This window comes from Delphinapterus leucas, chromosome 16, assembly GCF_059928025.1.
Source record: "Delphinapterus leucas isolate spDelLeu-1000000601 "Yukka" chromosome 16, BTC_Dleu_Yukka2, whole genome shotgun sequence".
In the NCBI taxonomy this organism is placed as follows: Eukaryota; Metazoa; Chordata; class Mammalia; order Artiodactyla; family Monodontidae; genus Delphinapterus; species Delphinapterus leucas.
Window position 1 is genome coordinate 9,750,889 of NC_143144.1, and position 144,179 is coordinate 9,895,067.

General features: G+C 45.1%; 1 protein-coding gene and 1 pseudogene across 2 annotated transcripts; one reads left to right on the forward strand and one right to left on the reverse strand.

Annotated features, from left to right (window-relative positions):
• Window positions 1–251: 251 nt before the first annotated feature.
• Window positions 252–97,227, reverse strand: NID1 (nidogen 1). 2 transcript variants are annotated; one of them, XM_022553117.3, is made up of 20 exons: window positions 96,768–97,227; window positions 74,889–75,188; window positions 72,515–72,741; window positions 69,006–69,379; window positions 66,292–66,444; window positions 62,308–62,559; window positions 59,471–59,671; window positions 57,157–57,402; window positions 55,374–55,517; window positions 48,829–48,954; window positions 42,475–42,624; window positions 40,955–41,077; window positions 23,831–24,049; window positions 21,106–21,278; window positions 16,194–16,320; window positions 12,370–12,541; window positions 10,118–10,275; window positions 7,495–7,618; window positions 6,700–6,812; window positions 252–5,695 (listed from the first exon to the last, which is right to left on the reverse strand). In XM_022553117.3, the coding sequence occupies exons 1-20, from the start codon at window positions 96,990–96,992 to the stop codon at window positions 5,574–5,576; spliced, it is 3,729 nt and encodes a 1,242-aa protein (XP_022408825.3). In that variant the 5' UTR covers window positions 96,993–97,227; the 3' UTR covers window positions 252–5,573. The 2 variants fall into 2 exon arrangements, with proteins under 2 accessions (XP_022408825.3, XP_022408826.3); XM_022553118.3 differs by having other exon boundaries at window positions 66,292–66,441; window positions 96,768–97,225.
• Window positions 90,103–93,182, forward strand: LOC115803707 (charged multivesicular body protein 1B2-like; annotated as a pseudogene).
• Window positions 97,228–144,179: the final 46,952 nt, after the last annotated feature.

The following is a 144,179-nucleotide window of genomic DNA, read 5'->3' on the forward strand; positions in this document are numbered from 1 at the left end:
AATCTTTTGATGTTCCAGCTCCCTGGGGGTTTTATTGTTTGCTTTTTGTTTTTGCTTTTTGTTTTTGCAAAAACTATCCGGCTCCTCCCTTGCCTCTTTGGAGCCGAGCCTCAGAGTGATCTGAGAGGCTGTGAAGTCCTCAGTTAAGTCTGCTGACTAGTACATAATTCTCAGCTTTTAGGCTGTGCAATATTTTTTCAGTCGCAGTCTCAAAAGCCAGATGTACCCATGTTAGGATAATATGAGGGAAGTTTAAAGTTATGGCTGGGGTGTGAGGAACCTCAGAGGGAACGGAGCAGTCCTAGGGGCAAGTGCCAGGAGGCTGTTACCTCCCTGAGGTCCAGAGACCAGGGAAGAGAGTGGTTCCTGGGACCCTAGCAGACAGCGTGGGAAGGGGGACACCTGGAGAGGGGCAGTGACCTTCGGTGGTCAAGGGGTAGAGATAACCTTCAGCAAGTCGGCAGGGAGAGGGAAATAAACATTTAGATTCACTCTCCTCTCTCCCTCCCTCCCCGCTAGGAAACCAGGGGGCAAGGGAGACACAGATATCATCCTTAGATGGATTGGCCTCTTGGGGTCCAGCTAACCAATAATCTTAATTCCATCTGCAAAGCACCTAGATTAGAATCTTGGAATCTGTAGAATTCAGCCAACCACAATGATCAGCATTTTGCCAATCTTAGGTAACTCGCCTTTCTTTAAATTACAGTGTATTTTTAGAAAGCAGGTTTATTGAGATTATAATTCATATGCCATACAATTCACCCATGTAAAGTGTACATTCAATTTTTTTTGGTATATTACATTAGTAATTTTAAAAATCGTGGTAGAATATATATTACATAAAATTTGCCATTTTTAAGTGTACATGTGTCATTAAGTACATTCACAATGTTGTATAACCATCACCACTATTTATATCCAAAACTTTTTCATTACCCTAAGTAAAAACTCTGAAACCATAAAGCAATAACCCCCATTCCTCTTGCCCCTAGCACCTGGTAAACTCTAATCTACTTTGAGTCTCTATGAATTTGTCTATTCTAGGTACCTCACATAAGTAGAATCATATAATATTTGTTCCTTTGTGTCTGGCTTATTTCATTTAGCACAGTGACGCCAAGGTTCATCCATGTTGTAGCATGTGTCAGAACTCCATTACTTTTTATGGCTGGATATTATTCCCTTGTATGTGTACACTAGATTTTGTTTATCCTTTCATCTAGTGATGGAATCTTGGGTTATTTTCATGTTTTGGCTATTGTGAATAATGCTGCTATGAACATTGGTGTACAAGTATCTGTTCGAGCTCCTGCTTTCAGTTTCTTTGGGTGTATACCTAGGAGTGGAATTGCTGGATCATATGGTAATTGTGTTCAACTTTTTTTTTTTTTTTTTTTTTTGCGGTACGCAGGCCTCTCACTGTTGTGGCCTCTCCCATTGCAGAACACAGGCTCCAGATGCGCAGGCTCAGCGGCCATGGCTCATGGGCCCAGCCGCTCCGCGGCATGTGGGATCTTCCCGGACCGGGGTACGAACCCATGTCTGCTGCATCGTCAGGCGGACTCTCAACCACTGCGCTACCAGGAAAGCCCGTGTTCAACTTTTTGAGGAACCGCAAAATGGACTTCCTTGGTGGCTGCACCATTTTACGTTCCCACTGGAAATGCACAAGGGTTCCAATTCTCCACATCCTCCTCAACACTGTTATTTTCTGTTTTTGTTTTTGATAACCATCTGCCACCCTAATGTGTGTGAAGTGATATCTAATTGTGGTTTTGATTGGCTTTCCCCTAAAGGTTAATGATGTTGACCATCTTTTCATGTGCTTATTGGCCATTTGTATATCTTCTTTGAAAAAATGTTTATTCAAATCCTTTGTCCGTTTTTGATTGGGTTGTTTTTGCTATTGTTATTGTTGAGTTATAGTTCTTTACATATTGTGGATATTAACCCTTATCAGATATAGGATTCACAAATACTTTCTACCCTTTCATGGGTTGGTTGTCATTTCACTTCTTTTTTAAAAAAATATTTGTTTATTTATTTATTTGGCTGTGTCAGTTCTTAGTTGCGGCACACAGGATCTTCATTGCCGCGTGCAGGATCTTTTTAGTTGCAGCATGCGAACTCTTAGTTGTGGCATGTGGGATCTAGTTCCCTGACCAGTGATGGAACCTGGGCCCCCTGCATTGGGAGCACAGAGTCCTAGCCAGTGGACCACCAGGGAAGTCCCTCATTTCACTCCTTTGATGCACAAAAGTTTTGAATTTTGATGAAGACCAATTCATCTTTTTCTCTTGTTGCTTGTGCATTTGGTGTCATATACAAGAAATCATTGCCAAATCCAACATCAGGAAGACTTTTCCCTCTGTGCTGGCCTCCAAACAATTAAAAGCAGCAATCAGAACCCACAAATCTGATTTTTGGAGAGCAGTGTTGTTCTTATCGCTCACCCTGGCCCTAACAAGCTGCACTAGGAACGTGGGCTGCTGTCCCCACAGCTGAGTGTATTGGGGCTGAGGGGTGGGTGATGGTTGCCACTATTAAGAGGAAATTGACCAAAATGTATCAGCCTTTCATCAAGCTCTCTCCTGGCTGCTGCAAGCATTCTACTAGACACAGAGTTCCAAAGTACTTTATTCAGACGGCTCCTGAGTTCAACTGCTGTTTTGACAGATGGATAGATTCCTAAACCTTCCTACTCCACCATCTTCCCTGACATCACCTTTACGATTTTATGACCAGAATAAAACACTGAAAGTTTTAGCCCTAACATAAGTTGTACCTGTCAATAAATCCACATTGGCAGGCTGTAACTGATTCCACTATGGTGCCATTTTACAAGCAGGCCCTGACGTACCAGGTCCCTTCTCTACAACAACTTCAGCTCTGAGCACCTTGTTCCTGCTATTTCTGAGCCCCCTACACTCTGTCCAAGTCAACGGTCCATTCTCATCCCCCCAGGGGTCAGCACGGGTGGCACTTCCCATTGGTGGCAGCTTAGAACAGAACGGGGGTCTCACTCCGTGGCCAAGGTCAGGAAGGTATCTTTGTTCCTTCTGGACATGAGGAGGGGAGAAAAACACAGCTCATCTTCAGAACTGAATCAGGAAACCCTATTGCCTGTAGCTAAAATTTTTCTAAAAAATGAAAACAATGTTTGGGCTTCCCTGGTGGCACAGTGTTTGGGAGTCTGCCTGCCGATGCAGGGTTCACGGGTTTGTGCCCCGGCCCGGGAAGATCCCACATGCCGTGGAGCGGCTGGGCCCGTGAGCCATGGCCGCTGAGCCTGCGCGTCTGGAGCCTGTGCTCCGCAACGGGAGAGGCCACAACAGTGAGAGGCCCGCGAACCGCAAAAAAAAAAAAAAAAAAAAATGAAAACAATGTTTAAAAGGGTGACTTGATATCCACAATAGAATTAATTTTTAAGTCAAATATCAGCCCTTAAGTTCAGGGACTCACTTGGGAAACAAACCATCCCTTATAACACTGGGGACTAAATAGGTTTTGCAGATTATTAAACAGCTATCTTTCCATTGTGAATCCGCCTCCCGAGATTAAATATCTTCATTCATACAAGATAGAGGGAGATTTTTTAACAAAAAAAAAAAATTTATTTTCTGCACTAATATTTATACAGCTGTAAACTCAAATAATCATCCAATACTTGTACAAATCTGGGGAACAGTTAATAAGCACCTTCAATGGTTTCCACAGTTTAAGAATTTATCATTTACAAAATTTTAGAATGAGTTTAGTAAAATGAATAAGATAGTTATAAACATTATACAAAGTCATGACAAAACATTTGATATAGAGGGCTCAATATGGAATGATAAATATAAAATTAAACTAATTTATGGGGTTGGGCTATATAAAAGACCCATGTGTTCCCCAAACCTTGTGATTCTTGGGGATATGTGCCTCTCAAAACAAACTCCAATTATTCAAGGAAAGGCTCTCTTGATTCAGGTCTCATGTACTGCAGAAAAGGGGGTGGGAGGGGCTGAGTGTCCTGAGGTTTGCAGATAAGAAGAGGGGTCTCTTCCTTAAGGAGAAAAACAGGCATATTCTTCCATGTCAAGTGTATAAGTGTTCTCTGGCAAGACATACCATTTTTTTCTTTGGTGTTATTTAAGAGTTTTTCTCATTGCTATTGTTAAATCCCCTCCTCCACCCTTTCTCTTGGGCTTTCCATTCCTGCTCTTGGTCAATCTCTTTGAGATACTTCTGAGTCTTCTCTACTCCCTTACCCCGATCTTTACTGACTCAAATTCCTTAATCTCAGCTTTCAATCCAAAATTTCTATCATTTTAGGACTCTGGGAAGCAGTTGACAAAAAAAACAAGCAAACAAACAAAAAAACCCACTAGCTATATATAGTCAGGAGAGGTTTTCTAAACAAACTGTAGAAACATACACATGAAATGTGGCAATGGTCCTTTTAATTACACCAATGAGCAATAAATGGTCTGGATCACTAGTATAAATATTCAGTTTGGCCCTCCTGGATTGTGATTTTGCATGAGAATACAGCCAGCAAGGGCCATGGATAGAGGGAGAAACAAAGGAGAAGAAAGCTTATGGTTGATTGTAGATTGGATCTCATGGGTGGAGGCCAGAGGTGAGGGACTATAGGGGGTGTCATCACTGGTACCAGCCCCAGCCTGTGTCTCAGATGGGTCTCCATTAGGAGGCTGGACACAGGTGCCAGCCGTGGGGCTGTGCCACCCCAGAGACCAGATGCTAGGATCCAAGTGCTCTGGTAATCTTTGGTATAATTTAAGGCACATCTATAGAATCCCCATCCTCAAACATCTGACTCTACACATTGAAATTCCTACTACAGGACACTCCTTTGATTTGAGCATGTGACTACCAAAGACTACTGCTGAAATGCCAATAATTTAGCTGGGAGAGGCTTCTCAGTATCATCCACCAAATACCCATGTATCCTTCGGACAGGGTGGGTTTTGACCAAAAAGCAGGGCTTGCTCTCTATAATGTGGGCCTTGGGCAGGACGCAGGTGGTACAGAACTCAGGGGTTAAAAGCCAGGAGTATAAAGAGGGAAATCAGAGCACCAAGACGAAAGTGTGGGAGGGCTAACTCCCTCCTTTGCTCACAGCCTTGCCTAGACAATCCTGGCTGGTGTGTTCAGCAGCTGACGGGATGATGGGTATCTCAGAGTGAGGCTGAGCTCGTAAGGCCACAGGGAAGGGGCAGTTCAGGCCTGGGGAGGTTCTGCTCACCACTGGGGTGTTAAGGTTGGGGAAAGTTTCCAGCACCAGGATGGGGCATATAATCTTCACTCAGGGCTGTATAAACTTGTCTGCGGGTTGGGGTCAGGGAGGTTTTCTGTCTTTGCGTAGGAGTAGAGGCTTTCCCATTCCAGAAGTGCAGGGCATATGTTTTGGGGAACAGTGAGGGCAATGCTGTTGGGGCTCAGGCTGGGTTGGCCCTGGACCTGGTGGCCACTTAGCCACCAGGTCAGACAGTTTTCAGTCTGGACCCTTTCAAGTAGGGTGTTGCTGTGAAATACTTTAGAGAGGGAATGAGGCACTCTTGTTTTCATTTCCGCTCGATACAGTCAACGCCCAGGGTATTGTCAGGGCAACGGCAGGTCCTGCTTCCTGGGGTGGCCAAGCAGAGGTGGGTGCAGCCACCATTGTTCACTGAGCAGTAGTTGTGACCTGGAAAAGGCAGAAGTCAGCTCAACAGCTAAGAGAGTGGCCTCCATACTAGACCCCTTTTTGGTCTCTGGGAGGCCAAGCTTGTGGGGGCTCCTGGGGAACAGGGAAGGCTGCACAGGGCACTCAGCTCAGCTTATCTATCGGCTGTTTCCTCATCATTAAGGATTTGCCAGATGTGCAAAAACCTTGATTCCTGATCTGGGGGCTATGCAGATTTACCACTGAAGCTATTAAACAGATCTCAGGGAGGGTTTTCCAGCTCTGAACAGAACATGGGGTTGGAATTTTAAAGCACAATGTGTTCTTTATCTAGCTTGGCCACTTGACTGGGGGACAGGAGGGAAACCAGGAAGGAGGTTGGGTTAGGGGAGAGAATTTGGAGAGGCAGCCTAGCATAGACTCAAGCCAGGCTGCATAGCTCATCCCTGGTTCTGCCATCGTGAGCACCATAAGTGACCGTGTGACTCTGGGCAAGTGGCTTCAGTTTCCTTATTTATAAGGTGAGCATAATCATAGTACCTACCTCATAGGGTTGCTACAAGGATTAAGTGAACGAGTGGATACAAAGCACTTAGTATGCTAAGTGACTTAATATATGTGATATACCTAGCTCACAGTAAGTATCACATCCATGTTTGCCTGGTAATTATTATTATTATGAATTACTGTTGTTGCTGTCAGGCCAAATGGATGGATTTTAAAGCAGCAGAGATCCTAACACTGATGTTCTTCCTTGGAACCTGAAGACCGCATACTTTTAGACCCAGCCCCAAGAGTCGATACTTTTCCTCACCCTTATCCTCTATCCACTTCATTCTTTAACATTTTCTATTGATTCATCTTGGCTCACCTACTCAATAATGAAGACCCATGACGGAAGGGACTGTGTCTCACCTGCCACGTGATAAGGGCTATGAGAGGCCACATAGGTAGCAGCCGGAGTGTGGGCTCTGAGCCCCAGAGTGCTTCCAGCCCCCTGACCAGCTACAGCACAGGTGAGTTACCTTCAGGACACTGAGAGAGGGCCATGGTGATGCCATACAGCCGGGTCTGTTTGTGGGGATGGAAGGAATCCGTCTCTCTGGAAATAGCAAGATCCACAGCGACCACGGAATTCCTACAGAGCACCAAAAGATGGGAGGTTAAAATACATCTAAGGTCTTGAACTTTTCTCTAGGGGGCAGCCTCTTTTGTTGTTTGGGGGATAATTTGGAGGCCATAAACAGATTCACTGGCCTTGCTTCCTAGCCATCCCTCCCTCTTCCTAGGATGAGACAAGCGTGCAGTTCTCTGGCTTCTTAAAAAAAAAAAAATTGGAAAAGGTCAGCTAGCTCTTCCCTCCGGCTCTAAATTCCAAGCTGGGAAATCGACTTTCTATACAGATGCCCTTGCCACATCTGCTTGCTTGGCTTAACCCCACCTTCCTGCAGGAAGAGCTGGTCAAGAAGCGGCTTTGGGAATACTGCAGTTTAAGAATTAAAATAAAATAGGGGCATGGAGCCCACCAGCCAAGTGACCGAGATCGGCTCCTGGGGAGAGAATAGACATGCTCAGGAAGTCCAAGTCTGCACTTGAAGCTGCCCATCAAGGAGCATCCAGATGATACATGGCATCCCCTGCTTCCCTAGAAGCCCTGCCTCCCATTCCTTGCCCTCCTCTCTGACAACCAAAGGGCGAGGCAGAGGGGGCACCGCTGGAGGCAGGAAGGTCAAGCCAAGAGGCCACTTGGGAAGGGCGTGGCCTCCAGAGAGGGCGGCAGGGCAGGCCCCCCAGCCCCCACGCTCCAGCTGCTGACGTACGTCTTCCAGTCTGTGTAATAGAGATTCTTCCCGAAGCTTGTAACGGCGAAAGGATACTGGAGCCCTTCAAGAACCTTGCGTCTGCTGGGCTGATCGGGCTTCAGGCATTCGGCCCGATGGGTGCCTGTGTGGGGCAAACACAAATCGTCCATTGTTCATACAAGAAATGGGCCCTTTGTGTCCAAAAATGAGAGTAATGAGGGCAAGGGTGAGAGGGAGCGCTACAGGCTCATATCCTAGAGAACACAAGAGTTGCTCTTCTAAACTGGAAAGTTGTCTGTTCATCCTCCCTGGCCCCTCATTGATCAACACCCCCTCCATCCAGTACCCATACCTGGTTCTGATGGGGAGACAGAAGCTGGAGCACAGGAAGAGCACCCCGTTTCACCAGTTCCCAGGGACTTAGGAACGATGCCATCTTCCAGCTCCTGCTCAAGCCCCTCCTCCTTGAAGCCTCTCCAAACCTCCCCTCCCTGCATTCAGAGCCCTTAGAATTGCCGAGCTGCACAGCCTCGCATCAATACCCGCATCATGACCAACTTAAGGCTTGGGCTTTCACTTAACTGTGCACGCTTTACTCCCTGCATCCCCCGTGGTACCCGACAGTGTCTAGAACAAAGCAGGAACACAAGAGAGACTTGATGGATGACTGACATTCTTCCCCGACTGAGCATCTTGCCCACATCCCTCGCCTGAGGGACACCCCAAATCTGCCCAGGCAGGAGCACACATCAGGGCTGCATTACTTTATCTTCCTTGGCCTCAAGTCCTGCCTAAGCCCCTGGGGACAAGCGGGAGCTACAAGAATGTTAAGTTGTGACTTGCTTAATAGGTATCAGGACGAGGACAGGCTCTGGGGGTCAGCAAACTTTTTCTTAAAGGGCCAGTTAGTAACTAGTTTAGGTTTTGTGAGCCAAGAGGCAAAAACCCAGGACATTATATAAGCATTTATATAACCTTTTATTTATTTATTTTACAGCATCAATCTATTTTATTAATGTAAACAAATATTTTACTGAAAATGCCAAGGTTTAGTTTGTCCCCAGTCTGAAAGGTGGAGTATTTATACCAAATTATTTGGTCTTTGGGAGAAGACTTGACTGTACTGTGAAAATGACTATGACTAGGCTGAATGTGTGATTTGTACTACATTTCTGAGATGTTCAGATTCTTGCATGTGAAATATAAAATGAGCCTCAGCAGGAGTGTGAGACTAATAAATCTGAGCCAACTAGTTTGTCTGCAAAAAAGTCTATGGATTGAGAAAACTTTTAGATAGCTCTAATGACAACTGAATTAAGTTGTCACTGTCTTAAATCTGAAACTCTGAAGCATCCTATAATAAGAAATTTTGCATTACCACTTGAGCTTCCCTAAATAGTCTTATAAAAATGCAAATTAAAATACACAGTGTTTTGGAGGCCTCGGTGACATCGTATTACGGCGTAGTACTCAGTTAGAAATGACCATGTAGATTATACACTCAGTAAAAATGGGTAGAGTCCAGAGCACACGATGGCACTGGTAACTGCAGGCAGGCCCATCAAACTTTGCTTCCATCTTTTAAAGCACTGTACACAAGTACTATTGAATGTGGAAGAATGAGACACCTTCTTTATATCTTTGAAAGTTCTTTTCCCTTTATTTGGCCCTTCTCTTCCTATGTGAGGTGGGAACTTGCCATGGAGGTCTCCCTGTTTTCCAAGAGGCAATGAGAATGCATGATCCTGGGCTGCTTCTTTAAGGCTCTTCACTGGGGCTTCTTAAAATGCTTGAGGGAAATGAGTAGGAGAGAGGGAGGGATCAATAGCGCATGGTTGATGCAAGATGCTGATAATTTTGTTGGTGGCAAATAGGAAGCTGAAGCTCCACCTACATTTTTCTCTCTCCAAACTCCAGAACTCCACACTCCAGAGGCCCTCCTTTCCACGTGCTGTATATAACCTTTTAAAATGTAACATTTAAAAATGTGAAAACTGGGGCTTCCCTGGTGGTGCCATGGTTAAGAATCTGGCTGCCAATGCAGGGGACACGGGTTCGAGCCCTGGTCTGGCAAGATCCCACATGCTGCGGAGCAACTAAGCCTGTGTACCAAAACTACTGATCCTGTGCTCTAGAGCCCATGAGCCACAACTACTGAAGCCACAACTACCGAAGCCCGCGTGCCTAGAGCCCGTGCTCTGCAACAAGAGAAGCCACCACAACGAGAAGCCCACGCACCGCAGCGAAGAGTTGCCGCAACTAGAGAAAACCTGTGCGCAGCAATGAAGACCCAACACGGCCAAAAATAAAAACAAATAAATAAATTAATTTTTTTAAAAATGTGAAAACCGTTTATAGCTCCTGGGTTATACCAAGGAGGTTGGATTTGTCCCAAGGCTGTAGTTTGCTGACCCCTGACCTGGAAGATTAAGAGCTCTCCCTAGACTGTGTCAAGCCTAGAGAAACAATAAATTTCAGAGCAAAGATATGCAGCTATTGTTTGTGCAGGAAAAAAGCAGTTATCTTAAGCTCTCTTCCCCATAACAGATAATCTTGATAGTAAAGGGGGTAACAATAATTGTTTGGTAAAAAACAAGGCACTGTTCCAACCCCAGGAGCCAGGCCTGGGGCTTTCCATCACCTGCATCCACCCAGCAGAGTTGAGATGAGTAGGCGTCAAAGGTCAGCCCGTTGGGCAAACCCAGGTCATCCTGCACAAGGATCCTCCGGTTTGTGCCATCCATGTAGGAAGTTTCGATTTTGGGGCTATCTCTGTTCCAGTCTGTCCAATAAAGATTCCTGGAGGAGGAAAAGGAGGAGAAAGAGGAAGAAAAATATGAAGATGCATGAGAAAAAGTTCACTTAGAAAACACTTAAGACTCACAGACTTGGAGAATGAACTTATGGTTACCAGAGGGGAAGGGTTGCGGGGAGGGATAGTTAGGGAGTTTGGGATTGACATGTACACGCTACTGGTGGCGCAGTGGTTAAGAATCCGCCTGCCAATGCAGGGGACACGGGTTCGAGCCCTGGTCCTGGAGGATCCCACATGCCACAGAGCATGTGGCATCTAAGCCCGTGCGCCACAACTACTGAGCCTGCACTCTAGAGCCCACGAGCCACAACTACTGAGCCTGTGCTCTAGTGCCCGCGAGCCACAACTACTGAGCCTGTGCTCTAGAGCCCATGCACCACAACTACTGAGCCTGCATGCCACAACTACTGAAGCCCAGGTGCTTACAGCCCATGCTCTGCAACAAGAGAAGCCACCGCAATGAGAAGCCCGCGCACCGCAACAAAGAATAGCCCCCGCGTGACGCAACTAGAGAAAGCCTGCGCGCAGCAGTGAAAACGCAATGCGGCAAAAAAAATAATTAATTTTAAAACAATGGATAACCAGCAAAACCTACTATATGGCACAGGGAACTCTGTTCAATATTATGTAACAACCTAAATGGGAAAAGAATTTGAAAAAGAATAGATACATGTATATGTATAACTGAATCACTTTTCTGTACACCTGAAACTGACACAACACTGTAAATCAACTCAACTCTAATATAAAATAAAAAGTTAAAAAAATAACAACAACAACAAAAAATTAAAAAAAAAAAACTTTAAAAGAGGGGAATTCCTTGGCGGTCCAGGGGTTAGGACTCCGCGCTTTCACTGCTGAGGGCCTGGGTTCCATCCCTGGTTGGGGAACTAAGATCCTGCAAGCTGCAAGGTGCAGCCAAAAAAAATTAAAATAAAATTAAAAAAATAAAGTTTATTATGGAAAAAAAAACACTTATAAAGAACCCATGGTGAAGACATTAGCAGACACTGAGACACAGAATGGCTAAAATGGATCTGCAGGCGTCAAGACATTTTCCTTTGCAAAGACCCTTGGATTTGGCTCTTCACTTGAATCTTTCTGTTACTCACGATTTCACTCCCCTTAAACATAAGTTATATATTATATCTCAGTAAAACTGTTTAAGAAACCCCAGAACGGGCTTCCCTGGTGGCGCAGTGGTTGAGAATCCGCCTGCCGATGCAGGGGACACGGGTTCGTGCCCTGGTCCGGGAAGATCCCACATGCCCCGGAGTGGCTGGGCCCGTGAGCCATGGCCGCTGAGCCTGCGCGTCCGGAGCCTGTGCTCCGCAACGGGAGAGGCCACAACAGTGAGAGGCCCGCGTACCGCAAATACAAACAACAACAAAAACAAAAAAACCCAGAACACCATAACTGACATAAACACATGGGAATAATTCCCATATGCTGTCACCACACAGGAAGGCACAGCAGACCCAGGGGATGAAGCCCAGGAGCAAGGCTGGCAGAGGCAGTGGTCAGGGCACCTGCTGTCAGGCAGGCGGCTGAGTGGCCACAGAACAAGAGGTGTGGTCTCAAAGGGAAGGAGTCAGAGCGTCAAGGAGACACGGGCCTGGTGTGTAAGATGTAGAGCTTGCAGTAAGGGAAAGGGAGAAAAAGCACTGATACGTTGACAAAACCCACAGGGAGGGACTCCAAGGTGTTCATGCTGGGTTGGCCCCCAGGAAGGAGCCCCAGGGGGACATTTATGCTACCTTGATACTCTTCTGGGATCGATACAAGTCAGGTGTTGATTCACATTCAACCCAAGTGGAAATATCCAATTTCTGAGCTGTCAACTTACAAAGGCTCTCGGTAAAAGACTGGAAAGTGGAACACGGTATCAAGTCCATGATCACACGTAAACATACTGCCATTTCGCCATGGATATCTGTAAGCCACCGACTGTAGACTCACTCATCCTAAACTCATTCATTTCAGGAGAGCAATGCTGGAGTTACAGCCTAACATTTGAGAAAATCCACAAGGGCAGATGCAAGTAGAAGAGACGCACACACAGATTTACACAAAGATACCCTCTCACGGAATCCGTCACGATGCCTCTGGGATTCACCAAATCAGTCTCAAACAGCACCCGGCGCTGGGTCCCATCCAGCTTTGCAACTTCTATCCGATCCAGGTGAGAATCCGTCCAGAAGATGTTGCGGCCAAGATGGTCAAGAGTAATGCCTTCTGGGCTTCCAAGATCTAGAAGCAAACACCAAACATGGGCTTCCAAGATCTAGAAGCAAACACCAAACACTCCTGATTTTTTTTAAAGCAAGTAAGATGAGGTTTTTCTGATTACTCAGTGCTATTTCACCTGGCATCCAATCCTCGCACCTTGAAAAAACAAATGGGAGTGTTAAATGCTTGTTGTTTAAGGTAAGTAACACTTAGTGACAAATTGAAAAATGCTACTCATTCCCTCGATGGACATCCACCCTGTGCACTACATTGGGAGCCAGGCCCATAAAGATGCTGAAGCTGTGGCCCTGCCTTCAAGAAGAAGCCCACAGCCAATCACAGTTCAGACTGAGTTCCAGGTTCTGTGGGAACATGAAGGAGGGGCACTGGACTCAGCGTGGGGAGACCAGGGAAGGATTCCTGGGGAAGATAACACCTCCTAAAGCTGGCTCCTGCAGAAACAACAGGACTTCGGCAGGCAAAGATCCTGGATAAAGGTTTTCCGGGTAGTGGGACCAGCACATAGGTCTAAAGGAAGAATAGACACGGCCTGAAGTAAACCATATGTCATTTTGCATGGCTGGAGACCCCGAGGTGGTGGGTGGCCAGAGATGAAGTTAGGATGCCCGTGTTAATGAGCTTAGAGCTTACCCCTTATGCAAAGGGGAGGCACAAGAAGATCTGAAGATGGGAACAGGACAGATTTACCTTATTCATCAATGGGGAAAAAAGGTCATTTCAGAGAAATAATATATGCAAGAAATCACAGCTGTTATTACTTTTATACAAGTATTATGATTACAAAGAAGGGGTGTCAGGAATTGTGAATAGCACCCAGAAGTCCTACTAGGCTATAAGCAACTGATTTCCAAACCAGGGGTTGCCACAGCCTCAGCTGACTGCAATGGGAACCTTCAGGACCCACCTAACCCAATCAGGAGTTCAAGATTGCAATGGTTTCCTGACTAGAAATACAATCAAGTTAAAAGCTAAAACCCCACCAGGGTTTTACTGGTGTCATCTGGGATTCTTTCCCCTCTGCTGATTATAGAATCGAAGGTCATCTAGTACAGCTGGAAGTGGAAACAGGAAGGGGGAGAGCCGAGGATGGAGCTAACCTGCCCCAGGGGCCTGGAACGAGGAAACCAACCCAGCACTGTTTTTTTTCTTCTTTCTTTATTTATTTGGTTGCATCGGGTCTTATTTGTGGCAGGCGGGCTCCTTAGTTGTGGCTCGCTGGCTCCTTAGTTGTGGCAGGTGCAGCACTGTGTTCTTTCATCAATAGAGAAGCAATCCCGACCTTCAGCCCCCTCCACATTGGCTTTCACTAGACCCCTCATACAATCATGACTGTGAATGCTGGCAATGTCTAAGCCCCCTCAAAGGACCCCCACCAGAGGAAGTTTATTAAGAATTAAAAACAGCAGTTTCTAATTTTAAACAAGTTCTTTATTGTTCTAACCAAAAGTAAAGATTTATAAAGTATTAAAATATTTTCCATGTCCCTAGAGGCAAAGAGATGGTGAGACTGAACTCCAAAGGCCCCTTTCAACTTTCAGACAATATCAGAAGAAATCATTCTGGGGTATATTTGGAATGAGTACATCCTGTCTGAGAGGCATGAGCTATTCAGACACACATAGAACAGTGGGACCAGGGAAGGCTGTTCAATGAGCGTCTCTTTACAAGTTCCAGGAAGGAACTCCATGTCACGTTGTCTCTTTATAAACAGCCCTGCTCTTGACGTCAAACCCAAGAGCAACCATACCTCCTTCCCCAACCAGGAAAATACTTTATGGGATAAGGAGCCAAAGGAAAGGCCTGGAAAACCTCATCCTTTGCTGTGAGTCAGGGCAAGATGGGAAGACGTCAGGGCAATATATTCCACACTGATTATGTTGAAAGGAAACAGATGACGATACTTATCAAAGATATTTGGCTAGGACTTTAACCCAAGGAAAGACAGAGAAACCCAGGATTCAGACGTTATGAAATTAAGAAGAAAAGAAAAAGAAAAGATACACACTGCCATTTTCACTCACTAGGAATGTACCAACACATACCACGATGAAGATGTAAGTGGAAGTTTCTTTCTCTCTTTTTGAAATTAAAAAAAAAATGTATCCCTAGGGTTCTACAAAGATCACATTCTGATTTAATTCTGTGTTTTCACAGTGGGCTTTTGTCTGGAATGTTTCTTACTGAGCTTAAAGCTTTCTTGGATTATCAGTTCCAAAAGCAACAGGAAATAGCAAACGATGACCTACTCCCCTCTTCCACTGGGTTTTGAAGTTAAATCACAGATAATAGCAACAACATTTTTAACAGTGATAAGATGCAAAAAGGCATTTTCAAACTTCTGTTCATTAAAGCAAGCCATGAAAACTAGCAGACATTATTTAAATAGCCGACTGGATTCCAGAAAAGGATTTGAGGTCTCTGTCCAAAGTCAGACGTATTTAACTCAACCTCAGTTTAATTCCTGCTACATCATCTCTTCTGAAGGAGCCAAGGAAGGAAAAACATGCCCCAGGGGCTACTCCGCAGGCACAGGGACCCTTCCAGAGTACCAATTTCTAGGGAAATGTTGAATTGGAAATTAGAAAATCTACACTTGGCCCCAAGTAAAAAGAAATACCAAAGAGGCTCATATATTTTAAGGATGTATCTTTGACTTGAGTGTTTTGCAGAGGAAAGAAGGTGATTTCACACAGCAAATATCACTGGCATGACAATGTCTTTTGACTGAAAGTATCTGCAAGTCAGCTCATGAGTCACAGACTTAGTAATGTGTAATATTTGACCTTTTCAGTACAGGAGGATTTTTACAGGCCCTTGGATTTTTGTCATAATGGACTTGAATCTTGATAAAACCTATCTACCTAAAATAGCCTTGGCTTGTTGAAGGTAGGCATTAACATAATAGAGTCCTCGGCTTAAATCAGCAACCGTAAGTTAAGGAATTGAGGTTAAGTGTTGAGGGGTAAGCTGTGCCAAAGTGCCATGTGCTTTATCATCAGTGATGCAACAAAAACAGAAATGTCTGTAAGAGTTCAGCCTGATTTTCTGTACTCTTCCGGCAATCTGAGCAAGGTCCAGTGGGGGTGCGGTAGAAGAGAGGAGACCCACCCCACCATGAGATTACAGGTTGAAGTGACAACCCTTCAACTGGAAAACTGTCTTGCGAATAGACTCACTTCTCAGGGACTATATTTGCCAATATGCTCGTGATCCTTCCATCTTTACGATCTATCTGCTTAATGCCTGATGGACCAACCCCCTGGGGCAGACAGTCTGAGAATCGGTTCTAGGCTCAGCAGCCAGAGGGTGAAATGTATATCCAAACTGGATGGTTGAGTTTGGCCTTTATTATTCCTTAAAACTGGCTACAGAAGCTTTCAGAGACAGGCATGGACATTTACCCCGTTTTAATTTTATTTTCCTTAGGCTAGCAACAAATCCCAGCTAAGGTGTTCATGATTTAGTGATGAGTCCTCAGAGGACTCTTCAGAGAAGGCTGGAAAGGGCGATGTCTGAGGTTGAGAACCCAGCCCCTCTCAGATTACCATATCCTGTAACCAACCATACACCGCACCCCTCCACTCTCTCCCAAGAGCCACGTGGGCTGCTAGAAGCAAAACCCGAAAAGGAAGACTGACATTTGCTTGCCCACCTTGTCGAATGATGGTGCTTGGCTCTCCACCATGCAGACTGGCTCTCCCAATGGAAGGCTGACTGATGTCGGTCCAGTAAACCATCTTGTCCACACAGTCGAAGGCCAGTCCAATGATGACTTTATCCTGGAAGTGCAGACCAGTGGTGAGAGTGGTCCACCTACTAGTGAATGATGATGGTGGGACTCTTTCCTGTGCTTAGAGGCATTTAGATACCTTTTGAAATGAACTGTCTTCAAGTCTTTGTCTTTTTTTTTTTTTTGGCTGTGCCATGCAGCATACAAGATCTTAGTTCCCCGACTAGGGATCAAACCCATGCCCCCTGCAGAGGAAGTGCAGAGTCCTAACCACTGGACCACCAGGGAAGTCCCTCTTTTGTCCATTTTAAAAATTAAATTATTGAGTTGAAGGAGTTCTTTATATATTTCAGATAAAAATCTGTTGTCATACACATATATATGTATGTATGTATATGTATATTTTTTCTTAGTAAATAGCACTTTTTCATTTTCTTAATGATGTTTTTGGAGAGCAAAAGTTTTAAATTTGTATTAAGTGCAATTTTATTTTTCTTTATGGCTAATGCTTTTTGTATATCGTCTAAGAAATCTTTGCCCAACTGAAAATCATAAAAATTAAATAAAAGACATAAATATTGGAAAGGAAGAGGTAAAATCACTCTATTTTAAGACTATGATTATTTATGTAGAAACTCCAGGGAAATCTATAGTAATATTTTAACTAAAAATTGAATCTAGCAAGGTTGCAGGATCCAAGGTCAATGTAAAATTGTATTTCTACATACCAGCAAAAAGTAGAACTTTAAAATAATAATGTTTATAATAGCAGCAAAATATTTAAGAATAAGTATTTTAAAATGTGCAAGATTCTATACTGAATACTATAAAACATTGTAGAGTGAAATTAAAGTAAGACCCAAATAAATGAAGAGATGTTAGTTTAATGGATCATAAGATTTAATATTGCTAAGATATCCAAAATAGAGTTTAGGATATCCCTAAATAGAGTTAAAGATCCAGTGCTATCCATATCAAAATCCCAGCAGGCTTTTCTTTTCTTTTCTTTTTTTTCCTTTCCTTTCCTTTTCTTTTCTTTTTGGTAGAAACTTATAAGCTTACTCTAAAATGTATATGGAAATGCAAAGTGAGGCCCTGGGGACCACAGAAGTGTAAGACCAGGATGCTCTTTTACTGGGAGAATCAGGGTTATCAGCAGACACTTGCCCTCCAAAAGTCATGTCATAAAGGAACAGAGATCCTTACCATACACCATATACAAAAATTAGCTCCAAATGAAGTGAAAGTCTAAATGTAAGAGCTAAAAATACAAAACTCTTAGAAGAAAACATAGTTGAAAGCCTCATAACATTGGATTTGGCAATGATTTCTTGGATATGACATCAAAAGCAAAAATAGATAAATTGGATCTTATCAAAATTAAAAGCTTTTGTTCAGTAAAAGACACAATCAACAAAGTGAAAAGGCAACCAACCCATGGAAGGTGATAAAATATTTGCAAATCATGTAACTGATAAGGGGCTGATAGAATATATAAAGAACTCCTACAACTCAGTAACAATAAGAACAAAACAACCCAATTACAAAATGGGCAAAGGATATGAATAGACATTTTTCCAAAGATATATAAATTGTCCATAAGTATATGACAAGATGCTAACATCACTAATCATTAGAGAAATGCAAATCAAAACCACAATGAGATACCACTTTACATATATTAGGATGGCTACAATTAAAAAACAGAAAATAATAAGTGTTGACAAGGTAGAAGGGAAATTGGAACCTTTGTGCTCTGGTGGTGGGAATGCAAAATGGTGCAGTGCTAAGGAAAACCGTATAGTGGTTCCTCAAAAAATTAAAAATGGAATTACCATGTAATTCCAGGTCTTGTTTATATACAAAAGAAGTGAAAGCAAGGACTTGAAGAGATGTTTGTAAATCCATGTACATAGCAACACTATTCACAATAGCCAAAAGGTGGAAGAAGCCCAAGTTCTCCACTGATGGATGAATGGATAAACAAAATGTGATACATCCATATAATGGAATATAATTCAGCCTTAAAAAGGAAGAAAATTCTGACACATGCTATGATGAACATGGATGAAATTTGAAGATATTATACTAAATAAAGTAAACCAGTTACGAAAGGGCAAATACTGTATGATTCCACTTATAGGAGGTCCCTAGAACAGGCTAATTCATAGAGATAGAAAGTAGAAGGGGATATACACTAACAAACGTAAGGTAGATAGCTAGTGGGAAGCAGCCGCATGGCACAGGGATATCGGCTCAGTGCTTTGTGACCGCCCGGAGGGGTGGGATAGGGAGGGTGGGAGGGAGGGAGACGCAAGAGGGAAGAGATATGGGAACATATATATATATGTATAGCTGATTCACTTTGTTATAAAGCAGAAACTAACACACCATTGTAAAGCAATTATATCCCAATAAAGATGTTAAAAAAAAAAAAAAGAAAGTAGAAGGGGATGCAAAGGGCTGGCAGGGGAGGAGGGAGTTTTTATTGAATGGATCCAGAGTTTCAGTTTGGGATGATGAAAAAGGTTCCGGAGATAGATGGTGATGATGGTTGTACTTAATGTCACAGTGGCATTAGCTACAGTTAAAATAGCTAGATGGTAAAGATAGATAGATACATACATACATACATACATAGAAGGACAGACAGATAGATGATACATAGATAGGAAGGACACAGTGAATATTTATAAGGTTGTTTCAGCACTCTCCCTCCACTGATCCCATCTCAATTTCCTGCTTTTCATAGCCTCATTTGGCATTTAAGCCTCTCTCCTTGGTCTTGGGGGAAAACGACTTTCACACGGAATTTAACCCACTCCCACTACCCAGGAGTGTGTGCTAGTGGATACGAGGAAGAATGATGATTACCCCTTGAGGGATTTGTGCTTCAGTGAGGCAACAGGAAATCACAAAGATCACTTACACATTTGTTCAGCAAATATTTTTCAAGTGCCAAGCACTGTTTGGGATCTGCAAATACCCCTGTGAAACAAACACCTCCATGAAATAGACGGACAATTTCTGATCTTGCTGTGCTTATATTCTTCGTGGGAAGAGATACCTCAGACATAGAACACGTACCCTGATATACAATGTTTTGAGTAGTGCTGGGTGCCTGATGAAAGACAAAGCAGGGTAGGTGGAGGCTGCAGTCTGGATAGAGCAGCCAGGACAGGTTTCTCTAAGAGCTGATGTGCCAGCAGAAATTCAAGTGACATGTGGCAGTGAACCGTGCAAGTGTCTGGAATGAGAGAACTCCAGGCAGGGGGACAGCAAGTGCAAAGGCCCTGAGGTGGGAGTGTGCATGGTGAGTTGAGGACCAGCTAGAAGGCCAGAAGGCTGCAGCTGGTGAGTGAGGGGGCAGTGGTAGGGAACGGGGTGGGAGAGGTAGCCGGAGGCCATGGAAAGAACTGGATTTTTTTCTGGGTGAAGGGAACCCATCAGAGGGTTTTGTGTTGGCGAAGAACATGAATCCAATCACGGCTGCTTTGCAGGAGGTTTTTGAAAAGCATTTTTACCATGGATGGACCTGGAGATTATCATCTCTAGTAAGTTAGTCAGAAAGAGAAAGACAAATACCATATGACATCATTTATATGTGGAATCTAAAATATGACACAAATGAGCTTCTATGAAACAGAAACAGACTCACAGACAGAGAACAGACTTGTGATTGCCAAGGGGGAGGTGATGGGGGTGAAGGAATGAGAGTTTGGGATGAGCAGACATAAACAATTACATGGATAAACAAAAAGGATAAACAACAATGGATAAACAAGGTCCTACTGTAGAGCACAGGGAACTATGTCCAATATCCTATGATAAAACATAATGGAAAAGAACATGAAAAAGAATGTATATATATATATATTTATATGTATAACTGAATCACTTTGCTGTAGAGCAGAAATTAACACAACATTGTAAATCAACTATACTTCAATAACATAAATTTTTTTAAAAACAAGCATTTTTATTTTGCAGACTTTTTTTGATCATGTTTCCTCCCTGGTCAAAAAGAAGAGGGGGTATGGCAGTATGTAGAGATCCATGCAGGAAGAGAAAATAGGGCAGGTGGGAAAGACAGGGGAGTAGGGAAAGGAAGATGAGAAGAAAGTAACATTTCTACCCGGAATCTTTACGCAGGCTCTGCAACCAGCACCGAGGGGTAATGAGGATTCCTGCTGGACTTTCATCTCTAAGAGCTGGTAGCCCACTCGCTGCTACTTCTTCACTCCTTAGAGGACCCTGACGGCCCCCACTGCCCTGGCAACCCTGAGTCCACAGCCAGAAACCTCCACCAGGTCTCAGGTTTGTTTTCCTGGCAGGAGGTCAGGCTCCCAGACAGAAAAGCTCCTCAGAAGTGTCTGACCTCTAACTAACGGACAAAAATTCCCCGACTCACAAAATGCATCTCTGAAGCTTTGAAAAGCTCTGGTTACTTACTGCCTCTGGGCAGACAGGCGCATCTTGAGCTGAGCGGCTGCCGAAAGATGAGTCACGTTGCTAATTTAGCAGGGATGGCAACATCAAACCTGGCAGATGCTCGCAGACAAGAGAGCAAACTCTCATGATGCGCCCACCTGAGGGGTCAGATAGCAAAGGGGTCTCTCTGGAAGCCCTCCTGCTTCTGCTCCCACCCTCGAGCCTCACGGGGGTGTTTAGGAATACAGTGGCCCCGTTTAGCGGTGGACACCCAGGGTCACACAGAATGAGGAGGTCCTGGGTCCAGGGGTCCAGCCCTGGTCCCTGGGCTGACTGCACCCCACTCGTTGCTCCAGGCCATTGAAGCAGAAATTGTCACCAAGTGCCATCGGCCAGCACTCACCGGGGCATGAAGCAGCGCCTTGGCTTCCGTCTTGGTCATGGTGTTTCCCTCCAGGGGGAGGTGCTCTATCTTCCCGGTCTGGGCGAAGAGTAGGTGGGTCCCAGGTGGCAGGGGGATCACGGCGGTAGGAACTGAGGGTCCTTGGTGAACCGGGGGAGCCACTGTACTCAGACCTGGGTGGTGGGAGATGGCAATGAGTAAGGCCCCCGTGCAGTAGGAATGCACAAACGCACACGTGCGGGCGCGTGCACGGACTCACACACATGCACCCACACCGGGTCACGTCGCCTTCATGGCACCACAAACTGCACCGTTACACGTGCACGTTTAATATCCGAAAGCACAAGGAGCAGAAAGACCTCAGTCAATCAAAGGGCATTTGCGATGAAGATGATGCAGGGCCAGAGTTTAACATTAAAGGTCGATTGGAAAAAAACAATGGCTCAGTCTCCTCCTTAATGGAACTAACCTGGCTATCGGTGCCCCGCTCTGCACACGGGCTGCAGCAGTGAACAAAAACAATGCAACAGTGGCAGCCCTGAAACCCTGGCCACAGGGAGCTCGCACCCCAGCAGGAAGCTGCTGAGCCTTTTCATGCTCGAGGAGACCATCTGAGCGGACTAGCCCCACTCACCCCATCCCACGGGGGTGGGAGGGTCTCAGACGCCACAACGGGAACACAGGCCTTCTGGGCTTTCCAGAACGAAGTGATGGGCAGGGCTAATCCTCCCTCAGACTAGGCCTTGCCTCCTACCTGCTGACCTGGTGACCCAGCACAGCTCCTGGCTCACCTGACAAGAGAATGTCCCAGGAGGGGACAGGCAGCCTGTACTGCAGGTAAGGAACATGCAGTGGCTGTCGGGAAACCTGGGCCCCAGACCTGGCCCTGACACTCGCTGTGTGGACACGTCGTGGACCTTCCTGGGCTCGTTTCCTGCTCTCTGAAGTGAGAGAACGGGACCAGGTCATCACCGAGCTCATTTTCCGTGCTTTTCTCTTGTCCATCTTGCCTGTTATACCTAATCAATGATATAAACCAATCTGGTGGACCTTTTTAATATCTCTGGAATCTATCCCTCCAAACTCACTGCCAGCATCTCAGGTCAGACCCTCGCCATTTCTCACCTGGATTAATTAGAAATACTGCAATTAATTAATTGCACCTGCCTCCCCACCACCAGGGCCTCACTCCTCCCTTTCAGCTCTTCTAAAACTGAAACCTGGTCACATCAGCGCCTGCTCGAAACCCTTCCTGGGCTCCCTCAGGACCAATCCAGACCCCTCAGCGGGGCACCTGATGTCCTTACCTCCATTCTGCTCCCCTCCCACAGGACACAGACCCCTGGGGGTTTCTTTCCTGCCTCTCCGCCTGTTCCTGCTGCCTGGACCACGGGTCTCCTCAACCCCTTCTCCCCAGCGCAGCTGACTCCTGACCCTGCTCAAAACCTTGGTTCTCACAGTACTGCTCTGCAAAGCCTTCCCGGGCTAGCCCGCAACCCCCCAAGCCACTGTGCTTCCTGGCCCACCTATTCTCTCTTAAGGTTCCTTTCCCTACCCTGCACCTGTTTACCTGTCCTCTGAGGTTCTGGGGCTGGCACTGGGGCTTCCCTCTGGGCTGCCAGCACTGACCACACCGATCTGACACTCAGTTAATGCTGGCTGGCTGGCGTAATGAAGATTGTGAGTGATCACTTGTCACTTCCTTTTTTTTGGCCGCCCCTCGCAGCATGTGGGATCTTAGTTCCCCGACCAGGGATTGATCCCACACCCCCCTGCATTGGAAGCACGGAGTCTTAACCACTGGACCGCCAGGGAAGTCCCTGTGAGTTATCACTGCTTACTCAGCAGCCTCTTAGCAGCTTTGGGAAACTATCTGGTAGGGGATCAGTTTATGATTATTAGCTAAATGGAGAATGGAGAGGCAAGGATTGATTGTATTAGATTTTGGTAATTTGTGACAATTACCATTTTCTACGCCTGTGACAGAATTTCAGAGCTGAGAAGCATCCTAGAGATTATTTTGCTTGAATCTGACGTTGAGGCCGAGGATGCTGAGACTCAGGCAAGTATCTGTCCAGTGTCACACAGCCTGGCCCCCAGCTCGGCGCCTTCCCACCGTCATGGACTGTCGCAGAACTATCTTGCAGAACCCTTTGCGGCTGTTTGCTCCTGGAGTTCTAAATGGACCGAATACCTAAAGGTCCAGGAGCAACTGTGAAAAGAGGCAAGTGTACCAGGAAGAGAACAGTTCCACGCCTGAGTAAGCCCCTCCATGCCTGGGGAGGGGCTCCAATTGGTCTCTCCCATCCCTGCGCTGTGTGCCAGTGCAGAGCCGCTGGAATGCTGGGCCACCCACTGCAAGGTTTACCTCGGGGACCCCTGAGCACACATCCTCTCTGCTACCAATTGCAGCCTCAATGCAGCGGGTCCTGCCCATCATTTGCACAGAACAGGTTTGCACAAAACAAGAGGAGGAAAGGCTAAGAGGGAGGAGGGGGAAAGTGGGGAGAGAGATGGTGGAGGTGGGCAATGATGGGGAGATGGAAAAGGGGGCTGCAGAAGGGAGAAAGGGAGGGGGGACGGGCTTCGAGCCAGTGGTGCAGGTCAGGATTTAGGGCAGGCAGAAAGTGCCAAGTGCACCTTTGGCAAGGGTCCCCGGCAAGGGTCCCCAGCGATGCTCGCAGGTGCTGAGACTTCTGGTCTCCAGCACTGTCCTCTGACTTACACGGTGGCCTCATCCCGGGCGTGGTCCTGGTGCCCTCCACCTCGCGGCCATCGCGGTCCACACACCAGCAGTAGCCAGTGCTGCCGTGGCACTGGGTGGGCGCGTAGTATCCGTGCTCATCACACTCGGGAACAAACAGTCCCGGAGGCCGGGGGCGCTGGGGGTCCACCGCCCCGAGGATGTGTTCTCGTTCATGCTGGCATCGGGTTTTCTCCACTTCTGTTAGAGAGGCGAGCAAAAGGGGGGTCATCAGCTCAAGTCCCCATATCCAACTCAGAACCTCAGGAGCTGCCTGTTCACTACTGAGTTTTGTTTCATTAATTTAAAAAAATGTTTAATTTATTTTTATTGAAGTATAGTTGATTTACAATGTTATACTAGTTTCAGGTGTACAACATAGTGATTCAAAATTTTTATAGATTATACTCCATTTAAAGTTATAAAATATTGGCTATGCTCCCTATGCTATGCAATATATCCTTATAGTTTATTTTAAAAAATTTTTTTAATTTAATTTTTATTTTATATTGGAGAATAGTTGATTTACAATGTTGTTAGTTTCAGGTGTACAGCTAAGTAATTCAATTATACATATACATATGTCCATTCTTCAGATTCTTTTCCCATATAGGTTATTACAGAGTATTGAGCAGAGTTCCCTGTGCTATACAGTAGGTCCTTGTTGATGGTCTATTTTATATATAGTAGTGTGTATATATTAATCCCAAATGTTTTATTAATTTAAAAAAATTTAAACATCGTTATTATTTAGTGAATTTAACGGTCAAGAAGAGTATATCTACATTTTCTTTTCCTTCCTAGGCCATGTTTTTTTTTCAGTTTTGAAAAACTGAGGCAAACTGACAACATAAAATCAATTCTTTTTTTTTTTTTTTTCTGGCAGCACCCCGCGGCTTGTGGGATCTTAGTTCCCCAACCAGGGATCAACCCCAGGCCCTCAGCAGTGAAAGCACCGGGTCCTAACCACTGGACCGCCAGGGAAGTCCCCAAATCAACCACTTTACAGTGAACAATGCAGTGGCATTAGTACAGTCACAACGCTGAGTGACCGCCTCCTCCCTCTAGCACCAACGCATTTCCTCACCTCAAAAGGAAACCCCAGACCTATTAAATGGTTGCCTCCACTTCCTCCTTCATCCCGGCCCCTGGCAACCACCAGTCTGCATCTGTCTCTATGGATTTACCTATTCTATTTCACATAAACGGAATCATACAATATGCGACCTGTTGGGTCCGGCTGCGTTCACTCAGCAGAATGTTTTCAAGGTTCATCCATGTTGTAGCCATGTAATAGTACTTCATTATTTTATTTTTTTAAGATTTTTTTGTGGGTGTGCAGTACGCGGGCCTCTCACTGTTGTGGCCTCTCCCGTTGCGGAGCACAGGCTCCAGACGCGCAGGCCCAGCGGCCACGGCCCACGGGCCCAGCCGCTCAGCGGCACACGGAATCCTCCCGGACTGGGGCACGAACCTGCGTCCCCTCCATTGGCAGGCATACTCTCAACCACTGAGCCACCAGGGAAGCCCTAAGATTTTTTATTTATTTATTTTCTTGGCTGCACCACGCGGCATGTGGGATCTTAGTTCCCCGACCAGAGATCGAACCCGCGGCCCCTGCAGTGGAAGCTCAGAGTCTTAGCCATGGGGACCGCCAGGGAAGTCCCAGTACTTTGTTCTTTTTTGTGGCTGAATAATATACTATTGCATGGCTACACCACATTTTGTTTATCCAGTCACCACTCGATGGACAGCACTGACATTTGTTTTAAGAAATTTCAAGTGTTTCTTAAATTTGTCCTCTTTATCATCACCAGCTTCTTGATTACCCACACTGAGTCTGGGTCAAAGATTTGGGGGACCAAAGATCACAGGGCACATTTACCAACATTTGTATGTTTCCTTTTAATTACGTGCTAATGTTTGGCATGAAACATGGCCTTTTGACTGTGTAACTCAGATCCCAAGGCTGGGAAATACTGCTCTATCTTTGGGAAATTGCTCATGAGAAGCTATGAACTGGAGTAAACGCCCATGTTTATAGAGTTGTAAGTGGCAGAGTTGCAGCTGCTTCCACGCTGGCTAGACTCCAGCCACCACAGCATCCAGCCAGGCCAGCGCTGCCATCATCTGTGAGGCAACCGTCACCCAAAGCGATGCCCAGACACTGCCGAGAGCCACACTTCAGTCAAACTGAACCACGTCTGCTGCCCCTCTCCTGCGGGCCTTTCCGTGCGCCGTTCATTGTGTGACTCCCCGCCCGCCCCCGCCTCCTGCCCGGTGAATCCTTCAAGAATCAGCTCAGGCATGTGCTTCTCGGGCCCTCCAAGAGCTCCCAGGATGATCTGGGCTCGCCCGCCCTGTGACTCTCATCACACTGATGCTGAGACTCTAAGGCTGTTCCTGGTCTGTCTCCCTGAGCAGATTCTAGCCTTTGAGAAGGTAATGAGGGACTGCATCCCCTTAACCTTGACTTAGGAAGCCCCTCCTGGGCTGGAGTGGGGGTGTTGTTACCCATCTGTTACTCATGGGAATAAACCCCAGGCCCTGCCCTCAAGGAGCTCCCAGTCTGGATGGAAGGGAACAAGCAAACACACAGTAACAATCCAATGAGTCAGTGTCTTGACAGAAGAGCCCAGGACACAGCACATACACACAAGAGGTCCTCTCTGTAGGGCTTGGAGAGCAAAGGCGTGCTGGAGTGCTTTTTCTGATCTTTACTGGAAGTTTGTGGTTATACAATCGAGGGCACGGCTCCACTGACTTTTCCCGCTAAGGGGCAGAGAATAAATATTTTTGCTTATGTGGGCCATACGGTCTCTGTCACAACTCAACTCTGTGGATGTGGCATGAAAGCATCCAAGTTTAATACATATAGTAAGTGAATGAGAGTGTGTTCATCCGTGACTGTAGCTACACCAGGCCTTCACAGCGCATTTGGTGACGCGTTTCCGATGAATGTTTAAAGTGCCTTTGTGCTGCCAATTCTCATGTCAGCCTGCTGAACATGGCTGGCCCCTCGATTAGAAACAGTGAGCCTGCCAGAAAAGTGTGTGTTGAACCTGGGAGGGGAAACTGGGTCTGCTTTCTCTTTTGTCCCAGAGGCTAATATAAAAAACAAAAACAAAAGGCCCTACTGTATAGCACAGGGAACTATATACAATGTCCCGTGCTAAACCATAATGGAAAAGAATATAAAAAAGAATGTATATATGGGTGTAACTGAGCCACTTTGCTGCACAGCAGAAATCAACACATTGTAAATCAACTACACTTCAATTAAAAAAATAAAATTAAAAACAACAACAACAAAACGTATTTGATGTAGGAAGAGCCAAACAAAGATACCAATAAGCCATCTGGTTGATGATAAAAATGTTGGTTTTCTTCACTCTTGGATGTAGGGCTTGTTTACTTCCTCAGTGTCTTACATTTGCACAGGGCTTTAGTTTCTGTACAAGCTGTCTATGCTCACACATCGTTCACTTAATTCTCACCATAACCCTATGCAACAGGCAACTACGGTTTTTACGTCAAATGAGAGAACGGAAGCTCAGATTGGCTTCCCCAGGCCACAGCACTAGCGAGTGGCTCAGCTCAAGCTAGAACCCGGGTCTCTGGATTCCTAGCCCAGCCCTGGGCCCTCTGCACCCACATGCCCAGTGCCTAGGACACCCCCCGCACACTGAATGTGTTATGGCAACGGTGACACACACAAGTTAGCTTAACACACACCCCAAAATTGTCTGTGGCCCACAGACTTGTTTCCCTTCCATCAACCTATGTATATGGTGCCGCCTTTCCAGCTAGAAAACAGGCTTGGTATTCTGTGTACTGTCAACCAAATGAAACTTTTAAGGGAGGAAGGGGTACCTCCCTTGTATGTGGCTGACAGTTTGGGGTTAGCCAATACACAAAATCTCAAGTGATCTAGGATTTCCAGTGGAGCTGTATCTCAACTGTATCTTAAGTGCTGTATCTTGAACTTATATTAAGGTGGGGGAGACCTCAGTTGTGACTCAGGAAACAGAATTTCAAGTGTGTGTTTGTTTTGGTTTTGGTTTTTTGGCTGCGCTGCGTGGCTTGTGGGATCTCAGTTCCCCGACCAGGGATTGAACCTGCGCCCTTGGCAGTGAAAGCACCGAGTCCTAACCACTGGCCCGCCAGGGAAATTCCCCAAGTGTGTCTATGGAAAGCTGTGATATCACTGTGTTCCCTGGGATGGCTTCTCAGCCTGGCCCACAGCAGCCCCTGTGGGTGCCTTGCCAAGGCTCCAGGCTCCCACAGGGAATGTCCCACTGTGGGTGGGGTGGGGAAGGGCTAATAAAGACACGTCGGCCTTGCTTCTGGTTGATAAAATAACTGAGGCAAGATTCTCTTTGTTCACCTAGTTTAATCTGCTCGGGGGGAGGAAGCATTCGAGACCTGATACTTATCCAGGGAACAGCAGGGAGTCTGGGGTGACTCTTCTCAAACTGGGGACAAAGAGAATGAGAGGAAAAGGAAATAGATGGAGAAGAAAAAAAGCACAGTTTTTGTCTCTTGATTTGCATCCCATTCCCTTGCCTGATTAAACTTCTTCCTAGGTGTTAATTCAAATAAATAACTCTTGTAGCCTCTGATATACTCAGTGGGATGGAGGAACTCGCTGGGGGGGGGGTTCTGTTTATTCAACCTCTTCCTGCACAGTCCAGCCCCCTCCGTAAGGGGCCACCTGCTCCCGGTGGCACTGCCACACACACGCATCTTGGGATGAGCTAACATGGGCGTGGTGAAACCATGCCTGGTCTCTGTTGGGTTTGAGATTTTGGGCTCCTAGCCTCATCTCATTAGCTGCCAAATGGACCCTTGTTAGTCCAAGATTGCCAAGTTTCCAAGAATGGGAATTTACAGGTAAAAGAACAATACCCATCTGATGTGAGGTTTACTAAGGACACGACCACAATCTCCACCACCGATAATGATGATGACGGTGGTAAAAATCTCTCTACTTATGAACTCTCTTCAGGTCCCTTCCCAACATTTGCCCCCAATCCTTACAGGACTGATGAGGAAGGAGAATGCCCAGAAAGGGGGAAATAAACTAGCAATTGGCAAAGGGCAAAAGGGGAGGGGAAGGCAGAAAGGTCATAAAGCGTCAGGAAGAGAAAATGCACCTCTAGCCTGTGTGCCGTCTCATCGTGTGAAACTGCGTCTTTGGGTTTTACTCCCGTCTCCTCGGCCCACCCCCTGCATCCTTCCTCTCCTGACACCCCATTAGTGTAGGCCCCTTTTTTTTGGGGGGGGCCCATTGTGTGGTTTGCAGGATCTTAGTTCCCCGACCGGGGATCGAACCCGTATCCCCTGCAGCGGAAGAGCAGAGTCCTAAAAACTGGACTGCCAGGAAATTCCCTAGTGTGGGCTTTTTAAATCGGTGTATCTGTCAGATCAGGAACCCCATAGACCCTTGAATCATTTATGTATTTGTTGTAAGCATTTACTGAAACCTCTGCGAGCCAGGTGCCCTGCAGGCTGTGGGCATCGTCGCTAGATACGAGGGCCCTGGGAGTTCACAGTACCCCACCAGGGTAACGCATTGTGAGAAGTGGCTGGTAGCAGTCGAACAGGCTGCTTGGGAGCCGAGAGGAGGACCACCTCGGTCAAGGGGTCACCTGACACCGAGGGCAATCAATCTACACCCCTAATACTCTGTGTGGTTGAACCCAGTGGCCTGGGTGTAGGACTCACCTCAAGCTGGAGGTTTTCAGGCCGTGCATGGAGGAGGATAAAGAAGCCAAGAAGTTCAGGATATTGGTGAGGGTGGTGACATACATGATGCTTCTTGGGGTTACGGTGAGAGGACTTCGAGAAAAAGAAGGGATGGAGAAGCTGACTTGGAAATGAGGCTGTGTGAGGCTACAAGGCAGGGAGGTGGTGGCCAGAGGGGGCCACAGGCCTCAAGACCATAGGAGTTCTCCAGCCTCTGGGGGCCTGGTTTTCGGGATCCTCTACGCCCTGACCTCGCCTGAGGCTGCTTAACAGCATCTCGTCCCCACTATTCCTCCCCATCTCCTGTTCAAATCCTACCCATCCTCCAAGGCCAAATCCTACTTCTCACGCTTTCCCTCACTTCCCTAGCCCACCTGGATCTCCCCTCCCAGCCACTAGTTACCACTTACAGACTCGCTATAGTTTCAAGTGCTCTCTTTTCCTGCCCAGGGACAGTGTGAGCTCCTCCCGAGCGCAGACATTACTGTTTATGTGCCGAGTACAGTGAAAGGCACATCACAGATGCTTAAGAAATATTTAGCAGTTGATCTTGGCTAGTTAGCCAGGTGCCTTGGGCAAGTTAGGTAGCCTCTCTAAACCCTCATCCATTCAATGAGGTTAATCGTACCCCCAATGACACATACCAGCCAGTGATGGAGAAAACTAAGAGGTGTGGTATCCTGGACACCAAAAGAAGAAAGTGTTTTAGGCGGGAAGGTGAGGTCAACTGTACCAAGCGCTGCTAAGAAACGGGGGCGGGGCTAAGATCTAACAAAGTGAAGGTCATTGCTGACTTTTACGGGAGCAGTTCCAGGGTGGGGAGGGCGGTTGGGGGACGGTAGGGCAAAGTTGACTGCAGTGGTGAAACCGAGCAGGACCCTGTGTGGCTCCTGGGCACAAAAGCCTTCCTGTGTCCCCCCATTTCTTAATTACAGGAAATAGGCTTCATTCAGCCTCCAAGACCTTCCCTGAGTTCCAAGGGGCAGGTTCAGACCATTGCTAATCAGGGAAGGGAGGGGATGCAGAGACAAGAGAGGAACAGTCAAGAAACAATAGCGCAGCCTTGGGGCAGGGTCCGGGTTCCCCCTCAAGGGATACACAGAACAGTATCTTTTAGCTGTTTTGCAGACACTGAAACCCTCACCAGGTGGAAGAAGTTAACTGTTGGCGGCCCACAAGCACATAGACCCCAGACTGGTTGGAACCAGAAGGTTGATGATGCAGACTCCCGCTTACCTCACCACCAACCCATCAGAAGAAGGTCCACGAGCTGATCACACCCTCTTTGAACCATTGCTATAAAACTCCTCACTACTCCTTCCAGGTCAGGACACACAGTATTGAGGGCATTAGCCCACTGTGTCCCCCTTTGCCTGGCAAAGCAATAAAGCTCTTCTTTTCTACTTCACCCAAAACTCTGTCTCCGAGATATAATTGGGTATCGGGGTACAGAGGCTGGATTTGGCTTCAGTAGTTCAAGAGGGAATGGGAGGCTCTGGGAAGAGGGTAACAGCCTAGTTAGAATCTAATTACAGATAGAATAGCTACAAAAGCCATGGGCAACATTTACAATGAAACGAGGTGACCAGGTTGTCCTATAAACCCCCAAACACAAGCAGGGGTCACAAAGCCCCCCTGGTGTCAGTGTCTGTGTAGAGAAAGGAGAGGGAAGTGGCAGGGCATCTAACAGTTCTGGGAACAGGAGAACCCAAAGAGCTAACAGGTGCTCAGCTGGAAAGCGGGCCAGTTTGAAAATGGCAGCTGAAACTTTGGAGGGATTTTTCTACTCCAAGGTGGAATGTAAAGCCAACAGCAGCTGGAAGATCTAGCCCCTATTGGGGAGAAAGTGCTGGGAATGGAATCAAAACTAAGGAGGATGAAGATGACACGTACAAGGAAAGAGAAGGTCCGGCGGGGGAGGGGAGCAGAGCCAGGAAATTGTAATGTAAGCTGAAATATTTTTAAACACTTCACCAAAAGAGCAGAAGAGGAAGCTCTGTGTCGCTAGAAAAAGTTATCTGCACCAAGCTTCTTTCAGGAAGTTCAGGAAAACTAAAACTCTCATAAAAATGAACAACAGAAAAGTATGGAAGGCAAATTCAACACAAAGTTACTACAAGGAAAAAGGATATAAAAGGATAGTCAGGAGTACAACAACCCTACAGAGAGTGAAAGCTTGCCAAAACGATGTGCTAACGGATCAAAACTGTAATCGTCTATTGGGTTGGCCAAAAAGTTCGTTAGGGTTTTTCTGTAAGATATTATGAAAAAACCCAAACGAACCTTTGGCCCGCCCAATATTTCAAGTTAAGCGAAAAGACAGTAGAAAATGATTAAAAAAACAGGAAAGAACAAAATGAGTCAGCATGTGAAAAACTCAAAAATGAGGCAACAGAATTCAGGAAAGAAGCAGAAACTTTTAACAAAGAATCATTTCAGAAATGAAGACTCAACTAGACGGAACACAAAGTGAATAAACAGAACAGAGTATGCCTTAGGAGAAACAGAAGGTGGAAGCGAGGAAAACGTTTAAAGAAAAAGAGAAAGGATATCAAACAAATTTAGGAGATTCGGGCGAATACTGGAGACAGGCAAAGAAGGTTCAATACGCAAAATGAAGTCCCTAAAAAATAACCCAAAGCAAAAGGAAAGAGAACAAATACTAAAACTAAAATTCCAGAAAACTTTCCTGAAATTAAAAGATGCGAAATGACAAACTGAAAAAGCACACCGTGTAACTAAGACCCAGAAAAACCAACACCAAGTCATATTCTAGTAAACCTGTTGAACTTTTGAAGGGAACTATGGAAGAGAAAGAAAAAGAATCCTTTGGGCGTCCAGGTAAGAAGGGGGAAATTATCTTCCAATGATCATTTGCCCTTTGGACAGCCATGCTTTATGTCAGAGGAATATTTGAGATAGTCAGAGAAAGAAAATGAACCAAGGAATACTGTTTTCATGAGCCCTTCCCAAGAAATTTACTAGAGAACAAGCTTCTGACAACCAAATAACTAGAGAGACATTGACGTAAGGACTGGTAACAAGCAATAAAGAGTGACTTGCTGAACTAAGACCCAATGAGGGTTCGAAGTGAGAGAACATAGGGACTTCCCTGTCGGTCCAGTGGTTAAGACTCCATGCTTCTACTGCAGGGGGTGTGGGTTTGATCCCACGTGCTGCAGAGCGCAGCCAAAAAACAAAAACAAACAAAGTGAGAGAATATAGTAGGTGTTGGTTACACGTACATGCCCAGGCAATGTAGATATAACTACAAAAATAGGAGGGCACGTGCAAAAAATTTTAATTGTTCTAAGAAATTGTATTGGTGGTATGTAGTATTTGAATTCTCAGCCTGTTATGTGTGTAGTGAAATAAAGTAAATACGGACTTATGGTCTATTCTAATTCTTACATCCACTGTGCCCTTGAGAACCAGAATTCTCAGTGTGGAAGAAAGGAGATATGGATATAATCTAGACGGGGTAAAGGAAAAACGCTGTGGTCATGTATCTGAATTGGAACTATCAACACGGACTCATGAATTCCTAGCTCTGTCTGAACATTTCTACTACTTAGATTGTGGTCCTGCAATGCTATTTCCCACTAAAAGAAGAGCTTCATGGAAAAAAGGCTGGTTCTAGTTCAGAGAGCAAGGAAGATATTAAAGACCACAGTGGACCCTCTGTATCTGCAAGGTTCCACATCCTTGGATTCAACCAACTACAGATCGAATATATTAGAAAAAAAAATCCCAGAAAGTTCCAAAAAGCAAAATTTGAATTTGCCACACAATTTACATAGCATTTCCGTTGTATTTACAACTATTTACATAGCATTTACATTATTTTTACATACCATTTACATTGTATTTATAATTATTTACATACCATTTACATTGTATTAGGTATTGTAAGTAATCTAGAGATGATTTAAAGTATCGGGGAGGATGTGGATAGGTTATATGAAAATACTACACCATTTTATACAAGATATTGGAGCGTCTGTGGATTTTACTATCCTCAGGGGTTCTGCAACCAGACCCCCATGGATACGGAGGGTTGACTATACTAGGATCATGTCAAAAGGACCAGAGGCCAAATTGAAGAGGTTCCCATGGGCCAAAGATGGGACTCTGAATCACAATGAGAATAATGATTACAACCAATCGATACCCAAGAGTCTATAATGCTATTAAAAAACTAACAATTAATTAGCAAACTTCATTGGCTAATAAGGAATCAATCTGTTATCTTGTCAACCAGTAAGAAAAAAAAAAGGGAAAGATCCAAGCATTTATCCTGCCTTTTCTTTATGAGATGTACCACTGGGCATCCAAAGGGTAGATGAGGGGAAGCATTTCTTTATAAGTAGTCCAACTAATAAATGAAAAAAAAAACCCCACCATGATGATAGAATTAGACTACTGCCATTTTGTTACCCACTAAACATTAATGGACCTAAGCAATGAGCATCAATTCCAACTAATAAAGGAGAAAGAAATGATAGAATTAACATCTCACCATTTGCCACTCCCTGGAAATTAACGGATCTAGGACATAATCATTAATGGCTCCTAACATCACCTGGAGTGAGACAAGCAGACTTTATGCGCTTCTGATGTAAGGTAAGACCACCAATTGTCTTGCCAAAAGGACTGAACCCAAGTCTGATCAAGCCTCTGGACTCAGCTGCCAGTTTGCAGACGATATGGAGAACAGAGGAGCGTGTTGAACTGCCCCAGACTGTGGGAAACTACAGCTCAAAAGTCTTGGGCTCTTCAACAGATAAACTTCAAGGACAAGAAAGGGATGGCAGAGGGAACTAGAGATAGAAAAACGAAAAACTCTAAATCTATAGTGTCTAGGAATGTACATGTATGATGAAACAAGAAATGCAAGGAAGTGATTTCTGTGAAGGTGATGTTGGTGGTTACTTTTGGAGAGAAGGAGAAGGCAATGACTGGAACAGAGCACCTGCAGCAGCTTCTGGGTCTGCTGGTAAAGTTCTACTTCTTGACCTGAGTGGTAGTCACATGGGGGTTCACCTTAGCTATCCATCCTTGAACTATCCATCTGTTCTATATGACTTTCTGCATCTATGTTTTATCTTACAATAAAATGGTAGAAAAAAGGAGAGAAAATGGGAGAAGAGGAAGTGGAAGTAGAACTCCAGACAACCCTCATGAGGAATTAAACACTATAAAAGGGAGGAGGAATGGGACGGCAGTTGGGGAGGGGTGGAGGCTCAAGGGAAGTCCTCATTTGTGTCTTTTTTTTTTTTTTTTTGCGGTACGCGGGCCTCTCACTGTTGTGGCCTCTCCCGTTGCGGAGCACAGGCTCCGGACGCGCAGGCTCAGCGGCCACAGCTCACTGGCCCAGCCGCTCCGCGGCATGTGGGATCCTCCCGGACCGCGGCACGAACCCGCGCCCCCTGCATCAGCAGGCAGACTCTCAACCACTGCACCACCAGGGAAGCCCCTCATTTGTGTCTTTTAGATGAGAAATGGCTTCTCTGCAGGCTGATTGGAATTATCCAGTAGAAATGGAAAGAATAACCATCCAGGATGGGGGAGGCTACCGCAGGAATGGCAATTTCATCTCAGACAAACAATTAAATTAATGTTGATTGGAAATATATGATTTGACATTTGGTTAGTATTTAATATGCAAATGTGTTTTGCTTTTATAGTTATAAAAGAAGTTGATACCTAGATTTCTCCATAATAATCTAAGCCAACCCTGGAGATCTTAAAAATGTTTTTCTTTCAAAAAGGGTCTTATGCAATTTCGAGAAAAGTTGCTTTAGAAAATTCTTTTCTATAAAGAGTTCAAGAAACCTTTTGTAAACTAAGAAATTATTCGGACCTCATGTTCCTTATTTACAAAATAAAGGAGATGAATTACAGAATTTCTGGAGCCCTTTCCAGCTCTCAGTGGGAAATTCAAGTTTTCTAACAGTGGGTTTGCTTGAAACAAAGTGCAAACTGTAACACAAACAACAGACACAGAGCAAACAAAAAGTACATGTTAAATTCTTCCTCAGTTTTCCTCCCTTTCCAATTGTATTATCCTAAATGTTTTCCTCTTTCCATGCAGCCCTACTTTCTGAACTCTTTAATTACCTTTCTGTCTATAAATGGCTATGGATCTGGAAGCAGTAAGCTGGTAAGCGTGCCTGGTGCCAAGCGTAAAGAAAAGTGATCAAGCATCCCCAGGTTCGGTACTTGTCCTTAAAAATTTGGGCTTTACATCTCTAGCCCAGGATTCTTCATACTCCTCTTTCATCCTCTAATAAGCTCTCCTATATTCCAAACCTCTACCCAGTTCCATTCCCCCAGACCTGTCACCTCCTCATATTCCCACACTTAGGTAGTTCCCTTTCACACTGTAGGAGGGTTGGCCTGTGACTAACAGTATCAGCAGAAGTGACAGCATTGTCATTTCCAAGGTTAGGTTACAAAAGACTGTGGCTTCCATAAAAAAAGAATGAAATCATGCCATTTGTGGCAACATGGATGGACCTAGAGATTATCATACTAAGTGAAATAAGTCAGAGAAAGACAAACATATATCACTTATATGTGGAATCTAAAAAAAAATGATACAAATGAACTTATTTACAAAACAGACTCACAGGCATAGAAAACAAATTTATGGTTACCAAAGGGGAAAGGGGTGGGGGAGGGATAAATTAGGAGTTTGGGATTAACAGATACAGACCACTATATACAAAATAGGGAAACAATAAGGACCTACTGTATAGCACAGGGAAATATATTCAGTAACCTGTAATAACCTATAATAGGAAAGAATCTGAAAAAGAATATATATATATACATATACATATATATAACTGAATCACTTTGCTCTACACTTGAAACTAATACAACATTGTAAATTAACTATACTTCAATTAAAAAATGCAAAAAAAGAAAAAAATCTTAAAAAAATTTTTTTTGAAAAAGACTGTGGCTTCCATCTTGGGCACACTCCCCTTCCTTACTTGCTCTGGAGGGAGCCAGCCCAGGTCTTAAGCACACTTAGGCAGCTCCGTGGGGAGACCCGTGCTATGAGGAACTGAGGTCCTCCGTCCAACAGCCCATAAGGCCTGCCAACCACCATAGGGATCCTTCAGCCCCAGATGAATCTCAGAGAAGATGGTAGCCCGGCTAAGGTCTTGACAACAACCTCTTGAGATACCTTGAACCCAGATCACCCAGCTAAGCCCCTGAAATCCCTGCCCCACAGAAACTGTGAGATAATATACATTTACTGCTTTAAGCTGCTAACTTTGGGGGCTAATTTGTTACACAGAAATAGATAACTAACATGGCAGCTTTCAAACTTCCTGACCACAACCCATAGAAATGCTTTCCACTCTGCAATTCAGGACACACACGCACGCTTACACATATACACACATGCACACACTCAGCCATGCACTAGACAAGCATTCACAACTATTATTTCATTAAACAATACTTATTCCTACTGCATATATTCGGCATACTCTATTTTCTTGATTATTGTTTTCTTTTTCGTTCCACTCCATTTTAAAGAAAATGGTAATAGTGCCCCGCTGAGCTAATTTCACAATCCACACATGCATTTTGGGCAAAGAGTGCAGAAGGACAGTGGGGAACAAATCATCATTTTTTTTGTTTTGTTTATCATTGGCTGATACTGCAGTAGCCATGACCTTAACTGACACACCCCTAAAGCTAGTTTAGTTTTTTATATTTTTAAACTAGCCCCTCTGTATAGAGTAGGTACCCAAAACTGCTCAATGTCTAATCCCTACACTTCATTATGTTTGGTAATAGGAGTCCAGATAACACTATACTTAATTTTTCATTAATATTTCATTAACTAGTCACACAAAATTTAGAAAAATATGATGAAAACCTGTGTTCATATTCCAGCCGGGAAAAAAAAACAACATTAGAAATACAAATGCAGACCTTGTGCAGCCCTTCCCAACCCGAATTCCCTCTCCTACCATAGAAGTAACCTTTATCCTGAAGTTTTTGTTTCTCATTCCCATGCATGCGTTTTATAGTTTTATTGTATATGTTTATACATATGCAGGTTTCTTTTCATACAGGCTTATATTTCATATAAATGGGATCATATTGCATATATCCTTTTATGACTTTTTTTTTAATACGTAAGAAGTAAATTTATTGAGAGAGAGACACACTCCGTAGACAGAGTGTGAGCCATCTCAGAAAGTGAGAGTCTTTTATGACTTTTTTATGCCCAACCTGCTGTGGAGATTTATCCATTAACTCTAGTTCACTCAGATTTATTTATTTACTTATTTATTATTTAATGTGTTCATTCATTCATTTATTTATTTGCTGCACCTCGTGGCGCGCATAATCTTAGTTCCGCAACCAGGGACTCAACCAGGGCCCTTGGCAGTGAAAGCGCGGAGTCCTAACCATGGACCGCTAGGCGATTCCCTCTAGTTCACTCATTTTAACTCCTGTATATTATTTCATGGTATGAATTGTACCCAGACTCATTTGTCCATTCCTCCTGCTGGTAGTCACTTAGATTTTTTTTTCTGTTATGAACAATACTCGATGGACACATGTATTTCTAGTGTACATTCTCTCTCGAGCATATAAATAGATGTTGAATTTCTTAAGAAAACTGGGTTAAATACCTAAATAATCCTAGCAAAGAACTCTGATTGGTTTTATCCTTGTCCCATTTTTGTATCCCAGACTACAGGTCTGGATTTGTTTCTGTTTAGTCAATAGAGCCTCGAAAATGGGGCGAGGTGTTGGGTTAAAAGAACAAAAATAAAAAATGAAACATCTGCTTCCTTTTGAACTGGAGATGTGAAGGAAGCCTAAGGAGATAACGCCTTAGTCATTTTTAATAGCTGCTGGAATGTCTTAACTCAAATTATCATGAACTTTTCTCTGTGTAACCTGCCTATCAGAATCTGTGGGGAGAGCCGTGTCTTTTACCCATAATTTCAGGAACAAAAGGTTGATCCTGCCTGGGTTCATCTAGGCTGGGGATCAGCAAACTTTTTCTGTCAAGGGCCAGGTAGTAAATATTTCAGGCTTTACAGTCTCTACCACAACTACTGACCTCTGTCTTTGCAGAATGAAAACAGCCATAGGCTATTCATAAACTAGAGTATGAGTGTTCCAATAAAACTTTATTTACAAAAACAGGCAGTGGACCAGATTTGACCTGCAAGTCATAGTTTGTTGAGTCCAGTCCTAAGCAGAAGAAAACAATTTAGACCAGCAATATGTAGTATTGTATATAGAAATTTAAACTTTAATCTGATATTCTTCTCCTTTTAGATGGTCAATTATCCTAAAAACTGGTCACACCCAGTCCTGTTGAGAGTGCGAATAAATAATTATCAATACTATTATACACTGCCGGTAGGAGAGGTGCATCCATTTATATCCTCAACAACTATAAAGAGCTATGAGCCCCAACAGCGGCCACGTACTCCACAGGATACTGGGGACATGAAAATAAAGTGCACAGGCACCCTATGCTCAAGGCACTCAAGGCTAGTGAAGGGAGGCAGACATTGAAATAGCTTGTAATTGCTCAAAAAAGTGATGAAATGGAAATTTCCATGTATCTCTTATTGAAACATTGACAGTGGCATAAATATATTTTGCCAGCAACAGCAGCAGCAATTAAAATAAGTAACAACTCAACTGGCTAACTGCAGTCGGAGGCATCAGATACATCCTTAATCTCATGACAGGGTACCATGTGATTTCAGGAACTGAATCCAGGCTGGAGTCCATCGGGCTGACCTGGGTTTGAGACTTAGTTCTAGGACTTACTACCCCTGGGACCTTGATTGTGCTTTTATCTCTGCGTTTTAGCATCCTCTATGTAAATGGAAATAGTAATAGTACTTACTTTAAAGAGATGATTATGAACATTACATGAAATAGTGTAGGTAAAGCACCCAGCACACAGTAGGCTTCACGCAAATGGCAGCTAATTATACGTATTCATTCAACAGCATTTGTTGAGTGCCTCCTAAGTGCCAGGATCATTCCAGGTACTGAACTAGGGCTATCATTATCCTCATGATCTAATGAGATACCACGAAAGTCTCAACTTTAGGGCTTCCCTGGTGGCGCAGTGGCTGAGAGTCTGCCTGCCGATGCAAGGGACACGGGTTCGAGCCCTGGTCTGGGAGGATCCCACATGCCGCGGAGCAACTAGGCCCGCGAGCCACAACTACTGAGCCTGCGCGTCTGGAGCTTGTGCTCCGCAGCAAGAGAGGCCACGATAGTGAGAGGCCCGCACACTGCGATGAAGAATGGCCCCTGCTTGCCACAACTAGAGAAAGCCCTCACATAGAAACGAAGACCCAACACAGCAAAAATAAATAAATTAATTAATAAACTCCTACCCCCAACATCTAAAAAAAAAAAATTCTCAACTTTAGAAGCTGCACAGTCCAGGTGTAATAGGTGGTACACCCAATTCTGTGGAGTCCTCAGCCTGCCTCTTCCCACAACTGGTGGCCCTTCACCTCCTCCACCCCACCCCAGCACCATTCCCCGTGACTCTTAGGAATCTGTGATGGTTAATTTTAGGTGTCAACTTGACTGGGCCACAGGGTGCCCAGATATTTGGTCAAATATTATTCTGGGTGTTTCTCTGAGGGTGTTTCTGGCTGAGATTAACCTTTCACTCTGTAGACTGAGTAAAGCAGATGGCCTTCCCTTAGGTGGGTGGGCCTCATCCAATCAGTGGAGGGCCAGAATTGAACACAAAGGTGGACCCTTCCCCGAATAAGAAGGAATTCTCCCTTCCTGATGACTTATGGATGGAACATGAGCTTCTTCCTGCCTTTGGATTCAGACACTGGCTGGGTCTCCAGCTTGCCAACTACAACCCCTGAGACTTGCCAACGTCTATAGTTGTGTGGGACAATTCCTTCTGATAAATCTCTTTATATATGAATAAATATATTTCTCTCTCTCTCGCTATATATATATATACATATATATACACATACACACACACACACACACACACACACACATACACACATCCATTAGTTCTGTTTCTCTGCAGAACCCTAATACAGATAGTTCTTACCCTGTATTGCTCAAGTCACAGGGATGACCAGCCTCCAGGCTGCCAGCACAGTTCTGATCCAGGTGTGGGACCCCCAGAGTTGTGCAGTGTGCAACCCGCATTCTGAATACTGCAGCTGTACTCTGATCGCCCACCTCAACTCTCCATGGAGCCTCCCACGTCCCCACCTCGCCTTCTCTCCCAGGGCCATGTACTCAGTACTCATGGACAAGGCAATGACCCACCAACTCCAAACGTCCCCGACACCTTACCTCCAGGCACGCAATGGAAGCCGTCTCCCTGATAACCAGGTTTGCACTGGCACGTGAAGGACCCTGGAGTGTTGTAGCAGACGGCATCAGGGTGACATCGGCTTAGCTGGCATTCATCCACATCTGCAAGACAGCCACCAAGCCCAGGGATAGTGAGATTCCTTCTAGAATTCCTAGTTTCCAGAATAATATAAGCCACTTGCTCAACTTTTGGGGACTCAGTTTCTGATCTGGGAACAGTGATTTAGGAACTCATCAAACATTAATCATCAAAGCACTAACTCCTCCATTTCTATCCAGTGTGTGCTTACAAATGTGTTTCACTTGGATGTTTTCATGAAAAATCAAGCATGCAAAAGGAAAGACGAGAGGATCCTTTTTCATTATTTCCTTCCCATCATAAACGAGAGCTGCAGAAATGTCTGAGTTTGCAGACAGATGATTAACTGCTTGACAGAAAAATCTCAAAGACCAGAGAAAATTCACATGTTCAGTAACAAAGAGAAAGTATCTCAGAAATTATAATCTCTTAGAGAAGCTTGGACTTCCCAGAAATACTCCATGGTATAACGTTAAGTAATTTGGCAAACCGGGGGACCGGGGAACGGTGTTCAGAGTGATTTCACTTAAACTTATCTCTAAGAGCACCCTGGCTGCCAACAATGGACTGATCAGGGGTCTGAATTTTGTGGAACCATTTATTCTCTGCATCTGAAGTCATTTATTCAAAAAGGGGACTTCACATTTTTGGAACACAAGATTAGAGCAGGCCAGGTGAATGACTGTATGTATCTTATTAAATAAAAGGCTGGACTTTAAGCTCCATGTGTGTAAGGATTGTTTGTCTTTTCATGAAAGACAAACAATCTCCTCGGTCCCTAGCAGACAGCAGGTGTTTAATTATTGCCTGAACGAGCAAGTGACATGGAACAAAATGGTACAGGGAGGACAAGTGTCTTCCCCAATGAGAACAGCCCCCCAAAGAAAACACATAATTCAAATTACTAGAGATACAAAATACAGCCCATCTACTCAACAGAGTTGAGAGAAGAATTCTCTCTTTTTTTTTTTAAATTTTATTATTTATTTTTGGCTGTGTTGGGTCTTCGTTGCTGTGCGCGGGCTTTCTCTAGTTGGGGCGAGTGGGGGCTACTCTTCGTTGCAGTGCACGGGCTTCTCATCACGGTGGCTTCTCTTGTTGCGGAGCACGGGCTCTAGGCGCGGGGCTCACTAGTTGTGGCACATGGGCTCAGTAGTTGTGGCTCACGGGCTCTAGAGCACAGGCTCAGTAGTTGTGGCACACGGGCTTAGTTGCTCTGCAGCATGTGGGATCTTCCCGGACTGGGGATTGAACCCGTATCCCCTGCATTGGCAGGCAGATTCTTAACCACGGCGCCACCAGGGAAGCCCGAGAAGAATTCTCTTGAATTTGGAGTTGAGCCAGTAATTAGCATGTGGTAAGTATCACCCAGGGAATTTTTTCAGGTTACACAGGGAGGAAAGTCAGAGTGACCACGTACCTTGGCAGGCTCTGCCATCCCCAGAGAAGCCTGGCAGACAGGAGCAGGTGTAGGAGGAGCCTCCCAAATAGATGCACTGGGCCCGCTGAGAGATGTCACAGTCATGAAGGCCAGTCTCACAGTAGTTGATGGGGCGCTGGTCCACGACAGCTTCAGACAAAAGGTTGACACGCAATGTTTGGTAGAGTCCCCTGAGCAGTCCCAGGGCCCTTCCAAGCAGTGTAGTCCACTAAGGTGGACCATGTCTGGACCCCAGACCTCCAGACATCTCTTCAGGTTCATCCCTGCTCCCCGCTGGATGGTACCCCTGGCTCTCCTCCTGTTTCCTCCCACCTGGATCCCACCTCTGATAAGTCTTCACAGCCTGCCACTGCAGGGGGTCAACCGGCCTGGCTCTCGACCTCAGCTTCGCCCAGGGCTCTGTCTCAGGCCACTCTCCACACCTGGTCCCCGAAATCCAACTTTCCCTTCATCTGGATGTGGAGGTGGAATCTGCAGGTAGACACGCTTCCCGCGGCACCTCTGTTGGTGGAGCGTTTGGAGCTGAGGATCTGAGACTTCCACGGCTCACTGGGCAGGTGGAATATTCACTACGAATGCCAAAGTCACCCACGTCCCACCAAGGAAGGTGAAATAAACTTTCCCAGGGAAGTGAGACGGGGATGGTAGAATGACTGTGGGCCTCTGGGGTGGGCAGCCCTGGGTTTCTACTAGGTGCATGAGTCCACCATATGGCTTTGGGTAAATCATATAACTTCTCGGAGCCACGATTTCTTCCTCTGTAGAACAGGAATGACTTCCAGCTTGCCAAGCATGGGGAGGCCCAGTAGATGGGACTATTATTTTCTAAAGGGTCCTGATGACAAGACTCAGAGAATGAGATTGTAGGAAGTAGGCATGTGACATAGAGGCTAGAAAATCATACCCCATCTTGGGCTGTTGCCTCAAGATGAAAGTCAAGGACTAAGGTCTAGGGGGTGATTTCCAATAGCTGGTTCAGATACTCTGCGGTTTGTAAGGCACTTTAACTTCTGGTCTTAAAGCTCTAAGGCCCAGGTCAGAGTCCTGGCCCTCACGATGCCAGAACAGAACACTTTCTTCCTGCAAGGAGGCCCTCAGGGTTTAGATGATCCTGGATACAGGAGGACTCCTCAACTTTATCCTCAATGAGTCCTCCCAAGATTAATTCCAGTGCATCCTGCCTCAAGTGCTTCGGCAGAGAGAGTGCCAAGCACTGTCCGGGGACAGGTAAAGAAGAGGATCCTCTTCAAAGGTCTGTGCCCATGAGAGGTTAGCAAGGTACCGTATTGGCGGATGGAGGCCCAGCCTGTGAACTGAGCAGTTTAGACTCCTGAAGTTGGACTGTTAACTAACTCCCACGGGACAGGGACCATGGAACCAAGTCTGTGGGCCAAAGGGTTACTGGATTTTAAATTGCTACAAGTGGTCCAAATTTCTTTCCAGACAACAGTAGCCCAGATTACACTGAACCAAACCAAGGACACACTGTTTCCTTGGGCCACTCCTGTCTTCTCTCACTTTTCATCGTTTCTAACATTCTTCGCCTCTCCAGGGTCCTCTTTCCCCCAACTCCTTCGGCTCGCAAAGTGTGAAAGGGACACTCTCGGAGAATTGGGACCAAAAAAAATGTAGGGGAAATATACCCAGACAGAACAACCAGGAAAGGAGTCTCACTTCTCTTCCATAAAATATTCATGTCATTAGAGTGCATAAGTGACCATTTTACACATTGTGTTCGCTCCAGCCTCACTGTGCCCCACCCTTGGTAACAGGGGAGGACCTTGCCGCAACATGGGTAGGTCCTAATGTCCCCTGCCCTGCCATCACCTTCACCTTTGCTTCTTTTTTTGGCCAAGCCGCTTGGCTTACAGGATCTCAGTTCCCCGACCAGGAACTGAGCCCCGGGCCCACGGCAGTGAAAGTGCAGAGTCCTAACCACTGGACCACCAGGGAATTCCCACACCTATGCTTCTATAATCCTCAAACCCTTTCTAGAAAAAGGTAGTTTATAATTTAATTTTTTTTAATTTATTTATTTTTGGCTGCGTTGGGTCTTCATTGCTTTCCCTAGGCTTTCTCTAGTTGCGGTAAGCAGGGGTTACTCTTCGTTGCAGTGCGCGGGCTTCTCATTGTGGTGTCTTCTCTTGTTGTGGAGCACGGGCTCTAGGTGTGCGGGCTGCAATAGCTGTGGCTCGCGGGCTCTAAAGCACAGGCTTAGTAGTTGGGGTGCACGGGCTTAGTTGCTCTGTGGCATGTGGGATCTTCCCGGACCAGGGCTCTAACCCATGTCCCCTGCATTGGCAGGCGGATTCTTAACCACTGCGCCAGCAGGGATGCCCCTATAATTTAATTTTTTTAATCACGTTTTCCTTTATGTAAGATCATTTTTCACGCCAGAGCAATTTTCTTCTGAGGGAAGCTTTAGAACTTTACAACTCCAAACAATTTAGTTCTACCTTTTTCATTTTCAAAGTATACAAAGCATTTTTTTTCTTTTTCTTTCTTTATTTTTTTAACATCTTTATTGGAGTAGAATTGCTTTACAATGGTATGTTAGTTTCTGCTGTATAACAAAGTGAATCAGCTATACGTATACATATACCCCCATATCCCCTCCCTCTTGAGTCTCCCTCCCACCCTCCCTATCCCACCCCTCTAGGTGGTCGCAAAGCACCGAGCTGATCTCCCTGTGCTATGCGGCTGCTTCCCACTAGCTATCTATTTTACATTTGGCAGTGTATATTTTTAAGCAAAATATACAACAACACGAAGGAGACCTTTTCACTGATTTACACAAGAGCGGCCACCAGCACATCCAGCTGTGCTTCCCTCAAAGGCTCCTAACCCCACAGGCTGGCAATCTCCTACAATTCTCACCCTGTCTGTCAACTAGCAGGGGGTACAGGGTGGGAGGGAGGGGAAAGTTTTGGAGAGGACAGAAAATCAGGCTCAAAATGGGATTTAAAACCAGTATGGAGGTTCCTTAAAAAACTAAAAATAGAATTCCCACATGACCCAGCAATCCCATTACTGGGCATATACCCAGAGAAAACCATAATTCAAAAGGAGACATGCACCCCAATGTTCATTGCAGCACTACTTACAATAGCCAGGTCATGGAAGCAACCTAAGTGCCCATCAATAGACGAATGGATAAAGAAGATGTGGCGCATATATACAATGGAATATTACTCAGCCATAAAAAGGAACGAAATTGGGTCATTTGTAGAGACGTGGATGGATCTAGAGACTGTCATACAGAGTGAAGTAAGTCAGAAAGAGAAAAACAAATAACGTATATTAACACATATATGTGGAACCTAGAAAAATGGTACAGATGAACCGGTTTGCAGGGCAGAAAGTGAGACACAGATGTAGAGCACAAATATATGGACACCAAGGGGGGAAAGTGGCGGGGTGGGTGGAGGTGGTGGTGGGATGAATTGGGAGACTGGATTGACATATATACACTACTATGTATAAAATAGATTAACTAGTGAAAACCTACTGTACAGCACAGGGAATTCTACTCAGTGCTCTGCGGTGACCTAAATGGGAAGGAAATCCAAAAAAGAGGGGATATATGTATACGTATAGCTGATTCACTTTGCTGTACAGCAAAAACTAACACATTGTAAAGCAACTATACTCCAATAAAAGTTAATTTTAAAAAATTAATTATAATTACATGGTCAGTTGGGGTTTTACTTTTCTAGCTCCTGCATTTCTGAAGAGAACCCTGGACTGTGACCTGGCATGGGCAGAGCCGAGGAACTGCCCTGAGATGCTGCCACCCAATGTGACATTGGTCCCCGAGAGACACCTGCAAGGCTGGCTGGGGCCAGGAAATGAGACAACGCGGAGAAGGGAGGTGATGCCAAGAAGGAAGGACAAAACGAGGGAAAGAAGCCACGTGTTTCAAGGAGAGAAAAGGGCGGGGAATAAAGAGCCTTTAGGAGAGTGGTTTCACAGCCTCTAGTTACTTTAAGTTCTGAGAAAAAGATCACAAAGATGAATGATTCACAATAATTTTTCCTAACAACATGACAAGAGAGGGAGGGGGAGAACAGGAATGCTGGGTGAGCCAGGCTGAGCCTTTAGCCTAAGCCCAGCCCTGTTCCCCCGACCGATGGGCAGGTGCATGGTGCCGTGCACTGTACAACTCAGGGTCCCAACCTACCCATGCTCCATACATGCCATGTATCACAGGGGGCAACTGTGGATAAAGGTGATTTGCAGGCCAGCTGAGGCTCTTTTCCTTTGTGTCAGCATACTTTGCACATTCCAATTAACTAAAAGTTTGCACCCAGTGGAAAAGAGAAAGTCACAGGCTTGCAGAAAATGACAAAGATGGAAATCCACAAAGCAGCCCCTCCCCTAATGGATATCCATCCTCATGGAAAGACAGTCACCTCTGGCCATCCACACACCCTGCATGAGCGCCCAGCCCCTCACAGTTGTCAGGACACAGAGCCGGCCTCCTAAACCATCCAGATTCTTTCCTCATCCTTCCCTGCTCTGACCTGACAGACATCGGTCCCAGCCTGGGCTTCAACCCAGGACATAGCTTTAACAAGGAATTCTGGGAGAGTGAAACTGACCAGTAAATTATCCAGTGAGGAGCCAGACTCTGTGTGTGAATGCATTCAGGCAGACTTGGTTTCACCCAGTGAGCCATCTCTCTATGAAGTAAGTCTCAAAGGAGCCAATTAAAAGAGGCAAAAAGCCAAGTCGGATGGAATTGCACAGGGGGCCACAGGCAGGGGGAGAATCAGGAAACCTAGACGCCAGGTCTTGGTGGAACTTAATGATCTTCAGGTGGTTTTCACACTTGCTTCTGAGAGGGGGGAATCCATTATTCAAACAAAATCTTACTCAGAAATTGATATACAGGAAAATGAAATAGTCCTTGCATCCCCATTGGCAGATCCTGGGGTATCTCCAAGGGCTCCATGGGACACAGGAAGCCCATGATGCAGTCTAATCACCTCATTTTACAGGTGAGGAACGGAGGCCCAGAGAGGTTGTCTTCCTCAAAATCAAATGCCTAGGAGTAGACGTTTGCCCACCACCTGTCCTGCACCCCACCCTAGCCCTTCCGTGAGGGTGGATCCCAGGAATGGCTGGAGACAGAAACTGAGGACACAACATGCCTCACACACGTCTGCCCCAGGACTGTCCACGTCACCACCCAAGGGGTAAAGGATCCACCACCAAAGGTTGAGCCGAAATATAATGCAAATGGTGCTGCCACAAAAAATAGATCTTTGAACCTCCTTCGTCTCAAAAAGCAGAGAAGGAAGTCAGGCCAAATTCACAGAAATTGTTGTTCTTTATGGAAAAAAAAAAGAAGAAGTAACTTTAGCAGAGCTGAAATCTCAGCTCTGTGCAAAGGGGACTGGCTGTCTCTCAGTTCACAGATGTTTGGGTCATACTCAAAATATGAGAACGGCCTGTTCCCTCCGCCCTCAAGACACCATCTCACCCTAGGACCTTGGCGGCCTCATCTGAATTTCAAGACAGAGCAAACAGAAAGCATGCTAGGGTTTAGTAAACAGCAAGGAAAGGAAAAGGAGATGGTTCACTGATGCAGTAAAAGAGGAATCTGTTTTAAATTGGGAAGAAATGTTGAGTTCAGATGGCCCCTTTAGCATGCTGCCCTCCAGACCTGGAAATCTCTAAGAATCTTTGAACTTGAAATTCTTGGAAACAACAGGTCAAAGTGCAGCAGTCGGAAAAAGTGGGGAAATTTAAACAATCTGGCTCTTTGGAGTTGGGCCATCACCATCATCACCAAAATTATCAGCAACCTAAAGTATAATTAGCCTAATTAATAGGCTTAACTTCTAACTTTGATAGGCTATGAAGTTATGCTAGTACCTGTGGCTTGTAAAATGGAAATCCGTAAATAGAAAGGCTCCAAATGGAGTTTTAGATGTAAATCAGGAAGAATTCAATCTAAGGCAGGTACACAAATGCCTATAAGGTGTTCCCTCCACATGAATCCCAAGGCCACTAATTATAAGGAGAAACATGTCTAATTGTTTGAATAGCTATTAAAAGAATAATGGAAAGAATTAAAAGGAATTTTATAAGAAGGGAAAGGTATTACCAGTGTAGACAGGCAACACTGCTTATTCCTTGTACCTGTGACTCTCCAGGCAGTCGGAGGGAAGGAATGAAGTCTGATTCACCTTTGTAAACTGTCCTCCCCAACAGTACAGGGAACCTTCCATCTCAGCCAGTACAACTACCTGGGGCAATACCATTCACACAGGTGCTGACATACGTCATGTGAATTACTCGTGTTGAAAAGTCACCCACAGAACTTACCCACACACGTTCCCTCCTCTGAAAACCGGTAACCCTCCACACACTCGCATCGGAAAGTTCCTGGGTGGTTATTGCAGATTGCGTGGCTCCCACACACCGAGGGCTGCTCTGAACATTCGTCAATATCTACGGCCAAAAACATGTTTTTAAGACTTATTTATTGATTTATTTATTTTTGGCCTCGCCGCTCAGCTTGGGGGATCTTAGTTCCCCGACCAGGGATCGAACCCAGGCCCCCTGCAGTGTAAGCGCCAAGTCTTAACCACTGGACTGTCAGGGAATTCCTCCCAAATTTTTGTTTGAATGCAGACTCTTAAAAAAAAAAACACCTCTTCAAACACCACTAAACATAATAAAATAGAAAGCATTTTGGCATGCAAATGGATCCACTTTAAAACACACCTTTTTATATTCCAAAAATGATGTGAAAGAAATCTTTTTTTCTGTGCATAATTTGAGAGTGATCCCAAGGCCCTCCTCCTAAATAAATGTGTACTCCCCGCTCCCCGCCCAACCTGCCCTGCCTTTTGGAGTTAGTTGCTGAGCCTGGCACCCACTAACATCAGATGGGCAAATACGTGTTAGAAAGACGTGCAGACAAGTCTCCAGACTCTGAATAAGGTTCCTAAACTACAAAACGTAATTAAATATGCTCTTGTTCAAAAATATTTCCTTTCTCCAACGATACTGACAAAGCAAAGTGGGACCGTTTAAAGCCTAATTGTGACTCTTGGAATGTTATCCTGAGCTTAATGCACTAACAGGAAAACCATTAACTCATAAGATTGTGAGTGATGCTCTCCCACAGGACAATACTGTGGCCATCGCGTGGGGTGAGTGGAACAAAGGAACGCATGCTCCGGAGCTGGACACAGCTAGGTTCAAATCCTGCCTCCTTTCCTTACCAGCTTGTGTGGTCCTGGGCAAGTTGCCTCACTACTCTGCCTCAGTTTCCCCATTGGTGAGTACTCACGCTACTATTCATCTTGAGGGGTTCTACTGAAGATTACAGAAAATGGATGTAAGCCTAGCCTGCTTGAGAAATGTACCTATTGGGACTTCCCGGGCCATCCGGCGGTTAAGACTCCGTGCTCCCAATTCAGGGGGCACGGGTTTGATCCCTGGTTGGGAAACTAAGGTCCTGCATGCCACGGGGTGCGGCCAAAAAATAAGAAGAAATTAAAAAAAAAAAAGAAATGTACCTATTATTATTATCCTACACTACCAGCCACAGGGGTGTTCCGATTCTAGGAACATAGCCCTCAGATGGCCACTGGCATTGGAGGCCAGTCTGTGGCTACCACTACAGGAAGGCTGGTTGGCCCAGATAAGAAATCAAGCTACTCTGTCATCACCTGGGTCACCTGTCCACTAATGGATTGAAATAAATACGGTCACACAAGATCCTTCTGTGCCAACCTCACTCTCAGAGTGCACAGGTACTTCTGGCATTTTTAGAACTCTTGGAGATGCATGTGAGGAAGATTTTATAGTGGCTGAGACCACACAACCCCCTCCCCCTCTCAGCTGCCCCTCCTCAATTCCATCATGAGAATCTTCCTCATGCTCCACCTCCGATGGCCAGTCCAGCCGGTCTCTTCACTAGTGAGGCAAAAGCCCTGCTGGCTTTTTGGACTATATTGCACAAGACAGGCATTTTTGCCACTTCAGCCCCATAGCTGGACCTATACTCAGAAAAAAACCCAAACCAAATGGCATTCAGCTTTTGAAACTACACTGCAATATAAGTTTCTGTGACGTGTTTAAGATACAAGATCTTGGGGCTTCCTTGGTGGCGCAGTGGTTAAGAATCCGCCTGCCAATGCAGGGGACACGGGTTCGAGCCCTGGTCCAGGAAGATCCCACATGCCACGGAGCAACAAAGCCCGTGAGCCACAACTACTGAGCCCATGTGCCACAACTACTGAAACTTGTGTGCCTAGAGTCCGTGCTCTGCAACAAGAGAAGCCACCGCGGTGAGAAGCCCACGCACCGCAACAAAGAGTAGCCCCTGCTCGCTGCAACAAGAAAAAAGCCCACACGCAGCAAGGAAGAACCAACACAGCCAATAATTAATTAATTTTTAAAAAGACACAAGATCTCATATCACTTATATGTGGAATCTAAAATTTGGCACAAATGAACCTATCTACAAAACAGAAACAGACTCACAGGCATAGAGAACAGACTTGTGGTTGCCAAGGGGGAGTGGGGGAGGGGGGAGGGAGAGGGATGGACTGGGAGTTTGGGGTTAGTAGATGCAAACTATTACGTTTAGAATGGATAAACAACAAGGTCCTGCTGTATAGCACAGGGAACTATATTCAGTATCCTGCGATAAACCATAATGAAAAAGAATATAAAAAAAGAACGTATATATGTGTATAACTGAGTCACTTTGCTGTACAGCAGAACTTAACACGACACTGTAAATCAACTATACTGCAGTTAAAAAAAAAAGATCTCAGACCAGAATACGGCTCCAGGCACAGCTGGAAGGTTACAGAACAAAGACCCTGCCTCTTAACGAGCTGGAGCTGGGATGGGGGTAGAGGGATATTCAGCAAGTGTGGACTTTCCAGCTCCAACCACCAGCTGCTGCTTCAACAACACGGGCGAAAAAGATCATTCTGCTTCACTATGTTCTGCACTACAGCTCTCAGAGGACACTACAGGCCAGATGTCTGGACACGCTGTGCAAACTGCAGGGATCCACAGCTGAGGCTCAACTGCCAAAGCACAAGAGCACAGAGCAGCAGTTTTCAATCAAAGGGACAGAACACCATCACCAGGGGAAATTTTCCAAGCTTCATTCCACCCCTAGAAGGTTTATGGAAATGGAAACTGCGTGTTTCAAGAAAGCTTCTTAGGTGATTGGAAGGATGCTCATCCTGCACACCCTACCTGGAGAACCACGGCAAACAGGACCTGGGGGCCCGTGGGATGAGGAGGGGGATGGTCCCCTAGCACTACCCCCACCTCCATGCAGGTCTACACATAAAATCCAAGCTAGGCGACTCCTTTTCTTTTAGAGCAAAACCCTAGCCATCCCCCTGCTATTATTTCACGGTCCTTACAGTTTGGAGATTCTTCCTAATGCCTAATTTAAACCCTCCCCTCTGTAATTGGAGGCTAGGACTCTAATCCATTCTTTAGTAGAAACGGTGAACTAGTGATAACTGTTCCTTATAAAAGATCACAATATCTGCTTGAAGGTTATTGTTCTTATTAGTCACGATCTCGTCAACGTCTTCCCTGGGAAGAGGTTTCCTTTCACATAAATCATTCCCTAACCCAACAGGAAAATCCTGGATTATCCTTGTAATCACTGCTTCCTTTTTGACTTTTTTTCAGAGTGGCTACTTTTCAACAACTCTAAGTTTCTCTAAAATGTGTCCTTTTCATAAACACCAGGCTGTTATTGGAGAAGAGTCTCAGGATTTATTTGTTAAATGCCTTGTGCGCACTCAATGAGAGACTGTGCAAAACCCTCTCTTACAGCCTCCCAACTGAGAAATATAGAGAAGCCATTCTGTCAGGCACCAGAGCTCTTGTGATTCAACTGGAAATCTCCAAATTAGCTCGCAGGGTCACTCTGCAGTGTCTAATCAAGCCCAGCCTTACTTTGAATGTCATCTATCATTATATCAACGCTACACACACTGAAGGAAAAAGGCTCACCCTCATTCTCTTCAGAGGCACTTTCCGGGTCAAAATAATATGTGAAGTGATCTGCTTAATGCAATTTCCTATCAACAGCCCAGTGTCTCAATGCATTAACACTACGAGGCTTATTCTCGTGACCCAGAACAGAAAGTAGCCTGACTAGGAATATACCCACATTCCATGGTGCAAATCTGCCAGGGCAAAAGCAAGTGCGCACAAACACCTGTCTTCCTGGGCCAACACATCGGAGGGGTTTCCACGATAGCAACAGATTCCATCCATAAAGCAGGGCTGGTTGTGCCTTGGGAAAATGAAGCAAGCAGTCCCACCACAAGCTCAGGCACCAAAAGCAGAATTAGCCAGAGGTTATGGGTCAGCAGGTTGCGGTAGCTCCACGTTTTACTAATACAGTAATTCCCCTACATACGAATGAGTTCCATTCCAAGAGTGCGTTTGTAAGTCCAATTTGTTCGTAAGTCCAACAAACTTAGCCTAGGTACCCAACTACCACAAGCATCTATATACCACTGATTTTACGCATGCTTCCGGACATCTGGCCTTGAAATAAAGACACTGTACTACCATACTCTATACAGTACTGTACAGTAAAGTACACAAAAGCACAGCCACTTATAGAGGATGCACGCACGTGACAATGTACACCAGACACATGAACTAACTTACATGACGGGACACGCGAATGCACATTTGCAGCTTTGAAGGTTCGCAACTTGAAGGCTTGTATGTAGGGGACGTACTGTATTCAGTTGGCTTATGAAGCTGAAGCACAGCTACATAAAGACTAAGGAGGTACAGGCTGGAGAAATGGGGGCACCTCATCCCTTCGTGGTGTCCATCACCATCACCATCATCATGGCCTGGGAGGTCTCTGCTCACACACACACAGTACCACAGTTTCAAAGTGGCCTGAGCCAATTTAGCCATTCAAGACTGTTGGGCTCTTTGGGGAAACACCGGGGGAACTCTGATGATCAGAGGTGAGTAGGAACTATGTCCCCTGCCCAGTGGTACGTTACAAGGGAAGCGAGTCTCAGATTGAATTCTACCACACGGACCAAGTCCTCAGCGAGCTGGCTAAACAGCGGTACAAGCTGTTCCCGTAAGCCCAGTCCCTGCTCTCCATCCTTTCAGACGTTCCAATGAGCACCTCACATAAATTTCACTCTGAAGTAACTGCAGCAATACCCCAGCAGCAGGATCTGCTAACCGTCACGTGAAATCAGCACACTAAAGCTGCCATTCACTGGAGGCATCCAATGGATTCAATTCAACGGATTCCGGACCCAAGGCATCGTTCCCAAATTCCAAGGCTGCTGGGCTCCCCAGATTCTTATGCCCCAGTCATTCAAGGGGGCTGCTCATCATTCTGGCCAAAGAGACATGTGCACACCCCCCATTTCACTAGGGAAGCTTACTTCTAGCACTCCTTGCGTTTGCTGGTGAGCCCCTGTGGCAGGTTTAGGAAGCTCTGACATTCTTACCCTAGTTGCCTCTGCTGTATGGACTCTTCATGGAGTCAGGAGTCAACTAACCGCCTTTTGGCGGTGGATTAAAATTTAGTAACAAACATAAATATCAATCTGTCTACGTGAAAGTATTTAAAGTGAAATTATAAGCAATAAAATAAGTACAGTGAAGACAGTATAATATACGCACTTGAGTCAGAGACTCAAGGTCCAACGTTCCAATGTCCCTGGCTCATCTGTAAAAACAGGAATAGACCTCCCAGCCATTAGGATGGCCGCTATCCAAAAAACAAAACAAGTGTTGGCAAGAATGCGGAGAAATTGCAGCCCTTGTGCACTGGCGATGGGATATAAAATGGTGCAGCTGCTGGGGAAGACATATGACGGTTCTTCGAAAAAAATCACACACAGAATTGATGTGACCCAGCAATTCCACTTCTGGGTATATTCCCCAAAAGAGTTGAAAGAAGGGTCTCAACAGATATTTGTACCCCATGTGCATAGCAGCATAATTCACGACAGAAAAAGAATTGAAGCAACCCAAGTGCCTATAGACAAATGAATGGATTGAAAAGAAAAAGGAGTATGTGTATGCAATGGAATATTTCGCAGCCTTCAAAAGAAGGGAAATTCTGACCCAGGCTACAACATGGATGAACCTTGGGGCCACTATGCTAAGTGAAAGAAGCCAGATACAGCAAAGGGCAAATACTGTATGTTTCCACTTACACGAGTTACCTAGAATCATCAGATTTGTAGCAAGTGTTATAGAATGGTGGTTGCCAGGGGCTGGCGGTGGAGGGGAGGGATGGGAAGTTGTTATTTAATGGGAATAGAGTTTCCGTTTTGCAAATGAAAAGAGTTGTGGAGATGGATGGTGGTGATGGTCACACAACAATGTAAATGTACTTAATGCTGCTGAACCGTACACTTAAAAATAGTTGGAATGATCAATTTTATATTATGTGCATTTTACCACAATTAAAAATAATTTTTAAAAGACAGAAATGAAAGAATCTATCTCATTAGAGTTGCTGAATTAAATCAGTGTTTGTGAAGCACCTAACACAACAACGCCTGGGTACGTCGCAGCTGGAGTCATATTATGTGTGTTATAAACAGCGCTGACTTCCCCCTCCTTTAAGCCCATGTATTCTCGACGTGAAGTGGAGTGTGGCCTTATAAATTCTACTCTGCTGCTTAGAGTCAGGGCATCTGACCAGATGAAGGAAGGGCCAGGACCCCTAACATCACGGAGGGAACACTGAGCGTGACCATCAGTGTTTATCTCACCAGTGCTGCCTCTTCCTCGCCCCTCTGCTGTAGAGGATCTGTTTCTGCAGCCCCCCACCCCACTGCCCACCACCACCAAGTCAGAGTGGACGACTGTACCGTAGCAGGTCTGTCCGTCTCCCCGGAAGCCGATGGAACACTCGCAGGTGAACTGGGTCCCGGGGCCGGGGCGACAGGCTGCATTGCTGTCACACCCATGAGTGCCGATGTAGCAAGGATTCTGAAGGGCATCAGGGGAGCCGTCTGTGAAGGCAGAGACATTGAAACCCAGTGACGATTCAGAAACTCTTATTCCTCCAGAAACCCCAGAAAGTAAGGCAGGACTGATGACCAGAAAACCCGCCGACTCCTGAGTCACCTGGGGGTCACCTGAGGCGGGATCAGCAAACTACATCCCTTTGGACATTTGTCTGTTTTTGTAAATAAAGTTTTACTGGAAACCAGCCACACCCATTCACTTGCATACAGTCCTTCTGTGCTACAGTCACAGAACTGAGAGAGACTGCACGGCTGGCAAAGCCTGAAATATTTACTGATACTGTCTGGCCTTTTAAGAAAAAAATACGCCAACCCCTGATGCCTGGAGCTACAGCTGTCAAAGGAAGGGGACAGACACCTGCCCTCCTTCTGCTTTATGGAGCTGAGGACAAACTCGACTAGCTGGAGAAGTGACCTGGGTACAGAGGGAGAATCGAAAATAACTGAAAAAGAGAAAGACCTTCACACCTAGACCCCAAATATACAGAACCCCTAGGGCTTAAAGATTTGGATGATGTGAAACCTGACACTGGGCTGTCCCACTAACTGCAGCTCCTTCCACGCAGCCAGAAGCACCCCGAGACTAGGCCCCGCCTCTCGCAATGTGCCGTCCCCGGGCAGAAAGCTCGTTGTAGGCTCCGTGCCTGACTTTCAGCAGATTTGATTAGGATCTCCCCAGGCCCTGAGCACACAGTGAGTATCAGAGTGTTTTAGATGCCTGGCCATCCATGGGCACATGACAAGATGCTCAACATCGCTAATTATTAGAGAAATGCAAATCAAAACTACAATGAGGTATCACCTCACAGCGGTCAGAATGGCCATCATCAAAATATCTACAAACAATAAATGCTGGAGAGGGTGTGGAGAAAAGGGAACCCTCTTACACTGTTGGTGGGGAGGTAAATTGATACAGCCACTATGCAGAACAGTATGGAGCTTCCTCAAAAAACTAAAACTAGAACTACCATATGGTCCAGCAATCCCACTACTGGGCATATATCCAGACAATTCAAAAAGATACATGCACCCCCTAGCAGCACTATTCACAATGGCCAAGACATGGAAACCACCTATGACATGGAAACAACAACAAGTGAACTTATCTAGGAAACAGAAATAGACTCACAGACATAGAGGACAGACTTGTGGTTGCCAAGGGTGTGGGGGAAGGACAGGGATGGATTGGGAGTTTGGGGTTAGAAGATGCAAACTGTTATATATAGAATGGATAAAGAACAAGGTCCTGTTGTATAGCACAGGGAACTATAGTCAATATCCTGCAATAAATCATAATGGAAAAGAATAAAAAATAAAATCAAAATAAATGCCCGGCCATAGGCAGCTGCAGCCCTTGGATGGTCTACTCTTTAAGGTAACTCAAGGATTATCATTCTTCTCTACCCCAAATGGAATAATGAGGAGGCCTTAGGTTAGCAGAACAGAGACAGGTAGGTTTTCTAAGAATCATAAATGACAAGACATTTATTTCTGCCGGGAGCTATTTCAGCATAACTTTCTTCTTCTTATTGAGAGTAAGAGACAAAAAACAACATGTCAGAAGCACCGAGAGAGCCGTGCAGGCAGACACACACAACGCCCAGTCTGAGCTGCCACCTCTTACCCCTCACAGGACCAATAGAGTTGCTCAGAGCATAGCGCAAGATCCTCTCCTCCCGGTTGTACAGGACAAACACGCTGTCCACTGAGAGCTGCTGGGTGCTGGGCAGGGCCGGCCGGGAGTCGTCGTGGACGCACTCCTGGAAGGTGATGGTCTGGCGCCACTGGTAAGTGTGGACGTGAGAAGGGGCAGTGCCATCCCGCTCGGGTTCCATCACTGTGTACTCCCGGGTGGAGGACGATGTGATCACTGGATGCGGGAGGGAAGCAGGGAGACAAGGCAGGGACACAAAGGAGAGATCTTGAGGATACAAGAGGCTTAGTCAAGGGCTCTAAAACCATCAGCAGTATTCTCTGCCTATACTGCTACTAGATGAGAGATCGGACGGAACAGGATACGTAAAACTATTTATTTCAGCACTGGGACTCATTCTGCCACCTAGATTTCCCATACTATTATTGATGTTATTTGCATTAGAAATAGTTACTGCTTTTTCTCATCAAGTGCTTCTCTATAAGTTCCTAAGTCACCCAGAACCAACCCAGAGTTTAAGGCTCTGATGGAAAGAGCACGGGCTTGGAGGGAAAGACACCTGAACTCACACCTTGCCCCTTCGCTCACAAGGTGTGTGATCATAGGCCAGTTACTAACTTCTTTATCCTCTGTTTCCTTTCCGACATGGGCTGGGGTGAGGATGAGATAACGTATGTAAAATTTCTGGGATCAAGCAGGCTAATACCCTTATTAAGACACACCACCATTTACGGAGCATTTACCACGCGACTAGCAGAGTGCTAACTGCTTTTTATGGGTTATCTCACTTAGGATTCAATAAATAGAGGCTGCTATAAATAACCCTAGATTAAACGGTTCTCTGATATATAAAAATGAGACACTAATAGGTTTCAGTAGCCAATTTCTATAAATTACTAAAGAGCCGTGAGCAGATCTCAATAGAGAAGGGAAAGTCTTCCCCACTTAGAAGACAGCTCGCTTTTCACCCATACAATGAAAATCTCAACTTCCTATTTTAAAAAAAAGTATAGAAGACTCTTTATATCTGTGTGCTCTGTGGTAGTTCATAATCAAAGCCAGAGGATACATAAAAGATTAGTGTAAGCTGCCTCCTGTCCAGTTCCCACGTGCTGGGCTGCCAGAAACACCATCTGGTCGTAGCCTGACTTGCAGACCGGGGTGCTGCGGCTCCTTGCACCTCCTACTCACCCACTCGTTTTCCCCAGGAGAGCCGGAGTAAGCCACAGAGCCATGGGAATTGGTACAACCATTCTGGATGGCCATTTAATAAGGGCCTTTAAAGAGTCTCCATTGTTTGACTCGGCACTTCTATTTCTAGGAATTCGGTCAGAAAAGAATCAGAAATGTGGTCAAGATTTATGATGAAGGTGATTATTTCAACTCATTATGAGAAGGAAAAATTGGAAATAACCTAAGCTTTAGAAAAGAGAATGGTTTACATTGATAGCCATACAACAGAATGGTAGAGATTCATTAAAAAGTGTTTGCAAAGCCTAGAATGAAACTATCAAGTATTCATAATTTGATGCTAACTGGAAAAGTGAAGATACAATAATGTGGTATGACTGAAATTATGTAAATAGAAACTATATACTTGACTGTAGAGTATACAGTAGTATTGCATCAATGTTAAATTTCCTGATTTTGATGAGTGTACTGGGACCGTGTGAGAGGATGTTCTTGTCCTTAGGAAGAACACGTGAAATATTTAGGGAATGATGGATCATGGTGCCTACAACTTACTCTCCAAAAAAAACCTCATATATATATATGTATGTATGCGAGAGAGAATGATAAACAAATGTAGCAAAATGTTAACAACTGGTGAGGCTGGGTAAATGATATGTGGAAATTGCTATTTTCAACTTTTCTGTAAATTTGAAACTTAAAAAGTACATACAGATGTATATTATAATAAAATTATACTGTTTTGAAATTATATAATATGGTGAGATTTTATGTTGGGGTATTATTTTTGTTGGTATATATACATATGTTGGGATATTTTTTACATGGAAGGAAAAGGCTGAAAGGAAATACACTTAATCTAATAATAATTGTGTCCTGGTTTTACATCTGTAAGTTATGCTTATTTTCTTTTCTGCCCTCAATTCTCTCCAATGAGTGCACGATATCTATTAGAGAAAAGGTGATTTGTATAAGGTACCCCCTGCACTTCCCTCTCCAAAGGCCAGGAGATAGCATGAGCTCAGGGCTGGAGCCTGTGGGTGACGCTGGCCCAGGACACGGCGCTGGCCCGGGACGCGGCGCTGCGGCTCACCCTGGTGAGAGTAGTGGTAGAGCTCCGTGTAGGGCTCGATGTGCACCGAGGAGCCGAAGGTGATCTGCGGCACTCGGCCCTCCAGCTCCGTGTCGATGGTCAGGTGTCCGTGCTCGTCAATACCGCTGAACTGCTGCTTAATGAACAACTTGTCCGGGTGCCCCACAAAGGTCACCTCAGCCTGGCGGGTGAATTCGCCCCCTGCAAAGCAAGGTCAGTCTGTCACGTTGCTGTCAGGGAAGCCACCCTCATGCCCACCCTGGGCTCACTGTGGGGACAGGCTCACACCTCCTCTGCAGATACTTTAGTTTGGTTAGTAGAAATGGGGCTGTTGACACCAAGGACAGAGCTGGGACATCCATATGGCCCAACTGAGTCACGCGCAAGAAACAGAAGCTGCTTGCCAGCTGCAAACCAGCATCTGAGATGGGTGGGCTCATGGCTTGTGCTGGAAAAAGCAGGGGATAGGAGTTGGACTCCCAGCTGTGCTGGGTACTGGTTGGGTGAGCCTGAACAAGTTACTTAACCTCACGGGAGCCTCCATTTCCTGATGATGAAAGAGGGATACAATCTGTCTTGGGGAAATTAGATAAGTATGTTAAAACGTCCTCTGCCAAACATCATGTGCTCCAGGACGTCGGCTGTGGGAATGACTACTGTAACAGCTAAGCCCTGGTCAGGACGGGCCACTTGTTCAGGGCAAACTACCACCAGACCCAGAAACCATCCTAGGAGCACATACTAAGGTGCTGGCTCAGGATCTCCCCTTGGTCTGGGCAGGGAGGCAGCCCCCGACAAGCAGGAAAAAATACCCCCCCTCCTTCCAGCTTCCTCCCTTTGCCACCTTTGCAGACTCCTGATAGCAGAGCTGACAGCTATTTCATGATATGTGAAAAGTACATGAAATTTACATTGCAGTGCCCATGAAGAATTTCATTCCAACACAGACATGATCATTCATTTGCATATTATCTTTGGTGCTTTCGCTCGACGACGACAAAGTTGAAGACAGTTAGTCCCCTACATACGGATGAGTTCTGTTCCGAGAGCGCATGCGTAAGTCCAATACGTTCGTAAGTCCAACAAAGTTAGCCTAGGTACCCAACTAACACAATCCGCTATCTAGGACTGTACTGTAATAGGTTTACAATGCTTTTCACATAAATAATACATAAAAAAATTAAAAAATAAAGAAAACATTTTTAATCTTACAGTACCGTACCTTTAAAAGTACAGTAGTACGAGCTACATCACCGCTGCTTTTACGCTTGCTTCCAGACATCCTGGGCTTGAAATGAAGATACTGTACTACCGTACTCTATACAGTACTGTACAGTGAAGTACACAAAAGCACAACCACTTGTAGAGGATGCACTCACGTGACAATGTACGCCAGGCATGTGAACTAACTTACGTGATTGGACATGCAAACGTAGGTTCGCATCTTTGAAAGTTCGCAACTTGAAGGTTCGTATGTAGGGGACTTACTGTAGCTGCAACGGAGCCCGAATAGCCTAAAACATTTAGGCAAAGCTTAAAATATTTACTAAATGGCCCTTTGCAGAAAAAGTTGGACAACTCCTGCTTTATAGCCCCCAGGTCCCAGGCAGATTACCAGCTGATAACACAGGGGCAGTTAAGAAGGACCATTGTAGTAACAAAGATTTGCTGTTGTAGGGAATTTGTAAAGACTCCCTCAGCCTCCCTGAAGTTGATGTAAGTTACAAAGGACCATCCATTTAAGTCAACCCATATTCAAGGCAACACCAATATGAAATGCTGTGCAGCCAAGGAGTAGGATCTGTGGGTCTGGCCACAAAGCTCAACTACGTCTGCAAAGGGAAGAGCATGTGTTTGCAAGAGAGCCTGAACATCGTTATGATACTCAGGGTACACATGCCTGTGGGAGAGGGAGAAAAAACATTGGGCCATAAATAAGGTATCTTATACCCTTTTCAAATATATATCCTCTCCTTTCTTAAAAGGTCCACATTTCAGGAAGTTAGGTATTTATGTTCTGTAACTTTGGGAAGGGTATCTGTGCAAAGCCTACAGACGCTGCTCTCAGCTGTGTTTTCATGGTAAAGCCGTGGCTGAAGCTACAGTGAGGCTAGGGGTGTTGGAGAAGGCAGGTCTAGGTAGTCAGAGGCGGCGGCTATGTACCTGTGCCCCAGGAACAGCAGTCTCCAGGTCCTGGGAGCGGCCAGAGATGAAGGATACAGGCTCCTCCAGCCAAGCAGTTCCAGGAAAGGGCCTCCAGCACAGGGGGACCAGCCTCAGCACAGCATGGGAGAGGCCACCACTGCTCCAGGGAAGCATCTCCTCTGCTCCCACCCACCGACAATCTGCCCACATGTCCCCTAAAGACTGAACTTTCCCCTACGGGACACGGTCTCTAAGCAGCTCCAAGGAAACTCAGCTTTCCTAAGACTCGTGAGGATTATGCTTATCAGGCTGACTTTACCAGCTAGAAATGACAGGTTCCTTTTCTCCAAGCAGATACTGAGGAAATGTCAAATGTCAGTTTCAGATTAGTTGGGAATTTGGAGGCAGGCTGGATAAGTAGAAGAAGCCCCATACTTTGGGTTGTGAGGATATAGGAGCAAACATCACTTGCTCTGCCTAAATCTAAATCTCCACCCTGAAATCGCTCCCTGATCAAAATGCAATTCTAGACAGTCTTAGTTAATGTATATTAATTGAAAAACTTCTTGATAATTTTACCTCAACACCTTATTTCCAGAGCCACAAAATGCTTATCGGTAAGTTACTTGCAGACATGGAGTTCCCTTTCCATTCACCCCAGCCCGTTAATTTTAAGGTCTGATGTCAGTTACCTGTGATGCTAAACCCATTCTTGAATCCATCTTGCTCCACGGCAAACATCCATCCAATGATGCCTCCGATAGGGGCCAGAGGAAGCAGAGAGTACCCGATGGTCTCAGGAATGGTGCTGATGGCTGTGTAGGAGCGCCCATGGTTCATTACCACGTAGGAGTGTAGGTCGGTGTTCTCAAAGACAATGGGAACTTGGCTGTTCCCCACAAAGACCTTCCCTTTCACCTTGCCGTTAACTCTCTGGGGGGTACCTGAGTGAGAAACAAAGAAAGCAGGCAGCCCTTCAGAATAGAATAGTATGTCTGGTAGGATCTGTACCTATAAAAGCAAAGAGCCAAACAGTGCTGGGGTAAAGGGCTTTGGGGTAAGTGAAAGCAGCTCTTCTTCCCAAAAAGGCAGTTCCTATGGCTGTGTCTATGAGCCTTACAAATTCCAATTTTCTTCCTCTCTTCCACGCTGATGGATAATGGACAGCAGAAAAGTGAGACCCATTGTTTGATGGAGGAAGGTCTGAGGCAAATAAAACGATCTCATAACAGTATCATGGGTGGTCTACAACTAGGTGACATAAATGTCTCACTTTTGAGAGTATCAGGGACAGAATTAGTCATTTCACTGGGACAGTAGGGCTAAACTGGATGGGACATTTGGTTGCCTGATCTGTAACACATCTTAAAGAGCATCTCCGGCTCAAACATAGGACTGCCAGTCTGAGTCCTGGACCTTCACTCAAGCCAAGCCAGACAGAAGTGGCCACAGCGGATATCGAAGGCCACACAAATACGCCCTCTGACCCAGAACCAGCTTGTGGGCTGGGGTGTGTCTATTGTTGATTGCTCCATTTAGCCAACTAGGAAAGATGTGAAACTTACTATGGCATATTTAAAAGCTTTCTTCATAAATTGCTAAATAGTATATGTATAGGACACCATTTTTGAAAATCACATTAATGATAAAAGTTAGCATACACTTAGGGGCAAATATCTGAAGAGATGTACACAAAACTGCTACCAGTGGCTAACTCAGGGCCATATTGGTGAACTTTCATTTTCTATACTATATATCTCTATAATGTTCAAATATTTATAACTTGCATATATTATTGTTTAATCGGGAAAAGATAAGCTCTCAAGAAATTAAGTTGTTCTTGTATTTGAATAAGAAAATTGAAGGTTACCACATGACCCAGCAATTCCAGCTCCTAGGTATATACCAAGAGAACAGAAAACATATGTCCACACAAAAACTTGTACACGGATGTTCTTAGCAGCATTATTCACGACAGCCAAAAAGGGAAAGCACCCAAATGTTCATCAATTGATGAATGGATAAACAGAATGTGGTATATCCATGAAATGGATATTATTTCACTAGAAAAAAGGGATGAGGTACCCGATACATGCTAAAACATGGATGCACCTTGGAAACATCATGCTAAGTGAAAGAAGCCAAACACAAAGGTCCCCCGTTGCAAGATTCCATTTATATGAAATATCCAGAACAGGAAAACCCGTGTTGACAGACAGAGACTGGGGATGAGGATAAATTGAGGGTGACTGCTAAGAGATCCAGGGTTTCCTTCTGGAGCGATGAAAATGCTCTAAAATTAGAGTCGGTCGTTGCACCACTTAGTTAATATACTAAAAAGAACCAAATGGTATACTTTAAGTGACTGTGTTACTTACATCTTTAAAAAAAAACAAAACTGAAGCAAGAGGTAAGTAAGTCACCCTGGACTGTTCAGGTTTGATGGTAGAAATTCTATCACTTACTGATTGTACATATCGTGTTTCTCTTCCTAGATTATAAATGTCTAGAGACAAGACTTTCGCACCCAACTCCCTGGCTCCGTCTTAGCAGAGGTTTCTGTGCACAGTAAGTTCTCAGTAAAGTTTGTAGAATAACCTGAGACAAACGAGCCCTCATCTGAGCATGGTCACCAGCGTTCTGAAGACTTTCTGCTGTGTTCAGTATGCCTTAGCTGCTAAACGGGGTCACTGAGGGACTTCCCTAGCGGTCCAGAAGTTAAGACTCCACGCTCCCACTGCAGCGGGCATGGGTTCCATCCCTGGCCAGGGAACTAAGAGTCTGCATGCCGTGTGGTGCGGCCCCCAAAAATAAAATAAAATAAAATAAAATATAAAATAAACAGGTTCACTGACAAGCCAAGGCAGACTCGACACAGAGTATTTCTGCAAACAAACTATGTCATTACACTGGGGGATGCTGTGACGTTAGAAGGCTAATATCAAAAAATGCCGCCCCCAAACAATTACAGAAATAAGCAGGAAACCCAGGGGGAAGGAAACCAAATCTTTTTCCACCAAACTTGGAGCTAGAAAACTATTTCAAAAGTAGCAAGACTCCAAAAGAATATTTAAACCACAAAACTATGACGGGGCGTGTACAGAAGGTGAAAAAACGTAGCCGAGCAATCTGTCACATCTGAGCTTCCTGCCAAATGCAGCCTATCGGCATTTTCAGTCTGATACCTGGCACAGAAAGAGCTAATGAGATTTTTGCTCTTTGAGAAGAAAGGTTCACTGTAGATTGTGGAAGCTGCTCCCAGGGTGAGAGAAATATAAAAGCCAAGCCTAAAACAAAGCAGCAAAGGTACACCATCCCTGGGGCAGTGGGCTTTGGAAGCAAACAGACAACACATTTATAAACGTTAAAAACATCCCCCCAAATTGATACGCAACGTATCCAAAATTTTCTTTCGTTGCTGCAGATAGCATTTAACCATCTAACTGTGACCTAGGAGGGAACTTTTTTATTTTAGCAAATTAAAATAACTGATTTCACTTTAGCTATGGCAGGGGATCTGAAAAAACAGAAAAGCACTCCTCCAACTGAGTTTTATTCAGTTGTATTGTGTGAAGCAGTTGAGGCTCCTCATTAAACACACGAGGAAAATGACAGGTGACAAGTGAGGTGACTTGGCATCTGAAGGAACAAATGTTCAGTATGGTCGGTTTGGGTTTTGTTTTAATTCTGGTTTATGGCCTCAGGTTCCCATAGGTCTCCCTCTTGAAGTAAACTCTTATCCGGACCCTCTAGACTTTTGCAGAGAAGATTCTTCTGACCCGCTGAGAATGTCAAGACTGGTTGGTCCTTTTCCGGGGGCAGAGCTCAGAACTGATGCCAGCCCACTGACGCCAGCTGAGTCCCTTTTGGAGTGGGCCCACAATGGGTCTGGGCTCCAGAGTTAGCTGTGATGCACCTGTTATGCTCCTCTATCACCACGTTGGGATTCCAGGGGCATGAGGACAGGTCTTTACCCGCTACATACTTTGGTTTCCACCAGCCCACTGTGGCCTTGCTGGAGTTGAACCACCATAAGGATGGTCTGAGTGATGCCAAAAGAAAAGGTTTGAAAGAAGCGGAGGAAAATGGGGGGCACTGACAATTCGTGGTCCAGGCTGCATAATTTCAACACTTCAGCCTTTGTCTCACGCTATAGGGACAGTTGTGAAGATGGGCTCCCAATGGCCGTCATTTCAGAGATGGAGAAACAGCACAGGAAAGAAAGAGACCTCCCCTTATTAGAAAAAAAGGACACTCCCCAGGACCACACCCCCAGTAGAAAAATACTGGCAAGAACGGGGAATGAGAGATCAACTATCATTGCCCGACTGAAAATACCACCCCCGTTTAGAGATCTAGGTAAAGGAAAGATTTTTCAAAACAAGCCACCAAGGGGCTTCCCTGGTGGCGCAGTGGTTGAGAGTCCGCCTGCCGATACAGGGGACATGGGTTCGTGCCCCGGTCTGGGAAGATCCCACATGCTGCGGAGCGGCTGGGCCCGTGAGCCATGGCCGCTGAGCCTGCGCGTCCGGAGCCTGTGCTCCGCATAAGGGAGAGGCCACAACAGTGAGAAGCCCGAGTACCACAAAAAAAAAACAAAAAAACAAGCACCGAAACAAGAACTCCACTCCTCCCCCTTTCTCCCCCTTCAAAGGGAACAGACAGAAGCAAAGTACCTTCTGCAACACACTGCCGGCCGTTCCCCGTGTAGCCGGAAACACAGCTGCAACAGAAGCCGGTGGCAAAGTCCCTGCACTCTGCATGCACAGAGCACTGGTGTCTGTTGTTGGCACACGTCTGGCGGGAATCTGTGTTGTAGCTGAAAACTGCTTGGAGAGAACACAGCACACCTGTAAGCGCTTCACAGGGCTCTGGACCAGGAGGCTTTCTGACCCTACGCCCTCAGCTGTGCAAGACTTGACATCTGCTCAGGCAATTCAGACCCAGGGCTCTCTACCTGTAGCCACTTAAATAGTATAGTGGTTCTATTATTCAAACCACCAAAGCAAATGGGTCTAAAGGGAGTTTGAGAAATCACAAGGGTGAATTCTTTAAAAATGCTATAATCCAATGTCCTCAGTATCACGGAATCAATATTAGGTGACTGCCACCCAATGTCAATCTTAATATGGCATCCATCTAATGTCGTCAGATCCGCTTCACATTTTGGGCAGGAGGGACCTTAAAATTTTTAAAAATTATCTTTTATTGTGGTAAAATATCTATAACACAAAGTGCCATTTTAACAAGCTTAAAGTATTTTTTAAAAACTTTGACCCTTGGGCTTCCCTGGTGGCGCAGTGGTTGAGAGTCCGCCTGCCGATGCAGGGGACGCAGGTTCGTGCCCCGGTCTGGGAAGATCCCACATGCCGCGGAGCGGCTGCGCCCGTGAGCCATGGCCGCTGAGCCTGCACGTTCGGAGCCTGTGCTCCGCAACGGGAGAGACCACAGCAGTGAGAGGCCCGCGTACCGCAAAAAAAAAAAAAAAAAAAAAATTGACCCTTTCTTCTCACCAGGGGATAAATCCTAAGCTCTTGAGTCAAAAGCTAGTTAGAAATAATTCCTCAGTCATACCTGGTCTAAAAGCCTCTGACCCAAGAAACAAGAATTTCTCCCTATTTTAAATGTCTCCCTCCCAGGTTCATTTTATTGGATGATAAACTAGCTCATTAAACTCAAAAATCCAGGGCAAATTAATTTGGGATGAAGTTCAAAAACACAAAAGGGGATGAACTTTTATAGGGGATAATGACCTACTTTATAAATGACTGTTATGAGTGAAGAGAAAAGTAAAGTTTAACTCCAGGAAGATTCCATGAGTCCTACATACCCAGAAGGGAATTTCCTGTATTTATAAAGATGGCGTTTGGAGCTGAAAATACTTGGGCCCTGAGCTGAACGCATGTGATGCTACTGATTGCTTAAGCCCAGCTCCCAGTGGGTCTGTTATGGTCGACGTATCTGTGGGTGACTATTCAAATCACACCAGGAATGCACTGCTGGCTACAGAAGACTGACCTTTCTAATAAAAACAGTGAAATAAGTGGGATCGAGGGCAGAAAAACATCTCTTTTAAACACAGTTAGGGCTCAAATCTAGGCTTTTCTTTTTACTAGTACCAAGGAATATACAACCATAAGTTGCTGGGGCTAGCTATGCTCTCATTTAAGTGATGACTTCACAAATGAGAATTTCAGAGACATGTATGTGGGGTGAAAGCAGGATGAGACTCAAAACTCACCCTGAAGGTAAACATATGTGCCGGTAAACATATGCAATCCATCTTGGGGCGACCACTCTGAGGCCCAGCTATAAGAGCTGAGTGCGACGTGCTAGGTGTCAGCATTACCCCAGGAAATCCAGGGTGCCATGTGTATAAAGGGAGCCCTGAGACATGAACCACGTACTCATCATGTCACTAAGGGCAGCTTCTCCGTTTCTGTGCCTCAGAGGTAAGTAAGCACACTACCCCCGGCCACCAGATACTGTCCATGCTTTGGGATACTCGATAAGAACATCCGACTATTGCTACGAGACAAATCACAAGTAAGGAGAAATAAAAATGGGTGAATAATGTGGAACTGAGTAGATGTTTTGAGGGCCTTCATAGCTGAAGCAGTTGTGCGTCACAGTAAACATCATTTAAAGGCTTGGACCGTCCCCCTGATAGGAATCTTAATGGATTATAGGTCAACCTGAAGGGCAAAAAAATAATGAACACAGTCTAGTTCAAATGTTTTTTATAAGACAAATCAAAGCATGCTGGGGTTCCAGTGGTTTTCCCTGAAAATGTAGCAAAAATCTGATATAATACAGTTGATTACAAGATATTGTGCTTTAAAACCATCCTCAAAAAGGGGATCTACTTATTTTGTAGTTTTAAACGTTCACAAACTAACTCTGATACTGAGAGGGCCCAGGAGGAAAAATCATCAACCATCCCCCTTCCAAAACCAAGAGGAAATAAATTTCAAAGATAAACCGTGTCAATAGCCAAAAGAGCTTCTAAAATGTTTTTTCAGGTGGGTGAATATACTACTGATCTCAGAAGTCACAAATAAGGAAGGAAATCTGACTATCAAAATAATTCTAAAGCACTTTTCTCTTTAAAACAGAAAAAAAAAAAGAAAGAATAATAGAAGACTTGAAAGAGGACATGTTCTACAGTCTCCATAACCCCAGCCCTAATGGCCAGATCCCTTGGAGTCTCTGAAGCCTTCAGGCCCATCGACCGATGCTCTGCAGCTGCGAGTTCCACCCCTCCTTCCCCAGGCGCTCATCCTTACAAACCACCAAATAATGAGCACAGCTGACACCCCGCCAGCAACGCTCCCCTGTCTGGAAACCCAAGTATCCAAGAAGGTACCACCTGCAACATAAATGGCCTTACCAACTCCTGTTTCCTCAACTTCATCCACATCTATGACCTGTGGTTGCTGCTGGGGAAACCTCTCTGCTGGCAGCTGGAAAGATCTGGTCCTCTCCGTGGGAGGTCCAGGGGATCTCTCAGTAGCCAGGCGGCGGGGGGGCAGGTCACTGGGCACGTTGTATGTGCCAGTGTCTCCCCTTCTCCGGGCCTCATAGGGGAAGGATGTGGTGCCCGTGTCCTCCAGGCTCAGAGGTGTCCCCGAGTCATAATCCTCATCACCATACTCTGCTCCATCGTCCAATCCCAGGTTCACGTCCGAGGGCACCACGCCACTGGCCGTGGCCGGACTCCCAATCTCAAACACCCAGATGCCCTGCTGCCCAGAGTTGCTGCTCCTAGGGGGAAGGACAGGCTTCTTGGAAACAGGCCAGCAACCCACAAACAGCCCCCAGCAACCAAGCAGAAGGAGCCCTGGGGATCCATGTCAATCTGAAACCCAACGCCTGCTTCTGCCCACAGCCTCGGTAGACGATGAGAGAGCAGATGCAGTCCTGTCTGGTCATCACTGAGCTGAGACCATCCAGGGGGAAACGGTGAGGCTGTATCCAATGGGCACAACCCTAGCAAAGGCTTAGTCTTGGCCACTCGAGAGGCACGCTTCAGGGACATTTTCAGGCCTTAAAATGCAATTTATAGGAATCACTGGTCATGTGCTTTACCATATAAGCAACCTGTTGACCGGAGTCATCCATTTTCTCAGTTATTCTCTTTCCAGGGCATGGTGTGATATGATAAGAACTGTGTATTTGGTCCTTGTCTCTGGTTCCGGCATACAATCCCTAAAATCCCTGTTATCTCTGGAGTGATAAGAGTGTCTTTTTGTATGCTAATGAGATGGCTGGTGGCTGGGGACCCTGGGTAGCTTCAGGATGGGGGCTGGTCACTAGGAAGAATAAGGCTTGGGGCTTCCCTGGTGGCGCAGTGGTTGAGAGTCCGCCTGCCGATGCAGGGGACACGGGTTCGTGCCCCAGTCCGGGAAGATCCCACATGCCGCGGAGCGGCTGCGCCCGTGAGCCATGGCCTCTGAGCCTGCGCGTCTGGAGCCTGTGCTCCGCAACGGGAGAGGCCACAACAGTGAGAGGCCCGCATACCGCAAAAAAAAAATAGAATAAGGCTTGATTACAGGGCTGGAATTTTCTTCCCCACGCCCTGACTTCCAGGGAGGGGGTGAGGAGTGGGGTTGGAGAATAGGTTAATCACCAATGGCCAATGGTTTACTCAATCATGCCTATGTAATAAAAATTCCTAAGTGATGAGATTGACAGAACTTTGGGGCTGGTGAACACATCAAGGGGCTAGGAGGGTGGTGAGCCCAGAGGAGACACGGAAGCCCCTCACCCACTCTTCCTCCCATACCTTGCCCTATGCATCTCTTCTATTTGTCTGTTCCTGAGTGTATCCTTTATAACACACTGGTCATAGTAAGGAAAGTGCTTTCCTGAGTTCTGTGAGCCATTCTAGCAAATTATCGAACTTGAGCAGGGGTTCATGGAGATCCCCGATTTATAGCTGGTTGATCAGAAGTGCAGGTGGCAACCCAGGACTTGCAGGGATGTCTGAAGTGGGGGCAGTTTTGTGGGACTGAGCCCTTAATCTGTGAGGTATGTGCTGACTCCAAGCAGTTAGTGTCAGAACTGAATCGAATTACAGGACACCTAGCTGGTGTCTAAAGAGTTGGAGAATTGGTTGGGGGAAAAACCCCACAAATTTGGTGTCAGAAGAGTTATGAGTGAAAATAGTACAGAGTTGGTTTATTAGAAATCCCAACACTGTTAGCTGTGGAACCTTGGACAGGTCTCAATTTACCTTTTTATGTTAAAAGTGTGTAGTGAAATACAAATGATATTGAGAATCTAAAGGCATTTTATAGTTATAAAATACAATAGAATAACCCTAATCTCTACTTCTTGCACCACCATTTTTACTGCTCTTCTGTGTGTGATTGGAAGTGTTCCTGTAAGAAATTATGTAAAATGACCAGCTCGTACAATGGAAAGAAGGGACATACACTACTTGGTAGAGAATACTGAGCAAAAGATTGGGGTTAGACAGGGAATGAGGAATCAAGAAAGTCCTGCAGAAATTGGACGTCTAATCAATCTGTCTGCTTGGGACTCAAATAAAGGCAGTGCTATGCAGGAGCTTGCTTGAACCAGCTGGTAAAAAATTAAAGTATATAAACTTACAATTAAATGATCTATATTAAAATGAGAGGCAATCAAAAAGATACATATACCCCAGTGTTCATTGCAGCACTATTTACAAGAGCCAGGACATGGAAGCAACCTAAATGTCCATTGACAGATGAATGGATAAAGAAGACGTGCTACATATATACAATGGAATATTACTCAGTCATAAAAAAGAACGAAATAATGCCATTTGCAGTGACATGGACGGATCTAGAGATTGTCATACTGAGTGAAGTAAGTAAGTCAGAGAAAGACAAATATCATGTGATATCGCTTATATGTGGAATCTAAAAAAAAAATAGTAATAAATAAACCTATTTGCAAAACAGAAATAGAGTCACAGAGGTAGAAAACAAACTTATGGTTACCAAGGGGGAAGGGCAGGGATAAATTGGGAGATTGGGATTGACATATACACACTACTATATATAAAAGAGATAACTAATAAGAACCTACTATATAGCACAGGGAACTCTACTCAATACTCTGTAATGACCTATATGGGAATAGAATCTAAAAATGAGTGGATATATATATGTATAATTGATTCACTCTGCTGTACAGCAGAAACTAACACAACATTGTAAATCAACTACAATAAAAATCAAAAGAAATAAAAGCAGAGGGAATAAATACTTGAAACTCATATTAGCTATGTTCTTCAAGTTATGTGAATCTACTGCACCTCTATGGTGAGAATACTGTATAATGGTTCACGTTTTCTCAACCCCAGGTTGAGCGACATGATGTGAGCAGCTGTAAACGGGCCATGGTAGGAGTTTTTACCCCACGGAAATAGGCAAATGCTATAAATGAAGGCTTCCCCAACCCACCTAAAGCCAGTTGCTAAGCATTTACCAGCACATCATTAAAGTGTAGAGGAGTTTTAGACTCAACTGGCAATATGAAATTGGGAGGGGTTTTCTCAGCCTTGGGGTCATAGCAGGACATAGTTTTGAATAACTTGTATTTCTAACTTTATACGTATAGAAGAGATGATAAAACTGTCTCAAATGAGAATGATATCTAAAAACTTGGATACCTGTTCATTCTAAGAGTATATTCCCTTGAGTTCATCAGAAAAACAAAGTACTCCATAATATTAAAATTATATACAAAATTTAAATCCATGGGAACATTTTCAGGTAATGTTCTATATTGCCCATTACATTATTCTTAATAAAACAGTCTTATAGACTGTTGTTTTAAATAGTCTTATAGACTAATGATAGTCTTATTAAGGGGAGAATCTACTGAAGAACAACAAAAAAAGCATACTTGGCCAAGTTTCCAATTGATTCTCTGTCATTAGCAAATACATTATAAGCTCCGTCACTCTTCCATATGAATCCTACTAAACCTTGGCTGAAAGCAACCACTGCGGGAACTTGGTTCTCATCCTTCTTTGAGAATGTCGTATAGAACTGCAGACCATCTTCAGGATAAAGGAAAATGGCGTAGGTGCTGGAATCAGAGGAGGCCAGAACAGCCTGGAATGTGTTTCTCTGTGAAGATGAGTTAAAATTCAGTTACTCAGGAAAATATCTACAGATCTTAAAATGTGCTCTTCACCAGATCGTATCTAAAAAATACAGAGATGGCAGTATTTACACCTTATTCTAAAGAAATACTTTTGTAGGACCAAGTATTCCAGGATAATTCCACTTAAATATCTCTAAAGCTATGTCAACATGAAATTTTCTAATTAATCAATGAATACTTTCTGCATAACCATGACCCTAAGGTTAATGAAAAACTATAGATGGCACCTCCAGGTAGTGGCCTAAATCTCATGCAACTTAGCAAATTCTTACCCACAGAATTTGTTTCCACAGCCATTAAACATATTCAACCACATTCATTATTTAGCTGATTGAGCCCAAGCACCGTGCAGTAAGAAAGAAAATGAGCTTTGAGAGAAAACAAATCTGGATCCAAATCCTGCTCTACTCCTCACTGACTGTGTGACCTTGGGCATGTTACCTAACCTCTCTGAACCTTGATCTGTGAATCTGTAAGATGGAGATAAAGCCACCTACGGCACAGAAATGTTAGGAGGACTACATGAGCTAGCATAGGAAGGGCCAGGCACAGAGAACATATTCCTAATGTTAGTACCTCTCCTACACACCAGGCATTGTCCTGAGCACTGTGAAGACGAATAAAAGTACGCGATCGCCGCACTTGAGAATTTATAGTCTAGGTGGGAAAACTGACATGTGAACAAAAACATTGCCAAATTGGAGGATAGATTCTGTAATGGAGTTGTGTGCAGGCGAAGTGCCCGATGCTGAGAGGAGTGGGGGCAGAGGAGGCGGAAAGAACAAGCAGGAGCTAGACACGTGCAGTGAGGGTCAGGGAGAGGCCATCGCAAGCAGAGAGCACAGCTAGTGCAAGAGACTGTGGGTAAAACAAACAAGCAAAAAGCCTCAGCAGGGAATTGCAAATAATCTGATACAGCTGCTGCAAGAGGGTGCAGAGAAGTAAGAGTGAGGGGAGATTTGGCCCGTGAAGCAGGCAAGAGCTCTGTACAAGGGGCTGGGCAGGTATCACTCAAGTGAAAAGGATGCACACTCGAGAAATTGAAGGTTTTAAACAGTTTTCAAGTACAGCACTCAGGCAGATACAGGTGGCAAAGCAAAACGTGTCAGACAGACTTCTCCAAAGTGTGCTCTATGGGATGCAATGTGTCTTATTTGGGAGGGAAAAGGGTATGGCCAAAAGGTTTGGGGATGACTAAATTAAACAAAATTAAGCAGGTTTCTGTACTATAGGACTTTCCAGAGTGAGTCACCATGAGGGAGATATAGCGTTAGCGCTTCCCAAACTTATTTGGTCTGAGGAGTCCTCTTCCTCAAGGAATGTCTGTGGGACCAGTGTTCTGTGGTACACACTTTGGGAACCACCAGCTGGGAATATCCCCCATCTAAAGGGAGTGCTTTTGGGCCTTTCAAGTTGCTCTCTACCCTGTAATGCTATAAAAATTAAACAATGGCGGAGCAAATTTATTTTTCCAAGGAGAAATCAAAGCATGTCCTAAAGAGTCACCTCAGATCTAGAGATGGCTTCTTCAAATATTCCCCCCTTCCTTCAAGGGCAAGTCCAAGCTCTACACACCCTAACACCTTTCCCAACCACTGCATCCACAGAGACTCCCATCCCTGGTTATGATGAAACTTGTTTCCTGAACCACCCACATGGTACAAATGGGTTTTGTCCCCCCAGCTAGAGTCTGGGTCTGGTCTTTATTTCTTCACATCTCTTGAGACTGCTTTATTAGTTTAACCTATCACTTCATATTAATAAATTCTCTATTTATCTAGAAGCCACCTCCCACTATCCACCACCCAACGTAAGAGCAGCTAGGGCTGTAATTTATCAGCCCTGTTCTTGCCATGTGGCAATCTTCTCAGGAATTGGCTTTCTTTACATCTAATCGTCATTACAGCATAGATTTAAGTAGCCCTGCAGATAAGGTTTTGGAAGTTTCAGACCTGCAATAAACAGCTTACTAGATTTTGCTTTGGATGTCTGCCCAATCTTTATCAATCGCATGGGTGTGGTGTACATCAGAGTAGCACAAACCAGAAGACCAAAGTGTACAAAGCCAACATATTAGGCTATTTGCCCTTGTGCCTGGGTGGGTGCTTACCTTGCCTTCCTGGGCAGGGTCCTTGCTGGGCCCTTGGTAGGGAGCCACGGATTCCCAAGTGACAACCACCACGCTACTGGGCTTGAAAGAGACTTCCGGGAACCCTCTCTGGACACACTCGGCTGCCAACTGAGTGACAGAGGGAGATAAGTCTTCCCGATAGTAAACCTTCCCAAGGCCATCTGTCGTGTCCAAGTCCGCCAGGAAAGGGGCGACTGCTCCGAAGGTCGGTGGGAATAGCCCAGGATGGGATTCTTCGGCTGGGGGCTCACTCATGGCAATAATGCCATTTGTGGTAATCTGTACAAAGCCAAACATCATTAAAAGGAGTGCAGAAACTTACAATCAAAAATTGGGAGCAACCCAAATACCCATCAGCAAGAGAACAGGTAAATAAATTCTGGCCATTTCATACAATAGAATACTATACAGTAATTTTTTTAAATACACAAAACAACACGAGTGAATCTCACAAATATTAAGCCAAGCAAAAGAATCCAGACACAGTATATGATTTCACTTATGTGAGATTCAAGAGGAAAACAGTGTAGTTCCGTTAACTGCAATTAATCTCAAATGTACACAATAGTTGCACTTGTAGAGTACGTAAAGATAAAATTATCTCAGCTCTTTTTTCCTTGAAAAAAGAAAGAAAGGAAAGGAAAAAAAAAAAGATGTGCAGAAACGACATCTTCTTCAGGGAGACTGAGCTCCCATTCACAGAATGCTGTCATAGTGTATCAAACATGACAGTTTGTCAAATACAAAAAAATTGGAGAAAGACATGATCCAGGACTGTAAAACTCAGCATTCTTTTCCTAGGGAGGACGGCCTGGTAGAAGGAACAGGGGCAAGAATCACAGGACCTGACTCTGGCATAGTCAGCAGACCTTGGACAAGGGTCTTAAACTTCGCATCTCAGGCTTCCCATGTGTGTGGTTTGTGGCACACGAAGGACCATTCAAACATAAGTCATCATCAAAGACTGTGTTCATTTACTCAACAGAGTAATCATTACAAACCAGGGCTGTGCTAAGCACTGTGGGTCCACAAATAAGTAGAACCCAGGCTCTGCCTTCAAGGCACCCACAATCCAGAAAGACATGGAGATGGACTTACACAAACAGATGATAAGACAATAAGCAAACAAGTGTCAAGAAGTAAACGTGAATGGGCCACGATGGTGGCGTTATTTTGAACAGATTAATGAATTAGATCAATAGCTAACATTTATTGAATGTTTACCATGTCCCAGACCTCTTATTAACATCTAATCCTCAGAAGAACCCCGTAAAACTAGCTATTACTATTATCCACATTTTTCTGAGGTGGAAAATGAGGTAAGTTAATCAATTTGTCCAAAGTTGCCAATAAGAGGCCTCACCGGGATTTGAACCCAAGGAGCCCGACTTCAAAGTCGGCCCTCTTGATCACTACATGTACAGCCTTCTTAAAACCAGTTATCACTTCTTGAAACCAGTTTATAGTCTGTGAAAAGATTTCACTGTTCTTATCCAGCTAAAACCCACATTCCCTGGGAAAATGGGGAAGGGACTACAGCCCCCTAGCAGTGGGCGTGCTTGGGCCTCTTTGAGCCCTTCCCACATCCTTGTTAGTGCACAGTTCACTGGTGACAGAGAACACCACGCCAGTGATCTTTTTACTTCTGGAGTCTATGAATTAAAAACAAAAAAAATCCCTAATCCAATGGGAGCGACTTTGCCTATGGCCCTAGTTTGAGCTTCAAGAGGCTACAGACTGGAAGAACACAGCAGCAAAGGGAGTTACAATTGTTCAGGAGTTCATGAGAAGGCCTGTGGGTTTTCCAGGTCACTTACTTATCCTTCCCACGGCCTTATCCTTCAGTCACTTCAGACCTCATTCCTAGAGAAGGGGGCAGCGGCCGACAAGAAGGAAAGGAACTTAAGACCAAACTCTACAACATGCCAAGAACCAGGTAAAAAGCTTCGATGTGATGGAGCCAATTTGGGTCCCGAGAAGGGAAAGGAACAGGTTTGAGAGTTAAGTGTGGACCTAGCAAGATCCTTCCTTTTTACCAAGTGTCACTGTCTGTTAACTGTTCAGGTGACGTATTTTCCATCATCACCTGGCACCAGCAATGATTTTCTAGAATGCATGGACAGGCCGCAGAGAAGGGAGTCAGGGAAGGAGCCTCGTCCAGCTGGTCTCCTGCCCTCTTCGCCTCCACCCCATCCAAACATCTCCCAGCACAAACATCCTGATTGGGTTGCCGTGTGGGAGCGTGGGAAACGGCTCACTTTCTCAAGCCACCAGAAGTTGGCAGTTACCAGTTGCCAGTGGGAAGTGATCACATGGAAGCCACATACAGACAACTTGGTTTTAAAAAGCTGTTTTCCAGTGAAATTTAAATCAGGCCAACAATTTTGAAAATGTTCCCGGTGCCTTACATTATTGAGAATCTGGGCACAGGAATTTCTATTTTCACAAGGAATGCTTTAGGAATTGAGTTTTTAGACAAGAAGCATGATGCCGTGCCTGCAAATGCTTTGGACAAAGACCAGATAACCCTCATTAGTATTAGTAGGAAAATTATTTTTCAGGCAGTTTTATGGCACATTCAACTCACTTGTCTATGATAATGAAGAAAGATGTCATATACAGAACACCCGGAAGTTTCATTTGATTCCTAAACTTCTTAGTAAACGTTTTCAGTTTTGTTTTTGTTTTTCTCCAAATGTAACAATTAATGGCCAACTTGATGAACGATATTCCTTTACATTTGGGTGCCAGGCTTATTTCACAAATCTGTCCAGCTCATGATACTCCTACTGGCCTAGTTCCTTTTCTCCGTCTTGTTCAAGTCGAGCAATTCAATAGAAGGGCAGGCGCACAAAGGGAAGGGTCTAAAAGGTGCTTAGGAGGCCAGGAGGACAGACCTGGGTACCACTGAGACAGGCTAGGACCTGGGACCCTCTACCGGGGGGCTTGCACTTGGACCTGGACAGACGTCTCCTCCAGCAAGAGAATACAAAGGCACTATAGGGGACTAAAAATAACTGTGTGCATGCGCAGTTGGGACAAATTATGAACAATACGATACAAAAAGGCCACAAACCAATCGCCACTTCTGAGGCCCCTGGAGCAAAGCAGGGTATTGCACATGCCCCCTGCACACAGCACCACCAAGGGGGTGGGTAGGCCACCTAAGCCACCCCTCAGGCCCGACCCACCAATCCGCTCCCACCCTCACCCCATTTAAGGGACCAGCTCACCGCGTCCCCCTAGGAGAACAAGCAAGGGCGCCTGTTTCTTGTTTTTACCCCTCAAGCTGCAGCACAAGTCCCACTAAAGCCTTGCCTGAGTTTCTTGTCTGGTTTTTTATCAATTTCTATTGATTAAAGAATCCAAGGACCGGGCTTCCCTGGTGGCGCAGTGGTTGGGAGTCCGCCTGCCGATGCAGGGGACAAGGGTTCGTGCCCCGGTCCGGGAAGATCCCACATGCCGCGGAGGGGCTGGGCCCGTGAGCCATGGTCGCTGAGCCTGCGCGTCCGGAGGCTGTGCTCCGCAACGGGAGAGGCCACAGCAGTGAGAGGCCCGCGTACCGCAAAAAAAAAAAAAAAAAAAAGAATCGAAGGACCCAGGTCGGTAACACCATCTCCAAAGGGACTAGTCTGGGCACCACAGAGAAAATCACACAGCCGCCTGTCCAGCTGCCCAGGGCTGTCGCCATAACAGCTCTTCACCCAGTTGCTTAAGCCAGGAAACCTGGCACGCGGCCTTGATTCCTTGCTCCTTCTCATCCCATGTCCTGTGTGTCCGGCCTCCAAAGTATACGGCACTTTCTCCATCCCTGCGACCACCAACATCCCTCTTCCCCACCTCCTGCACCCATATAACGGGCTCTTTCTCACCTCTTCCAGGGCTCAGCTGAAGTAATTAACACCTTCTAAGGGAGCCTCCTCCATCCATCCAGTGTAGGCTCCCCTGGCTGGCCCCTCCTCCTCCCTTCCCTCACGCCTGGCCCCCATTTATATCTCCGCCTCCTATTTGTGTCCTTCCGGGCACAGACCACAGATTGTAGAGATCTCACTGACTCGTCTGCCAGCTCTGGACGCTCTCCCCACCGCCACAGTACATCCCTTGCGGTGCAGGACCAGGTCCGTCTTGGTCTGTGCCATAGCTACAGAGCTTATCCCCTGCCTGGCACACTGAGCTCCCTCCCTTCCCGACTACCTCCAGGAAGTGCACAGGGGAGGTCCATAGGGATAAAGCCTCCCACCAAGACTGTGTTTTTGTTTTTGCGGTACGCGGACCTCTCACTGTTGTGGCCTCTCCCCTTGCGGAGCACAGGCTCCGGACGCGCAGGCTCAGCGGCCATGGCTCACGGGCCCAGCCGCTCCGCGGCATGTGGGATCTTCCCGGACCGGGGCACGAACCCGTGTCCCCTGCATCGGCAGGCGGACTCTCAACCACTGCGCCACCAGGGAAGCCCCCAAGGCTGTTTGAGAAATACTGCCTGGTGAGCTTCGAGAAGGGCCACAGCATTATGTGTCCGCGGTTCTCCCGCTGGAGTGCGACACTATTTACTAAAACACTTTGCATAAATGTGAACCGATAACTCAAGTCTGAGCAAGTCTCTAGATGTAACTACCACTTTACAGGAAATACGGGGGACAGAAGCACACTTAGAGGATAGCATAGGGATGTGACCAGCAACATCCAGAATATGGGACATCCTGAAGGACAAACACCCAGTTTCTTTAATAAATGCATGGAAAAAAGGTGAGGGGAACCTGTAGATTTCAGAAGTCGTGAGGTACCTATCGACTAGATGTGATGTGTGGTCTTCACCTGGATCCTGATTTAAACCAGTCAACTGAAAGGCCAAATAAAATATTTTATGAACCTATGTGATATTGGATGACATTAAGGAAATACTGTTAACTTTTTAGGTGTGATCATGATTTTGCAGGGTTTTTTTGTTTCTGTTTTTATTTTTGGCTGCGTTGGGTCTTTGTTGCTGCGCACGGGCTTTCTCTAGCTGCCGCGAGCGGGGTCTCCTCTTCGCTGCGGTGCGCGGGCTTCTCATTGCGGTAGCTTCTCTTGTTGCGGAGCACCAGGCTCTAGGCACGCGGGCTTCAGTAGTTGTGGCACGTGGGCTCAGTAGTTGTGGCACAGGGGCTTCGTTGCTCCGTGGCATGTGGGATCTTCCCGGACCAGGGCTCGAACCCATATCCCCTGCATTGGTAGGCGTATTCTTAACCACTGCACCACCAGGGAAGTCCCCGTTTTGTTTTTAAAAAGTCACTTTTTTAGAGATACATTCTGAAATATTTACAATGAAATAAAATGTTTAGGATTTGTTTAAAACCAATTCAGTTTAGGTAAGAGGGGAGAATATTAAGAATAGGTGGGGATATAGGTGAAACTAGACACACCATAAATGGATACATGTTGAAGCTGAGTGATTCATGAGACTGCATCATAATATTCTATTTGTGCATATGTTTAAAATTTTCAAAATGAACTTTAAAAAATAGATAATGAAGTGATGAATCTAAAGTTTAAAGTTTCTAAAGAAAGGCAGTTAACTTTTATAGCTAAGCCCACATGAATGCTCTGTGCGAGGAGGAGGGCCCATGTTCATTGTCTGAATTTCTCCTTCCCCAGACTTCCCCAGGTCCACCCCTTCCCTCACAACCCCTGCCTCACCTCTACCAGAGATTTTCAGGAATGTTAGTTGCACTGGGCGCGCTAGATTGTGTTAATGAGTAGAAGGTGCTGGTGAAAGCAGGTTTAGTAATTAACAGGAACCAAAAGTTGCAGACGCTTGAGGCACCAGGTGCAGGGCCCGGAGTCCAGAAAGAAACAATTATTAAACATAAGTATTATACAGCAGTCACCAGTATTATTTTCTGTTCACCACTTGTGCCAGCTGAAAAATTACGTGGATTATAGGACCAGGTTTTAGTTTTGATATGAATGTTGGTGAGGAAAAGTCTAGAATAGAAATAGATGCGCTGGAGCTTTTTTTTTTTTAATTGCTTACACTTCTCCAAACTCACCATGGTGTTTCACCTACTTAACACTGCGTGCTTTTGCATTTATGGTCCTCTCGGCCTTGAAGACCCTCACTCAGCTCCTGTCTGTGGCAAAGTCCCATTTCTCCCTGTGAAGCCCTCCTGCCCTCCCCAAGCAGGGTTTAGCACCAGCTCCTTTACATCTGCACCTCTCTCTATCTTTGGGCCATTTACAGGCCCAAAATGGAGTCGCTTATGCTAAGCCCCACATCACCAAACTGAGGCTTAATTATAGTTTCCAGTCTATATGGAATCTTAAACCAGTCAATCAGAAACCACCTGATCAGCACTAGTGAGGTCATCTGCTGGGTAGACCCCTGCCCTCCCCTAAAGAAAAGTAACTTTGCAATACTAGGACCTGCTTTTTTTGGCCAGATAACTTCCCTGTTCCCACTCCCTCCTGCCTATAAAAGTCTTTCATTTTGCATAGCTCCTCGGAGCTCCTTTCTATCTGCTAGATTGGATGCTGCCCGGTTCAAATCGATTTTTGCTCAAATAAATGCTTAAAAATTTTAATATGCCCCAGTTTATCTTTTAACAGTTCGCAATTAGCACCTTGGAGTCCTGACTTAGGAGCCCTGAGTCCCAGTGGCACCAGCACATTCCTTGCTGTGAATTATGTAATAGGGAAGAACAAATCTAACTCTATATTGGATCTGTTTCTTTCATTTTAACCTTGAAGCAATATACTCCAATAAAGATCTATTATTAAAAAACAAAACAAAAAAGAACGTTGCCTGTAGCCTGAAATATACAGGACAGCCCATTCTCAAGGCTTTGAACTTTAAAGGTATAACACTTCTCCATTCATATAGAGATAAAAAGTTGCAGAACAGAGAATAACATTTGTCCTGTTGGACGTTTATAGGAACATTGTCACCAGACCTACATGGACAGCTGCAAGAACAAAGGATTCTGGCACCAAGAAGTGGGCACCAACCAACCACACCCCCTTGCCTTTTGGTATAAAAGAAGCCCGAACCCTAACTCAGGGAAGATGGTTCTTTGGGACGCTAGTCCCCCATCTTCTCAGTCGGCTGGCTTTCCAAATAAAGTCACTATTCCTTGTCCCAACACCTCTCTCGATTTATTGGCCTGTCATTCAGCGAGCAGTATGAGCTTGGACTTGGTAACTATAACATGGCAAAACTCTTGTGAATTTTTTTTTTTTTTTTTTTTGTCCACACTGCACGGCTTGCAGGGTCTTAGTTTCCCAACCAGAGAGCGAACCCACGCCCCCTGCAATGGAAGCCCAGAGTCCTAACCACTGCACCGCCAGGGAAGTCCCAAAACTCCTATGAATTGAATGCATTCCTGAGAAAGTCTGTCTGTATTATTGAGGGCTAAAGTAATAATGATGACGATGATGACGATGTTATATTATTGTCTTAAGGTAACTCTAACCAAAAATTGCCTCGCTGAGGTTTTTGGTAGCGTAATAATACATTGCTTCTTTATTGAAAAACAGCTACCTCCAGCACACTGACCAACGTAAATACCGCCCTGAATCTTGCTGACAGTTCACACTGGGAAAAAGGAGCTCCTTCAGCAAAGTTAATGCTCAGCTCAGCGTGTTACTAGCGCAACTTAACAGCCCTGTACAGAACACACCTATTCACTCACCCCAAGGAACACACCAAACAACAGGCTCTTCAACCAGCTGCACCATCAATTACATCACAAAACGCCCCTGGGTGAAAATGCAAGCCTCACAGGGCTAACAGTTGGAGCCACTCACTAACAATTGTTTCAACTCAGCTGACAGTAAGAAGAGGCGACAGAGCACTAACTCATGATGAGGAAGTGGCCCCCACTTAAAAAAAAAACACTTCCAATCTCCTGTGCATCTTTAAAGTGAACTCACAGGCAAATGAAGCCCTGGAGAAAGTCTAAATGCAGATACTCCATACATTAAAATTATGTGTTAGATTCCTTACATTCAAGCAAACGCTGAGGAAGTGAAACAAAACAACAGCCATCTTTTTTGACTTCAATGAGCCTGGTAGCAGGCCCCAGGGCAGAATGCTTTTCCCCTGCAACCCTGAGGGGAAAGCCTTCTTTAAAACAGATGTGGTTAAGAATACTTGAGGTAGGCACAAATAAGAAACAAATGGGCTCCTTTTAGAAATGCAAAGAGCAGTACTGGGAAGACAATGAAATTGCTTGCAGTTGCAAAAGCAAACTCCATGGGTGGGAAGAAGCAGGAACCTAAGGTAAAATAATTTAGGCCAAAGAAGGAAAGGGAGGCAAACACTTACTGCTAGGTTTGAGGCCCTTTACTAAAGCTGTTTGCATTTTTTTTTAATTTAATACAACCACCCCTCTTTTCACGTGTATGAAACAGACAAGGAAATGACAAGAGACTTAATTTAGCTTCATGTCACACAGCCAGCAAGTGATGGGACCAAGATTTGAACCCACATCTGGTCGAGTCCATTACCGGTGCTCTTTCTGTTATATTCAGCCACCTAGTTTAGAGAAATAGGGAGCAAAAGTCCTGTAAGTTGCAAAGCTTCATGGGATGGCTCCACAGATAGAGACTGGGCAGCTAGAAAAACCTAGAAAATGAAAAGGGCCTAAGAAAAGAAAAACTTGAGAAAGAAGTCCCTGAAATAGCCTGAACTAATGATACAATCAAGATGGAGGTTAACTGATTCCAGCCTAGAGCCCAGAGGGGACCTGGGGCCTGCCCACCTTGAGTGGTACTTGACAGTTTACAAAGCATTTTTACTCCAGTTATTGTAGTGAACCTAGTAAAGCATGCATTAATATCATCTTCATTTGAGAAAAAAATGAGTTTCCGTTTATAGGACTTGCCTAAGATCATACACCAGAAATGCGAGAACGAAACTCTTGAGTCTAAATTGCAAATATTTTCTATTAACTCCACAGAACCAGAGAAATGACTCTGGCTTGAATTAGAAATAGAAGCAAAAGGATTAGCAGATAAAAACAAGGGGCAACCTGGTAGTAATAGTTAAAAGATGAGTCAGTGTTTTAAACTTAACCCAGTTAATGTCTAATGAGAGACTCAGGATAAGTTACCCATCTCTTCTGCAGGAAATTTCTACCTGAGATTATCTGCCAACATTTAAAAATGGTTGGGAGTGGGCTTCCCTGGTGGCGCAGTGGTTGAGAGTTCGCCTGCCGATGCAGGGGACATGGGTTCGTGCCCCGGTCCGGGAAGATCCCACATGCCGCGGAGCGGCTGCGCCCGTGAGCCATGGCCGCTGGGCCTGCGCATCCGGAGCCTGTGCTCCGCAACGGGAGAGGCCACAACAGTGAGAGGCCCACGTACCGCAAAAAAAAAAAAAAAAAAAAAAGAAGAGGTAGAAGTGTCCTTCAGCATTCCAGAACAGGAGGTGATCAGGAAAGGCAAGAGAAGGGCCTTGTCCAAACCCTCAGTCTCTGGGGAGAAGTGTGCCCCTCCTTAACACCTTGGATAGAGATATCAGAAGTTCACCTGTGCTGACTAGGGCACCAGGACTCCCTGAATTTGGATTATACCAATCCCTTAATTTCAACACCAGCCCCTTAATTGGAACATCAGAAATTATAGGGAAAGAATTAAGCACTTATCTGCCTTTCCAGAACAAACCATGTCAGTGTAACCCAAAAGCCCCAGTTGATGAGGGAAAGCTCTTCTTTACAGGAGTATGCCAGCTAATAAATGTAGAAAGAATGCTAGAAACCAACAAGTAAACAACAAGACAAAATAAGACACAATTTGGCAACCGCTAATTTAATAATTGATTCAGGCAAAGATCATCAATGGTTGCTATAGACATTAAGTGAAAGGTTGGTGGGCAAGGGGACAGCTGCATAAGGCCAAACAAAGTATCACCCCATAGCTTGCTCTCTGCTTACAAGGGGGAAAATGTAACACGACAGACATGATCTAGCTGTCATCACCTTAACACGAGCAGATGGCAGAGCAACAACCAGACATCACTTGCCTCCTGATACTATACACTATGACATATATGGCTTCATTCATGAAGTATTCTTGTTCAATAATGTTTAACCTACTCAACAATAAAAATACAGATAACCCAATTCAAAAATAAGCAAAGGATGTGAACATACATTTCTCCAAAGAAGATATGCAAATAGCCAATAAGCATGAAAAGATGCTCGACATCACTATCATCAGGGAAATGCAAATCAAAACCACAACGAGATACCCCTTCACACCCACCAGGATGGCTAAAATCAAAGTCAGATAATAACAAGTGTTGATGATGACGTGGAGAAATTCAAACCCTCATACATTGCTGGTGGGAATGTAAAATGGTGCAGTCCCTTTGAAAAACGATTTGATAGTTCCTCAAAATGTTAAACATAAGAGTTACCGTATGACCTAGCAATTCCACTCCTAGGTATATACCCAAGAGACCTGAAAGCTGATGTCCACACGAAAACTGGGACACGGACATTCATAGCAGCATTATTCATAATAGCCAGAAAGGAGAAACAACCTGAATATCCATGAACTCATGGAAGGAAAAATAAAACCATGGAATATTATTCAGTCATAGAAGGACTAGGAACTGCTAAGTACTGCAAAGTGGAGGAGGCTTGAAAATGTTATGCTCAGTGAAAGAAGCCAGTCACAAAAGGTCACATGTTGTATGATTCTATTTACGTGAAACGTCCAGAGCAGACAAGTCCATAGAGACAGACAGTAGATTAGTGGTTTCCAGGGACCAGGGCAGTGGGGAGGTGGGGGAGATGGGGAATGACTGCTGAAGGATACTGGGTTTGTTTGGGGGGTGAGCAAAATATTCTGGAGTTAGACAGTGGTGATGGTTGCACAAGTCCCTGGGTATACAAAAAACACTGAACTGTACACTTTAAAGGGGTGAATTTTAGGGTAGGTAAATTATATCTCATAACACTGTTATTTAGAAAATCAAGGAGGTGTAGAAAACAAAGGGGAATGTGTACATACATATGTTTGTACATTTGAGACTCTCTCTGCAAAGAGATAAAAAATTCATGAATAGTGATTGTCTCTGGGGAGAGAACGATGGGCCTGGAGGCCAGGGTAGGAAGGAAACTTCCCTTAACACTGTTTTTACAAGTTTTGTTAACAATTTGCATTGTCTTACTATTCCCCAAATTAATTTAAAAATAAAATTCTACGTGTTTTCTAAAGAAAACAATGTTTAACCTGAATATTTTCAAAATTACCAGTTTTCAGAAAATACAGAGATGGAATAACAGGCTAGAATACATTACAAAGAAACAGTCAAATGCAGAAGGTGGGACATTCTACAGGACATTAAGCTGTGACTTTTAAATAATGTGAGAAATAAAAAGGGGGAGCGTATTGGTCAAAATTAAAAGAGACTAGCGACTTCCCTGGTGGTGCAGTGGATAAGACTCCGTGCTCCCAATGCAGGGGGCCTGGGTTCGATCCCTGGTCGGGAAACTAGATCCCACATGCATGGCGCAACTAAGAGTTGGCGTGCTGCAACTAAGGAGCCCACGTGCTACAACTAAGGAGCCGACGAGCCGCAACTAAGGAGGCCCAGTGCAACCAAATAAATAAATAAAATAAAAAATTAAAAGAGACTAAAGAGCCAAATGTAATGCTTGTCATCCTTTGGGCCCCAGTCTGAATGAGTCTAGCTATAAAGGACAGCTTTGGGGATACTGGAGAGATTTGATATGTACTGGGCATAAACTGATAACAGGAAATTATTATTGATTTTGTTTAGTTTGATAATAGTATGCTGGTTAGGTAGGGAAATGCTGTTACTGTCTTAGGAATGCATAGTAAAATATTTAGTGATGAAATGTCATGATGACTGTAATTTATTGTTACTTTGGATACATGAGTAAAGAGAAATTAAACAAATAGGGAAAATGCTAACAACAGTTACCTTTATGTAATGTGTCTATGGGTGTTCATGATACTAATTTCTCCCCTTTTGTGTGTGTGTGTGAAAACATTTCTCATTAAAACTTAAAGGGACTTCCCTGGTTGTCCAGTGGTTAGGACTCCGCACTTCCACTGCAGGGGGCACGGGTGCGATCCCTGGTTGAGGAATTAAGATCCCACATGCAGCACGGCCAAAAAAAAAAAAATATTTAAGAAAACAATTTACCTGAGGACAAAGCACTTAAGAAACCTGCTCCTTAAGGGATAAGAACCAACTTTTTTCACAAGCAATGCAATGGGGAGTGATGTGATGCAGTGTGAGTTCCGTGAGAGCAGGGATCATGTGTGATATCACTCATTGTGTGATGTAGCCTCACACACCTGGCCCCAAAGTCTGTACATTACAGTGCTGATGAGAAACTGTCAAATGAATAAATGAATGAAGGAGGGGAAGAAGTCGGTATCCAAGGTGGCATAGTATAAAGACCGCAGAACTAGGGGTGGGAAGATCTGAGTTCAAGGTCTACCTCGACCCGAGCTGAGTGTATTTTGACAAGGCCCTTAGCTGCATGTGTCAGTGTTCTCTCTAATAGGGGGCTCATCCTATCACCTGCCTGAGCGACCTCACAGGGCTGCTGCGTGTCTCAGATGAGATAACACATGAGCAAGCCTCATTGCACTCACCTGCAAATAGCTCTAGAACCCACAACCCATGTCCACACACCACCGTCACCCTCCCCTGGACCCTGGCAACAGGTCTCTAGCTGTGGAATTCACTCTTCCTCCTCCACACCTCCCCTAAAAGTCCTTTACCCACAGGCAGCATCATTTTTTAAAACCTTTTTATAATTAGTCTACTTTTTTTCTTTTTTTTTTTTGCGGTACGCAGGCCTCTCACTGCTGTGGCCTCTCCCATTGCAGAGCACAGGCTCCGGACATGCAGGCTCAGCGGCCATGGCTCACGGGCCCAGCCGCTCCGCGGCATGTGGGATCTTCCCAGACCTGGGCACGAACCCGTGTCCCCTGCATCGGCAGGCGGACTCTCAACCACTGCGCCACCAGGGAAGCCCTAATTAGACTACTTTTAAGGGAGAATTTTCAAACACACACAGAACAATCACCAAAATTATCCACACACTCTAGTTCTTGCTTTATCTATTCCTTCCACACATGTGCATATTTATTTTTTTCTTTTTTGAAGTATTTTAAATGAAATCCCAGGCATCAAATTATTTCACCTGTCCATATTTCCATATGTATCTCTCCTAGAAAAGCAGTTTGTCTCCAAGATGTGTTTTACGGCCACTTTGTTTCCATGTTTCCATCAGGATCCAACAAAATCCTTACCTTACATTTGGTTAGCTTGTCTCTTAAGCCTCTTTTAATCTATGCAGTTCTCCCTCCTTTTTCTCCCATGCCATTTATTTGTTGAGGAAATGGAAATCTTTTACAAATAAATCATGTGGGGGGGGATAAATCAGGAGTTTGGGATTGACATATACACACTACTGTATTTAGAATAGATAACCCACAAGGACCTATTGTATAGCTCAGGGAACTCTACTCAATATTCTGTAATAACCTAAAATGGGAAAAGAATTTGAAAAAGAATAGATACATGTATATGTATAACTGAATCACTTTGCTGTACACCTGAAATGAACGCAACATTGTAAATCAACTATATTACAGTATAAAATAAAAATTTTTAAAAAAATCATGTGACTCATATAGCTTGAATCTCTAATGGCATCCCACTGCTTCACAGAATAAAGTAATGAATACCTAGCGTTCATTCATACTTTCATTCATTCAACAGATCATAACAGAGCACCCACTATGTGCCCCGGACCCTACTCCTGGTGTGTACCTGGGAGACAGCGGTGAATAAGGCAGGTCAGACGCTGCCCTCAAAGGGTTCAGACTCTAACAGGAAAGATGAGCAACACACAAGTAAACAAACTAGTTTTAGGTGGCTATACATGCTAGATGAAATCAAGACAGAATGCAACAAAACAACACGCACGGGCGTCTGCATGTGAGCAGAGACCTGTGTGACGGGACGGTGCAGAGGGGAGAGGAGTGTCTACACCTGGGTGGGACAAGCTGGCTGTGGCCGAGGAATAGAAAGTGGCTAGTGAGGCTGGAGCCCAGCACGTGAGGACTGCCAGGGTAATAAGGGATGACGATGGAGAGCCAGCGTGACTGTACCGTCACCACACGTGGTGAGAAGCTGGATGTCATTAAGTGCAAAGGGAAACACCTGGAGGGCTCTGAGCTGCAGTGTCCGGGTCTGACTTAGCTCCCCCAGTTCTTGCACCACCACCCTCACTCACACTGGCTTTCATTCTGTCCTGAAGACATGCCAAGCTCCTCCTCTCTACAAGCTCCTGGCCTCACACTCAGTAACGAGGCGCCATTCTGCCCCTTCCCCTTTTCACATGGCTAACCCCCTACCCATGCTTTAGTTCCAGGTGGAGAAGGTCTAGCTCAGTTTCACCACAATATATGATCTTCTTCCTCATTGCACTTATCACAGTGTCGTTACTAGTTTAATGTCTGTCTTCCTCACTAGACTGTAAAGAGCAGAAACAACACTGCTTTGGTTTCTATCTCCAAAGCCTAGCACTGGTCCTGGCATGTTAGGCAACAAATCAAATATTTGTTGAATGACTAGATGATGTACCTCAACATTGCACTGCATTATATGAGAAATAACAGCCAGCGTCCTGTACATAGTAAGGGTATATATTCAACACCTGGTCACTTGATCAGAGAATACCAAAGATCCACCACAAAACGAACCTTAGAGATAATCTTATCAAACCTCTTTGTTTTATAATAAGAGAGGTCTGGAATAATAAGAGGGTGAGATATGAAGTGACTGGACCTCAATTATAAGTTGGTTAATCAACCTGATTCATCAATTTCACTTTAGCCCCCATTAGAAATTAATACTCTATCAAGTATTCTGTGACTCAGCCAGGGCCACTGTTAGACCAGAGGGCGCCTTTGGGCAAATTAGAAGCAAGTACCCCTTCCTCTGAATGGCCCCAGGCCCATGCTGAGGTTCAGGGCTTGGTGAGTGGCCTGAGGGCTGGACTTTAGCTGGTTTGTCCCCTCAGTCAGAGCCTTGTGCTGCAAACCACCTGCATAACCACGGGTGGTGGCCCCGGACTTAACGATAAACTTCCTATGTGCCAGTAAGTGTGGCAGGTCCACGAGTGATGTCAAGAGGAATACGACACAATCTCAGGGAGCCAGGCCGGCCTGCAGCTCAAGACTAGGACGGGGCTGCATGTACCCTCCCATCAAACCTGCACCTCCTCAAAAAAGTCACGGGACCATGTCGAATATGGAGAAACACCTATTTAACTTGTAGTTTGCTGTCAGAGAACTTAACAACAATGCCAAGAAATATGAGAGAGAAGAAAAGGCTGGAAAGGCCAAGATTAAAAAGGCCATTTAGAAGAGCAATCCAGAAGTGGCAAGAACACACATTGAAAATGCAATCCACCAGAGGAAACAAGCAATTAATTTCTGGAGTGTGAGCGCTGGGGCTCCTGCTGTGGCAGCAGGAGTTCAGACTACGGGCAAGGTGACAAAGTTCACGGCCGTTGGTTGGCTCTGCGGATGCTACATGGAGGGGTATGAACCTCCATGAAAAGATGTTTGTCCTGATGGACACGCGTAAACACCAACTGGAAATGCTGAAGGTTCAAACGCAACAAAGGGAAGACACGATGAGTCACTCCACAACCCTAACAATATACCACAAAACCAAGTGGATATGTTGCTTCAAGAAATGGCAGATGAAACTGGCCTTGATGTCAAATGCAACTACCACGGGGTCAGTAGGTTCTATAGGCACAAGTGTTGCTTCAATGGAACAGGATGAACTCTAAGAGACTTGCTTGTCTGCATGATCAAGAAAGAGTAAGTTACAGGGCTTCCCTGGTGGCGCAGTGGTTGAGAGTCCGCCTGCCGATGCAGGGGACACGGGTTCGTGCCCCAGTCCGGGAAGATACCTCATGCAGCAGATCGGCTGGGCCCGTGAGCCATGGCGGCTGAGCCTGCGCATCCGGAGCCTGTGCTCCGCAACGGGAGAGGCCACAGCAGTGAGAGGCCCGCGTACCGCAAAAAAAAAAAAAAAAAAATCTAGCACGAGGGACTTCCCTGGCGGTCTAGTGGTTAAGACTTCGCCTTCCAATGTAGGGGGTGCAGGTTCGATCCCTGGTCAGGGAAATAAGATCCCACATGCCGCGCAGTGCGACCTTAATAAATAAATAATTTTTTAAAAAAGAATTCCTTGGTAAGGTTGGTGGAATAAAGCAACATTTTCTTTCTTTCTTTCTTTCTTTTTTTTTTGCCGCGCCTTCCCGATCAGGGATTGAACCCATACCCCCTGCAATGGAAATGTTGAGCCTTAACCACTGGACCACCAGGGAAGTCCCTGAAGCAAGTTTTGAAGAAAGTCAGTGGCCTGTATTGGCAGAGAAGGTAGGGTAAAAATAGGAAGAACGTTAGAAGATCTTAAGAGTTAAATTTACCTTACTTAAGGAAAGATTCCTATATGTAAGTGGTATAATGAAAATCAGCTTGTAGAAGATGTATGTGGTGTGTGTGTGTGAGAGAGACAGACAGACAGTCATGAGGAAGGGAGATGAGGAGATGCATCAGGAGAGCAGTATACAATCTTTTTGCTTCCAAGGATATCCTTTTATTATTTTTTCATAGCCATAAAGAATTTTATTTCCCAAACTGAACTTATTAAACAATAACTAATTCATTTCTCCATGTTTATGAATCAAGACATGAATAACATCATATGTAATCAAATCATGTACTAGATTTAAACACTGGCCCACTCCCCTCTCGTTACTCAGGATGGGGTCCAAAGAATGACTGGTTTCATCACTGGGACTGTGCTGATTTACAAATAAAGAGATTACTCCACGTGGAGAATCAGATCTTATCATGCAATGGCCCACAGGGTCAAGTTAGGAAACCAAGATGGCCCCTCGCTCCACCATGGAATATTCCCCAGCAATACCCTCTGCTTTGGAACAGCTCTCAAATTAAGGCAGAGGCATACGATGTCTAGATACCATCAAATCAGCAGCTCTTGAACATTTGGGTCTCAGGACCCCTTTATATTCTTAAAAATTATTAAAGAAACCCCAGAATCTCATGTTTATATAGGTTATATTGATCAATACTTATCATACCAGAAATTAAAATTGAGAAAAATTTAAATATTTATAATACTTAAATAATAATGAACTCATTACATGTTAACATAATTTTAAAGAAAATAAAACCCAAAAGTACCTAGGGAGAGAAGTGTCGTTGTTGTACATTTGTGCAAATCAATTTGATGTCTGGCTTAATGGAAGATAGCTGGATTCTCCTACCTTCTACATTCAATCTGTTGTGATAAATATCACAACACATGTAGATATCACATATCCTGTAGCCTCTAGTGAGCTCCACTATATACACATGAGACCATGGGAGTATAAAAAGCAAACAACGTTTTCGTATTACCAGGAAAAGAGTTTTGACCTTGTGAATTTCTTGAAAAAGTCTCCAGGACGCCCAGGAGTCCCCAGACCGCACTGTTAAAACTGATGAGTTGGGTCATCACTAATCGTACCCTTTCCAAGGGCTCCAAACCCAGCTCTCAGCCTGTTCCCTGCTTTCCTACTTCCCCTCATAAACCAGTGTCAAGGCTTCCATTCACCTTCCAACCTAACTGCTCTTTTGAAGGTCTACAAGCTCCAGGGCATCTCCATGTTCTGGTCCCCTTGTTGGTCTCTAACACCACCGAGTCAAACCTGGACTAATGCCTTTTCACTCAAGTCAGCTCTGCCAACCATCTCATCATTCGCGCACGCCTCAAGATCAAGAGCCTCTCCCTCCCTGCCTTCTCCTCCGCGTTCCATGTGTGACTGGTCAGAAACCTTGCTGATGCATCTTAGATCAACTCAGGTTCACCGGCTCCTCTCCTTGCCCCATTCCTGTACGCTCTAATTCCTGCATATCTGATAAATCAGTAACTTATGGGACTGGTTTTCCTGCTCCCAAACTCTTCTTGTCCATTTGTTCATGCTGTCTTGCAAACCACTGCCAGACTTATCTTACTAAAGACGGGCATGCCTTGTGACCAGCTACAGACAGTATAACCCAGCAACCACTAACCTTCCAGGAGCCGTCTTTCATGACCCTCCATGTAATGTATTGCATCGTTTGGCTCCACATCTTCAGCTCTCCCTGTATCCATGCCTGTTACCACCACAGCGCAGGGGGGTGGGGGGCGGCGGGATGACCTGCCTCACCCATTGACCCTGGGCTCAGCCATGAGACTTGCTTTAGTCCCTGAGATGTTAGGAGGCATGACCCAAGGGAAGGCTTGGAAAAGCACTATGCATTTCCACTTACTCTTTTATGCTTCTGACATCTCCATGAAAAAGGACATGCTTAAGCTGGCCCTCTGAGGCAGCACCATCCAATAGAATTTTTAGTGGTGATGGATACATTCAACAGCAGCGTTGTCCAATCTAGTGGCCACTAGCCACTAGTGAGGGTGTTGAACATTTGAAATGTGGCTAGTGTGACTCAAAAGCTGAAATTTTAATATTATTTCATTTTAATTAATTTAAAATAGCTATACATGGCTAATGACCATATTAGGCAAAAACAGCTGTGGAGGTTGAGACACCTCCCTCCCCCACCACCTCCCAGAGCAGAACCAGATCATCCCAGTTGCTCCTGCTGAAGCCACCTTAAATCAGCCCACCACCTGCAGATTCCAGATACATGAGCAACAAGTGCTTATAGTTATATGCCACTGACGTTTTTGTGGCTGTTTGTTACACAGCAAGAGCTAACTGATACATTTATCCCCTGACCCCACTGCCTATCCCAGACTGAACCCTCCTATGCCCACAAAAACACTCTGCTCCAGTGGGGTCATATTCCTCACTTTCCCAGCATATGGCAAGCTTGTTCCCATCCTCATGCATTTACCCCTGCAGTACCTCCCACCATGAATGGCCTCTCCATTTCCCCCTCCGCCTACTGAAAATGGACCTGTCTTTCAAGTCTTAAATGTAACCTCCTCTGTAAAATCTTTCCTCACTACTCTAACTCACAGCACTCCCTTGGGTCCATCACATGTTTTAGGTCTGATGCTTGAAAGCATTATGAGTCAGACACAGATTTGGGCTGAAATCCTAGTTTGGGTTTTTTTTTTGGTTTTTTGGGAGGGGGTTTTTGCAGTACGCGGGCCTCTCACTGTTGTGGCCTCTCCCGTTGCGGAGCACAGGCTCCGGACGCGCAGGCTCAGCGGCCATGGCTCACGGGCTGAGCCGCTCCGTGGCATGTGGGATCTTCCCGGGCCGGGGCACGAACCCGTGTCCCCTGCATCGGCAGGAGGACTCTCAACCACTGCGCCACCAGGGAAGCCCTAGTTTGAGTATTTTTAACTGATGCGATGGCCTTGGGTAATTACTAATTATTGTTATTATTTCTTCATCTGAAAAAAAGGGGGCACGTTGTTTTGAGGATTAAATAATATAAAACTAGCAAGTTCCTGACACATGTAGATATACTCATCCAATAATCACTTTCCTTCTCAGCAGGTTTCCTTTGATTTTCTTAATCTAATGCCCAGAACAGTACAGACCATCTAGTTCATGCTCACACTTCCTGTCAATTCACCCTTTCACTCAGGGCCATGTGAGGGTTTCCATCAGCTCAAAACAGCATCTACAAAACTACAAATAGTGGTGGGTGCTGTGATGTGGCACCAGATCCTCATTCAGCTCCTGGGAATGCAGTCCTCAGCCCTCCTCTTCGATAACTGCCTCCGTGGAAAAAACTGCCCCACACGAGGGTCACCCCTGGATCCAGGGCAGCCCTTATGGAATCACTGATCACTGTAAGGACATGGAGGTCCAGCCCTCTCAGGAGACTTGAGAGAGCTCTGAAAGGCCATCCCACCCCCAGAGCTCCCAGGGGACTGGCTGGATGCCCTTGCTGGCCTGCACTGCAGCTCCACTACTCTGCTCAATCTTTCTTCACTGCCCTCCCTTCTACAATTGTGGATCTGCGAAGCTCACCCTAAAGAAATAACCTACCTGCTCATCTCCATCTCAGAGTCCTTCCTGGGAACCCAACCTGAAGCACAGAAATAAGATGCAAAGAGAGCTCTGGGAGTCTTTCTCACTGAAATGCAGACTAAAAACCCAAATTGGCTCAGAAGGTGTGGACTGACAGGAATCACTTTTTAGCAATCGATTTTCTAGGTCTTTAGAACGTAATACGGTTAGTCTGATGCCACAAGTAAAGAAGGGCGGAGGGCCCTAATTTAACATAGGCGTTCATGAATAGAATTCAGTGGGTCTGTTAACCTAGAGAGAGAAAGAAATTTCATTTTAATTTTCAGTAACCCGTAACTGGTATTTAGCATTTCCTTCCATTATAAATGTAGGCAACAAAACACAGTAGTATTAGCACTTAATGACCTTGCCACTAACAGAAGTCACAGATATTCTCCTATCACTTTATAGTCACAGTAGGTGTCTCTGAATATTGTTTACAGTCCCCATGACCTTGAAAGTTCCGGCATTAGCTGATCGTACACTGGATCCACTGCTACACCTTGCTATTTAATACGGTTTAGAAGGAAAAAACCGCATATATTACTTAATACAATTTTTAAAAAATATTTTAACTCATTTTTCAACAGAATTGATCTCCTTGGCAATCCTGTGGATTTCATCTTACGCATTTAAAAATCTAAGACAGGGTTTTACAGGCTACACCAGACTGTGCAAGGAGGTCAGGGCAGTCAACCAACAAGGGGACACCCTCTGTCGGTGGAGACTTCGAGGACTCATTCTTTTTGGGCAAAGCCGACAAGCTCCACGTGGGTGCTGTCCCGGGCGAGATCTGCCCCGGCCAGAAGACGAGCACAGCCATTTCACCGGCAGGACAAGCTCCAGCCGCTGATGGCGTTGTTCCCTCCACTTCTGGAATGCACACAGCTTTATATGAAATCCACATGGTGCGCGGCGGCGGCAGGCGGCGGCACGAAAGGACTTTACCAAGTTGACAGCGTCCCCGAGCCCGGCCAGTTCAGAGAAGGATCCAGAGAGAGAAAAGTCCCTGTCCCGCTCCCCATCTGGCCGCCCTCCCCCCGCCCCCCATGGTGACAGTGCTCAGCTACAGGAAATTGGATCACCGGGGCGCCCTTTCCCAGCCCTTAACTCTGGACTGAGAGCAGAATCATTGCCAAGGCATATCCGGAGTCCACACACACAAATGCAGGGGCTGTCGGCTACATTCCCGGGTCGGAGAGCCAGGTTTGGCGGTCTTTTCCTGCCCCGGCACCTACGGCAGTCGCAGGGCCCGCGCGCCGGCTGCAACCCAGCTCTGGCCTTTGCCCCACGCCCGCGCCTGGTCCCAACCGCACCGGGTCCTGTCCCCAAAAGGCAGGGGACAATGGCGAGACGCGGACCGACTTCTCGGAGGTGATGCGGTCCACAGCCGCCAGGGTGGAAACGCCGCCCGGGTCCCGGGGTCCGGGGTCGCGGGGTTGCGGTGTCCCGGAGTCGGGCAGGGCGCGCGCAGGGCGGCGCAGACGGGACGAGCTCCCCAGACCCGAGTGCACCTCGGACGACAGTGACCAGGCGGCGGGGAGGTGTCGGCGGGCCGGGCGGAGGCGGGAGCCCCCTTGGGCTTGGAGACCGAGCGCCGCACCCCGCGCCCCGGCGGCCTGCGGGTCTGGGTCCCCGCCCATGACGCTCACGTCCGTCCGGCTCCGCGGGCGCCCCCGGCCCGCCCGGGCCTTCCTTCCGACGCCGCGTCAGCCCCCCGCGCCCTCCCAGACAACTGCCCCCATCTCCCGCCCGGGTTCGCACTCACGTAGACCGAGTTGAGGTCGGATTTGTCGAAGAAGCGGAGCGCAATGCTCAGCTCCAGGGCTGGGGAGACGCGGTCGTCCCCGGCCTCCAGCTCCAGGTCCCCCTGCCCGGGGCCGAAGGGAAAGAGCTCCTGGCGGCTCAGGCAAACCCCGGGCCCCGCCAGCAGCAGCTGCAGTAGCAGCGCCCGCGTCCACGCAGCTCCGCTCCGGCGTACCGCGGCCAACATGTTCCCGGACTGCCGTCCCGCAAACCGAGGGGCTCTGCGGCCGGAGGCTGAGGAAGGCGGAGATGTAACCGGACGCCCCTCGGCAGCCCCTCAGCGTATCCCGCCTCCCGAGGTTCCCACCCCGGGAAACAGGGGAGGGAACCGAGGGAAGATGGGGAGGGCCCCGCCCCGTCCACAGGGCGCGCCGCGGAGGCTGCCCAATGGCCGCGAGGGGGAGGGCGAGGGGCGACACCTAATCCCCCAGCCGTTCTGCCCGGGTAGCCCTCCTTCCCCGAGGGGTGATGGGCGCTGGTGGCCGCTATTCCCGAAACCAGCCCAGTTCCCACCGAACGGCCCCTCCGGGAGTAAGAGCAGAGGGCCGGGCTCTGCACCATTATCCTCGGCCCAGGGCAAAGTCGTGGAGATCGGGCGACGCGGAAATGCCCTTGATTCGGGGACACAGTCCACCCCAACGCTGCTTGGTGGCGTCCGGAGGTCGGACATGGTCAGATTGGTAGGAAGAGGGAGGAGTAGGTGCTGAGGATCAGCAAGAAGGGATCGGGCCAGGAGCATGGCCATTTACTCATCCCTCCATTCTTTCAGCTTTATTGAGTGTGGGAGCCTATGCTTGGTAATGGGAACTTCGGCCAGAAGTCGGGTCCAACCCCCAAAGTCATGAGTGTATAACAGTGTTAGCCGGGGTGGAGCCCCCAAGTGATAAAGGACATCGGGAATGGAATAGCTGGTCAAGGATAGCATCTTTGGGGATATGGAAATCAAACCAGGTCTTCCGGAAGGCATAGAATTTCACCAGGGGGCTGCAGGAGGAACTTTCTAGAAGCTGGAGGGCTGAGCTGTGGGTGGATTCAAGGTGCCATCCCCCGGTGGAGAATTCGGGAAAGGAATTCCCGAATTCCAGTTCGAAGTAAGTTTAATACTAAACCTAGGAATTTGAACTCGCTCTAACCCTCACAGGAGAACTATTGAGAGTTCTTGACAAAGGGAGATAAGCGACATAAGTGGTATCCGAAATAATCCGTTGGTCATTAATTTGGCACTGGGTTGAAAGAAGAGACACAGAGGTCATCAGAGGATCGCTGAAAGAAAAAAAAAAAAAAGGGATGAGGAAAGAAAAGTGGAAACCGAGAAGAAATGAATCTAAAAGGCATTACAGTGAAAGAAGGAATAAGACCTGATTATAAATTTGATATGGGGGATAGGGGGAGAGGAGAAGAGTTTAAATTGGGTGGAAGGTTTTGAGCCTGGAGGATTGCAAAACATGTGTTGCCTTTTGAAATCAGGGAATGGGAGCTGGGAAGTTGGGAGTTGGGTATGTGTTTGATGTCAGACCTGTTAACCTGGAGGGGTCAACAGGGTATCCCCCATTGCCTGTTGCCCACTAAAATTAAGGACCTGGGACCCAGTTTGGGAGAATTCTCCCAATAAACAGCAAGTTCTGTATAATGTTTAAGGAGCATGAGTCCAGTAGAAAATATGAAGAAAAAGCCAACGAAATACACCATCGTTTTGCAATCACAATACCCCTAGGAGACAGAAACCATCGCCACTTTACAGAAGAGAGACAGAGACCCAGAGAGGTTTAAATCACTTTGCTAAGGTCACACAGCTGCAAGCCTGCCCGGGACCCAGGGTGGTCTGGTTCCCTCTTCACCACTACACCAAGTAGAGTCATTATTGCTACGTTTGTTTCTCTTGATGTTAAAGAGCACCTAACGCTGCCTGCCTGCAGTCTGCTGCCAGATCCAGCGGCTTTTCTTTCAGTTCCCTCCCAGAATTGCAGCGCCCGGAGCCTGAAGCCTCCGTCCTGCCCCAGAAGGACTTCCTGCTCTACCCCATGCCATCCGTAGCCTCAGCTGCTGCACCGCCCGTCTCTGGGCTTCTGGGCCCCAGCTCTGCCCCTTCCAACGGAGAGAGCTCCATACAGAGGCTCTTCTTTCTTCCTCTGTGCTCACCTGCACAGGCCCCAGTTTTCCCAGTGTGTGCTCAGCCAGCCCCATCCGGCCCGTCCCTCAGACTCACCCCCTTCCAAACCCCCATCCCACCTTTTGTCTCACATCAGAGCTGGCTCTGAAGCCGCTGCCTGTCCCTGGAATGCTCTCACCCCCTCTCCCGAATTCTCTGCCTTTTTAGTACTCAGACAGCTTCTGAAACTCCTATTGGTCGGTGGAATTTTCCTTGGCTAATACAGAGCAAGAGCTGTTCTCCACTCAGCAGGTAGCTTGGAGTCCAGTCTGGCTGAGGCCTGGGCTCTGCCATTTACTAGCCCTATGAACTTGGGCAGGTTTCTATATCCTCCTCATTTGCATGGGATGTTCATTCCCACAAACAAAGAATTGTTATGGAAGTGAAATAAGATGATCCATGAAATGCTCCTAGCACAGAATCGGAGCATAAAGGAAGTACTCAGTTAATATTAAGCCATCATTATTATCTAAATGTATGTTTTTCATGACTCTTATTATTTCCACAATTAATAAGAATCCGCTTTGTGTCAGATACTGTAGTAGGAATTCGAAATACGAAGACCATTAACTCATAATCCCTTTTGTAAGCAGCTCATAGTCTATTGGGAAAGACAGACACAACATTAACACAGTGGGATGTTTAACAGAGACACAGAGAACAACAGCGGATGCTCCTTGTTGAATGCCTGCTTCTGCTAGATGCTTTATGGAGCATTGAATTTAATACTAATAACAATTGCACAAGCTAGTAGCTTTATAGTAGATGTAGGGAAAATGAGATCTGCAAGAGTTAATGCGCCCAGTTTCACACAGTGGAAGAGCCAGGATTTGAACCCCAGTGTATCTGAAACCAAAGTTGATACTCTTTCTACCACACCCTCCTGCCTTTCTGTAGAAGGAGAGCTTTCTCCCTCAATTTCCATCCACAAAACATATTTGCTCCCTTGTTTATACACAATGTTCACGCTCTGTTTATGTATGCTTCTGTTCCCTAATTTCATTAGTATAGTCTTGCTTAAGTTAGTTTGGTATATACTGTAAGCTATCTGTCATTTCCTATTTATAGCCCTGCACTCACCACACGTTGCCTGGTGCTCAGGGGACATGACATCTATGCTGTGCCTCCCGTTAGGATAATGTGGGCCAGGTGCCAGCCACTCCTTTATAATTTATAGTTTCAACATTTAGTGTGTAATCATAATCTTCATCATAGAATATTTAATTTCATATTTTGCTCTGGTCATTTTCTAAGTGTATTTAATACCTAGATGTTTTTCTCTAGTTGTTTTATGCGGGGTTTTTTTTCCCCAGATATAAGCTCTTTGGGGCGAGGATCAGTTATTCTGTTTCTTTTCCAAGGTTCACAGAGCCTAGCACGATGCTGCATGCACGTTAATAAAAGTCAACAGTTTGAGAATTCAATAGTATTTTTAAGAATCATTTGAGGGACTTCCCTGGCGGTCCAGTGGTTAAGACTTCGCCTTCCAATGCAGGGGGTGCGGGTTAGATCCCTGGTTGGGAAACTAAGATGCCACAGGGCAACTAAGTCTGCGTGCCACAACTACTGAGCCCGCGCATCTCAACTAGAGAGCCCGCGTGCAGCAAACTACAGAGCCCACACGCTCTGGAGCTCATGCGCCACAACCAGGAAAGAGAAAACCCGCACGCCACAACTAGAAAGAAGCCAACACACAGCAACGAAGATCCCAAGTGCCACAACTAAGGCCCGATGCAGAAAAAAAAAAAAAAAAATTTGATATCTGCAGTAGCAATATGCACCCACAACTAAATAACTATGCCAGTTGTTTGGGTTTTTTTCTTTAAGTTAAACCCTACTTTTGAGACATGTACTCTTTCATTGACTGCTGTGATGGGATAAGGCAAGAAGACAAAATTTAGGAAGCAGGCTATACCTATAAGAAGCCAAGGTAACTTTTCTATTTGGCTTATTTCAGACAAATGTCCAGGCAACTGAGTGGAAAAATAGCTCAGTTGTCTATTTCACTGAAGGAGACGTCTGTTATAATCTCACTCTCCTGTGAGGTTTGGCCACTGACCACATATGGCTATATTTATTCCTTTATTTACCAGATGTCATGTAGAGTTCAGCGTATCAGTGTTTGTTTCGATTCCAGGGGAATTCACTTAACTCATGAATAAGGTGATTGCTATTTTAAACAACTTAAGCTCAACCGTTATAAGGATATCCTAAGTTAAGTGACCATCCCTACCAAAGGATGAGAATCAAGGAGGATTTGGTGCTCAATTTATTGTATTCTCAAAGGAGATTTGGATAAAAAGTACTCGGGGGAAACACATTATGTCCATCGATGTGTTTGGTTTGGAAGATACCACAGTTTTCAGGATAAAGTTTAATCCTCCTATTTCTACATCCTGTTTTCATCTGGATCGTTTGCTGGTTCATTAACACACACCTCCAGCATAACCTGCCTTTTGTTGTTGTTTTAATATTTTATTTTGATTTATGTAATTTGCAGACTTACATAAATGTTGCAAGAGAAATACAAAAAGTTCTCATATACCCTTCACCCAGATTTCTTCTTAAAGTTTTACCGTAATTGCTTTAATTCTGTCTCCTTTCTCTCTCTCTCTCTCTATAGATAAATAGATAGATATACACACACACATTTTTTATCTAGACTATTTGAGGATACGTTTTAAACATGATGTCTCTTTACCTCTGAATACTTTAGTGTATATTTCCTAAAAACTGGAACATTCTCTTACATAGCCACAATACAGTTGTCAAAATAAGGACATTAACACTGGAGTTAACTTTGATCAGTTGATTAAAGTGGTGTCTGCCAGATTTCTCCACTTGTTTTTTTCCTAAAGTAAAATTAATTAGTAATGTTTCCTTAAGCACCAGAATTATTACTCTTATTATTAATAAAGACTTATTATCTTTCCCATTTTCAGGGTTTGTAAAGCATCTGCATATATTTAATTCCATTTCCAATCACTGTTTTTCAAATTTTTCACTTCATACCATTTTTCTTCTATATTTTTATCTCTCCAAAATAATTTGTCAGAGTATTTTTATAACTATGTCATGTTCCAAGACAATGTTCATCCCAAGATAGTACTACAGAAAACTTAGGAGATTAATCCAAAAAGCTTATATTTATGGCTTCTCAGCTGCAGTTCACAATTTTCATATTCCAATAATGGATTTTCATATGTTAATCACCTTTATGATTTTTTTCTAGCTTTATTGAGATATAACTGACAAAACTGTATACATTTAAGCTGTACAATGTGATGATTTGATATACATACACATTGTGAAATAATTACCATAATCATGTAATAAACACATCTATCACAATTATCATAATTAACACACCTGCCATTTCACATAGTTAGCATTTTGTGTGTGTGTGGTAAGAACACTTAAAATCAACTGTTTTAGCAAATTTCAGGTCTACAACACAGTATTGAATATAGATAGTCACCATGCTGTACATTACATCCCCAGAACTTACTCATCTTTTAACTGAAAATGTGTCACCTTTGACCAACGTCTCCCCATTTCCTCCACTTTCCGGCCCCTGGCAACCACCATTCTACTCTCTGTTTCTATGAGAGAATAGCAAATATTTTTCATATTGTATGTTTCATTGAAAACAGTAGTGACTCGTGATAGATGACACTCATGGCCTAAGATTGTTAAATATCAATCTGAGTCAAGTGCAAGTAAAGGTATTAGTTCTTCTTAATTTTCTTTTGTTAATAAATCTTCATAAGGGCCCATTTCCATGTGGTAAACTTTATTGTAACGAAATTAACATGAAATTTGCATAATGAACTAAATTCAGCATGAATTGTGACGGTTGACGGATTGTAATGTAGTTCGCTGTAGCTGACGGTACTCAGTCACAGCAAGAAGGTCCTTAGACCACGATGACTCATTGCTTTGTGTTAGCTAATTAGATGAAAAATAATTACAAAAGTATGTTTCTGAAAAATGTCCTTGTTGGAATTGGATTAAGCAATCATCGCCATTCAGCCTCTGGTTCTACGTTTGATGCTGAGACAAGCTAACCACTGAACAAAGTGAGTGGGGAACAGATTTTTCTAAAAAAAAAAAAAAAAAAAATTGTAACATGTTTCCATGTGACATCAAGTATGCTTACGGAAATAAAGTAAAAACAATACGTTGAACTAGAAGTTCTTTGAACAATCTAGTTCTGTGGTATGGGCTACATGTCATTTCCTTAGTGCTTAGATGCTGTGCTTAGAATCGGTACCTCCTGGGCATTGTAATTTCTTCTCTGGATAGTTTATCTTTCTACAAAATGGACAACTGCCTTCATGGAATTATTTTAGAGGGTACAAAAAACTCCTCCAATTCCCATTTACCCACTGGTTTTAATTTTGTTTGTTGAACTTGAGGTTTTCCTTCCAATTAAAATCAGAGGCCACTCAGGCTGGTGCAACGTCACGCCGGCCTCTGCCGCCGCAGGCTCACCCGGCACTCCGTACCCCTCCCTCCCCCTGGCCTGAGTGAGCCAGAGCCCCCGAAGCAGCTGCTCCTTTAACCCCGTCCTGTCTGAGCGAAGAACACATGCCCTCAGGCGACCTACATGCAGAGGCGGGGGCCAAATCCAAAGCTGAACCCTGGGAGCTGTGCGAACAAAGAACAGAAAGGGAAGCAGCCTCAGGAGCAGCGGATTAAATCTCCACAGTCAGCTTGATGTACCCTGCATCTCTGGAATACCTGAGTAGACAACGAATCATCCCAAACTGAGGAGGTGGACTTTGGGAGCAACGATATATTTTTTTTCCCCCTTTTTCTCTTTTTGTGAGTGTGTATGTGTATGCTTCTGTGTGTGATTTTGTCTGTATAGCTTTGTTTTTACCATTTGTCCGAGGGTTCTGTCTGTCCGTTTTTTTGTTTGTTTGTTTTAGTATACTTTTCAGCACTTGTTATCATTGGTGGATTTGTTTTTTGGTTTGGTGGTTCTCTTCTTTCTTTCTTTTTTTAAAATTACTTAAAAATTTTTTTAAATAATTATTTCTTGTATTTTATTTTAATAACTTTTTAATTTAATTTTATTTTATCTTTTTCTTTCTTTATTCCTTCCTTCCTTCCTTCCTTCCTTCTTTCTTTCTTTTTTTCCTTCTTTCTTTCTTTCTTTCTCCCTTTTATTCTGAGCTGTGTGGATGACAGGCTCTTGGTGTTCCAGCCAGGCATCAGGGCTGTGCCTCTGAGGTGGGAGAGCCAAGTTCAGGACATTGGCCCACCAGAGACCTCCCAGCTCCACGTAATATCAAACGGTGAAAACCTCCCAGAGATCTCCATCTCAACGCCAAGACCCAGCTCCACTCAATGACCAGCAAGCTACAGTGCTGGACACCCTATGCCAAACAACTAGCAAACACAAACACAACCCCACCGTTAGCACAGAGGCTGCCTAAAATCATAATAAGGCGGCCACAGACACCCAAAAACACACCACCAGACGTGGACCTGCCCACCAGAAAGACAACATCCAGCCTCATCCACCAGAACACAAGCACTAGTCCTCTCCACCAGGAAGCCTACACAACCCACTGAACCAACCCTAGCCACTGGGGGCAGACACCAAAACCAACGGGAACTACGAACCTGCAGCCTGTGAAAAGGAGATCCCAAACACAGCAAGTTAAACGAAATGAGAAGACAAAAAAACACACAGCAGATGAAGGAGCAAGGTAAAAACCCACCAGACCTAACAAATGAAGAGGAAATAGGCAACCTACCTGAAAAAGAATTCAGAATAATGATACTAAAGATGATCCAAAATCTTGGAAATAGAATGGAGAAAATACAAGAAACATTTAACAAGGACTTAGAAGAACTAAAGAGCAAACAAACAATCATGAACAACACAATAAATGAAATTTAAAATTCTCTAGAAGGGATCAATAGCAGAATAACTGAGGCAGAAGAACGGATAAGTGACCTGGGGGATAAAATAGTGGAAAAAGCTACTGAAGAGCAGAATAAAGAAAAAAGAATGGAAAGAATTGAGGACAGTCTCAGAGACCTCTGGGACAATATTAAACACACCAACATTAGAATTATAGGATTCCCAGAAGAATAAGAAAAAGAAAGGGACTGAGAGAACATTTGAAGAGATTAAAGTTGAAAACTTCCTTAATATGGGTAAGGAAATAATTAATCGGAGAAACATGCCAAGACACATATTAATCAAACTATCAAAAATTAAAGACAAAGAAAACATATTAAAAGCAGCAAGGGAAAAACAACAAATAACACACAAGGGAATCCCCATAAGGTTAACAGCTGATCTTTCAGCAGAAACTCTGCAAGCCAGAAGAGAACGGCAGGACATATTTAAAGTGATGAAAGTGAAAAGCCTACAACCAAGATTACTCTATCCAGCAAGGATCTCATTCAGATTTGACGGAGAAATTAAAACTTTTACAGACAAGCAAAAGCTAAGAGAACTCAGCACCACCAGACCAGCTTTACAACAAATGCTAAAGGAACTTCTCTAGGCAGGAAACACAAGAGAAGGAAAAGACCTACAATAACAAACCCAAAACAATTAAGAAAATGGTAATAGGAATATACATATTGATAATTACCCTAAATGTAAATGGATTAAATGCTCCAACCAAAAGACATAGACTGGCTGAATGGGTACAAAAACAACACCTGTATATATGCTGTCTACAAGATATGAACTTCAGACCTAGAGACACATACAGACTGAAAGTGAGGGGATGGAAAAAGATATTCCATGCAAATGGAAATCAAAAGAAAGCTGGAGTAGCAATTCTCGTATCAGACAAAATAGACTTTAAAACAAAGACTATTACAAGAGATGAACAAGGACACTACATAATGATGAACGGATCAATCCAAGAAGAAGAGATAACAATTGTAAATATTTATACACCCAGCATAGGAGCACCTCAATACATAAGGCAAATGCTAACAGCCATAAAAGGGGAAATCGACAGTAACACAATCATAGTAGGGGGACTTTAACACCTCTCTTTCACCAATGGACAGATCATCCAAAATGAAAATAAATAAGGAAACACAAGCTTTAAATGATACATTAAACAAGGTGGACTTAATTGACATTTATAGGACATTCCATCCAAAAACAACAAAATACACTTTCTTCTCCAGTGCTCATGGAACACTCTCCAGGATAGATCATATCTTGGGTCACAACTCAAGCCTTGGTAAATTTAAGAAATTGAAATCGTATCAAGTATCTTTTCTGACCACAGTGCTATGAGACTAGATATCAATTACAGGAAAAAATCTGTAAAAAATACAAGCACATGGAGGCTAAACAATACAATACTTAATAACCAAGAGATCACTGAAGAAATCAAAGAGGAAATCAAAAAATACGTAGAAACAAATGACAATGAAAACAGGATGACCCAAAACCTATGGGATGCAGCAAAAGCAGTTCTAAGAGGGAAGTTTATAGCAGTACAATCCTACTTTAAGAAACAAGAAACATCTCAAATAAACAACCTAACCTTACACCTAAAGCAATTAGAGAGAGAAGAACAAAAAAACCCCAAAGTTAGCAGAAGGAAAAAAACATAAAGATCAGATCAGAAATAAATGAAAAAGAAATGAAGGAAACAATAGCAAAGATCAATAACAGTAAAAGCTGGTTCTTTGAGAAGATAAACAAAATTGGTAAACCATTAGCCAGACTCATCAAGAAAAAAAAGGGAGAAGACTGAAATCAATAGAATTAGAAATGAAAAAGGAGAAGTAACAACTGACACTGCAGAAATACAAAGGATCATGAGAGATTACTACAAGCAACTCTATGCCAACAGAATGGACAACCTGGAAGAAATGGACAAATTCTTAGAAATGCACAACATTCTGAGACTGAACCAGGAAGAAATAGAAAATATGAGCAGACCAATCACAAGCACTGAAATTGAAACTGTGACTAAAAATCTTCCAACAAACAAAAGCCCAGGACTAGATGGCTTCACAGGCAAATTCTATCAAACATTTAGAGAAGAGCTAACACTTTTCCTTCTCAAACTCTTCCAAAATACAGCACGGGGAGGAACACTCCCAAACTCATTCTACAAGGCCACCATCACCCTGATACCAAAACCAGACAAAGATGTCACAAAAAAAGAAAACTACAGACCAATGTCACTGATGAAAATAGATGCAAAAATCCTCAACAAGATACTAGCAAACAGAATCCAGCAGCACTTTAAAAGGATCATACACCATGATCATGTGGGGTTTATTCCAGGAATGCAAGGATTCTTCAATATACGCAAATCAATCAATGTGATACACCATATTAACCAATTGAAGGAGAAAAACCATATGATCATCTCAATAGATGCAGAGAAAGCTTTCGACAAAATTCAACACCCATTTATGATAAAACCCTCCAGAAAGTAGGCATAGAGGGAACTTACCTCAACATAATAAAGGCCATATATGACAAACACACAGCCAACATCGTCCTCAATGGTGAAAAACTGAAACCATTTCCACTAAGATCAGGAACAAGACAAGGTTGTCCACTCTCACCACTATTAATCAACATAGTTTTGGAATTTTTAGCCACAGCAATCAGAGAAGAAAAAGAAATAAACCGAATCCAAATCGGAAAAGAAGAAGTAAAGCTGTCACTGTTTGAAGGTGACGTGATACTATACATAGAGAATCCCACAGATGCTACCAGAAAACTACTAGAGCTAGTCAATGAATTTGGTAAAGTAGCAGGATACAAAATTAATGCACAGAAATCTCTGGCATTCCTATACACTAATGATGAAAAATCTGAAAGTGAAATTAAGAAAACACTCCCATTTACCATTGCAACAAAAAAATAAAATATCTAGGAATAAACCTACCTCAGGAGACAAAAGACCTGTATGCAGAAAATTATAAGACACTGATGAAAGAAATTAAAGATGATACAAATAGATGGAGAGATATATCATGTTCTTGGATCGGAAGAATCAACACTGTGAAAATGACTCTACTACCCAAAGCAATCAACAGATTCAATGCAATCCCTATCAAGCTACCACTGGCATTTTTCACAGAACTAGGACAAAAAATTTCGCAATTTGTATGGAAACACAAAAGATCCCGAATAGCCAAAGCAATCTTGAGAAAGAAAAATGGAGCTGGAGGAATCAGACTCCTGGACTTCAGACTATACTACAAAGCTACAGTAATCAAGACAATATGGTACTGGCACAAAAACAGAAATATAGATCAATGGAACAGGATAGAAAGCCCAGAGATAAACCTACGCACATATGGTCACCTCATCTTTGATAAAGGAGGTAAGGATATACAAATGGAGAAAATACAGCCTCTTCAACAAGTGGTGCTGGGAAAACTGGACAGCTACATGTAAAAGAATGAAATTAGAACACTCCCTAACACCATACACAAAAATAAACTCAAAATGGATTAAAGACCTAAATGTAAGGCCAGACACTATAAAACTCTTAGAGGAAAACATAGGCAGAACACTCTATGACATAAATCACAGCAAGATCCTTTTTGATCCTTTCTGACACCTCCTAGAGGAATGGAAATAAAAACAAAAATAAACAAATGGGACCTAATGAAACTTCAAAGCTTTTGCACAGCAAAGGAAACCGTAAACAAGACCAAAAGACAACCCTCAGAATGGGAGAAAATATTTGCAAATGAAGCAACTGACAAAGGACTAATCTCCAAAATAAACAAGCAGCTCATGCAGCTCAATATTTAAAAAACAAACAACCCAATCCAAAAATGGGCAGAAGACCTAAATAGACGTTTCTCCAAAGAAGATATACAGATTGCCAGCAAACACATGAAAGAATGCTCAACATCATGAATCATTAGAGAAAGGCAAATCAAAACTACAATGTGATATCATCTCACACCGGTCAGAATGGCCATCATCAACGAATCTAGGAACAATAAATGCTGGAGAGGGTGTGGAGAAAAGGGAACCCTCTTACACTGTTGGTGGGAATGTAAATTGATACAGCCACTATGGAGAACAGTATGGAGGTTCCTTAAAAAACTAAAAATAGAACTACCACATGGTCCAGCAATCCCACTACTGGGCATATACCCTGAGAAAACCATATTTCAAAAAGAGTCATGTACCACAGTGTTTATTGCAGCACTATTTACAATAGCCAGGACATGGAAGCAACCTAGGTGTCCATCGATAGATGAATGGATAAAGAAGATGTGGCACATATATACAATGGAATATTTCAGCCATAAAAAGAAACGAAATTGAGTTATTTGTAGTGATGTGGTCGGACCTAGAGTCTGTCGTACAGAGTGAAGTATGTCAGAAAAGAGAAACAAATACTGTATGCTAACACATATATATGGAATCTAAAAAAAAAAAAAAACGGTCATGAAGAACCTAGGGGCAAGATGGGAATAAAGACGCAGACCTACTACAGAATGGACTTGAGGACACGGGGAGGGGGAAGGGTAAGCTGGGACAAAGTGAGAGAGTGGTAGTGTATATATGGACATATATACACTACCAAATGTAAATTTGATAGCCAGTGGGAAGCAGTCACATAGCGCAGGGAGATCAGCTCGGTGCTTTGTGACCAGCTAGAAGGGTAGGATAGGGAGGGTGGGAGGGAGGAAGATGCAAGAGGGAAGAGATATGGAGATATATGTATATGTATAACTGATTCACTTTGTTATAAAGCAGAAAGTAACACACCATTGTAAAGCAATTATACTCCAATAAAAACGTTAAAAATAAAATCAGAGGCCACCTACGATTGTGAGTTTTGAAAAGCATGTTTTGACATAACAGAGCGTTTCACGGGGCTAAAAGAGGTATGAGAGGGCACCATTGAGGACTGAAAAATAATAGTCTGGAAGAACCAGAGTGCTTAAGGCACAGTTGGCCTGTTTCACAGGCCCACTGGGGTCAGCCAGGTGTATCCATTCAAGTACTGAGGACAGGGCATACTTTTTTTTTTTTTTTTGTGGTACGCGGGCCTCTCACTATTGTGGCCTCTCCCATTGCGGAGCACAGGCTCCGGACGCGCAGGCTCAGCAGCCGTGGCTCACAGGCCTAGCCACTCCGCAGCGTGTGGGATCTTCCCAGACCGGGGCACAAACCCTTGTCCCCTGCATCGGCAGGCGGACTCTCAACCACTGCGCCACCAGGGAAGCCCAGGGCATACTTTTTGATGTGTTCATTAATGCCAAATAATTTTATCTAGCATTTATAGTTACACTTTTAATAAACTATACTGATCACTTATTCATCAATTAATATTTACTGAGCACCTACTATGTACCTGACACTGTTGTAACAGTGCTGTGAATAAAAATAAATTAGGAAAAAAATTAGGATAAGTATTTACATGGGTGGGTGTCAGAGGTAGTTTTATTTAGGGTGATCAGGGAAGTCCTCTTCAAGGAAATACCTTTGAAGCCGAGGCCTGAGGAAGTGAGGGAGTGAGCCACATGTGTGCAGGGTGAAGGAGCATTCCAGGCGAATGTCTGGACAGGGTTGTGCTGCGGTGCAGGGGACCACAAATTGAAAGTTCCTCAGCAAGAATGGGCCCCCTCTCATCAAAGAGTAGCTAGCGGCTAAAGGTAGGTAGAGCTGGCCCTCCGCACCCACCGACACATCACGCTGTGGCCCTGCTTTACTGAGTCCGACGGGGTACTACGCAGCCCCACTCCTGCGGGATGCAGTCACCTCCTTTAGGTGACTTGGCCAAGAGTCACATTGCAGCCTGAGTGTCTTCCCACCCATCCTCCTGTTTCCTCCCTCTCCTTTCACAGGTGTGAGACCTGCACTGAGTCTACGGTAGTTCCCCAGGCCGAAGAAAATGGATGAGGTTTGGGGACTGGCTCACTCACCACCTGGTGGGCAAAAAGGATGGTTACATCTGTGCCATTTACAAAGTATGTATCATATATGTGATGTCATCTAATCATTACTGCAGCCTTGTGTCTGTTCCACTTTACTCGTGAGGAAACTGGGACTCAGAGTATTTAAATGGTTTCCCAAGGTCTCAATGGCTAATAACTATTACAGCTGAGGCTAATGTGCCTCCTTCTAACTCCAAACACAATACTCTTTCCACCCATGTAATGATATTCAAGTGTTTGTGTAAACATTTTTAAGGCAACATAAGACTTACTCAAATACAAGTATTTTTTTTGGATTCGAATCTGTTCAAATATGCCAGTATTCTACACAGGGCTGCCACTAGAGTATACATAGACCACTTTATCCTGCAGCATGTGGGGTCTTAGTTCCCCGACCACAAATGAAGCCACACCCCCTGCAGTGGAAGCGTGGAGTCTTAACCACTGGACTGCCAGGGAAGTCCCATACACTTAGATTCACTTTTTTCCAGTTAACATGGTAATGTCATGATTTTCCATGTTGTGACATAGCTTTCATAATTATTACTTTACAAACATTGCATTTATTTGAGCTTAATTCATCTGACCATCTCCCATCTGTTAGCATTTAGGCTGTTTCCATTTGTTTTTTTTTTTTTTTTTTGGCTGCTGTTAAAAAACATCTGCAGTGAATATTGCTCTTTCTCTCTGGGGATTATTTCTTCAAATCTTCTACCCCAAATAGGATTACTGGGTCAAAGGATGAGAACATTTTTATGGCCCTTGATAATGTATTGCCGCTGTTGGGAGTGAGGGGTAAGGCGAGTTGAGAGGTAGAATGTGGACAAAATCACCAACAACACTGGAGAAACAAGACGTGTGTCTTTTAACCTTTCTACAGAATCAGCTCAAATCTACCTCCTGCAAAAATCCTTCCCAGACCCCTCCCCAAGAGAATCCATCTCTCCCTTTCCTGCACCCTATTAGATCAATGATTGTAGCAACATCTCCTCTTGGCTGAGAACTCTTTAATTTACAAAGTATATCTACAATCTCATGTAATCTGCAGGGATATTTTAACTCTCATTTTACAGATGAGGAAACTGAGAGAGTAAATACCTTGCTCAAGGACACTCAATTAGCAAAAGGCAGTGCTAGGTTTTCAAAGGCAGGGCTCTTCCCTTTACAGGGCTGTGAAAGAACAACTCAGATCAATAGTGAACTTTTTGTCTTTGTCCGAGGTTGCCAGGTTGCCGTGGGACAGCAAGGTGTGGGGGGAAGGGGCTGGAGAGATGGAGAATCATTGATCAAAGCTGAGGATCTGCTGACTGTCGCGATTGCGCCGTCTCTCCAGGCTCCATTCGGGAAAATTCTCATCACTCCATTTAATTCTCATTACAAACAATCCACTCCTTATGCACAAAGTTATAAGAAAAAAGAAAATTTAAACCCAGACAATGGAAACAGATCAAGAAGGGACATTTCAACCCTCTCTTCCTTCTTTTTTTTAAAATTTATTTTATTGAAATATAGTTGATTTACTATATATATATACACATTCTTTTTCATGTTCTTTTCCATTATGGTTTATCACAGGATATTGAATATAGTTCCCTGTGCTAGACAGTAGGACTTGGTTGTTTAACCCTCTCTTCATTCTAATGCTAGGAAGAAACATACAGCAGTTTGACCCATGTCCTACTAATGGTTGAGTGGCCCAGTGGGAAAAGACCTGGCCTAGAAACTGTGCATGCCAATGAAATTGAAAACCAACAGGTTCTGTGATATGAATGGTTTTGTTAAAAGTATCTTCCATATTTACCTTGTGAGAGGCTTCTGGGGAGTTCTTCTTCCTTCCTTCATCTGCTGCCTGGGATGCAGATGTGTGGACTGGAGCTCAGCAGTCAACTTGAATCACGAGGCCACCCAGGGAGGGGGCTGCAGTGAGCTGCAAGGGTCCCCGAGGATGCATGGAGCTGCCCCACTGCCTGAACTGCTGGCCTCTGGACTTCTATCATGTGAGAAAGGAATCACAGGGAAGGGCCAAGTGCCACACCGTTAGGGGACCAATCACAGAAAGAGAGGCCCTGTCTACAGGGTAGAAGAACCCCAACCTCTCACAGCAGATGGTGCAAGCTTCCCCTGCAGGGTCCATTCTGATTCTCCACTTTTCCAGTGCTTGCACGTTGAATCCGGACTTGGCTGTGACAGGAACTCTTTACAGGATCTGGTCCAGAGTGAGGGCTGGGAGCCCCTGGGGAGAGAGGAATCCATACCTATACTGTGACTGATGATCTAGTGCAGGAGCCTGCCCAGAGGAGTGCTTCTGGGTCTGCAATTAAAATGAAAATTCTAAAAAGACATAAATCTTACATTTGTAATGATTAGATTGGATGGACATAAAATTACTCTGTCAGGGCTTCCCTGGTGGCACAGTGGTTGAGAGTCTGCCTGCCGATGCAGGGGACACGGGTTCATGCCCCGGTCCAGGAAGATTCCACATGCCACAGAGCGGCTGGGCCCGTGAGCCATGGCCGCTGGGCCTGCGCGTCCGGAGCCTGTGCTCCGCAACGGGAGAGGCCACAACAGTGAGAGGCCCGCGTACGGAAAAAAAAAAAAAAAAAAATTACTCTGTCAAATTGCTATAAAATTTCCAATCACAGTTGCTCTCAGGTTCTGTACTTGTCTCACTGGGGACTGGTAACAATCCACAGACCAGCGCTGGGTAGGATGGACCTTTTAACCTATACCCAAAAGGGATATTGTGTGCATAATATGTATATTAATAGAAATGTTTAGTCTAGATAGAGTGAATAATTCTACATTAGGTAATTTTTATGCTGAACCGTCCTACAATATAGGTAAGTAATTTGGAAATGTTACCACTGGTTAGTTGTCACTAATTTGTTGGAGACAATGAAGTGAGTGGAAGGCACTTCACTGGAGGTCTTAGACCCCCATAGCTAACCACATTGTTGGGCCACTGAATCAACCAGCCCTGCCCCCTGGATTTCTGGTCTTGTGAGATAATGTAAATTACCTTTGGGCTCAAGCCATATTGAGGGGTTTCAGTGACTTGTAGGCAAAAAGTCCTAAAAATTCCAGATGCAGGGGCTTCCCTGGTGGTCCAGTGGTTAAGACTCTGAGCTTCCACTGCAGCGGGTTCGACCCTTGGTCAGGGAACTAAGATCACGCATGCTGCACAGCATGGCCAAAAAAAAAAAAGGAATAAAAATTCCAGATGCTGACCCTCAATCCATAAGTGATCCTTAAAGAATGCGGCTCAGCCCTTGATCTGTAGCACTCAATGCCTGCTTATGGTCTCTCCTGAAGACTAGTTTACTGTTTAACCGTCAGCAAAGCCTGGTTGAAAGTCAAAGTTTTAAGGCTGGTTGTTTGAAACATGTAGTCTACTCATCCTTCTGATGACCCTGGAACATTCTGGAACATCAGAAAGATGCACACCTTGATCAGGTTATTTGGCCCCATATAGAGTTTCTCACACTGTCTTGTGCCTTGGCTCATGTAAAGTTGCTCCTGGCTCACAAAGGGGGATCCTAGAAGAGACAGCTGCAGGAAATACTCTCATTTATCACTTGTAGATTGTTGAGGACCTTGCTTGTAATGTTATCCAGAGTCTTAGATTGTCTTCAAATCCAAGTGCCAGGAGAAACTTCACCCTCCCTAAGGGACTGCTATGAGTTTTCCCCTGAGGAGTTAACTGACTGATTTTCTCTTTTGGTTTGTCTGCTCATGGAACTCTCGGAGTAAAATGTAAGGTTCACCTTTACTAGCTGTGCAGACCCTATGGTCTGTATTAACTCCTTTATCATTTCCACAACATTTTTTTTTTTTTTGGCCGCACTGTGTGGCATGTGAGATCTTATTTCCCTGACCAGGGATTGAACCCGTGCCCCCTGCAGTGGAAGCACAGATTCTTAACCACTGGACCACCAGGGAAGTCCCTCATTTCTCCCATCTTGATCTTCTGCTTCCATCTATATTAATCTGTTCTCAATTTTTAAAATTTGTTGTCATTTTAATTGTACATACCCTCAAATCCTTTACGGAAAGATACAAGAGGGTGTGAGATCAACACATACCAGCTGATCCACTTTTCAACGTCTGACTACAGATTAAATCAGATGAATATGAAACTCAAGGGTAGGCGTGAAAGAAAAAGTAATTCATAAGCACAGGTCAGCCTGAAGGGTGTGTGCAAAGGCCAAGGAATGATTTTTGGTCATGAGAGAAGAATGGAAAATAGATGTCAGGTGACAACTTGAGCAGGTCCTCTATCAAAGGATTGGAGTCCATCTGATGTGCAAATAGATTTGTTGCCTTTAATCAAAGTTGCAGCTTTTCTCCACACCACTCTGGTGTTTTGAATCATTCCTCCCTGGTGAAGAGATACAAGCCCAGAGGTTCTCAAAATGTGGGGCCAGCAGTAGCATTTGGGAACTTGTTGAAGTGCACATTCTCGGGGTCCCACCAAGACCTACTGAGTCAGAAACCCAGGGGGTGGGCCCCGTATCTGTGATTTAACAAGCCCTCCAGTGGATTCTGGTGCTGATAGTTTGGGACCCACTGCACAAGACTGTCAGATCCTGGTCAGCTGGCATTTATATGATTGTTTCTGAATTCTCATTAGAGAGCTTGGCGTAAGGCCTTGCATCCATCAGTTGGTCCATGAATGTCTTTGGACCAAATGGAACAGACACTTTTCTTCGCTCTGGTTGTGCCTCCAGACTCTGTGGGGAGAAGCGAGGTACGTACCACCCTTCTGTGAGGCCCTGGTCTCACACTCTCCTCATTTTCTTCCCTTCTTCTCCCTCTCCTTCCACCTCTTTCCCTTTCTACTATTCCCTTTTGGTTCTTGCCTTTACTTTGTCCTGTATATACCTTCTGTTTCCTCTGACATCCTCTAACAAACAAGAGAGACACCCACGTTCTCCCCTTCGATCCACGTAATTCCGAAAATCAAATTCCTCCTAAATACAGCCACGTAGTTCCTATTTGAGTTCTTTATTTTTTTTACTTTTTACCTTTTTTTAAAATTTTATTTATTTTTGGCTGCATTGGGTCTTTGTTGCTGTGCGCAGGCTTTCTCTAGTTGCAGCGAGCGGGGGGCTACTCTTCGTTGCGGTGCACGGGCTTCTCATTGCGGTGGCTTCTCTTGTTGCAGAGCATGGGCTCTAGGCACGCAGGCTTAGTTGCTCCGTGGCATGTGGGATCTTCCCGGACCAGGGCTTGAACCCGTGTCCCCTGCATTGGCAGGCAGATTCTTAACCACTGCGCCACCAGGGAAGCCCTACTTTTTAATTGAAGTATAGTTGATTTACATTGTTGTGTTAATTTCTGCTACACAGCAAAGTGATTCCGTTATACGTATACATTTTTTTAATATTCTTTTCCATTATAGTTTATGACAGGATATTGAATATAGTTCCCCGTGCTATACAGTAGGACCTTGTGGTTCATCCACTCTATATATAATAGTTTGCATCTGCTCATCCCAAACTCCCACTCCATCCCTCCCCCTCCCCAACTTGTGGCAACCACAAGTCTGTTCTCTATTCAGTTCTTTAATTAAAAGTAAAACGGGGGTCATTTATTCATTCATTCATTCGTTCCTTCTTTCAGCATCTACTATGTGCTGGGCATTGTTTTAGGCTGGGGTAGGTGAACGTTTTCTGTAAAGGGCCATATAGTAAATATTGATACTTTAGGCTTTGTGGGTCAAGAGATAATGTCCTCAAATCTTGAAGCAACTGTCTCTCTGAAAAGCTAATAGTGGGTTTTTGTTGTTGTTGTTTTGTTTTGGGTTTTTTTTTTTTAAACATTTTAAAATATAAAACATTTCTGAACTTGCTGGTTATACTAAAACGAGGGTAGGTGGGATTTGGCCTAGTGGCTATTGTTTGTTGACCCCTAGATTTAGGCATTGGCGATACAGCATTGAATGAAAGCGAGGAACGTTCCTTCTGTCATGGAACTTACATCCTAGTTGAGGGAGGAAAAACAAATATGATTAGTAAATTATCCCATATGTAAAAAGGGCCAAGTGCTATGGAGAAAATAGAGATGAGTTGGGGTTTGGGGAATGTGGTGGTGGAAGGGAAGTGTGAATTTTAAATAAGGTGGTCAGGGAAAGCCTCACTGAAAAGGTGGCAATTGAGTAAAGACTACAAGGAAGCCAAGGAAGGAGCTATGAGTGTTCCAGGCAGAGGGAACAGTCAGTGCAAAGGTCCTGCAGCAGGAACCAGCCTGGTATGTGAGGCAGTCGACCTGGCTGGAGCCAGGGTGAGAGAGGGGAGTGGTAGGTGAGGTCAGTGTGTAGACTCACGTGCTGTGTGTGTGCATGCACTTGGGGGGTGCTTGTGTGATGTTTGCGGAATGAGGAGAGGAGAAGCTGCCGAAAGGGCCACTACCTGGTCTCTGAACTCTGTCTCATTTCCTGAGCCTGATTCCAGTCTATCTTCCCAATTAAACCAGAAAGCATCTGCTATGAGCCCCTCCCCAGGGTCATTTGCCTGACCCTCTACAGTCTGTGCCATGGTTTGACCCAGGCCTGCCACTTCTCCTGGCCAGTGGGGAAGAGCCAGAGGTAGGGATATACGCTGATCAGCAGGGCATCCAGTCTAAGGGGGAGTTGAAAACTCACTAGAACATTCAGGTAACCTATCAGATTGGAAACGAAGGGAAAAAATAAAGGATTTCCTATTAGAGATGAAAGGACCGAATGGGAGGGGGTGGGATGTTCTGGGTGGTTGTTTTTCAGGATCTGTAATGGAGGAGGGAAAATGAACCACTTCCTGGGAAAGGAAAGACTCCCACACACCCCACCCCCAGCCTAAGTACCAAGAGGAAGGGAACGCAGGTGGCTGTCTCTGTTTTAGGGCATCCCCTGGCAAATCCAGGTCAGCTGGGACTTGGATTGACTGAATTCAGGCTGAAGAGGGTGCTTTCTACGATGAAATACAAACAGAAATGGACTTTGGGAGCTGAGACCTCATTACCTTTTTTTTTTTTAATTTTATTTTATGTTGGAGCATAGTTGATCAACAATGTTGGGTTAATTTCAGGTGTACAGAAAAGTGATTCAGTTATACATATACATGTATCCATTCTTATTCTTTTTCTTTTTTTTTTTGGAAGCTCAGCTCGGTACTCTGTGATGACCTAGATGGGTGGGATAGGGTGGGGAGGGAGGTCCAAGGTCCAAGAGGGAGGGGAATATATGTATACATACAGCTGATTCACTTCACTGTACAGCAGAAACTAACACAACATTGTAACGCAATTATACTCCAATAAAAAAAAAAAGATAGGTTAGTGTTTTGGGAAAGGGATAAAATAATTGGATTGAATACAACCTTGTGAGGGAACACATAACACTTGTGAGATGTTATTCTTTTTCAAATTCTTTTCCCATTTAGGTTATTACAGAATATTGAGCAGAGTCCCCTGTGCTATATAGTAGGTCCTTGTTGGTTATCTATTTAATTTTATTTATTTATTTATTTATTTTTGGCTGCACTGTGTCTTGTTGCTGTGGCGGGTTTTCTCTAGTTGCAGTGAGTGGGGCTACTCTTCGTTGCGGTGCACGGGCTTCTCATCGCAGTGGCTTCCCTTGTTGAGGAGCACCGGCTCTGGGCACACGGGCTTCAGTAGTTGTGGCATGCAGGCTCAGTAGTTGTGGAGCACGGGCTTCGTTGCTCCGTGGCATGTGGGATCTTTCTGGGCCAGGGATCGAAACTGTGTCCCCTGCATTGGCAGGCGGATTCTTAGCCACTGTGCCACCAGGGAAGTCCCCAAAAAGAGTCTTTTTAATTGAATATGGTTGACTATGAAACATCCATTTTATATAAAGAATATAGGAATGTATATGTGACTACGTATGTGTGATTATATAGTTTGTAATTATAATACATGTAATTTTTAACAGTTTTACTATGGACTAATGAAAGCTTTGTCACAGAACAAAGCTGACCCCAGGCCCCTGCTTGGGAGCCACGGCCGATGCAGGAGGTGCAGGATCAGTGATGGGGCCCCTGAGGCCCTCCCTGGCCCCCTCACACCCCACCTCATTCTTCATGCTCTGGCCACTCCACACCCCTTGCAGTTTCCTGAGCTTCACTCCTTCTCCCCTCTTTTAGAAGATAGACTCTATCACTCATGCCTTAGAATAGTATCACTTTCAGACTTCTGTCACTGTTAGTCTTTTTTCCTTACCAGACCCTGAATTCCTTGTTCACCTCTGGGTCCTCTCACAGGAGGAAACACATAGTAGGTGCTCATGAAATACTCACCAAACTGAACTGATTATGAGCAGAAACTGTGTTGTTCAAAGCAAAGTTTCCTTAATGAGAACAATTCAGACAGGAGCCAGCTGGATAACAAAACCACCTCCATGGGGGTGTAAACATCAAACACTGCATGGGAGACTGAGTCATTGGTCCCTGTGTCCAGGAAGGTCCTGGGGAAAATGATAGGTGTAGATGGGTTTAAAACAAATATAATTTAAAATGTCCATCCTCTGATTCACTTCTGCTGAAAACTGAAACTAACACAATATTGTAAATCAACTATGCTCCAATAAAAATTTTAAAAAACAAAAATAAAAAATAAAATGATAGCTCTCAGCATGGAGTCTTCGTTGGTCCAGATAACCTTATCCCACAGATACTACTGAGGAGAAAATACAGCTGATTATTATATTGTTTTTTTTAAAAAAAAGCGCAAATGAATAAAACAGCCATTTTGAAGCTGTAACTAATACATCATCTTTGGTACACATTGTACTGTGGGTGGATTTTTTTTTCAACCTAAAACTTGTTCAAATATTATTTTCTATAAGTAGTCTAACTGAGGTGCAAAATACCCTTTTAACTAAAACCTGTCAGCTTGGGTCTCCCATAGGGTTCTGTGTAATGCACAAGAATTTCCTCTCTGCCACGAAGCCCTGCAGATAAATAAATGGACAGAAACCCTTGAGTCCATTTATTCTGGGTGAGTGTACAGACCTACTATCCATATAGTTTACACGGTTTATTTATGTCTGGTAACTGTGTGGACCTAATAGCGTTTGTTCAAGTTAGAAGATCTGAAACTAAAACCATCAGCAATCTACTCATTTCAGCCCAAATATGGTGTGACATTTTGGTTCAGAACACACACCCCACAGGGTTGTCCTGCAGCCCAGGGAGGTTTAGGAAAGTCAAGTACTTTTCTTCTTCCAGGAACTCGCGTGCTAAATATTTACAAACGTAATGAGAGACAGTGCTCCTGAGACCCTCTCAGGGCAGGAGTGTTTGACTGAGAGGGTTTTTTTCCTTCCTCAGTTTACACTGAAGATAGATTATGGCAAAACAAATGATGAAAAATGAGAAGCATGTTGAACTGGTTGTTTGGACAACATCGCACCAGCTGACTTGTTTGGCTCATCTACGGGACAATTCAGTCCCATTCTGCTCGTCTTAGCATCCAATCCACCCTTTACTACTGTCCTGTTACAACATCAGGGCTTTCCACCTGCATCCCTGCTCTCTCTGAGGCTGAGGGGACCATTAGCCCCAGAAATGAATTATCTTCTTTTTTGAGTTTTATTTTAAGCAAATGTTACCTCTCTCCATTGTGTTTACTTTCCCCTTAAATGTCTAGACCTAAAAAAATTTCCTTTTCTAAATTATGAAAGCAGTGCATGACTGTTAGAAAAACTTCAAACATTCAGCCATGTACAGTGTCGAAAGGAAAGTTTCTCCTTTCCCCTCCCTGCATCCCATACTCCAGAGGTCATTGGGGATTTCTATTAGGACATGGTCTCTGGAGTCAGACTACCTGGGTGCAACTCTGTCACTCTCCTTGGAAGACCTCAGGAAGTTCCTCGACCTCCTCGTGCTTCAGTTTTCTCATCTGTAGAATGGGGAGAATTATGGTACTCACCTCATAGGGCTACTGTGAGGATTAAACAAGTTATCACATGCAAAGTGGCTGGAGCAGAGCTTAGCACTTAATAAGCACTAGGTGTGTGTTAATTATCATTATTAGTAGTGGTGATACTATAAACACATACCGTATTACTTAGAATATAGGATTAGCTGCTGTAACAGAGGCCCCAAACTACAGTAGCTCAAACAAGACAGATGTTTCTTTCTCTTTCTAGAAGTGTTTGGAGGAGTGGGACAGGACAGGTAGTTGCCTCTGTTCCATGAAGTTTCATCCTCTAGCAGGGGTCCTTGACTGCATCAAAGCCTTATCTCTGGGGTCCAGCTGCAGGAAGGGGACAGAGGAAGTGAACCACTAACTTCCTCTAGAAGGATGTGACCGTTTGGTTGCACACATCACTTCTGCTCACATCCCACTGGCCAGAATTTAGGCTCTCTGCTAAACCTGGCTAAAAGGGAGGCTTTGGCCGCCCACTTAAGTGTAGGATTGGCTACACTGCCCCCTGGCGTCTTCATACCCACCCAAGATAATGCAGTCTTTAGCTGCCCACTTAAAATAGACAGGAGTGGGGGAGACCAGAATTCTATTACTAAATGAAATAAAGAAGGGATACTGACAAACAGCTAGCAATCTCTGTCCCACACATTTTTTCTCTAATGGTATCATTCCAGACATACTGCTTTACACACAGATTTTCCATTAGGCAATATATTGGGTTGATCCCCCTATGTCAGTATAAACATATCTAGTTTATGCTGTCTGTCAGCTCACATGTATTCCAGGGAATGGAAGTCCTGTAATTCACTGAGCCAAGCCTTAGCGATGGGCACTGAGGTCATTTTCAATCTTTGCTCTTACAAACAAAGGTCTAGTGTGCATCCTTCCACATAGATATTTTTTGCAATTTTTTAAAAAATAAATTTATTTATTTTTTGCTACGTGGGGTCTTCGTTACTTCACGCGGGCTTTCTCTAGCTGTGGCGAGCGGGGGCTACTCTTCCTTGAGGTGTGTGGGTTTCTCATTGTGGTGGCTTTTCTTGTTGTAGAGCACGGGCTCTAGGCACACAGGCCTCAGTAGTTGTGGCACGCAGGCTCAGTAGTTGTGGCGCACAAGCTTAGTTGCTCCATGGCATTTGGGATCTTCCTGGACCAGGACTCGAACCCTTGTGCCCTGCATTGGCAGACGGATTCTTAACCACTGCGCCACCAGAGAAGTCCTGCAATTTTTTTTTGCTAGCACTTCTGTATCATAGGTTTATAGGAGTGGGTTGCTAAGGAAAAGAGCATGTGCATTTAAAATTTTTTCCATACTATGAAATTCCACTCTAGAAATACTGTATCTCTTTGTGTTCCCCCAACAATATAGGAGAGTCTTTGTGTCATTCTATCTACAGAGGGGAAATCTCCCCTTTGGAGAGAGACAACAATCTCCATCTAAAGACCTTGGAGATAGGGTATGTAGCCACAATGGCCCTCCCCACCCATCAAATGATTATCTTGATTTACAGCTGGTCCCGTCTGGTGGTATGGAAAAAGGAAAAAAGGAAGGACAGGAGGCAGAAACTTGACATTCATTGAAGACTGGGTATTATTATCCTTACTTTCTAAGTATGAAAGTAGAGGGAGAGAGCAGTTATATACTTTGCCCAGTTCCCTTACCTGGCAAGACCTTGTTCCCTTCTCTTTTCTGTCTTTTTGGAAGCTTTCCTCATTCATTCTTCTCTTAGGTACTACTTACATATAATACAATTCACCAACTTTAAGTACACAGTTGGCAAGTTTGTTGTTGGTTTTTCTTTTTGGCCGCGAGGCATGCAGTTTCTTAGCTCCCCACCAGCGATTTAACCTGTGTCCCCACCGGCATTGGAAGCACAGTGGAGTCTTAAACTCTGGGCCGCCAGGGAACTCCCCACAATTGGCAAGTTTTAACAAATGGATCCTATTGTAACCACCATCACAGTCATGATGGCTCCCTCCCCAGAGCCCCGTTGTGTTCCATTACAGTCAATCCCTTTCCTCCACCCAGCCCTGGAAACCACCAGTCTGCTTTCTGTTGCTATAATTTTGTTTCTAGAATTTCATAAAAATGGAACTATATAGTATGTGATCTTTTGTGTCTGGCATCTTTCACTTAGCCTACTGCTTTTTTTTTTTTAATTTATTTTTATTTATTTATTTTTGGCTGCGTTGGGTCTTTGTTGCTGCACTCGGGTTTTCTCTAGTTGCGGCGAGCGGCGGTGGGGGGGGCACTCTTCGTTGCGGTGCGCAGGCTTCTCACTGCGGTGGCTTCTCTTGTTGTGGAGCACAGGCTCTCGGTGCGCGGGCTCTAGAGTGCAGGCTCAGTAGTTGTGGCACATGGGCTTAGTTGCTGTGTGAAATGTGGGATCATCCCGGACCAGGGCTCGAACCCGTGTCCCCTGCACTGGCAGGTGGATTCTCAACCACTGTGTCACCAGGGATGCCCCCTACTGCTTTTTAGATTCATCCATGCTGTTACAAATATCCGTAGTTTCTTCTTTTTTAACTGCTGAGTATCATTCTATTGTATGGATATACAAAAATTTGTTCATTCACCAGTTGATGGATAACTGGGTTGTTTCCAGTTTTTAGCTATTACAAATAAAGCTACTATGCATGTTTCTTCCCAGTTTTACATGAACATATGCTTTACTTTCTCTTGGGACAATACCCAGGAGTAGGATTCCTGGGCTGCTTGTAGGTGTATATTGAACTTAAGAAGAAACTTCCAAACTGTTTTTCAAAGCGGGTGTATCATGGTGCGCTCCCACCAGCAATGGATGAGAGTTCCGGTTGCTCCACATCCTCGCCAGTCCTTGATATTATTGGTCTTTTTCATTTTAGTCATTCTCAGTCAATTTCAATGGCTTCCTAACCTGTCCTTGATCCCCCCCCCGACTCCCTGCAGACCCAGGAAGTATGGCCTCTCTGCCTTTCCTCTGGAGGATGGTATTGAACACAACCCTCTCACACTGACAGAGCTGGAAGGCACAGTCCAGGTGAAGTGAGTGAGAAGTTACTTGCCGGAAGGGGGAACTTTAGAAAGAAGGAACCAGGAAGCTAGGGAACCAAAGGCCAAGAGGCTGACCAGAAGGGAAAATACGTGTGAATTAGCAAGGGGAGGGGCTCGAGAGAGCTAATTATCAGAAAGAAGTGAAAATGGGAATAGGGACAGGATAAAAGAGAGTTCTGGAGACTTCCCTTGCAGTCCAGTGGTTAAGACTCAGTGCTTCCAATGCAGGGGATGCGGGTTCGATCCCTGGTCGGGGAAATAGGATCCCACGTGCCATGGGGTGTGGCCAAAAATTTTTTTAAAAAGAGAGCTCCATTTTGAAAAAAAGTGTTGTGACGCTGAGTTATGTGAGATGATGCAGAGATATAGCAATGATAGTGTCTGAGAGCACAGACTCTGAGGCAGGCTGCCTAGGTTCAAATCCTGGCTCCACAACTTGCTTGCTGTGCCACCTTGGGCAAGTTACTTAACTTCTCTGTTTCCTCATTTTTTTAATTGGCTAAAAATAGCACCTACCTCATGATTGTTGAAAGTGAAACCGCACAACTCAGGATGGGACTTGAACCCAGCCAAAACCCAGATTGGGACTTGAACCCACTGTCTTTTATTGAGATCACACACCTGGTCTCGGGACTTATGAAGCTCAGGTTCTTTATGTCTCGTGGCAGAAAGAATACAGTGAGAGACAAAGTGATAGGTAAGAAGTGGATTGCTCTGCCCTTCCCTCCTGTTTCACAAGGATGGAGCTATTATCAATACATGTAAAGTACTTAAAATAATGTCTGGGTCCATTTTAAGAATGAGGGATGGGTTTGCTATTCTTTCCCCATCATCCTCATGCCTTGTCACTATGGACCTAGAAGTCAACTAAACTGGATTTGATTCGCACCCCAAGATTTCCTTGCACGGTACCCAAAATAACTGTTCAGTTGATACTCAGAGTCTGTGCACCCTCAGCAGAGTGGGGGACACGAGCCACCCTAGGGCAAGCACCCCAGCCTTTGATTCTGGGACACAGTTCTCTAACCCATGGAGGGAGCTCTGAGGAACATCTTTTGCAGATTTGCACTGGGATGCCGTTTCATCACGGTGAGGGGAGAATTTGACAGTCAATGGGTCCGGAGAGGTAGAGCTCCACACTAACCTGACAGTGGGAGCAACTATTAAGAGTTCCCACTCAGTCAAACTCCGAACATGTGGTTATACTGATTAAGTATACATAAATAGAGCTTCTTGCCTGCCCTAGACATGTATGGCATTGTCACAAAACGAGACAAGCTTTAACGTGTCTTTTGCAATGCCAAAGATGGTAAAGCAGCTGCATTACATTCTCACGGACCTCCAATACTTCCTTCCTTCCTGACTAGAGTACTTAACTCGCTTCTCAAAGTACTGACTGGCTGGAAGGCAGCACGGGACATCTGGTCGGCCTGCCCTGCCCATGTAATGCGTTCAGCAGACCTGTCCTCTACATGGGGCCTTGCACAACCTCCATCCTATAAGCAAAGACAAAGATGGGCAGAGAAATGGCAAGTGAAGATTTTTTTATTCATAAGGAAGGGAGAAGAAAGAAAAGTGCCAACTGAAACCGAATTGCAGCCCCTTAAAGTGAGGTTTGGGGGGCTCCTGCAGCCTTTTTGTAAGTTTCTTCTTGTGTCTGCCTTACCTGTCTTTGTGAGCTGCCCAGCAGAAAGCAAGAGCCCAGTGGGTGGATTCTGGGTGATCTCTTCTCCCCTGGCAGCGCTGCTTCTGGGAGACCTCTCTCTTCCATCTGCAGCTATCCCGGCATCCTTGTTGGGGGCCTTTCTTCTCCCCCCTCTGCACGCTGGTGTCCTCTGAGTTCTCTCCTCTTCCTACTTGAAGGCCTTTTCCTAAATGATTTCATGTCCTGTACTGGCTTAAACTTCCTCTTCTATGTTGTGCATCCCCCAGATTTCCAACTCCAGCTCAAATCTCTCTACTGAATGCCCGATGGACATTTCCATTGCTGTCCCATGGACATCTGCAATTCAACATTTCCAAAACTGGAACTCAAAATTCTCTCCCCCGAGTGTGCTCTTCTACCTGGATTCCTCACCTGGGTCCAGGACACCACTTTTGCCCTACTTGCTCTGTCTAGAAACCTGTCTCCTTCAACTTCTCAATTTTCATCTCCCTCCACCCCATGTCAAATCAGTAGTAATCATTATAGCTAATATTTAATGGGCACATTCTGTGTGCCAGACATTATACTAACATTTTCATCTGATACACCAATTATACGAGGTAGGTACTCTTATTAGCAGTGCTTTATAGATGAGGAGATTGAAGGACAGATTGATTGCTCAAGGTCACAGGGCTCATAGACAGCTGGGCTGACACTGGAATCTGTTTAATTCCAAAGCTTGAGCTCTTCATCACCACCCCGCACCTTGATCACTCGTCCTAAGCACTTCTCACCTCTGCATCCTTCTCCCCATCTCCTGGGCTGCCCTTTTTTGTGCTTGCATCATGTCTCACATGGACCAATGTCGCCCCCTATTAATGCTCCACCTTTGAGCCTGCACCTCCGTGTTGTTCGCACAGTGAGATCTAAAACCTTTCAAGGGTTTGCCACCACCTATAAGAGAAAGCCTGACCTCTAAAGCATGGCCAGAAGAAAACACATTCCTTTGCCGAGATTCTCAGCATCGTCTCTCTGCTTGCCCACACGTATCCTGTACTTCCATCTGCTCCATGATGGGTCATGATCTTTCACTTTCTAGGGACTTTGCCTAAGTTATTTTCTCTCTGGGACCTCTTTCTACTTTCTGTGAATTCTACTTGTCCCTTAAAACTCAGCCCAGCTGGCAACTTCGCTGTGACGACATCTGTGATTCTGTGATGTATAATAAGAAATATCTGTTTGGTCTTCGTCCCGATCCAGTTCCTGGCACAAAGCCCCTAAAACCTTGGAATTTCTTAAGTGATAAGAGAATTCAAAGAAGTGTCTTTTGTATCCATCAAAAGCCCCTTTCAACCACAACTGCGTTTATGTTAATGAGGTCACTTTTGGAAAGTCCCTCAGGATAAGGGCTGGTTGCCAGGGTACCACTCAGTGATCAGAGAGTTGGAACTTTCAGCCCCCAAACCTCCAGGGAGAGGAGAGGGGCTGGAGGTTGACTCAATCACTGACTGACCAATGATTTATCAATCATGCCTACGTAATGAAGTCTCCATAAAAAATCCTAAAGGATGGTGTTCAGAGAGTTTCTGGGTAGGTGCACTCACAGAGGTGCTTGGGAAGGGTCCCAGAGAGGGCACGGAAGCTCTGTGTCCCTTCCCCCATACCTAGCCCTGTGCATCTCTTCCTTCAGGCTGTTCCTGAGTTGTATTTTTTAAATTATAAACCAGTAATCTAAAAACAAAACAAACCAGAAAACACAGAAAACAAAAAAGCAAAAAACAAAACAAAACAACCCCCAGTAATCCAGTAGGCAAACTGCTTTCCTGGGTTCTATGAGCTATTCTAGCCAATTACTGAACCCAAAGAGGGGGTCGTGGGAACCCTCAACTTATAGTCGGTCAGAAGCACAGGTAACAACCTGGACTTGAGGTTGGTGTCTGGAGTGAAGGCAGGGGCATGGTCTTATGGGACTGAGCCCATAAACTGTGGGATCTGATGCCATCTCCCGGAGATAGTGTCAGAATTGAGTTGAATTGTAGGACACCCTGCAGGTGTTGGAGAATTGTTTGGTGTAAGAAAATCCCCCTCATATTTGGTAGCCAGAAGTATTGAGAGGAAAGTGGTAAGTAGAAGAGAAACACAGTGAGTTTTCCCCTTTCAATATCCCAGTTCTCCTAGGCAGGACTAAATGTTGTTTCCCCTGTGCCCATGTTATTTTATTTTATTTCTTAATAAGCAGTAGTAATCATTCCTTTATCTGTGTGTTACTTACCCTAGAGTTGCCATTTCTCTTCTCAAGCGGATTCATTGCCACTGTTGCAAGTAGATTCTTAATCACTGGCCAATGAGTCATTCAATAAACCCTACCTGAGCTCCTTCACTTAAATCTCAGACACTGTGCTAAGCGCAAGTGATGGAAAATGAGTGAGAGAGAGATCTGGGCATTGAGGAGCTCTGGGTTTGTGTAAAATACACTTTCAGGATATAGCTTATGCCATAGGGCTGGGACCAGGTTCTAATCACACATGCATTTCCAATGCCTAAGATAAGGCGTGCTCAGGGCAAGTATTAAATACATGTCAGATGAATGAACGAACCTGAGTTCTATTTCTGATCCAGTTTATGGATTGAAAACAGAAGTGAGGAGAGAATAAAATCTCTGTTGAGAGACCGACCTCCTGTTCTCCAACTAACATCCACAGAGGATTCCAAGGCAACCCCAAAGCATACAGCACTGCACTGGCAGCAACGGGTCCCCACATGCTCTGTTTAAGGGCCCCTGTCTTGAGGCCCAGATAAAATCATTGTTATCGTGCTGCCAATGGGTAGAACTTTTACAGGCAGAAGAAGGTAGGATTTTGCTTTCCTCCTAATGATAGAACCTATTATTGACCTGAGTGAAGCCTTTAACATCAAAATGGAACCTGCAGTTCACTTTTGAACACCTGAAATCATTTCCTTGCTTCTCATGTTCTAAACACTCAAAAGGAATTACTCACAGTTGTTTATGGGAAACTCCCGCCAAGGTTGTTAACAGTCATCTCAGAGGGAGGAGGGGGGATAAGGGGCGTGAGGGTGACAGCAGAGGTCACTGGCAGGGTGTCCCCTAGTTGGAGAGTTCCTGCAGCCCAGATGTACAAACTCCACCATGGACCAAATTCAGTGACCACCATCCCATCTCCAGGAAGGACTGGAGACCCCAGGAAACATAGAAATAGCTACCAGGCCTGTAATTCACCACCAGGCCCCTTGGTTCCAGAATCAAGGCAAAGCTGCCCCATTGGCCCAAGCCAACGACACTGTACAGCTCCCCCTCCCCACCCCGGCTTCGCACAGCCTGGTCCCAGCAAAGCCAAAACCAAGCCCATAGTGTGGAAAAGTGGAGAGAGCCGGTCCTTTGCCATCGTCAGTTTTGGAGAAAATCTTCATGAATTTTAGCTTTATCAGTACCTGTGTGATTTGTTCCTGGAGATTTCATGTGGATCCCCTGGGAAACCTGAGGGGTGGACAGGGATTGGAGGGCCGCCTTTGTTAACGTGGGCATGACTGCTTCTGATCTCACACCACCCCTCACACCTACACTCCCATTTCCAGGCCCCCGTTTGGACACCTGAGCGCTCCCCGGCGCCCTCCCACCCCGTCCACCCCCCACCTCGCTGGCCCCGCAAAAGGGAACCTCTTCTCTGAGGTCTCCTGGCACGTGCTGTCTTACGATAATGACCGCTGCCTGCTTTCTATCGGGGTCATTTGTACCCCTGGACAAACGGACAGCACGGGACCCAGCCCTGCTTCGGGTTCCGGCAGCAGCAGCAGCTGGTATGTGCTCGCGTGGCTGTGAATCGCTCCCACGCAGCTCAGGTGTTCTCAGCGGGTCCTCGGATGGTTTCCTCCCTCCTTCCTTCCCTCCCTCCCTCCCCCAGTTCAGCTCCACGGAGGGCCGGCTCAGGCTGCCCGCGGTTGAGGGGGCAGTGCGAGCAGGTCACCCAGGCTTTGTGCAGGCGGCCCCGTCTCCACTCCACACCGTGTGAGCCCCCGGGTCCCCCCCAATGCGTTCGCCGGTCGGGCTCCGCAGAGATAACTTGCCCAGAGCAGCCGCGAAGGAAGGACCCGGCAGGTCCAACTCCGGCCTGGGACAGCAGCGCGCGAAGCTCTCCAGCCAAGTCGCTACCGGGGGCGGCTTGTTGCTGCATGCAGCTGGCGCCTCTTTCCTCGATTCCGTTCTGCTGCGGTTACCTGGTTTTAGAAGTTGCTGGAAGTACGTTTCTTTCCCCTGAGAGAGCGAGCTGTGCTGGCTTTGCACCTAGAATCAGGTCTCAGTTTCTCCAGGTCAGTGGCTTTGCACAGCCTTTGCTTTTCCCATTCTCCCTTCTCTAGTCGTTGCTATTCTACTGGGTATTAGTATTTTAGGGCAGGGTGGGAGGGAAGAGTCTGTAGAGTTAAAATTCGATCTGATTGCAGATTTGATCAATGTTTTAGTAGGGGAGAAGTTAGTATTTAACCAACGGTTTATTAGATTTATGTTTTCCGTGTTTCTTCTTACAAGAGATTTTCAAAATCGACCGCGTATCAGAGAACAAAGTACACAATTTCTATTTTGTCAATTTTATTCAATTCACGCATGGCATGTAAGAACAGCAGCTCCCAGAAGATGGCGCCAAAGTCTGCCTTTTCTCCACTTTCCTCCTGCGCTTCACTGTTTCACGGCTTCACAGTCGGCAGGGTTCACCCTCAAAACAGTGAAGTTTCCTTATCAGCACAGACCATTTCTGGCGAAGGTCCACAGCAGAAAATCCTCCGTAAGATGTTTAGGGGGGAAAATACTCCCAAGGGTTGTAGCCTTGGCTGGTGTATCTAGCAACTTCCAGTATTCCAAACTGTAGAACATTTCACAGGTGGGAAACAATGGAAAATGTCTTGGGTTTGGAGCCAAGGTCAAGCTCTTTCACTTATTGACTACCTGGCCCCGACTACTTGAGCTGCATTCTCCATCTTTCTTTAATGGGACTAAAATCCTACTTAGTTACAGAGCAGTTATGAAGCTCAGATGAGTTGGGTTTGTGCAGAATGCTACATAAATCATAATGGAGTTTACCAACTTAACAGAGGCAACCTGTAACATCTGTAAAATGATGATGATGGTGCCTATCTCATCCCAGTTTTATAAGGAATACATAAAATAATGCATATTTATTTTTTCAGTTATTTGATCATATTTATTGATGGTTCCTATATAATAGACACTGTACTAGCTGGGCAGTCATAGAGAAGTTATAAAAACCCTTTGTAGGGCTTCCCTGGTGGCACAGTGGTTGGGGGTCCGCCTGCCGATGGAGGGGACACGGGTTCGTGCCCCGGTCCGGGAGGATCCCGCATTCCTCATCCCACATGCCGCGGAGCGGCTGGGCCCGTGAGCTATGGCCGCTGAGCCTGCGCATCTGGAGCCTGTGCTCCGCAACGGGAGAGGCCCCAGCAGTGAGAGGCCCGCGTACAGCAAAAAAAAAAACCCAAAAAACCCTTTGTAGATTATAAAGCTTTTATGTAAAAAGTCCTTTGTAAATTAGAATGCAACTTACATTTTTTTCCCCTCAACTTTCTTCATCTTTTCCAATCTGGACACACCCACATTTGCACTAAAACACACCTGCAACTAACATTATACTCTGATGCCTTTGTTTAAACTATAATACATGGCAGCCATCACAGACAATGGCATGGAAATAAAACTATGACAAGAAAATGTCCTCAAAATATTTTGGTGACTGAAAAAAGAGTAATAACAAAATTCATACAAAATTATCTATACATATATGAATCTGGGAGAGTATACATTAAGATAGTCACAGTAGCTTTCTCTGGGTGGTAAGATTGATGATTTTGACTTTCCTTTCTTGCTCAAACGTAAGTTTTACTTTTTCTACAAAAAATTACCTACGTAATTTTTAAGTTAAAAATAAAACATTTTAATTTAGCTATTTATCTTTTTTTTTTTTTTTTTTTTTTGTGGTACGCGGGCCTCTCACCGTTGTGGCCTCTCCCGTTGCGGAGCATAGGCTCCGGACGCGCAGGCTCAGTGGCCATGGCTCACGGGCCCAGCTGCTTCGCGGCATGTGGGATCCTCCCGGACTGGGGCACGAACCCATGTCCCCTGCATCGGCAGGCGGACTTTCAACCACTGCGCCACCAGGGAAGCCCTCTTTATCTTTTTAAATTTTATTTATTTTGGCTGCATTGGGTCTTCATTGCTGCGCAGGCTTTCTCTAGTTGTGGTGAGCAGGAGCTACCCTTCGTTCTAGTGCGCCGGCTTCTCATTGCGGTGGCTTCTCTTGTTGTGGAGCATGGGCTCTAGTGCACAGGCTTCAGTAGTTGTGGCTTGCAGGCTCAGTAGTTGTGGCACACAGGCTTAGTTGCTCCGTGGTATGTGGGATCTTCCCAGACCAGGAATCAAACTTGTGTCCCCTTCACTGGCAGGTGGATTCTTAACCACTGGGCCACCAGGGAAGTCCCTAGCTATTCATCTTATAGAATCCTAAATGTGGGTTTGAAAGGGGCCTTGGAGAGCATTATAGATGAGGAAATTGAGGTTCAGGGAGATGGACTGGTGAGACTTCCTTCTCTAAATTGGACATTTTTTTCCTTCCTCTCTTTCCAAATGTGTTTGCAAAGCTTTTGATTTTTAGTCTAAATGCATATGCTCTGTAATTAGATTCTCATCTTTAATTATCTTTCTGACTTTTTGATGTATCTACTTACTCTAGCATGGTAGTTTTTCTTTGACTTGTTCTTTTTTTTAATGTTCAACTGACTGCTTGGTTTCTTTGACTTTTCTCTTTGAAAGATGCCTGAGGTAAATAAGCATTTTAGCCCCATCAGTGGTCTCTTTAATTATATTCTTCTCACATTTGCCTTTTGGTCTCTACCAACTAATTTCCTCAGAAATTTCCAAGGGTGAATCATAATTCCTCAAAGACATCATTCCTGGAGTCAGAACATTTTTTTTTTAATTTGATGTAGATTGAAGTAAGAGTCTTTCAGACAGAGTGTACAGTATTCTTTAACACAAAGGCTTTTGCCTTCTGGGCCTCAGTGTTTCCATCTGCCAAATGGATGTTTTCCCACCTCACTTGATGACTATTACTTATGGGAAACATCTTGGAAAATCTGAAGCCCCTCCAGCCTCAGCAGACAGACACTTGACTCCTTAGATTGCATGTGAGTGAATGGATCTGGGGCCAGAGATTGTGATAGAAGCCAGAGCAACAGAGCCGGCCCCCCAAGACGTGGAGCTTTGGACTGTACAAGGGGAAAGCCCAGCAGGGCAGAGCCTAACGTTAGATCAAGTGAATTTGACTCTTTTTTTTTTAATTGAAGTATAGTTGATGTACAATATCGTATAAGTTACAGGTGTACCATATAGTGATTCAGAATTTGAAAAGGTTATACTCCATTTGGAGTTATTATAAAATATTGGCTCTATTCCCCGTGTTGTATAATATATCCTTGCAGCCTATTTTGTACCTAACAGTTTGTACCTCCTCTTCCCCTGCCTCTGTATTACACCTCCCCGCTCCCCACTGATCACCACTAGTTTGCTCTCTGTATCTGTGAGTCTGTTGCTTTTTTGTTACATTCACTAGTATGTTGTATTTTTTAGATTCCACATGTAAGTGATGTCATACAGTATTTGTCTTTCTCTGATTTATTTCAGTTACCATAATACCCTTCAAGTTCATCCATGTCGATGCAAATGGCAAAATTTCATTATCTTTTTATGGCTGAGTAGTATTAATTTAACTCTTTTTCTAAATGAAGTCCTTTCTGTGACTGATGTCCTACACTCAATTATCCTGCTCAGGACCCCTATGGGTACAGTTTGATTGGCCCCTTATCTGTGGCCCCTTAGAGCAGTGCCAATCATGAGGCTTATAACACACACAAACACACACACAGTGAATTCACATAAGTTTCCACGTTCTCTGAGAGTCCAGAGTAGGCAGTCCAGTAGAAATATAATTCAAGCCTCAAAGTTTCACCCCATATGTAATTTAAAGTTTTTTTGGGCAGCTTCATTTTTAAAAAGTAAGAAAGAAATGTGGCAATAATTTTAATAATATAGTTTATTTAACCCAATATATCCTAAATATTATCATTTCCATATGTAATCCATAGTCCAACTTACTACTGAGATATTTTACATAAACAAAATTTGCACAGAATGCTATAGTTTTCTGTAAACTGTTTTTTTAACCTTTTAAAAAATTGTAGTAAAATATACATAACATAAGCTTTACCATTTTCACCATTTTTGGTTTCGTGGCGTTCAGTACATTCACATTGTTATGCAACCATCACCATCATCCATCTCCAGAAAGTTTTCATCATCTCCTCTGAAAGCTGGTGAATCCACAGTCTCATAACACATGTTATTACTGGTCAGGTAAGGAAACCAAGGCCTGCTTCCTCTCCCCTCATCTCCCTTCCCTTTTTCTCCGTCACACTTGCAGCCTGGCTTCTGCCCACAACTGCCCTAGAACTGGTCCCATTAGGCTGTCAGCCCTTCCTGGTGGCCGAATCTCACGGGCTGCCTCCTGATCCTGTCTGGCTTCTGGTCTGCATCACTGGGCAATCCTGTTTTCCAGTCCGTCCTGCACATTTCCTCCTCCGGATATTTCTATAACACCCTCTCCCTGGGGTTTCGTCTCACCTTTTGGGTCTTCTGACATCTCCTCCTCCTGGCTCAGGAACTCATCCCTACTCCCTAGGCCATTGCAAGAACAGCCTGGCTGGTTTTGCTGCCTCTGGGCTTGCTGGAGTGGCTCCTCTCCTGCCACCTGCTGAGTGTCCCAGAGGAGAGGCAGGCGGGGAGGGGGCAGGGGCATGTCGCTCTGTCCTCCCCAGGCTGAGGGGCTCTGTCCACCTCCTGATGGATCTCAGCCCACAAGAGCTTGCTAATTCATAATGAGCTCACACAAGAAAGGCAGAGCAGTGGAGCTGAAAGAGATCTTGTCTACATCAGGATACTTAGTTCTGTGTTTTTTCTAGATCCACCACTAACTGGCCATGTGACTCTGTAAGGCCCAGGAACCTTATTCATGTGTAAAACGAAGGGTATTTAGATCTCTTTCAACTCAAAAGCTCAGAAAGAGGAAACATTGCGTTTAAAGGCTGTTCCAGGCTTTTAAGGATCAGTGGATCCACATTTTCCAAGGTATCAAAGCGATGGCTGAATCCTCTCACTGGGCTAGTAATCACAGCCTCCCCTGCACTCACCCGTGACCATGACCTGCTGCCAGATGACTGCTGCTTATATAAATGCCCCAGTCATTTGAGGAGCTTCCCTGGAAGAAAGAACTGTAGTTGCACTCTTGGTTTTCACTATTTTCATGCGTTATGAGTTGAAGTAAATGACATATTTGATTAATTTGTGTGAGAGAGACCTTGCTCAGAGTTCTCTGAAAGATGGCTGTACTGAAGGAGATGTAGCCCTGAGCTACTACCCAGGAGGAAAGGAGGATGGGGGAGGAGGGGGGAGGAAGAAGATGAAGAGTGGGAGGAAGAAGACGAAGAGTAGGAGGAAGAGGAAGGAGGGGGAGGGGGAAGAAGGGGAGGAGAAGGGAGGGGGATGGAGGGGGAGAAAGAGAGAGAGACTGATTTCCCTTTGCAAACCCAGATCACGGTTTCCACAAACCCCACCTATCAGTTACTCGAGGCCGTAAATCAGGGGACACAGATCTGGACCGATGCCTATAGCTCCCAAGCTGATTCTTCACCAGGAGGCTGAGCTGGTGGCTGCAGCAGACAATGGAAATTCACCAAGTGCTGCCCGTGGAGAGGGTCCACCTCCAGGTCCTAGATGACTGAGTCAAGGGCGTTTCACTCTCCAAAGTCCTGCATATATCTTACTTCATTTACAGTACAACCACATAAGGGGTAAAAACCATAAGATTTAGTTTCCAGTTTAGGAAACTGAGGGTCAGAGAGAAAAACTAACTTTCCGACGTCACCCAGCTGGCGCATGGAGGATCCAGGATTCAAAGTCGCTCCTGACCCCAGGACCTCGCCCTGCCTCTCTGCATAACCAGATCCGCGCACCTCAATTCCCCACCCCTCAGGCCTTCCCCACATCTCCATCCACTGAACAAATCACACCCAGTGTGATTGGCTAATTCCCTCATTCTTCCTTCCCCAGTCCCCCCCTACTCTCTAAACCTCTCTGATTGTTTCACAGATTACTTTCACCTCTGCAGCCAGATGGTACGGTTCTTGAGGTCTAGGAACATGTTTCCTACTTCGTTTTTCCTCCCAAATTACCCAGTGCCAAGCTGAGCACAGTACTACACGTGGGGTAGGTGATGGGCCAGCAGAGCCCCCACCAAAGACATTCTGTTCCCTGGCCACCCAGACTCAAGTGTCAGCCCTGGTTATTCTCTCTCTCTCTCTCTCTGTCTGTCTGTCTGTCTGTCTGTCTCTCTCTCTCCATTTCTCTATAAATTTATTGTTTTTTGTTGAAGGTGTTATATAAACCAGAGTTCTAAGCCACCTCTTTTTGAGTTATTTTCCCATATACATATATGAGACAAACATGTTAATAAACATGATTTTTTAACTCTATGCACATTTACTATTTTTAATTAATTTTTATTGGAGTATAGTTGATTTACAATGTTGTGTTAGTTTCAGGTGTACAGCAAAGTGAATCAGTTGTACATACATCCACTCTTTTTTAGATTCTTTTCCCACATAGGTCATTACAGAGTATTGAGTAGAGTTCCCTGTGCTCTACGGCAGGTCCTTGTTATTCATCTATTTTATATACAGTAGTGTGTATATGTCAATCCCTATCTCGCAATTTATCCCCCCCCCCCCGCAACCCCTTTCCCCCCTGGTAACCATAGGTCTAATACACTTGTTTTGCTTTGTCTTGTTAATCTGTCTTTGTATTACACAGCATCATCTGAGGACCTATGAAGGGTAGAAGAAAGGTTTTTTCCTGCCCTATGTTATGTCCTGATTGTTTTTTCCCTTTGGCTGTTTACCTGACAAGCTCCTGGTTGTCCCAAGTGGCTCACGGGGTCCCCCTATCGACCTCAGAGGGGCTGGGATCTGTGTCCAGGGGTCAATGGGGGGGGGACATCCTTGTCAGTGACAATCTGGTTTTAAGGAAGGGGCTTTTAGTGTGTCAATAGACAGTGACGCTTAATACGCCCAAACAGGTTTACTGGGAGAATATTTTTTCCAGGTAGAAAAAGTCAGTTTTATTTTGTACTTATTAGTAATTTATGAATATTTAACACAATGGCATTGGACATAGGTATATTCTGTTGTTTTCTTATGGCATTTCTTTACTTTCTTTTATAAAACTTACTATAATGTGTAATTATATGCTCATTTGAGAATCTACTTGTTTTCCACTAGAATGTAAGCCCCCAAAAGTCAGGGACCATGTGCATTTAATTCACCAGAGACTCAAAACGTATTTGTTGAATGATTGATAATAGTAATGTCCACTGTCCTCATTTTCTAAGGACCAACCATGTGTGTAGTGAAGAGGGTCCCAAATTAGGAATCAGAGAACTAGGCCCTGGTTTAGGCTTAGTGACCCTCTGGCTGAGTGGTCATGTCCACACCCTCTCCTGGCCTCATTGTTTTACTTGCAAAACAAGGCTAACAAGGTCTACTCCTACCTATTCTCAGAGGCTGTTCAGTGAAGACAGTGGGATAATTTTAGACTTACTGTGTTGTCAAAGTTAAAGCCTGATTGGTTTTTTTTTGGTCACACTGTGCCTGGCTTGTGGGAATCTTAGTTCCCTGACCAGGAATTGAACCCAGGCCCCCAGCAGTGAAAGCACTGGACGACCAGGGAATTCCCCGGGTTCTTGTTTCACTCTGTCTTTTTTTTAAAACTTCATTTTTGTGAATAGGCCATACAGATACATGGTTCAAAAAATATCAAAATATACAAAAAGGTGTAAAGTGACAATCCACCTTCACTCCTCTGTCCCCACCCGCCTAGTTCCCCCACTGCTAACGCTACCATGTGTCTCTTTTGTCGCGTTCCAGAGCTTCTTTATCCACATATGAGCAAACACGGAAAGATTTTCCCCACAGTAACAAGTCTTACACCTACAAATTTCCCAACTACCTTGCTCTGGGCCCAATACAGAGTGAATTCTGCAATCAGTATCTGTTGATGAATTTGACTAATGGGTATCGTAACAAAAGATTGGACAAGAAGGAACGTGACTTCACGATATGCATTAAAGATGGATGGACAGGGCTTCCCTGGTGCCGCAGTGGTTGAGAATCTGCCTGCCAATGCAGGGGACACGGGTTCGAGCCCTGGTCTGGGAAGATCCCACATGCCGCGGAGTAACTAGGCCCGTGAGCCACAACTACTGAGCCTGCGTGTCTGGAGCCTGTGCTCCACAACAAGAGAAGCCGCGACAGTGAGAGGCCTGCGCACTGCGATGAAGAGTGGCCCCCGCTCGCCACAACTAGAGAAAGCCCTTGCACAGAAACGAAGACCCAACACAGCCAAAGATAATAAATAAACAAATTAAAAAAAAAAAAAGATGGATGGACACACATGCTGACCCGGACTGTTCCAGGTCACTGCCTGCATCTTTCCTGCTCCTATTCAATACCAACCCTGACATCTGGGCCTTGGTTTTGTTCAGCTTTTTTTTTTTTTTTAATGGAGGTAAGCAGTTTATTGGGACATCTCAACTCGTGGGTTGTTACAAGGACAAAATGTGTGACGTCACGGAAAAGGTCTTAGAGTCTGGCACAAAGACAAAACCCAGGGACCACTAGAAATTATTATCACTCTCACCTCCTATCCACAACTCACCTCAGATGACCGGTTAGTTCTGCGTCATCGGCTGAATTCGTCCCCCTGAAATTCAGATGTTGAGGCCCTAACCACCCCCCGTACCTCAGAAAGTGACTAATTTGGAGATATGGTCTTTAGACAGGTAATTATGATAAAGGAAGGTCATTAAATTATCCAGTCTGGCTGGTGTCCCTATAAGAATAGGAGGTTAGGACACCGACACCCAGAGGGAGGACCATGTGAAGACACAGCGAGAAGACGGCCGTCAAAGAGCCAGGGAGAGAGGCCTCAGAAGAAACCAACCCCGCCAATACCTTGATCTGGGACTTTCAGCCTCCAGAACTGTGGGACAATGGATTTCTATTGTTTAAGCCGCCAACTCTGTGGGACTTTGTGAGGTAGCCCGTACAAATGAAGACACCTTGTTTAGCCCTTCATTTCCCAAACATGTGAAAGTAGAGAAGACTTGTGTTTGGTTTTTAGAGCCAGGCCTCTGCCATCACGAGGACACAAAGGTGCACCAGACACCTGTGAAGGCGTTTCCACCCATAAGTGGGGCAGAAGAAGTGCGCACACCGGGGCAGGCCGCTCAGCACCTGCTCCAGGAGCTCTGAGACATGCCTGGGGGTGGAAGCGCCCTCCTGGCCAGCTCCTTGAAGGGCTGTGTGCAGAGCTGCATGACAGCCATGGCCTTGCCTGAGAAGCAGAGACCCTGCAGGAGGAGAGACAGAGCAGATGCCTGTCTGGAGTCCTGCCTTCAACCCAGCCCCTCTGAGACCAGCCCCACCGCTGCCTGCCCTGAGCTTTGACTCCCTGAGCTCACCTCCTTGTGCTTAAGTTAACAGAGATGTGTGCAAAGTTTACAGCTCAGAGGGTGCTGGCAAACACAGTCTCTAAAGAATAAGATCCCCGGGACTTGCCCTGGCAGTCCAGGGGTTGACTCCACACTTCCACTACAGAGGCATGGGTTCAATCCCTAGTCGGGGAACTAAGATCCCACATGCTGCCTGGCCAGTGGCTGCTGGCCGGGCTCCAGCCTCCCTCTCCCTGCAGCCCTGGTGGTGCAGAGATGCTCCAGGGGCCCCAGACAGGCTTCCCACCAGAACAGCCGCCCTCACTGCGCAGTGCCTGCTGACAGCCAACAAGCCTCCCGCTCCAGTGACATAGCTCAGATTCTCCACCAGAAGCTAAGCCTCCCTCTGCTGGGCTCCCAGTGTCACATGGGTGTGTAAGTGTGTCTGTCTTGGGTTCCTCGAGACCTATGCCTGTGTCGTGTTGCATCAGCATCCGTGGGGATGTCTGCGTGCTCTCTTCTGTCCCTGGTGGTTTGTCTCTCACTCCCTGGAGTCCGGTCAAGCTTACAGACAGCAACCCCGGGCCAGCATCGGGTCTCTGTGCAATGGCAGAATCAGGTGGAATCCAGACCTGGACAAAGCCCGTAAAGAAGCTTGTGGTTACGATGCCTTTGCAGAGCAGTCACTGGGCAGCTTGTACTGAAGCGGAACCGAGCTGGCTGCCCGCTGACCTGGGCTCGCTGCCCTTGCTGGGCTGACCAGAGTCCAGCTCCTGGCTGTACATTAAAGAACAGGGGATGTTACAGTTCATAAAGTCACCAGCTCCAGAGGTCACTGCCGTGGCCACACAGCCCGTGGAGTCGGCCATGGTCTCACCCTGGGTTGGCGGGGGTGGGTCATCCGTGTGCTCTCTGGGCAGCCTTATGCCGTGGCTCAGAGCTAGACCTGGGGCTTCCCGGGCTGGCTTTGCCCTCTGTGTGCTGTGTGCCTTTAAGGAAGCCCCCTAACCTCTCTGAGCCTTTCATCACTCATTAGCCAGAGAGAACCATGTTACAAATTAATAGGGGCATGTTTAGGAATGCATGAAATACTAGGCGTGAAAGTGTTTCATTCGTACACCTTAAAAGTGTTTGTGCGCATGGACACCAAGGGGGAAGGGGCGGTGGTGGTGGTGTGATGAATTGGGAGATTGGGATTGACATATATACACTAATATGTATAAAATAGAGAACTAATAAGAACCTGCTGGATAAAATAAATAAATAAATAAAATTTAGGGAGTTAAAAAAAAAAAAGTGTTTGTGGTTGTTTGGTTGGTTTGGTTTTCCTCGAGCCTATGAAATTCCATCTTTAGCCCTCCCCACCCCACCTCCTCATGTTCTGACCTCCTCAGGATAATCCCAGAGCTGCCTGCTGTCCCCTGTTACAGCCATCACGACCTGTGATATCTGACCCCTCTACTCTGCTGTCTACCAAACCTGTCTTTTTCTGTTCACACTCCTAGTTCCCTTGTTTCCTGAGCTAACTCTAGACACTTCCTTCTTCTTCCATCCTGACCTCGTGACTCTCAGTCCTGGAGCAGGGGGATGACACATCTCCTAAGTGACTGCTCATCTCAGGGCCACCTGCTGCTGAGCCACTTTTGTTACAACGGGAAACCAGACAAGAGAAGGCGGACAGGCCAGCGAACCCCCCTCACTGCCAAGGTGAAGACGGCTCCTGGTCTACCACCACCATCACTAAACGGTCACCAGCAGCACCTCTCACCACTCCCAATGGGTGGGCTCTTCCAGATCCAGGTCTAAGTGCTCCTATGCGTTATTTTATTTCGTGTTCACAACAGCCTTAGTCTGGATGGAAAGAGCCATGGTTATCAGCAAGGCTGTGTTTAAATAATGAGGCACAGCACGTGGGCATCCCAGGCAGAGCCCAGAGTGACCCATTTCTTGCCACAGCAGCTTGGCACCAGGTGTGCCAGTGGCCTGCCTCCTGCTCAAGGGCCCCGCGTCTCCAGCTTGGGCACCTACTCAGCTCACTGTGCGCCCTGGGCTGGTGGGGCCCTCCTGATGGGATTAGTGCCCTTATCAGAAGCGACAGTGGAGAGCTCACTGTCTCTCCACCGTGTGAGGACACAGAGAAGACGACCACGTAGAAACCAGAAGGAGAGCCTCTCCAGAACCTCACCATGCTGGCACACCCTGACCTTGGACTTTCCAGCCTCCAGAACTGAGCAATAAATTTCTGTCATTTAAGCCTCCTGTCTGTGGTACCTTGTTATGACAGCCCTCACAAACTAATATCGTTAGTTTCCTTATTCTCAGTCCGAGATAAGATATCAAACGTGACTACTGTTGCAGTTATTATCCCAGGTGCTGTTTTCATGTTTCGAGAGCACAATTAACAAACACTTTGTAATGGATCTGCTTCTGGATGCTCTGGGACCAAGTTTAAATTCTCTGTCTACTCTAGAAAGGTTGGCTGAAACGGAGCAGGACATTATGGTCCTTCCCCCCCGCCCCCCGATGTCCCCCACCTGCCTTTTGTGTGTGGAAAAACTTCAGCCAAAGAATAAGGTTAATCAGAGAAGTGAGAAAATGCAAAAGCAAAGAAAAGCAATCAGGACAAAATAATAATAGTTTAGTCAGTAAGCGAAGTCAAGGACTTTTAGTCCCTCCTCAAGGGCTATAGATAATATTCTGAGCCGTATCCTGTGAGCTGTCTTATAGATACTGAAACCGCCACCAGGTGGAAGAAGTTAACTACATGATGACCAGACTGTAGCCATGACATAAGTTGCCACAATTCCAAGAATTGGCCTCAAGGAAATGGGAGCAAACCGACCCTGGAACTGAAGATTAACTGTACCTAAAACAGCCAAGATGATGCTGAGCAGACCTCCGCAGGACCAATTTCAAGATGAGCGTCAGAGCTGACTGTGCCGTTCTGCATGGAGCCCCCTCCCTCTGTCTATACAAGCTCTTGCCCCCCAATTGGCGGGGGTGGGAAGTCGCCCTTCCGGACAAGCGTCCCCTCCCCCCGCCCCTCCCCCCGCCCCTCCCCCCGCCAGTTGCCGGCCTCCAAAATAAAGCAAACTTTCCTTTCCACCAACCTTGCCTCTTTATTAGCTTTTGACTGGCGAGCAGCCAGACCCAGGACCCCACTTTCGCCTACACGTCCATTCCCAGGGATCTCTGAGATCCTACCAGTCCAAACCAGCAGGACCCCCAGAGCCTGGCCCTCCCACCTGGTCTGCTTTCCCTGCCTCCCCTTTCCCTGGCCTCCAGACAGAGGATGCAGGAGGCTGCTCCCTGGCACCGTGGGCAGGGAACTCATTCTTCCCTTTCTAAACACAAAGCAATCTCTATGCACTGCCTCACAGAGGAAAACTGCAAATGAGGCTCTGGGTGTGGCGAGTCCAAGCTGCAGGAGCTGGTAGGCATTTTTTCTTAGGGAGGCCTTTGTTTTCCCTTTCAGCAGACTGGCCTGAAATACGGAGGCACCTCAAAACTCTTAATATACCACGACCCGGAATTCACAATAAACTGGGTAAGGAGTGTCACCAACTCAAAGACTCCTTAAGATGAATCACCCCACAAGAAAACTTGAGATGCCCTGAAAGCTATGGATCATAAGTGAAAAAAAGCTCACTGAGGTTTTCCCAAGCTGACAACAATCCTAAAAATCCCCATGACTAACAATAACGAGTTCTGAGCCTGAAACTCTCCTGAGCTTCAATAATAAGTGTTTGATCAGTCGTGCTGGAGAAAAGATTTCTCTGTCTATTCTCTCTACAGAAAGTTAATTGCAGAATCACTCTTACACGAAGAGAAGTATGAAGACCAAAGAATTGTAGGGAAAAGGGAATTTAGAGATGCCTCAGACGATGAATAAGTAAAAATATTGCACGACTCTCCTGGATTTTGTGGTGTTTGTAGGCCTGGCCAGCTTCTTTAAATGTGTGATGTGTTATTCTAAAGAAATGATTCATTTTGGTACCTAGTTTTGTATTTGTAGTTCTGTTTTTCTTTTCCTAAAGAGGGTCTCTAACAATGAAGAAGAAGCTTCAGGACTCACAGAATTGGATGTGGTGTAGCCCCTTGAAATGCTTTCTCAGAAGGATTTTCAACACACCTCTCACCTTCATCCTTTTGGTCCTGCTCTGGGGGGTAATCAGTCAGCCTACCTTCATAGTTCACTGGACCTAGACGTTCCGACCACTCTCAGTGGCTGACCACGTGTGTGCCAGGGAGACCAACGGCGCCATCATAATGGCTCATTCCCCTGAGGTGCACACACCCCTGAAAATAAGATGTGGTCGTTCTCAGACCTTGAGACACAGTGAAGTTCCACGGCTAGAATTACTGTTCTCTTGGGCTCTAGCTACTTGAAGTACTATTTCTGGAGATGAAAATGGGAACCTATAAGAAGAACATGGAGCAATAGCCAGCAGCTTAAATGCTTTTTCAAGAATTCCTGGAAAGGACTTCCCTGGCGGTCCAGTGGTTAAGACTCCACTCTTGCAATGCAGGGGACAGGGGTTCGATCCCTGGTTGGGGAACTAAAATCTCACATGCTTCGTGGCCAAAATGAAACAAACAAACAAACAAAACTCCTGGAAAGAACTGGATCTAGTTTCCTGCCCAGAAACTTGAGCAAACCACTGACAATACTTTCCCTGGAGCAGAGTATGAGGTGAATGTGCTTTGGGGGATTTGTTGGTAGGAAACATTCCATTCTGTTTTCTGGTAAATAGGTAATATTCCATGCTCTTGACCACTGCGGGCTTCAATTTACACTAAGTTCTCCTTTTACCCCAGATCCCCTTAATACCAAAATTTTAATGAGGTTATTTAATCATGAAAAGAGCACATCTGAGCAACCCTAGGAGGGCTGCACCGTCTGCCTGTTTGCTTAGACAGCATTAAGGATTGTCGTAGATTTAGAGTTTGCTGTAAATAATCCCATACCTGACCGAATTGAAATCTGATGTGTTTATTATGGGTGTGGGGGGGTGAAATCTGTGTTGAAATCCAACACAGATTTATGGTGATAGTTGCCCCACAAGGTGAAGTTA

Coding starts and splice junctions, on each gene's coding strand:
- NID1 (XM_022553117.3), bottom strand. CDS start 96,992: ATGTTGGCCGCGGTACGCCGGAGCGGAGCTGCGTGGACGCGGGCGCTG. Junction 62,560..66,291: donor CCGGCAGTGTGTTGCAGAAG/GTACTTTGCTTC, acceptor TTTCTCACTCAG/GTACCCCCCAGAGAGTTAAC. Junction 12,542..16,193: donor AAGCACCATCATTCGACAAG/GTGGGCAAGCAA, acceptor GTTTGCTTCTAG/ATCTTGGAAGCCCAGAAGGC.